This window comes from Sphaerodactylus townsendi, linkage group LG01 (assembly GCF_021028975.2).
Source record: "Sphaerodactylus townsendi isolate TG3544 linkage group LG01, MPM_Stown_v2.3, whole genome shotgun sequence".
NCBI classification, from domain to species: Eukaryota; Metazoa; Chordata; class Lepidosauria; order Squamata; family Sphaerodactylidae; genus Sphaerodactylus; species Sphaerodactylus townsendi.
The window spans coordinates 47,894,476-48,038,654 of NC_059425.1; the positions used below are offsets into that span (position 1 = coordinate 47,894,476).

At 42.8% G+C, this 144,179-nt stretch overlaps 2 protein-coding genes across 2 annotated transcripts; both read left to right on the plus strand.

Annotated features, from left to right (window-relative positions):
* Positions 1-39,226: 39,226 nt before the first annotated feature.
* On the plus strand, positions 39,227-60,262 carry CALM2 (calmodulin 2). The gene is made up of 6 exons (XM_048482595.1): positions 39,227-39,393; positions 49,054-49,084; positions 55,975-56,118; positions 56,190-56,296; positions 58,821-58,956; positions 59,633-60,262. The coding sequence occupies exons 1-6, from the start codon at positions 39,391-39,393 to the stop codon at positions 59,659-59,661; spliced, it is 450 nt and encodes a 149-aa protein (XP_048338552.1). The 5' UTR covers positions 39,227-39,390; the 3' UTR covers positions 59,662-60,262.
* A 7,413-nt stretch (positions 60,263-67,675) lies between these two features.
* STPG4 (sperm-tail PG-rich repeat containing 4) lies at positions 67,676-112,197 on the plus strand. The gene is made up of 7 exons (XM_048504810.1): positions 67,676-67,753; positions 71,511-71,567; positions 74,949-75,209; positions 79,060-79,124; positions 94,100-94,148; positions 110,697-110,801; positions 112,081-112,197. The coding sequence occupies exons 1-7, from the start codon at positions 67,676-67,678 to the stop codon at positions 112,195-112,197; spliced, it is 732 nt and encodes a 243-aa protein (XP_048360767.1).
* The last annotated feature ends 31,982 nt before the right edge of the window (positions 112,198-144,179 follow it).

A 144,179-nucleotide genomic window follows, 5' to 3' on the forward strand; every position in this document is an offset into this window, starting at 1 on the left:
AAATCTTCTACACCAATCACCCAAAGACCATTCTTTACCCAGCTTACTGTTGGTCTTTCCTGTGGATTTTTTCATGCTGTTTTGGAAAATCATAGAATCATAGCTGGAAGAGACCCCAAGGGCCATCAAGTCCAACCCCCTGCAATGCAGGAACACTCAATCAAAGCACTCCCGACATATGTTCATCAAGTTTCTGTTTAAAAACCTCCAAAGAAGGAGACTCCACAACACTTCGAGGCAGTGAATTCCACTGTTGAACAGCCCTGACGGCCAGGAATTTCTTCCTAATGTTTACGTGGAATCTCTTTTCCTTCACCTTAAATCCATTCCTCCATCTCCTAGTCTCTGAGACAGCAGAAAACAAGCTTGCTCCCTCTTCAACATAAGAACATAAGAACATAAGAACAAGCCAGCTGGATCAGACCAGAGTCCATCTAGTCCAGCACTCTGCTACTCGCAGTGGCCCACCAGGTGCCCTTGGGAGCTCACATGCAGGATGTGAAAGCAATGGCCTTCTGCGGCTGTTGCTCCCAAGCACCTGGTCTGTTAAGGCATTTGCAATCTCAGATCAAAGAGGATCAAGATTGGTAGCCATAAATCGACTTCTCCTCCATAAATCTGTCCAAGCCCCTTTTAAAGCTATCCAGGTTAGTGGCCATGTATTCTATATACCACCTCCTCTGTGGCAGCATATTCCAAACAATCTCAATCACATGCGCTATGCGTGACGAAGTGTTTCCTTTTATTAGTCCTAATTCTTCCCCCCAGCATTTTCAATGTATGCCTCCTGGTTCTAGTATTGTGAGAAAGAGAGAAAAATTTCTCTCTGTCAACATTTTCTACCCCATGCATAATTTTATAGACTTCAATCATATCCCCCCTCAGATGTCTCCTCTCCAAACTGAAGAGTCCCAAACGCTGCAGCCTCTCCTCATAAGGAAGGTGCTCCAGTCCCTCAATCATCCTTGTTGCCCTTCTCTGCACTTTTTCTATCTTTTCAATATCCGTTTTGAGATGTGGCGACCAGAACTGAACACAGTACTCCAAGTGCGGTTGCAACATGACATCCCTTCAAATATTTAAACATGGTTATCATGTCACCCCTTAACCTATGTTTCTCCAGACTAAACATCCCCAGCTTCCTAAGCCTCTCTTCATAGGGCATGGACTTCAGGCCTTTTACCATTTTTGTTGCCCTCCTCTGGACCCGTTCCAGCTTATCCATATCCTTCTTGAATTATGGTGCCCAGAACTGTACACAACATTCCAGGTGAAGTCTAACCAATGCAGAATAGAGAGGTACAATTACATCCCTCGATCTTGACACTATACTCTTATTGATACAGCCCAAAATTGCATTGGGTTTCTTGGTTGCCACATCACGCTGCTGACTCATGCTTAGTGTATGGTCTACAAAGACTCCAAGATCCCTTTTGCATGTAGTGTTGCCAAGCCAGGTGTCACCCATCCTGTATCTGTGCATTTCATTTTTTCTGCCTAAGTGTAGTACCTTATATTTGAAATTCATTTTCTTTGTTTATTTTTTAAAAATCTTTTAAAATATTGAATAATGTGGGTGGGACTGGTCACACGGTTCTTTCCAACCCAATCACCACTCTTCTTTTTATAGAGTGAGTGGGAAGCAACTGTGCTATTTGCCCCAACCACTGGGGTTTTCATATTCACATGCCATAGGATGCAGTCTTAATGATAAGAGTGAATAGGGGTTGACAGCCTATTTAAAGGCATTGGAGTGAAAAACTCTAAAGTGGAAGAGCTCCCTCCTTAAGACCCTTCCTTCTTACAATTGAGGATTGAGACTTGGGTACTTCAGAGCTCAAGTTACTTATGTAGCTACAAGTAAGTTCCACAGGGCAGTCTGCAAATTTGAAAACTGCAGTGGGCAAGGCTAAAATGACTTCTCCCTGCCTTCTTTGGTTGCAAGCAGCAAAGATCCAGTGTGTGTCAGGGAGGCGCACACATTGAATGTGTGATGCAAAGTCCTCGTGTTGTTTCTCCAACAAACACAAGGACTTTGTAATGTGTAGATGGAGCCCTGTTCCACGCCTGCCATTTGAGCAACAGCTCTCAGGGAGCTCTCCCTGGTCCTGAAGACACAGCCTCAAACTATTTGCAGTGGATTCTGTGCTGCCTGCTGCCCTCAGGTAATTTGTTCTGAGGTGTGAAACAGCTGAAGTGGTGTGAGGCTCTGTGGGGAGGGGAGGTGCCAGCCATCATGACAAAAGGTTCTGTAGATTCACAGCAAGGGATGAGGCTCCTGTCTGCTATTTTTGAACTCCGCTACTGGGTTTCTGCATGCCCTCTGTGCTTTCCAGTTGCTCCATTTGTGAATCAACCCTGACAGGACCACAGACCCGGCGAACAGCAAGCATGAGTGAATGTTTATGCAATACTTTGAGCAGTCAAAACTGTTCTATTTCTGAGCACTCCCCTCCCACTCCTAGTGGGAAATAAATGCTGGCAAACAGCAAAAAGAGAAGTTGTTTTCTATTGGCAGAAAATGGCATTTATATTTGATCATAGAATTAGGGTGTGAACAAAGAATGCTCTGTGTGTGCAGGAGCTACCATTTCTGATTAGCATGAGGAATTAGGTCATGCAGTCAAAAGTGCACTTCCAGCTGTTTGATAATCCACACCTTGGGAGATACAATGTACAGTAAAACTCAGATATTTCACTGTGCGCTGCCTAATGATGCCCTTCAGGGAAGCTAGGAGAAACAGACATTGCCAGAGGTCTTAATCAAAGGGAATAATTCTCAGCAGAAAAAGAAAGACAGGCTTTTGGCATGTCCTTTTGATTGGAAAAGCTGTTTGTGTGGCAGTGAAAGGGGAGCTGAAGTGTTATGACAATGGATGGCAACAAAAGATTGAACCGCAATATCAAGCAGTCCGGCGGGGGGGGGGGGAGCTGTTTCCACCCAGTAAAGTTTCCTCTGCCAGCCTCTCCTCTCCAAGCATTTGCATGCAGCTATTTCTGACAGCCCTCTCCCCCACCTTCGCAGTTTAAATCCAGAAAGAGAGCCTTTCCCACCCTGCTTGCTGCATTGCACCACCGAGTTAGTGAAGACATCACCCTCATCAGAATGCTCTTCTAATCCACCTCTCGGATCTGCTTGTCTTTCCCTTCCAGCAGTGAAGCTTAAATACTTTGCTGCAGAAACAACTCCCCTCACCCTCTTCCCCAGGTTCTTATGGCTTTTGAAGTGACAATAAATGTTCGTGTTAAATGTATATATATTTGGCCATTTGTTGAGGGGGCAACAGCATCATTTTTAGCAGTCTTCTCTTGATTTGTAACCTCATTGTGAATTGCTAACACACATATATACATACCCCGTACCTGTCATGCTGGCACTCTAAATCTGGTGGAAATTCTGTTTAGTGTCTGTAGCCTTGTGTTTTTGCCAGCAAGTTACGATACACATTGCCTTAAAAAGGACCTTGATTTCTTGTTAACCTTCTCTGCTTCCTTTTTCCAGGGCCAAAGAATACAGAAACAATGCTCTCTCTCTCTCTCCCTTCCCTCTTCTATATTGTCCCTTATCACTGTTCCTGATTTTAAAAATCAGCAAGGTGTTTGTGAAGAAAAAAATATATAGTAAATTCTGTCTCTATAGGAGATGCTTGAACTGTATGGGTGGTAAAGTATAGGATGGCAGAGGGAGTCATAAACTAAGCTCTAACAGCAACTCCCTGTGATCCATTTGCTTATGTTAACATACCCACATTTTAATTCACTTTTACATGGGATCAGGCTTGGCACTGCACACAGACCACACTTGTGGTCTTCATTCAGGTTGAGTTCTGTCTAGAGAATTACAGATCCAGAGATGTTGTTGATCATGAAGCCATGAGGTTTGACAGGCATGTCATTGAAAGTTCTCTTGAGTGGACCTGGGCATTCTTAAGAGGAGAGTGATGGTCCCAAGTGATGGCCAAATGTATGTAATTCCCTCATCTGCAGAAATTCATTGTATTGATGTAGCCATATGGCACAGGATTGCTTTGCTGTATTATATTTTATGTTAAAGAATTACAATTTCATGGCCTGAAGCCAGAGTTTGCCTGTTGGAAAGGACTTTCAGGATGGTGAAATTAGGGTTGCTGTCAAAAATGTCCAGATGATTGTCTACAATCCAAGATTATGGAAGAAGCTGTTTATTGATGAAAGGTTGTTCCAGTTTTCGTTCAGAAGCCATTGTTGCAAAGAAATCAAGAGCTTTTCCTAGGTCATGGACTGAGTAATGGTATTTCCTGAAACAAAGCAAATCCTCCGACTAGTCCTTCAGAGTGTTCAGGAGTTGAGGACTCTTCCACTACCTCTCTAAATTACAGTGTAAAGAAACTGGTCAGCAGAAAGCATTCAGGCTTTGTGTTCGAGAATGTGTGTCTTGTTATTTGTTCCTTTCTACAAGCTCAGGTATATATTTGTTACTATATTGTCTGAAAGCACATGCTGTGATATTGTGGGTCTATTTTCCCCTCAAGAAATGGCTGTTCATCATCTTCCTATTTTCCTGGTGAAGGCCTTTGAATAAACTCACCACGTTTATTTCTGCCGACAAAGTGCCTGTGCCTTTTAAAACATATTTGCACATGAATACTTTCATAAGGAGGACAGCCTGAACTCTGGACCATAGGTAAATATACTCCTTGATCCTGTTTTGTTCATTAGGCAGTTCAAATAAGGAATCTTCTTCTTGGGGATGGCTGCCCAGTCTTTACTGTATGTCCTTTGTAAAAGCAGGTTTCATTTCATTTTTAAAATTTAAGCAAGCATTTCTAATTCACTTACTTGATATTTGATTTTTACACTACCCTTACTTCAAGAAGCTTCTGCATCCAGGTGGCATGCATGGTTTGCCCTCCTGATTTTGTTCTGTAAAGGTAGGAAAGGCTGAAAAAAAAATCATGGACTAAGAGAATGTATTGCCTAAGTGAAAATCAGGTCTGTCTGATCCTAGTTCAACATACTACCTACTGCATCGGACTGGCTTCCAAGTGGCATGTTGTGTCTGTCGATAGGGTTGTTGGATGTTTTTATCGGCAGCTGAGTCTTATTTTGAGATTTTAAAAATCTATTCCTGGATTTTATTTTATTTTTGTATGGTGTTTTTATTGGTTTCTAGCTTCTCTGATTTCAGTTCCCAGCTGGAACAAAAAGGGAAAAGAGAAAATTCAAAAATGAACACATAAAAACCCAGAAGTGATACTGTTGAAAAAATGCCCATCGTAATCGCCAGTAGCTGAACATAACCATTAGAACAAGATTACAGAGAAAGACTACTCTCGCTTAATGATGGACATCTGAACAAAGTGTCATTCAAAAAAAGCTTAAGTGAAAAGAAAAATGAAATTTGTCTTGGAGGTGCCACAAGACTCTGGATTGTTTTCTAGCAGTAACACTGGCTCTTTCTGGATCTAGACCAGGAGTATCGAAACTCATTTTTTAATGACGGCCAGATGTGTCATAAATGTGACTTTGTTGGGCTGGGCCCCAGTGAGGGGAGAGGGTTGCCTTGGCTGGCAAGCCTCCAGCAGGCACACCAGTCCAGATCAGCAACGGGGGAGGTGGTTCATACTGGGAGGAGTGGTTCCCTCAGTTGGCAAGTGGGCAGCAGGCTTGCCAGCCCAGATCAGCACTGGGAGAGGTAGTTGGCACTGGAAGGGGGAGTTGCCTCAGCTGGTGAGCCAGCAGCAGGTTTGTTAGGCCAGATCAACACTGCAAGGGGTGAGGGTGGGGCTGCCTCAGCTGGTGAGCCAACAGTCTGCTCGCCAGCTTGGAATGACACTTGAGGAAGCTGTCAGCACTGGGGACCCCTGCCTCAGCTGGTGAGCCTGCAGTGGGCTTGCCAGTCCAGATTGGCACGGTGGGATGCCTTACCAGGAAAGATTGGGAGTGGGGGGACAGCCCACAAAAGGCTTGCCAGGCCAGATTGAGAGTAGGGATGGGGTGGGGGTGTCTGGATTGGCCAGCCATCAATGGGCTCGCCAGGCCAGATGGAAGCACGGTGGGGTTGTGGGAGTGAGTGAGGTTGCCTCAGCTGGCTCATGGGCCTGACAAGCCTTCTCAAGGGGCTGGATCCAATCCCCAGGCTGCCTGATCTAGACCTTTTCTCAAGGTTCAAACAAAACATTTCACCAAAAGAATGATGTACTCCTTTGTCTAACCCAAAATTGCTCATGAACAGCTTGTAGTGTTCTCCAATGTATTCATTATTCATGGTCATAATTTCAGAGAACAATCCTCCCTGGATTTGTCTAGGGACTGCACATGTTGAATATTGAGTAACTGAAATATGAACTGGCCACAGTCGCCAGATGGCTTCCTTTCTACTTCCTAATATTTATTTATTTGCACAAGTTTTATCCTGCAACTCTCAGCCTAGAATAAAGTATCAAATACAACCACCCCTCAAAGCACCTCTAAAAAATCAATCTCACTGTGTTGAACTACTCAGGGAAGAGGGAGCAAAGAAGCGCTATGGGTGAACTTGGGTAGTACCAGATGACTATCAGGTTCACCAGAACTATAATTTAGTATGGTGTATGCAACTTTCCACACATAGGAGTACCTACTAGTGACAAAGGGGGAAATTACACATCTCTATCTAGTACATTTTTATCACCCATTTTTCCAATGAGCTTTGGGCAGCATACATTGTTTTTTCCCCATTTTACCACCACCACAACCCTATGAGGAGAATGACTGACCCATGATCACCCTGCAAGTTTCAAAGCAAACTGGGTTTGAATCCGGATCTTCCAGATCCTAGTCTGACACTCTAACCACTATACCACACAGTACTGATAACATTCCTTAGAAAATGACCTACTCACAAATGGAAAAGTTGATTATAATAAAGGATTTAGACCAAGAGGGGGGTTATTTAAATGTCATGATTTCAATGATCCTTCTTGAAATCAGTCTTAGGGTAATCCGTCAGCCCTGCTGCAGAAGAGACGTTTGTAACTGATGACAGTGTTTCATAATATCCCTCCAAAAATACACTACAAATTTCCTTGTGCCAGCTGGACTTTGTGAGGCGAAGGTGTGGGCTGCTGCAATCTGTTCGTGTATCTGCTGCTCAGAAGAGATGCACTCTCACACCTCTGCCATTCTATGCAAGCAAGTGACAGAAAAAAGAAGCCCAATTAGCTTCCATCTGAGAAATACAGGTCAGATCCTCTTCTACTGTAGACCAATGCATCTCTTTGTTATAAATGGGTTCATGCTGAATTGAGGCAGCAGCTGGCGTCCCCTCCTAGGAACTATTTTGTCCAGGGGAATTTTCAAAAAGACAGAACTGGACCTTATGAACTGCTCTGCTGATAACTTTTGCACCTCCCTTGCGCCAAACTGTAGCCTTTTGCTTACAGTGCTTGCCTCCAGCTTCAGACTCTTTATCGTCCAATAAGTTATCAGCTAAAACATAATTTAAAAATAGAATAGAAATGATATGAAGGAACAGAATTCTTACAGCAGCTTTGGACATTACAAAGAAGCACCTCCAGATGAGTGTGAAATCATTTCTACATCTGACTATCAGTACATCTGGAGGAAAACTCCAGCAGTGGCATAGTGGTTAAGAGCAGGTGCATTCTAATCTGGAGGAACCGGGTTTGATTCTTCACTCTGCCACCTGAGCTGTGGAGGCTTATCTGGGGAATTCAGATTAGCCTGTGCACTCCCACACACGCCAGCTGGGTGACCTTGGGCTAGTCACAGCTTTTCGGAGCTCTCTCAGCCCCACCCACCTCACAGGGTGTTTGTTGTGAGGGGGGAAGGGAAAGGAGTTTGTAAGTCCCTTTGAGTCTCCTACAGGAGAGAAAGGGGGGATATAAATCTAAATCCTCCTCCTCCTCCTCCTCCTCCTCCTCCTCCTCCTCCTCTTCTTCTTCTTCTTCTTCTTCTTCTTCTTCTTCTTCTTCTTCTTCTTCTTCTTCTTCTTCTTCTTCTTCATCTTCATCTTCATCTTCATCATGGGGGAATGCATGCATTTTTTCTTCCTTTTCTGTCCTGGGACCAACTGAGGACAAAAAACTTTAAAATATAGGTTTCAAATGAGGAGCTGAAGAAAAGAACCAAATTCTGTGGCACCCTGCTGGATACCTTTGTCCATTCAGATGAAATGCTACTGACAACTGTCCCAGGACAGAGGAGCAGCCTGCCTGGAAAGTATAGGAATTTGGGGCTAGAAAGTATTCTATATTTTCCAGAGATAGGGACTGACATTGCAGATGTATTAATTCACAACAACAAGGCAAGGTAGGACTGTATTCTTCTTATCAGATATAGGGACTGCAGATGAGAGCAAGTGACTTGATGAAGGCAATCTGCTGAGTTTCTAGCTGAGGTAACGCTGAACCTATATTTTCTGAATCCATGTGTATTTTTCTGTAAATAAGGTTGCTTCAGCCACATTTGCAGCGCACCTCATCTTCTCCTGCCACTACCCAAACATGTTTCTTTGTTGCTGTTTGGCATGCGGCTTTCATCACCCAGTGGAATGACCTGCCAGAGGAAATAAGGAAGGCTCTCACATTTCTGCAGACTGGTCAAAACAGTAATGTTCCATGTGGCATTTTTATGAGGAGATCAGAATTGTATTTGAATGGAACAGTCCAGGAGGGTGCCTTTGTTATGGAATAGGATTGTCCACGGAAATAATCATTCTTCTGGCTTTGTAATTCCACTTACTACTACATTATCTGTGGTATACCTTACATAAGACATCTTTTTTTTGTGTGGGCATTGTGTTTTAATTCTGTACTGTTGCATTGTTCATTGAATGTCTTCTGTTGCACTATATTGTATTTATTTGATTACTCCTTTTGAGTCTTAGCTTAGCAGTCTACTAGGTAGTCCTAGGTGATTATCGATGGCACTGGTTGGTGGAGGCGGGCAAGGAAGGTGGGATTCCATTCTACATTCATGTCACTTTATTGCCATGAGACGATGAAGAGGCGATGAAGAGACAATGCCATCTTCCGACCTCCCCAGAGCCCAATGGAAGATGAGGGTGGATGCCAGAGGCTTCCTGCTGCAGTGCAGGGGGGTGGGGGAGCCTCCACATGGCTCAGCAAGAGGAACCGAGGGAGGACATATGCCATCTTCCTTTGCTTGCCTAAAGCACCCAAACTCTTTGAACTGACTTTGTCAGTGAGAGGGATGAGCTATGAAGTAAATAAATAAATCCCATGATTCCTTGCAGTTTGGAGCATGCTGCTTTCCTCCTGGAAAATGTGGTTTATTTTTGCATCAAAAATGGCCACAAGGTGGCATCAATAATAATGTCCGCTTGCGTGTTTTGAATGGGATCCTACAGAGCCGATGCTTAATGGTTTTTTTTTAAAATAACCTGAGGTTGCATTTTTAATATTCCAATGAACAATTGTGTGTAGATTCAGTAGTTAGTTTTGCACATGCACTTATGTTGTACCCCTCAAATCTTATAGTACTCGCTGCTGTCACTCTACATTACATGAACTTCTGAAGAACTATTGTTCTGTATGTCCAACAACAGGAATTCTTGCTCAAGTGAGGAAAATAAGGGCTTGTCTCTACTTATGTAATCTCATTCTTAAACAGCTATGACTTGTAGAAACTTTAACATGTGTACTCTTCCTTACATTCTCTAAATTCCATTTAAACAGGCTTCTCTTGGCAGAGGATTCTATATGACATGTTGGAGTTTCTACAAGGAACCACGGGAACTGTACGCTTAAGATCAAGAATCAAAATACAAGGTAGAAGTGCCAAGAAGCAGAGGACAACAATCTTATCATACCTCCTCCCCCCACCAAATTAGAAGGACTGATTTATTAATTTACAAAGTTTGTTGATACTATGAAGTGCCCATAATGCTTTCAGATACAACAGAATTAGGGATGGCTAGGTAGTTGGCATTTCTCTGGGTCCATAAATCACCTATAATTCTATTATGTCTCTATAACCAGCACTTGGGAACTCTGTACCGGTTTACACTGCTAGTACAAATACAAGGTTTGCAATCCATTATTCAATTACAATTCCAAGGTTTGTTTCATTTTTCATAAGAACACAAGAACTAGCCTGCTGGATCAGACCAGAGTCCATCTAGTCCAGCACTCTGCTACTCGCAGTGGCCCCCCAGGTGCCTTTGGGAGCTCACATGCAGGATGTGAAAGCAATGGCCTGCTGCTGCTGCTGCTGCTGCTCCTGAGCACCTGGTCTGTTAAGGCATTTGCAATCTCAGATCAAGGAGGATTAAGATTGGTAGCCAGAGATCGACTTCTCCTCCATAAATCTGTCCAAGCCCCTTTTAAAGCTACCCAGCTTAGTGGCCATCACCACCTCCTGTGGCAGCATATTCCGAACACCAATCATGCGTTGCGTGAAGAAATGTTTCCTTTTATTAGTCCTAATTCTTCCCCCCAGCATTTTCAATGAATGCCCCCTGGTTCTAGTATTGTGAGAAAGAGAGAATTTTTTTTCTCTGTTAACATTTTCTATCCCATGCATTTCATCTGTGTTCCAGCATGCTGGATACTGTCCCATCCCTACATTGGTTGCCACTCATATTTGGTCTAATTACCCACTCTACATTTGGGCAAAATGAGTCTGAAACAGAAGAAAATAGAGACTGTGCATGCTTGTGACAGCTTCTTTCCCTTGTATCTTTACATTCCTTTTGAGAGTACATTGTGTCCCTGATTTAAAAATAAGTAAGTCTGCTGGATATGGGTAAAAAGAGGTTGCAAAGGTGGAGTATGTGTCAATATTGTTTTTGTATCTCTTAACATTTCATCACCTATCAGACCTGGCTCATATATCATTGATGGAAATTGAGCTCACTGGTCCATCTGTAAATATTAGAAGCACACAAAAAACAGAAGAGAAATCAAAAACCAACCTATATAAAAGCTAGGAAAACCAAAAAACTTTAAGAAAAAAATAAGTAATAATTAAAATTAGTAATATTTACAATGTGTCTTTATTGCACAATGCTTAAAGAAATGATGTTAAAAACAATATTAAATGCTTAAAATTGCAATAATTCAATAGAAATTTGAATTCAAAGATTGCCTTTTCAATGGCATCAAAACATCAAATTGAACACACATAATAATATATAGATTGACCTGATGCATTTCAACCTGACAGGTCTTCTTCAGAGGTCAAAAAGCATAGATGCACAGACAGAATCTGGTAGAAAGGTTGGTTATGAATCTCCAGTCAAATGTAGGTCATATAATTAGTGTCAGCCTCTGTTCATTTAGGGGCTAATATTATGGATGTTAATGGGAGACCAACTATCTGTCCTTTACTGAATACAAATTCACAGAATGTGCCCCAGTGAAAATCAATATTTTAATCATTGCTTTTCTCAACCCTTTTTGGTTTCCATCTGTAAATATGCAGTACCATGCAGTACCATTCTAACAGAGTTGTACACTTTCAAGCCCATTGAAGTAAATGGGCCTAGAAAGGTATAACTCTGTTTAGTATTTCTTTTATATTTCCTCATGCAAAATGAATGAATGAATGAATGAATGAATGAATGAATGAATGAATGAATGAATGAATGAATGAATGAATGAATGAATGAAATACGTGTGTTGGTAGGGGATAAAATCAGGGACATTGTGATATGCATACATGCGAGCAATATTCTCCCCTACATAAAAAGAACTGCTTACAAGTAGAGAACTAGCATATAGGGAGGCAGCTGGGCTTTCTTCCTGATATGCTAGTGTTTTTTCTTTTGCATGCATGTTTTTTTGTAAAGATAGAGAGCATCTCCCACTTACAATCCACTCTACCAACTCAAGATTCTATCACTTCATTATTGTGTATTTGTAAACCAGAGAAAATTATTTGCAAAGAAACCAAACAGTGTATTACTGAGCTTGGAGCCTGTACCTTGTTTCTACTTACATTTTTCATGGCTCTCTGCTGTGAAGCATGTGTTTTTCTGCTAGGCACTTCTGCTCACACAAGACCAATATCTTTCAAGGAGCTGGGAAGTGTCTAGCGCAGGGGTAGGGAACCTGCGGCTCTCCAGATGTTCAGAAACTACAATTCCCATCAGCCTCTGTCAGCATGGCCAATTGGCCATGCTGGTAGGGGCTGATGGGAATTGTAGTTCCTGAACATCTGGAGAGCCGCAGGTTCCCTACCCCTGGTCTAGCGCAAGAGGTACTCCAAAAAGAGTACAAAAGGAAAACATGAAATCCATTCCAAACCATATTGATCCATTTCAACCTAGCTTTTGTAGAAAAAACCTCTTGATTGGTTGTGCTAACAGTTATAGGGTGCTGGGGAACACTGTGGGTACAGAACTGTCATAGGATGCTGTTGGTGAACAAGTGCAGATATCTATATGTAGTACAAAACATAAAAACAAGAGCATACCAGGAAACTTTTAAAAATCACATGGAAAAAGATGTAGAGAAAAATGCACAGGGTTAACTGTGCATAATGTTGGCAGATTGACTTCAATTACTTGTACTGTCTGGGAATGACAACCTTGTTTTAAAAAATAGGAAACATAGGAGTAGACAGGAAATTCCTCACCTTTATAAACAAACGAGGTGCCGCACTGGTCCATCTAGTCCACCATCTTGTTTCACAAAGTGGCCAACCAGTTCCCCTGGAAGACCAACACAGGGGGACAGAGGTCAAAGCCTTCCCCTCATGTTGCTTCCTAGCACTGGTTTTCAGAGGTGTATTGCCTTTGAATATCGAGGTTCCCTTTGGGAACCATTGCTAGAGGACCAAACCTCTATGAATCAGTCCAACATTCTTTTAAAGTCATCTATGCTTGCGATCATCATTGTATCTGCTAGCAATGCATTCCACAATTTAATTACTCTTTGACTAAAGATATATTTGCTTTTGTTCATTCTGAATCTGTTGCCCATCTTTTGCCCTGCCCCCATCCCCACACCCTGCCCCCCACTTACCTTAGTTCAGCCAGCAGAAAAAACAGCCTGGCTGGGCCTGCCACACTGTTAGAACATAAGAACATAAGAACATAAGAACAAGCCAGCTGGATCAGACCAAAGTCCATCTAGTCCAGCTCTCTGCTACTCGCAGTGGCCCACCAGATGCCTTTGGGAGCTCACATGCAGGATGCGAAAGCAATGGCCTTCTGCTGCTGTTGCTCATGAGCACCCGGTCTGCTAAGGCATTTGCAATTTCAGATCAAGGAGGATCAAGCTTGGTAGGCATAGATCGTATTCTCCTCCATAAATGTGCCCACGCCCCTTTTAAAGCTACCCAGCTTAGTGGCCATCACCACCTCCTGTGGCAGCATAGTCCAAACACCAATCATGTATTGCATGAAGAAATGTTTCCTTTTATTAGTCCTAATTCTTCCCCTCAGCATTTTCAATGTATGCCCCCTGGTTCTCGTATCGCGAGAAAGAGAGAAAAATTCTCTCTGTCGACATTTTCTATCCCATGCATAATTTTATAGACTTCAATCATATTCTCCCCTCAGACGTCTCCTCTCCAAACTGAAGAGTCCCAAATGCTGCAGCCTCTCCTCATAGGGAAGGTGCTCCAGTCCCTCAATCATCCTCGTTGTCCTTCTCTTCGTAGAATTTTTTTCATTCCTTCGATATCCTTTTTGAGATGCGGCTTACTCAGAACTGGACATGACAGTACTCCAAGTGCGGTCGCACCACTGCTTTTATATAAGGGCATGACAATCTTTGCAGTTTTATTCTCAATTCCTTTTCTAATGATCCCCAGCATAGAGTTTGTCTTTTTTTCACAGCTGCCATGCATTGAGTTGACATTCCCATGGAACTATCAACTAAGACTTCAAGCAATCCCTTTCCTGGAATTCAGATTGATAGCACTGATCCCTCTAGCGTGTATGTGAAGTTCGGCTCTTCTGCCCTTATTTTCATCACTTCTCATTTTGTTACATTGAACTGCATTCGTCATTCCTGAGCCCCCTCACTCAATTTATCAAGGTCCGCTTTGAGATCTTCAAGAATCCTTTTGTGGCCTCACCAATCATTATGAATTTCCGCAGTATCATCTGCAAACTTGGCTACCACTTACCCAATTCCCTACTTCCAGGTCATTTATGAATAGGTTAAAGAGAACTGGTCCCAAAACGGATCCTTGGGGGATACTACTCCCCACATCTCTCCACAATGTGAGAACTTCCCATTTACACTCCACTCTTTGTTTCCTGTTTCTCAACCAGTTTTTGATCCATAGGAGGACTCCCCCCCTAAATCCTTCATTGCGCGTTTTCACAACAGTCTCTGGTGAGGAATTTTGGCAAAAGCCTTTTGGAAATCCAAGCAGACAATGTCCAACGGTTCACTCCTGTCCACATGCCTGTTTACACCCTCAAAGAACTCTAGTAAGTTTGTAAGACAGGATTTGCTCTCTGCAAAAGCCATGCTGACTCTTTCTCAGCAGGTCTTGCTTTTCTACATGTTTCTATACCTTCATATCTCTTGAATGATAGATTCTACTAATTTACCAGGAATAGGATGCCAAACCCACTGGCTTGTAACCTCCTCGGTCCCCCCTAGATCCTTTCTTAAAGATTTCTCTCAGGACATTGGCCATCTTCCAGTCTTCAGGGATGGAGCCTTGATTTCAAGCATAAGTTGCATATTAAAGTGAGAACATCAGTACCTCATGCTTGAGCTCTTTAAGAACTCTTGGGTGAATGCAATCTGGGCCAGGGGATTTGGCAACATTTAGTTTATCAATGGCTGCCAGAACTTCTTCCTTGTCTACCACTATCTTCGCTAGTTCCTCGGATTCGCCTCCTAAGAAGCTTGGTTCAGGTGCAGGAATGTTCCTCACCTCCTCTTGGGTGAAGACAGATGCAAAGAATTCATTCAGCTTCTCTGCAATCTCCCTGCCATCTTTTAGCACACCCTTTGTTCCTTTGTCATCTAACGGGCCTACCGCTTCCCTTGCTGGCTTCCTGCTTTTGATGTACTTGAAGAACTGTTTGTTGCTGGTCTTGATGTTCATAGCCATGCGTTCCTCATAATCCTTTTTTGCCCCCCTTACAGCTAACTTGCTTCTCTTTTGCCACCATTTGTGTTCCCTCTCATATTCTTCATCAGCCAAACTGGACTTCCATTTTCTAAAAGACATTTTCTTTTTTCTGATAATTTCCTCAACCTCTCTTGTTAACCATGGTGGCTTTCTTTTGGACTGGGTGCTGCCTTTTCTAACCTGTGGAACACATTCCAGCTGAGCTTTTATTACTGTGTTTTTAAATAACCTCCAAGCATCCTGGACAGTTTTGACTCTCTTGATTTTCCCTTTCAGCTTCCTGCGCACTATCCCCCTCATCTTTGAGAAATTTCCCTTTCTGAAGGCGAATGTAACTACATTAGTAGTTGCCACTTGTTCGCATGCTGAGATACTGAATCTGACAGCATTGTGGTCGCTGTTCCCTATCGGCTCAACAACACTGACTTCCTGCACCAGGTCCTGGGTCCCACATAGAATTAGATCTAGGATCACCTCTCCCCTGGTTGGTTCCACAACCATCTGCTCTAAGCCACAGTCATTTAGCATATCCAGGAATGCTCTCTCCTTACTATGACCTGAACATGCATTTTTCCAGTTTATATGGGGATAGTTAAAATTACCCATTACCACTACATTTTTGTTTTTGTTGGCCTCTCTAATTTCTTTTTCCATCTCAGAATCCTCTTGTGCACTTTGGTCTGGGGGACGATAATATATTGCTAATATTAAATTGTCCTTCACACCTGGTATTGATATCCACAGTGATTCTGTAGGGGAACCAGCTCCCCTTGCATTGTCTATTTTATGTGATACTATGCTCTCTTTGATGTAAAGGGCAACTCCACCCCCAATGCGCCCTGTCCTATCCTTCCTATAGAGCCTGTAGCCTGGTATAACAGCATCCCACTGGTTCTCCTCATTCCACCATGTCTCTGTAATGCCCACTATATCAAAGTCCTCCTTCAAAACTCTGTACTCTAGCTCCCCCATTTTAGGTCGAATGCTTCTACTATTAGCATAGAGACACCTGTATACCCTGTCTCTGTCCTTAACCTGGGATTTATGTGCTTTACCCTCAAGTCTTTTGCAGACACTATCCCTTGTCACATGCACATTGCTATGTTCCTCGCTTGTATGTGGTTGATTTAGAAAAACCTTCCTCTCTGTCTGCATCCCCATAGATACTGTATTCCGAACCGAAGTCACCTCAGCTCCTGTCGGCTTTCCCCCAGTGATCAGTTTAAAAGCTGTTCTGCCACCTTTTTAATGTTGAGCGCCAGCAGCCTGGTTCCTCTTTGGTTAAGATGAAGCCCGTCCCGTTTGTACAGGCCTACCTTGTCCCAAAAGGTTCCCCAGTTCCTGACAAATCTGAAACCCTCTGCCTTACACCACCTTCTCATCCACGCATTGAGACCCTGTATCTCCGCTTGCCTAGCTCGCCCTGCGCGTGGAACGGGTAGCATTTCTGAGAATGCCACCTTGGAGGTCCTGGACTTCAACCTGTTTCCTAGCAGCCTAAATTTAGCTTCCAGAACCTCCCGGCTACATTTCCCAATGTCGTTGGTGCCAATGTGGACCACAACTGCTGACTCCACCCCAGCACTGTCTAAAAGCCTATCTAGATGAAGCGGCGTGACATCCGCAACCTTCTCGCACTAGGCAGGCAAGTCACCATGCGGTCATCACGCCTCTCACAAAACCCAACTCTCTACATTTCTAATGATCGGACTACCCACTACAAGTGAGCCCCCCCACCTCCCTCAGGGGTATCCTCAGTGCGAGAGGATAGCTGATCACCAGTTAAGGAAGGGATCCCATCTAAGGGAGCATCTTCCCCCACCTCAGACTGGCACCCTCCATCCCCAAGGCCTTCATTCTCCATGACATCTGAAGAGATGTCACATTGGGAGTGGGACCCGGCTGTTAGGTCCCTGAAAGCCTCATCTGTCACCCTCTCTGCCTCTTTCAGCTTCTCCAGGTTTGCCACCTTGGCTTCAAGAGAACGCACACGTTCCTTGAGTGCCAGGAGCTCATTGCAGCGAGGGCACACCCACAACTTCTGTCCTAGTGGCAGATAGTCATACATGTGACACTCAGTGCAAAACACTGGAAAGCCCCCATCCCCCTGCTGGCTTTCTGCCTTCATATCTGATTTGTTTAGATATTTAAATATTAAGCTTTTAGTCAGTGCCCCCCTGGAGCTATCTGCACGTACTATCTGTCAAATATGTCCTTATTAATTTAAAAAAACAAAAAAATTAAATTAAAAAAGCCCCACCTCTCAGGACAAAGAGGAACAAGAGATGAACTCTGTTAACCCCTGTTAAGCCCCACCTTCCAGATTCAGCAGCCTTACAAGGAGAAAAAGAGATAACCCCTGTTAAAATAACACTGTTTTAAAAGCTGTGGCTTTGAGAAAAGCCCTCCAAAATGAACACCAGCAGGTCACTCTGCTCTTCCTGGCCACGTCTCTTCTGCTGCTACTCCTCTCCGCTGGTTCCAGAGACTGAACTAAAGCCCCACCTCTCAGGACAAAAGCCCCACCTCTCAGGACAAAGAGGAACAAGAGATGAACTCTGTTAACCCCTGTTAAGCCGCACCTTCCAGATTCAGCAGCCTTACAAGGAGAAAAAGAGATAACCCCTGTTAAAATAACACTGTTTTAAAAGCTGTGGCTTTGAGAAAAGCCCTCCAAAATGAACACCAGCAGGTCACTCTGCTCTTCCTGGCCACGTCTCTTCTGCTGCTACTCCTCTCCGCTGGTTCCAGAGACTGAACTAAAGCCCCACCTCTCAGGACAAAAGCCCCACCTCTCAGGACAAAGAGGAACAAGAGATGAACTCTGTTAACCCCTGTTAAGCCCCACCTTCCAGATTCAGCAGCCTTACAAGGAGAAAAAGGGTTACCCCCTGTTAAAATAACACTGTTTTAAGTGCTGTGGCTTTGAGAAAAGTCTTCCAAAATGAACACCAGCAGGTCACTCTACTCTTCCTAGCCAAGTCTCTTCTGTTGCTACTCCTCTCTGCTGTTTCCAGAGTCTGAACTCAAGCCCCACCTCCTCAGGACAAAAGCCCCCCCCCTCAGGACAAAGCGGAACAAGAGATGAACTCTGTTAACCCCCCTGTTAAGCCCCACCTTCCAGATTCAGCAGCCTTACAAGGAGAAAAAGAGATAACCCCTGTTAAAATAACACTGTTTTAAAAGCTGTGGCTTTGAGAAAAGCCCTCCAAAATGAACACCAGCAGGTCACTGTGCTCTTCCTGGCCAAGTCTCTTCTGCTGCTACTCCTCTCCGCTGGTTCCAGAGACTGAACTAAAGCCCCACCTCTCAGGATAAAAGCCCCACCTCTCAGGACAAAGAGGAACAAGAGATGAACTCTGTTAACCCCTGTTAAGCCCCACCTTCCAGATTCAGCAGCCTTACAAGGAGAAAAAGAGATAACCCCTGTTAAAATAACACTGTTTTAAAAGCTGTGGCTTTGAGAAAAGCCCTCCAAAATGAACGCCTCAGCAGGTCACTCTGGGTTCTTCCTGGCCAAGTCTCTTCTGCTGCTACTCCTCTCCGCTGGTTCCAGAGACTGAACTAAAGCCCCACCTCTCAGGACAAAAGCCCCACCTCTCAGGACAAAGAGGAACAAGAGATGAACTCTGTTAACCCCTGTTAAGCCGCACCTTCCAGATTCAGCAGCCTTACAAGGAGAAAAAGAGATAACCCCTGTTAAAATAACACTGTTTTAAAAGCTGTGGCTTTGAGAAAAGCCCTCCAAAATGAACACCAGCAGGTCACTCTGCTCTTCCTGGCCAAGTCTCTTCTGCTGCTACTCCTCTCCGCTGGTTCCAGAGACTGAACTAAAGCCCCACCTCTCAGGACAAAAGCCCCACCTCTCAGGACAAAGAGGAACAAGAGATGAACTCTGTTAACCCCTGTTAAGCCGCACCTTCCAGATTCAGCAGCCTTACAAGGAGAAAAAGAGATAACCCCTGTTAAAATAACACTGTTTTAAAAGCTGTGGCTTTGAGAAAAGCCCTCCAAAATGAACACCAGCAGGTCACTCTGCTCTTCCTGGCCAAGTCTCTTCTGCTGCTACTCCTCTCCGCTGGTTCCAGAGACTGAACTAAACCCTGAACTAAAGTTCCTGGTTTCTGCTGGACCTGGGGGGACAAGGGGGGGGCAAGAGGGAGGAGTGTGTGGGCCCCACCCCGCCCCCACCTACTTTAGTTCAGCCGGCTGCAAAGAGCAGCTGGCTGAAAAAGCAGCCTGGCTGGACCCGCCATGCTGCTCCAGGCTTCTGCCAGGCCTGGAGGGGTGGGGGGAAGGGGAAGGGTGTTGGGAGCGATTTTCTGCTCCCCACATGACACCAATGCATGCCCGGGGTAGGGTGCCCCTGCGTCCCGTGATAGCTACGCAACTGTGCCCATAAACTTCATTAGTTGCCCTTGAGTTTTAGTAATATGGGAAAGGGGAGGAGGGAGAGTTCAGCTTGTTCAATCCTCCCCTGTATTCTTTCTCTTGAAGTGGACCCAGCCAGGGGAAGAGGACCTTGGGGAAGACACTACCAGGAGATCAGCAGCAGTTTAGAGTGGTTTAGCTTCCTTCAGTCTTTTCTTAAAACACTTCCCCCTCCCCCAGTTTATACAACATTAATCTCAGGTCTGCCCCAAACAAAGAGACCTTCTACCATCATTCATAGTCTACTCTAAGCCTAAACTCTGTGACTCTGAAATCCCTAATGCGTTATGAAAGGGAATATATTTTCAAGCAGTTTCATATTTATGTGATGAGGCTGATCAGAAGATTTAAATCTATTCTTTATGGAAATTCACTTCCATGCGTAGATTGCAGGCTGAGGGGCTGAGTTATTGTAAAATCTGCTTATGAGACTTGTCTAGCGGTTTAGGCTTAGGATGGTTTATTTGAAGTAGGAAACAGTATTGATGGGGCCACTAATTTTTGTAACAAATGAGATTGTACTTGGTCTTCTTGCTAAGCATTTCTTTTGATCTAGGAACTTGGCTTTAGGGAAAGCTTACCTAAATTCCATTGTTAAATAACATGCTTCATGAACCTTCAGTGAAAGTGAACGAACCAGAATGCCCCAATCAAGACCAGTGAATGGCCCAATCAAGACCAGTTTCAGAGTGAGTGGTAAGGGATTAATTATGAAATCTTCAGGCTATTCTCAAAGTGCAAGAGCTCTCTAAGATGGAAATCCTTATCTATGGCTTTGTGTCTAAGTAAAAATCTGGCTCTCTACATGAGGGATTTCATATCTAACATAATTTTCAATCCCTCCTTGATTCTGTGCATAAATCATATTAAGGAAAAATGACCATTTTAGATGCTCGTGCAGTACTTCAGGTATAAGCACACTATCTTAACAGAACAGAATTATATAAGAGCCTCAGAGCTGAAACGGGTGCATTATCCATGGCAGAAAAATGGAAATTTGCCTGGATTGTGAAAACAAATGGAAGCAAGTAAATTGTGAGTGTACATATGTATGTACAGAAATATATGCATAGCTGAAAATGTTGCATTAAATTCATAAGTAAACTTAAATAAAATGCTTGTGTGAAAAGAGCAGTTTAGATTTTAGAGCAGTTTAGGTTTTAGCCAAAGAGATATTATTTATTTGTTTCATTGATGTAGATTGGTGGTGTCTCTCCATACAAATGCTGGTAGCAATACTCAATAAGTTTCTTAAACCCAGTAACATGCATAAAAAAATGAAACAAATCTGTAAACCCACCCAGGCTGAAAAGCAGCAAAATGTATTACCAGAGAATAGCAGTCAAAATATGAAGTTCAAATGGCAAAAAAAAAAAAAATCCTTTAAAATCACAATTAACAGAGCCAGCACCAATAGTGCAATCCTAAACACAGTTACATTATTCTAAGCCCATCGAGATCAATAGACTTAGAGGGGAGTAACTCTGTTTAGGGCCAGTTATCAGTATTGCACTAGCAGCTGTATTACGGCAAGATTTGATGGTGCAGACTAATTATTATACACAATTACAAACAGCCTCTGTAGATCATCTGACATAAAGAATGAAACAGTTGGGTGGGGGGGGAATGTCTCTACATGGCACTTAAGTGATTACAAACCAGGTGCCAGATGATTCTGTACGTGTATGGTGGGGACAGCCCATTAAATGAAGAGTCACCACAGGAAAAGCCCTGTTTCTGGTTGATAGCCACTTTGATTTGAAAGGTGGCAGCACACAGAATATCTCTTTGCTGTCCAGCTCAACTGGCAGGCAACTGGTATGGGATCAAGCAGTCCTTCACTTGCATATTCGTAAGTGGGTCACTAATGTAATACCAACTGCACTATCAAAAGGTATTTATACTCAACTAGTTGTACTAGACTGTGGATGGGAATGTGTTTTCAAGCATTGTCCACTGAAGTGAGAACCCCACTGAAAACAATTATGTGCACAATGGATGACCTTAGCACTCAAAGGGGCATGCTGAAGCACACGCGAATGCACATCTGATTTATATCTGTTTCTGGATCTAGCAAGCAATGCATGAACAGACACCTGCTTGCTTGGGCAGATCTCTTCAGCTGGATATAATTGGTATATGTATCAGTGATGAAAGGCGAAGAAAGGGCAGCAGAGGGAATAAGGTAGCGCACAAGACTCAGTATTAGGGAACATAATTACATGCAAAAACAGGATTGTGAAATGATACTATTGATAAGAGAGGGAAAGAATGTCCATCTGTTACATGCCCCATCTGTATTTCTGGATAGGCAAGATTTGTACAGCAGTTCTCAAGAGGACAATACAACAAATGTCAACAAGTAGGGATCAGACAGCCATACAGTTTTGTAAAACAAGTTCTGTATGTCAGAGATCATCATTTAGCCAATATATATGGGAGATCTGCATTCAGCTGCATTTTGGCACATCAGTGTTAACTATGGTAAAATGTGGATGCCCAGATTGCAACTGTAGGAACTGATCCTGGATTGTATTCTGACATCTGTAACAGACACAACCCACAGTTTGTCATGCCCACCTTCTCTCCCTTCCTCACACACAAAATGTGACCACAAGTTTCCTGCTTTGAGAATAATTCAGTCTGATTTCAATTGGCCAAAGCAAATAGATGTGCCCTGGCTAGCAGACTGGATTTTTGCTTGGATTCTAAACTGGGATTAAATTGAGAATTAGAATACTCAGGTATGTGGAGAAATACGCTCCTGTTTTCCAAATTACCTGCTTTTGGATGGACAGCTTCTTGGAGTTTGACTGAAATCTTTCTAACCTAGGAAATGTTTAGTCATGCTCATTGCATGAGTATTGGCAGAACAGAGACAATCTAAAGGAAATGATTGGTTTACCTCAGCAGGATAGTAGAAAGCCCTTTCTTTCCACAGCTGCAAAGTCATTTGCTGTTGATGAAGTCTGCTTGAGAGAAGAGGAGGTGAGGAGCAGTTGGTGCTTTCCTCATCCTAGAGCTCACCTCTCATCCAGAGAGGCTGAGTTCTGATTTAAACGAGACTGTGGAACTTTCCTATGGGATTTTGCACTCATGCAACATGTCATTGAAGCAGGGTGACAAAGCACGTGCTTCCCAGTTTAAACAAGGTGCTGTGGAAATACAAAGTTCCCCAAGAAAGAGCTTCTGCATCAGCTAGCATTGACTTAAAAATCTTTTAATATTTATTTATTTAAATTTACTATACTGCCCACCCCCAAAGGGCTCTGGGTGGTGTACACAATACATTAAAACTTACAAATAACCAGTAACCATAATATGACATCATAAATACAATTAAAACAGTACAAAATACTACAAAATAATCAAAAATATCAGATGGCGAAAAGCATAAAATATTATATCGTCAGGGGTGGTCAAGATGGTATAAACAAGCTAAACGAAGATGTAACTAAAATACAGAATAAAATATAGCTTGAAGTATAGGGGATGGCACTCACTTCAGCAGCTACCCCTCCCCAAAAGCCCGGAGGAATAATTCAGCTTTCCACGCCCTGTGGAACTGTTCAAGGTCCTGCAGGGCCCTAAGAGATGGTGGTAGAGAGTTCCACCAGGCAGGGGCCAAGGCACTGAAGGCTCTGGCCCAGGTAGAGGCCAGCTGCATCATGGAGGGGCCAGGGGCCACCAGTAAATCGGCCTCTGCAGTGGCCAGTTCCCACTCCATCAACAGAATGAGCTGAATGTTATTGGCATATTGATGACAAGTCAGCCCAAAAAGATGGTCTTTTTAAGAGTGGGCAGACCACCATCTCCTTCAACACATCCGGAAACACTCCTTGCTCAAGGGAGTGGTTGATGATATTCAACAGATGAGGCCGCAGCTCAGCCCAGCAAGCTCGAATTAGCCAGGAAGGGCATGAATCCAGAGGACAGGTTGTAGGTTTAAAAGCGACTTGGACTCTGTCAACATTGGCTTTAGCAAGCAGGGAAAACTGGTCCAAAATAGGACCCAAAAATGGCAACGGGGCCTCCAGTTCACTTATAGTCTCAAATACATGCTGCCTTAGGGACCCTGATTGTGTGGAAATGCTGTATAAAAATGTTTCAAGCAAAATAAGAGAGGTTTGAATTAGGCCTCAGCCATCCCTTCAGCTCTTCAATTAGCCCCCCCACCCCCTTGGGTCAGCTAACCATCAGGATTAACTTTAATATGCCACAGGAAGTAGCAAGGGATAGAACTTGCAATACCTGTTCGTTAGTGCTGCTACCCATATGCTCGTATTCTTTGTGTGTCAAATCTTGATTGTTCTGCAAATGCTAACCCCCACATACTGCTATTACTGGCAACATTGCCAGGTGGTGCTCTAGATCCTAACAGCAATCTCTGGCCCAGGGACTTCCATTGTAGGAACTGTGTGACATCTGGCAAGTCTAATTACTAGTAATTAATAGACCTTTCGTTGTTATTCTGGAGCATTTTTGTCATTTTTATTTGTGTAAGTTAAAAAGAAAAAAGCCCAAGGCCCTGTATTCATTGCTCTTTTGCATGGATAATAATTGTGGCAATGCCTCCCTCCTATGTTGCCAAGCTGAATAGTGGCCTGTTCATTTACATATCCTTTCAACTGGAATAATGCATTAAGCATCTCTTCCTATGTTCCACTTTAAATGAGGAACTCTCTTTTAATAGTAGTGTCATTGTGGATCCTAGCTTACTGGGCAAATACTTTATTTCACCTTAGCCTCTCTTCAAGGTTGGCTAGCCCTATCTCTGCTGCTCTTTTGCTCATTTCTGTATACTTTCCATGAATGAAGAAGAAGAAGAGTTTGGATTTATATCCCCCCTTTCTCTCCTGCAGGAGACTCAAAGGGGCTTACAATCTCCTTGCCCTTCCCCCTCACAACAAACACCCTGTGAGGTAGATGGGGCTGAGAGAGCTCCGAGAAGCTGTGACTAGCCCAAGGTCACCCAGCTGGCGTGTGTGGGAGTGTACAGACTAATCTGAATTCCCCAGATAAGACTCCACAGCTCAGGCGGCAGAGCGAGGAATCAAACCCAGTTCCTCCAGATTAGATACACGACAATGAATGACAAAAATATTTCCCCCCGTATATAACTTGTTTCAAAGTTCAAGGATATGTCCCAATTATTTCAAAGTTTCAAAATGTCCCAATTATTCCCTTATTGCTGATATTTCAAATCTTTAGCTTTTCTTTTTAAGATAATTGCTTTTTGGCTCTTATGCTACACTGTGGTCATATAAAGCTGCACCGGAATAGCTTTAAAATAATCACAGTGTGAGCTATTTTTCTATAAAGGATTCAGATGTTCATCTTTATTGAAATAAGGCCATAAAATACATGACCAATGGAGTGTCATCAAATATCTGTTTCATCTGCCTTCCATTGTATACACTGATATATGATTATTGCTGAAGCCCACAAAACATGGAATTAATCTAATTGGTTTATTCTAATAATGAAAAACATTAGCATGTATCACTAACATCTATTCTACTAACATCTATACTACTAGTTGAATAGCTGTGTGACTCACATACCTGAAGGAATGCTCAGTCCCATATGAACATACCTGGCAGTTAAAGTAGTTTTCCAAGCTCTTGCTTCAGGTACATCGGCCTTCTGAGATTAGGCCAGTGGCAACCCAAGAAAGAGCCTTTTCTGCCCTTTTTCTCTGTTTAGTGATATTTGTCTGTCTTCCTCAGTCACTGTAATCTGCCAGAAGGTGACGACATATTTTTCATCTGGAGTTTCCTCAGTGATCCCTCCTTCCTGTCCCATCTTTCATTTACTATTTTATGTACTTCAAGTATGCTGCTTTTGGATAATAAAGCTTATTATGAATTGTTTTAATTATATGTTTTCACAATGTTTGTTTTTAACTGTTATCCACCTTGGTGATCCTCACTGAGCAGAAAGGGGGCATACAAATATTGTAAATGAATGTATCTACTTGGTGTTGAAAACTGAGTAGAACTTGGACTTTAGCCTATTGCTCTGGCCAAACTCCAGTTGGCTTGAAGCTTGATTGCCATGAATAGGCAGTGGAAACATCCAAGTTGCATAATTACATTCCTTTAGACTTAGAACAAGCTTTGATTGGATAAATGCACGAAGAACTAGTGAAATATCAGAGGTTCATCAATCCTGCCTTCAGCCACTCACCCAGCAGAAGATCTATATATTGGTGACCATGTATGAGCAGGCTCATTGAGCAGGCCAACCAGCTCATTCTCTGGAAAGATAAGCTCTCCTGGCACATTGAGCACATGCAGGCCAAGAGGGACACATTGGCAAAAGCAGCTCCACTGCTGTTCATCTCCCACCTCCTTTGCTAGGCAGTTTCCTCCTCCTCCCCCTCCCCACAACCTCAGAGATTACCTTAGAGATGCCTCTGCCTTGAAAGCTATCACTTCCCATCTCCAGCCCTGGACTATCCACCCTGCGAAGACAAAGGATTTGTTAATGTATTTGCCCCAAGTGTTCCTGCCACTGTTGTATTAACCCAATACTTCTTCCTGTGACTAATTTCTCTCTAATGACCACCTCATTTACATTGTCATTTTTATAGAAACTGTAATTTCATCAGTTTCCTCCCATCTTCAGGCATTCCCAAGTTTGACCCATCAAGCTAATGACTCAACCATTAAATGACTCAGCACTTAAAGTTAATGTCTATCTCTTGTTTTTCCTCAGAAAGGCAGGACTCCTATTTGTCTTGGGAGATTAAGGGCCACTTTGCATAACTCTGAGGATCCCTTTTTACCTGTAAGAAGACCTCTCTCCCAGTAGCCAATGTTCAGTATCTCTGGACATCTCTCTGTCTGTTGATGCTGTTTCACAATGTGTTATTCTTTCTTCTACCAGAGCTAAGCATGGGTCGCTTAACTCTGTCCATCAGACCATTCCGTTCCAACATCAGGTGACTATAATCCATATACCCCCCCAATTCCCTTCATCTATTTCAAATCTATCCACACAAAGCTGTTTATATCCTAGGACAATGCATGTGTTCTGCTGCTTTGATTATTGAGTGCTTGTGGACCCCTATTATCCCTAAATAAAATTGTTAAACTTTATTTGCTCTCCTGCAGATTTCTTGCAAAAGCTGACTTGCATAAACATAGGCAACAAAGATCTTGAGCTTGCCTGACCTTTTGCTAAGCAAGAGTCTGCTCTTGCTAATTTCCCCACTCTAAAAGGCACAGGCTCCCACCATTTTGGGTAACATCAGTGTGACTTGGTGCCTATGCACGTCCTCAAGCCCAAATGGAAGAACTGTGTATTCACAGTCAGAGCCTCCACATCTAAACCTTAGGTATCTGCAGCTGGCATCATGAATAGAGATGTGAAAGTATACATCCTGGAGATCCAGGACAGTGAACCAAGACCCCGGACTATCAATGGGAGCATGTCTGTTAGAGAAAAGTGGAGCTTGCAAATACACAAGAGCTTGTTTAGTGTCCGTAGAGCAAGAATTGGGAGTTTCTCACCCAATTTTTAATTGATTACGAAGTAGTGGGAGTACAACCCAGATACCTTCCCAATGTGGGGATGCCAGAGGCATTGGGGGGGGGATTGGCGCCCAGGGCAAAATGATGCCCACCCCCTGCAGTGCACTGAGCAGCTGACTGAAAAAGCAGCCTGCTCTGGCCAGGCTGCTTCGGCCATGGAGCGTGGCTGGTGGGGCGGGCTCCACCCCCAACCTCCACTTACCTTAGTTCAGCAGGTTGCAAAGAGTAGTTGGCTGAAAAAGCAGCCTGCTCTGGCCAGGCTGCTTCGGGCTGCAGGGCCTGGCAGCTTCTGCCGGACCTGGTGAGGTGGGGAAAGGGGGTGTGTGGAGGTGATTTTCCACCCCCTGCGTGACCCCAATGGCATGCACCTGGGGTGCGGCACCCCACCCCACCCCACGGCAGCTACGTGACTGAGGGATGTACAGAAGACAATAGTAGAAGACAGGGTTGCATCTACCTTTATCTGCTGTTCTTTGAGGTCTTCTGTGCACATTCCCTCCCTCCTGCCCTGCTGTGAGTTCTAATTGTTGAACTAGTGGTGGCTCAGGCAGAACTGAGGAAATGGGTGCTCTGCTGCTGGACATGTGACTGTTGGTGGGTAAGTAATCATGAGGGTTGTTTAATGGCAAGAGCATCTTCTAGGTAGGAAGCTCAAGATTGCTCTGTTGGTGGCCTGTGCAGATGCAGTCCCAATGTGAATGCACAGAAGACTGAAGTAGAATTATTGGCCCTTTCTGCACGGGGCCAAAAACAGCGGCCCAGGGACAGAAAAACACCAGTCCCTGGGGAGCTGTTCACACATCCTGTGTGGCCCCAAGCGGCATGAAGGCGCCACTTTCCCCTCCCCCCCCACTCACCTTGTCCTCCAGCGTTGGTCTGGAGGGCTGCTGAGCCCCGCCCATGCTGCCCTCTGACCCCTGGAGGTCGGAGGGTGGGGTGGGTCCCTGCAGCCCTCCAGACCGACGCTAGAGGACGAGGTGAGGGGGGGATGCAGAAAAGGTGGTTCCGCACTGCTGGACTCTGCGGGGGCCGCTCGCACGCTCCCGTGCGAACGGCCCCCTCCCCTCCAACAGCATAATTTCTGCCGGTGGAGAGGCGCCCTTTTCGCTGTGCGGAAAGGGCCATTGTTACAAAGAATTCCTCTTTTTTTACCCCTAAGTCAGCAGAGGAAGCAGAGATGCAGGCAAATGTGCAAAATGTTAAAATCTTTAGGCTTGCAGGCTATAAGTATTGGAAAGCTTGTCCTGCCACTATTCTTAAGCTTTGTATGTGAATGACTCCATTCCCAAAGCCATTTATATAGGAGATATTCAGACTAAATAATGAGCTTTTAAAATTCTATTCTAGTTCCTGAAGGCCTGCCTCATCAGACTCCAAATGGCTTCTTACTTTTCTTTTGCAAGGGATAGGATTATCCATACATCTGAGAGACAAAAAAAAACCCCTCAGGAAAGTGAGGAAATTTAATTTTGTACTTTATCTGCAAGCCCTATGTATGTATTGATTCAATTTCTCTGTTGTGCTAAAAAAAAGTGAAATGGCTTCTCGGTGAAATGCAACAATTTACATTTGCTTTTGCACACATCTTTGCTTTTGCCTAACACTGCACAAATCCTCTGGATCAATCAATGGACTACAGGTCTGGCAGGAGTTATCAGGGATCCCCTTGCTCTGGTGCAGCATTCACTAAATATAGAACAGCATCAGGGTAACATTTATCCAGCCTTTTTAAAACAACTCCAATTGAGTCTGTCAACACATCCCCACCCACCCCCAGATTTTGCCTGTCTTCAGGCTCAGTGTCTTTTATTTGGCCTTAGGAGTTCCTGCTCCAACTCCCTTTACCATGTAAGCATCAAAATTCACAGTCTGGTTGATTTTGAGAATTCATACCAGGATGATGCAAGTGAACCAAATTTCATTAAATTTCAGAGTTAAGCAGGGTTGGCCCTAGTTAGTACTTAGATGGTTAGTACTTAGATAGTACTTAGACTAGCAATGAAGCCCATGATAGCTACACAGAGGTAGGCAACAGCTAACCACATCTATTTGTCACTTGTCTTGAAACCCCTACAGGGTTGCCATTATTCAACTGCAACTTGACAGCACCTTGTATCACCAGATTTTGACCCTTTGTGATTAACAATGTGTGCTGATTACTTAAGATTCTAGTTGTGCATTGCAAGTATGCCAGGGAGAAGAAATGGAGCAAAGTTTTAAAAGGTTAGCCAAAACAGTTGGTTAAGGCATGTAACAAAATATACCAGGATGAAGGCTCTCAGTAAAGCATATGAGTGAATTCAGATTACAGAACAACACATTCATGATAATCCTTATTTTTAAAATACCTTATTTCTAAACAGATTTTTATAATAAAAAAGACAGAAGTTTTTAAAAAGCATTTGACCTGCTGCCAACATTTACCAGAAGCAATGCTTGTTTTCACTTATTTGTCCCTGATAAATCCCGGCTTGTTTTGTTCTTATTCAGCCTGTTATGGAGATTTGGGGGATGTCTTCAAAAAGTTAAGGGCCACATGATGCATACACTGAAAACACTGCTGTGCTCTAGAGTTGATATTGTTAATGTGTCATTCTGTTTCCCAAGTATCTAGAATTTTATCTCTGAATGTATTGGATTCAAATTGAAACTGCTTTATATACATATTAGTGCATAAACAATACAGCCTGCTGCTTCTTGTGGTCAGGTTAACTTTGAATTTATTGTCGAAGGCTTTCACAGCTTTATATACATATTAGTGTAGGAAAGGAAAGCAAGTGGAGTATATATACCTGTGAGTAACAATGAAGATAGCAAAGTCAATAGGTGAGGGCATCTGAATAGAAGTAGCCTAGCCTTTGTTCCCTTTGATTGTTTATTGTCTGTAGTCATCCTGTGTTTGTGTGGAGCTGATTAGTCACTGTCTTGACTCTAGTGTTTTTTAACACTGGCAGCCAAGTTCTGTTCATTTTCATGATTTCTTCCTTTCTGTTAAAATTGTCCATGTGCTTGTGGATTTCAATGGCTTCTCTGCGTAGCCTGACGTAGTGGTTGTCAGAGTGGTCCAGAATTTCTGTGTTTTCAAATAATATTCTATGTCCAGGTTGGTTTATCATGTGTTCTGCTATTGCTGAATTGATCTTACTATTAGGTTGAAAAGACCTTTTAAAACCTAAAATAAGTATTTGAAAAAACAATTCCTTAAACACCAACTTCTAGACAATCCTCTCTACTAGGTATGTCTAGCCCACACATTGCTTCAAAGAGTAGGAATTCCAGCTATCCCTCAGGAAGAGAATTCCTCTTCTTATCTCTATATTAAAAATCCCACACTCTCATAAGCTCTCTTAAAAATCCCACACTCTCTCTTAGTATCTGAGTTGGGTTTTCCTCAGAGCAAAACAACCAAGCAAGCCATGTGTTTATGGAATGTCACTGTTTTTGTTTTCACCAGGGATGTGGTACAGATTTTAATCTGACCCTCCAGTCCCTCAAACAGAGCTTAACTAGCTTAATACAGAACCCAATCAGCACAAACCCATTCACAAACTCTCTCTCATCAGACCTCTCCAAATCTCATCACACAGCCTTTAGAATTCTGCCTCTCACAGCCAACCAATCAAAAGCAGTCCTGACTTAACTCCTTGTGTGCTGCTGTCCACTTGTAGAAAATAAGGCTAAGTGTTGGTAATCGTCATAGACAACATTAGTCCTGCAGTCTGCTGGATTTCTGTTCTCTAGGAGTTCTCAAAGATTACTGGAAGTGGCTCTAAGATTACTTCTGCCAATTCTTTTAATACCCTGGGATGTAGTTCATTGGGCTGTGGAGATTTGAATTCATTTAAAGATAGCCAGGTATTCCTATATTACTTTTGTATTCTGTGCAGAATTTTCCCTACTGCATCTTCTGTGCCATTTCAAATAGTACTCAACCCAGAATCATCTTTCTGAAGGAATGTATGCAAATAGCTTGCGGCACAATCAAGAACATTTAGGATCTGATGGACTAGAAAGTTAAGTATGTACTTCATTTTCACACACCCCCAAAAAACCATGAGATTGACAGAACAATAGGGTTGCCATCCCCACTCAGTTGGTGATGGGGGGGATGGGGGTAGTAGGAATGCCAACCACTAGGTAAGACCTTAGGATCCCCTGGAATTATAGTTCAACTCCAAACTACTGCTGGGCCCTTTGTTCTGTATCCACTTTGTGTGACTGATAGAAAATGAGTTTCTTACAAAGATGTTTCTTGCTATAGCTCTACTTGGACATGGACATGGCCTCCCACACTAGCGGAGGGAGGGGGAGGGGAGGAGGGGTGGCATGCAAGGGAGGAGGGGGAGGGGGCCGTCATCTGGACATGGCCCACCCACCCTAGTGGAGGGAGGGGGAGGGGTGGCATGCAAGGGAAGGGGTGGGAGGGGAGGGAGTGAGGGGTGGCATGCAAGGGGGGGGGGGAAGGAGTGGGAGGGGTTGAGCACTGTTTTCCTTTTGGGAGAAGACCAAGGCAAAGAAGAAGTTGAGTAGTTCTGCCTTTTCTCTGTCCCCGTTAGCATTTTGCCATCTTCTCCATGCAGTGACCCTATCATATCCTTTTCCTTCCTTTTGCTATGGACAAAACGAACCCACTCTTTTCATTGTTTTTAAACCTCTCTGCCAAGCCGGAACTCATTCTGCATTTTAGCATTTCTGACTTTCTCCCTTCACATCTTGGCTATTTGTTCGAATTCCTCTTTGGTGATTTCTCCCTTTTTCAATTCTTGTATATGTCCCTTTTAAATCTTAGCTCAGTTGAAAGGTCTTTAGAAATCTTAGCTCAGTTGAAAGGCCCCATTATTCTTCCTCATTGGAACTGTTTGAAATTGTGCCCTCAAGATCTCACTTTTAAGATGCATGATCTGTATCTCTCCTAACATAACAGTTTACATTGTCCATAATTTAAAATAGGAATACACAGCTATTCCTATTCCATTAAGTGAAAACAATATCATGTTACCCATGCTGCACTGGAGCCACGATGCGCTGGAGTTAAAACAATTTTGTTTTAAAGGGGGAAAATCTAGAAATGCTCTGTCAGGACTACATTGTAAAGAAGACTTTAATTATTGTGGGTATAATATAACCACTAGTCCAAAGCATGCCTCTATCTTAGGACTAAGGAAAGTCTGTACCTTTTATGTATATACTTATACACTCTGTTCAACATCATAAGCCCCACCCTGCTGCCTTTCCCCCATCCTAAACATGATGGGTAAGAACACAAGAGAAGGATTTTTTCGTCACGGTGCCTCAGCTGTGAAACATCCTCATTAAAGAGTATAACTGAGCCACCATTTCTGTTTGTTTTTTGATGAGCAAGGAAAACTTGGCTATTTCAGATAGCTTGGGGGGAAAGTACAAGCTAATTGCTATATTGTGCGTTCCCTGCCAATTTCATTTTGGCTGTACAGATGCTTTTGAAATGGTTTTTTGTCATCTGAATGCATTATTATTTGATCATTTTGTAAGCTGTCTCAGGGGTCTTTGATAGGAAGATGTATAGTTTCCTTTTAGTGCAGTTTATGTGCTTTGAATATAATTATTTTATAATTATTACTGTATTTTAACTGTTTTTTAAATTGCTTAAATTTTCTAATGCTTGAATGTCCACTGCCTTGTGGACCCTGATTGGCTGGAAAGGCAGTATAAAAATGTTTCAACTCTTCCCAAACATCCCTACTAGTCAAAGTACTAACTTATCCCCAATACAGAAACTTGTAACTGAATTAAAATTTTTAGGAGTGTCAACATTTAATACCACTAAATAATTTTAAAATGCCCCAGAACTGCCTCATTCTAGTCAGTCTGCCTACTTCTCCAAAGAAATGTATATTAAAATCTCACAGCCAGGCAGACTGGTTTTAATTGAAGTATCAAACTGTTGTGTACTTGTGGAAATGTACAGCAGTTGGCTCATATAACAATTAAAATGTATGTATTCAGCTCAATTGTACTTTGTACTATGCAGGTGCACAGATTCAGAAAACATCAGTGAAACTCAGGACTGTTATTTTGTCCTGTCTATTTATACATAAAGACAGCTAGCAAGATCACTTCTTTGAATTTCCCAGTGCCCAGAATTTTCCAGAAATAAGGCCATAACAGTGTTTATGATGCGAAATGTGAATGTCTATATCAGTTAATTGACAAGACTCTAAACGGCCACAATTTTAACAACAATATAAGATCCCATTAACCTGTAACTTTTGATCTCAACACTTCCTTTGCTTCACATTTGTTCTTCTATGAAGAAGAAGAAGAAGAAGAAGAAGAAGAAGAAGAAGAAGAAGAAGAAGAAGAAGAAGAAGAAGAAGAAGAAGAAGAAGAAGAGTTTGGATTTCTATCCCCCTTTCTCTCCTGCAAGAGACTCAAAGGGGCTTACAATCTCCTTGCCCTTCCCCCCTCACAACAAACACCCTGTGAGGTAGGTGGGGCTGAGAGAGCTCTGAGAAGCTGTGACTAGCCCAAGGTCACCCAGCTAGCGTGTGTGGGAGTGCACAGGCTAATCTGAATTCCCCAGAGAAGCCTCCACAGCTCAGGTGGCAGAGCTGGGAATCAAACCCGGTTCCTCCAGATTAGATACATGAGCTCTTAACCTCCTATGCTCTTAACCTCCTACGCAGCCATCTCTGCATAAACTTTATTTGATATTTGGTCATAAATGAACTGCTGATTTTAAGATGGTTTTGTATTATATTGTATTATATTGAAATATTTTGTAAGGATCATTTAATATAGCTGAGTGTTTTTAAGAGGAGATGTCAAAATAAAATTCTAACGATTTTCATAAAATGTGTGTTTTAATCTATCTCACTTTTACACCTAGCCAGTCCAGTAAGTCCACATCAAGACATAGATTGTAACTACAATCCCTGCCCCCATCACTAGTAGTTTCTAAAGGGCCATTGATATCAATTTCTCTATAATAAAAATATATCCACCCTCTTCTGTTCCTCTCTTGTATTCTCACTCCCCCGCTACCCCATAACATAACCTGGCAGGTAATTTAAAATATAAGTTTCCCTGAGCCATGTTTCCAGAATGCAGTCTTTAACCTTCACCCCATAAATAGCCTTCAAGTATTGCCCATGATCAATCAACAGAAATCACACTACTTGTATTTCTCTACATCTGGATAAATTCGACGTAAAGATCTTTGACCGACACCTACATATTTTCAGCCTGCCCTCAACAAGGTCATCATCCTCTCAGACGGCTTTCCCCACCTGAGCTGCAAAATTAGTTGCCTTGCTCATAAAGACAAGAGAAAGGCCCTTACACTCAAGCAGAACCTCATTCAATTCCCCCCTTCTTGTATCACACTTTTCACCAATGCTTTCCATGGGGAAGGTTTTCAAGAGCTGTGACCCCCCCCCCCTCCCCATATAGGCTGCGTGAAGAGGGGATTGGAATGCTAACGGTAAGTATTCACACCTGTTGTTTTGTCTTATCTCTGCTTGACGTTTTTCCCAGACTGGCCTGGCTGGGTGTGTGAACTGGGCTGTGTAGGCTGGGCCAAAGTTCTCTTGATGTCTGCCTATACTTTTCTAATCAGTTCTTGCAAGGACTCTGAATGAATCGTGCCATTTTTAATAACGATCTTTCTGTTTTTCAAGAAGATTCTATTGCATGGTCTCTGTTTGTTAACAGCTGAGCACAAGAAACCTCATGTTTATTCACATAAGGACCTGAATTTTCCCAACCTTGCCTGGCCACTCTACACCCTTTATATATACCCAGTAATGTTCACGCTCCCCAAATCCAACAGCCTGGTTCCCTTCTGCCCATCCCCATTGCTCAAAAACATGTGGACCGCCACATTTCCCACATCGGACACGTTCTCTGCATGCCCAAACTTCTGCCATTTATAAGGAGGCATGGGAGAAGAAAACATGTGGGCTCTTTCAAAACACCTGATTAGAATAGAGAAGCAACTTCCCCCTTCAAAGGCATGCTGAACTGCAAACTAGCTACATCTTTTTCACTAGCCAAAACTGTTCACTCCCTCTCCAATTTACTTTACTTGGGGGTGGGGGCATTACCTCATAGTACCCACTCCCACATATCTGCTTCTATCAAGAACCAGAGCATCTATACCACTTAACTTTATAAAACATTTGAGTTCTTTGGTTAGGCTCCAACCTCTCCAGTCTATGTTGCTTTCCCTTCAACCCCATTCCTTTGTCCTCTCTGCCGATTCACTCTTAGTGGGTGAACATCTGTTGGGTATAGCAGAGTAGAACAGAAGAGACAGATTCTCAGTTGCTTTTTATATATGAGTTTACTAACTACAAGGGAGGGTTACATGGAGATAAAATAAGAAATCCTTTCTTTCCTGTTACATATCTACATTACTGTATGCTTGGTTATATCTTGCTACCTATCTGCTGTCTCACATGATATTGTCTACCTCATGTCACCTCTCTGGTGTTGTGTCTGCTCAAACACAGAAAAAGAGTTATCTTTATAACTTCAGATATTCGCCCTTGCTAACATGTAATGGCTATCTCACTGACCAATAGCTAATCAATAGATCAGGTCATAAACAGCAACTTCAGCAACTTGTTTACATACAAACAGTTAACCCTTTTTATAACTGAGTTGTGACAGTGTCAGGCCTGTGCCATCCTTGGCCTGGCAAATCGCATGTACACAGCTTTGCTGCAGATGGCCCAACCATTTCTAGCACTCAAGGCCATGAGGCCTCTTTCCTTTGTTTGAATGTAACTAGTTCAGTAGTGCTTGATGGTTTCTCCTTATCTGTCTTTCAAAGGGAATAACCTGCCTGCCCCAAACCAATGTCTCTTTCTCACTGTCCTTTCACATGCTGAGTGTTTGAGGAAAGAGAATGTGACAAATTGCCCCCTCATAGGCGAAAATAGAACTCATTCCGGGGGCCAAGCTACCCAAGGGAAGGGTCTAATCCAGTGGTGGCGAACCTATGGCACGGGTGCCAGAGGTGGCACTCAGAGCCGTCTCTATGGGCACGCACAAACAGAGCCCCCCCCCCCCACACATCTAGGCTGGCCTGGGCCGCTGGGCTCGATTATTAGCATTAAACCTAAGATTTAATTTTGGGGAAGCAGTGTAGGTAACCCTGTTAAGTGCTGTTAAACCCCACTGATTTTCATGCCAAGAACTAAAGCGTGATCCTTTACCTGGAAGTAAGCTCGGCAATAGGCTTGCTTCTGTGTAAACCCTTCTAGGGTCATGATTCACCCGTTCAAAGCGTTACACGGTTGCTTCAAAGCAAAGCCACCAACGACCACCAAGCTTACTTCCGAGTAACGCACGCCTTGGAGCCAACCGTTTTTTTCTAAACCAAAACCTCAGCATTCAGGTTAAACTGCCGCATCGGCACTCTGCGATAAATAAGTGGGTCTTGGGTTGCAGTTTGGGCACTCGGCCTCGAAAAGGTTCGCCACCACTGGTCTAATCCATGAGCCCCAAGGAGGTAGCCGCCTTGTGTGAATTCCTGTACAAAAACCTAGACTGAAGGTTCATCCGGCCAGCAACTTCCCACATACAAACAGTTAACCCTTTTTATAACTGAGCTGAGACAGTGTCAGGCCTGCGCCATCCTTGGCCTGGCAAATCGCATGTACACAGCTTTGCTGCAGATGGCATACAGGGGGCATACATTGAAAATGCTGGGGGGCATTTTCCGGAGGAAAAAGGATGCTCCCTCAGGCTCTGCACCAGTTACCGAGGCCTGAATGCGGCCTCCCTTTGCAACAAGTACCCCCTACCCCTCATTGAGGATTTGCTGCGTAGTCTGTTGAAAGGGAAGATCTTTATGAAGCTGGACCTCAGGGAAGCTTATTTTAGAGTTTGCATTGCTGAGGGCCACGAACATCTCACAGCTTTCAACACAGTTTTGGGTCAATTTGAGTATCTCATAATGACCTTTGGGCTCAGCGGAGCTCCCGGGGTTAATGAAATTATGCACTATTTGTTGTATAAGGGGGTGGTGGTCTACTAAGATGATGTGTTGATATACTCTGAAAATGAACAAGACCTCAATACAGCAAGACAGGTACTTGCAAAATCCCAGCAAACTCCTTCTCAAGTGTCAGCCACTCAAAACATGCAAACACAGTTTATCACGAAGATTCTCAAACTTCATCTTGGTTAGTGGCTCTCCATCTTGGAGATTCAGGTATGCAGGATCCATTGGTATGCTCACTCTTTAGCATCAATCATATTCACAGATAAAGTCCATAATTTTGGGGCTTCTGGTTGAGAAGAAAATCTCCATCTTGGGTTCTCTCCATTTGTATTACTAAATATCACTGTACTTCTCCCAGCTCGTGGGCTCAGTTTCAGTTTGCAAATTTGTATAGCAAACATAGTCACTGTATCTCTTGGGCTTAACTCCCTTGTTAGCTCTCTCTGCCTTTCTCACAGTAGATGAGGTCTCTCCTTCATTTGGTCTGGCCTGTTCTGCCACCCCTTCTGACTGGGTATTCTCCAGCTGGGCTCTGGGGACACCAGATGGCTCACTGACCAACAGAGACGTATCTAGGAAAAATGGAGCCTGGGGACAAAATCTGAATTTTCCACCTCCACAGGTATCCTCCACAGGTGCCCAGGTCTACTGCCTGGAGCCCACGCTAGTCTACTGCCTGAAGCTCACGCCAGCATCCAAATCTACCGGTTGGAGCTGGTGCCGGCACCCAGGTCTATGTGTGCCGAGGGACATGGGTTACCCCATGTTCCCATCGGTGGTATGTCCCTGCTTACCAATTCTGAGAAGGTGATTTCCTTAGCTTCTTGACTGGGTTTTTGCACTGCACAATCTATTTGGTCAGAGACTTTTAGGATATTGCGCTCATCCACATAAACAGAATTCAGGATTTCTACATTACAAGTTTCAGGGTTCAATATGCAATACCCTTTTGAATGTTGGTTATGTCCAACCAGTATTCCAAGCTTTGCTTTAGGATCTAGCTTTCCTCTTTGTAAGCTTTTGCTCCCAAAACAACCCTTTAAATGTTTAAAACCTGGTAATTAGTTGTTCCACAATTCAAATGGACTTTTGCCTGTGGTTTTGCATAAACTGCGATTATACAAGTACGTGGGGGTCTGGTAACTCTGCTTGCAGCGACAAACATCATGCAATCTCAAGGATAGTTCTACTGAACCTCTCTCCCAATCCATTGAGGGTGGGTGTATTTCACAGATCTGGCATTTACTTTTCCTTCACTCTCCAAATATCTCTGAAAGTCACAAGTTGAATATTCAGAGCCATTGTCAGTAAAGAGGATCTGTGGTGCCTTGCCAAATCCCAACATCCCCCGTTTTGCTAGCTTTCAAACGCTAATTCACTAAAGGAATTGCACAATTTCTCCCTTGATGCTTAAATCCAAGTTTGCCTTCAAGATGCTTATCAGGCTCCCTGTTTTTGTGCTAGCTTATCCCCCCCCCCCCCACTCGTGCCAAGTAGGTTTTCCTTTCATCTTCATCATCCATAATAGCAGTCAAAGTGGAATCTTCACAGCATATTTATAAGGAGTTACAATCCTTATAAATGTACTCGTTTTCCCTTTCCACACAGCATATTTATAACGAGTTGCAAACGTTATAAATGAACTCGTTTTAAAAACGCTGTGCAGGAGCCCAAAAGATTACAGCAAAGTAACGTCCCCAACGCGCAGCTACTGCGTGCACACCAGCCTCTTCCGACTCCTACAACGCTTCGGCACACAGCTCGGCTCCCGGACTTCTCGGCAGGGGGCGCACCACTCCCAACTCAGACTGTGCATGCCCAAGTGACGCATTGCAGGTAGGAAGCCACCAATCAGCGGAGTCCGTTAGTTGTCCCTTCACTCACACGTCGCTCTTTCTCAGTCTTCTTCCGCTAAACGAAACAGTTCTTTTCGAAGCAAAAATAATGGTTTCGACATTTTTCAAATTATGAGTTTTAAATGTTTTTTCTTCCTTTTCTTTCAGCCGGCTTTTAAGGCTTCTTCTCCCGCTAGCACTTTGGGAGAATATAAACGAAATTCAAGGCGGGGGATATACAGGAGCGTCAAAACGGTTGGTTGATTAACCGAGGGGAGGGAACCGGATCTCGTTTTCCTCGCGCTCTCTGTCTCGGCTATTGGAGAGGGGGAGGGGAGATGGCGGAGGGATTCGGAAGGGCGGTGAGGTGGTTTATGAGGCGCTGCCGGGAGGCGCGTTGAGCTCAGTGTGAGGCGAGGCGTTGAACGGTTCGGAAGCAGGAGAAGAGTGGCCGACGGCGCGCCGTTCCTGCTTTTTGTGCCCACCAGGCTGCACCTGTCTTGCTCGTTAGCTACAGTTACTGCCGCCAGGCTCGGCACAAGCCGCTATGGTTAGCAAATTATGGCTTGGGGGGCGGGGTTGGTCTATTGGTGTTTCTTGTCTGTCTGGAGAGGTGGTGAACCGCGCGGATTTGGCGTTTGTGGTGTTAATGGGGGCCGGGGGAGAGCACCTCACTACGGGAGGTGGCTTGAGAGCAGGTGGGAACGGTGCGTGGGAGATCGGCGGCGCGCGCGCGTCAGGTTTCTGTGGCAGAATTCAAACTGACGCTAACGGTTGTCCTCGCCGACCCAGGATCTTTTTCTGTGCGAGGGAGGGCTGGTAACGGTTTCCTTGTCGGGGGCATTCCGAAGGCCGTCGGGATTGTGTATGGGGGAGGCAGCGTTGCTATAGCAACCGAGTTGCCGCCTCCCCCGCCCCTTCCACTGCAGCGTTCGTGTTCTACATGGGAGTTGTCAGAATCCCGAGGGCTCGGCTTCCTTGGCGCATAAAGCGATGGGGTGGAAAATCTCTTGTTCCAGAAACTATCAAGAGTACATAGGCAACGGCGGGTGGTGCTGGGCGCCGCCTCTTCCGCAAATGAATACCTGTTCAGTGTTGACGAGTAGGTTGGTCTCCACTGATTGAAAAGGGGAGATGTAGCAGATTTGGGGTGGAAAAGGATCGGCGGACAAATGAGATTCTCAAAATGCACCAGATTCTCAAGCTTCACCTTCAGTGTTCGTATTGGGGTTGGGGGGCGGGGGGAGAAGTGTGTGAGAGAGGTGGGGCAGTTTATGCAGGAGCTGCTCTTGGCATTCCAAGGACTGCTGAGAAGGCTTCTAGGTTGGGATGCCAGTTACATGAATGATGAAATCATTTGTGATCATCTCTGTAAAGTTTTCCTGAAACATGCGGCTTCATTGAGTGTAAAGTTCTTTTAAGGAAGTATAAGGCTGAGAGAGGAGAAAACAGGTTCTGTAAGAGGTAGAACTTCCCCACCAAGGAGTTTTATGAATCTGGCCTGCTTAGAAGGGATGTTTTTAACATGTTGTCATGACGTCCTTCAACAAAGGTGCTTTATGGAGACAACTGGCGGTGGTAGGGGTATCCCTAAGCTTTGGTAGCATAATGCAGGGTCACTGCAGCTCTTTCTTTAGGATTCAACACTCCAGGTACAAGGATGCATTTTTCTTTTATTGGTGGTACCTTCTGTTTCCCAATTGCAAAGAATCCTCTAGCTGTATAATGGTTTTTTTCACTTAATAGTTCTTGAAAGGAGAAGCTTTATGCCCATGTTTAGGAAGGAGCATGTTGAAATGGGATCCTCAAGACATGGTGAAGAAATACTGGGGCTGGGCAAGAATGGGACACTCGATATCCCTTCTAATCTGAGTTTGGTTATAAGACTGATGCAGAGTTGTACTACCTGTGAAGGAGTGGACTGCAAATCAGGGCTTCATCTTCCAGAAGCCTTGATTCATTATAATGTTGCCATACAAACAGGACCCTTGTTTGGACTCCCCGTCTCACTGTGAACTAAAAGCCTTCCTTCAAGGTGTACCTGTTTCTAGTGCCAGGGTGATTCTCTTTTTCATAATATCCTGACTGAGAGCGTAAGTATAATGAAGGCTTGTTATGGGGTTGTTAAAAATTTACCTTTTATTCTCTTTCCCTGTCTAAAGTTATTTCACTAGTCACTGGACTTGCTTATCAAAGGTGATCCTTAGTTTGTAGACCTCAGTAATCTTTGGGGATGAGCCATTAAACCTGGAGATGGCCACTTTCTGCCCTAGGGAGATAGAAATCTCTGCCATTGAGCAGAATCACATAATTGTTTGACCTGGAAAGGTAGAAGTCCTTGGTGTTTGGGTGAATAGTTGCAGATTACAGTCCACCTAAGGCCAGCTGTGGTTCTTTACCAATGGCAAAAAGTGAATACTTGCTGACAGATAGCAAAAACGGCATAGGAGAATTTAGAACCATTATTAGTAAGACCTCAGTGGTTCATTGATACCTTGGCAGTTAAGTCAAACTCATAACTGCTTTTGAACTGTTGAAATATTGGATATTTTAAGAAAGTTTCAGTTGATGAACAAATACTGTTTCTGGCTGTCAAGCTTTCTAAGAGAGCAGTCTCTGAGACTTCCAATTTTGAATATTAATTTAATTTATATTTTACCTGGAACATTCTTGATTTCCATTTGCCATTTTCACACCATATACCGGTGGTGGCAAACCTTTGGTACTCCAGATGTTATGGACTACAATTCCCATCAGCCCCTGCCAGCATGGCCAGTTGGCAGGGGCTGATGGGAATTGTAGTCCATAACATCTGGAGTGCCAAAGGTTCGCCACCACGGCCATATACACTTTTGATGAATATCCTTTTTTAATTATTAATTCTCTCGGGCATTCTATACAACACTTTAGAGGTACATTCCTTCATAAAATAAACTTCAATTTTCTGGAATGTATGTGATTTATATACATTTTGTTCTTTTCTTCCATTTATAACTTGTTATTTTATGTCTTCATATACTATTTTTTGACAAATTTCCTTTACTTTTAGAAGTTCACCTAGAAATTTAGGAGCAAGACTAATTTTTCAGTCTTCAGAATTTTGTATTTTAATGACCATATTTTTCAAACATGCTTTGTACCAAACCTAATCCCAACCCCCTCAATTTCTCATATTTTTGTTAAACTTTGGCAAAAAATGTTGTACTATAAATAAATATTGAATAACTTCAGTTGTCATCAAAACAAAAAACTAATCTCCAACCCTTAATCTAAATCCAGTTACTCATAATTTCATCGTTGCTTTAAAAACTGCCATTTAGTTGAACAGTGGAGCCAGTGTAGAAAATAGCTAGTTAAAAAATGAATTTATCTACCACCATGGAATGGTTTAAAGGTAACACATCAATAGGTATGTAGTGTGGAAAATCAGCAAGGAGCAAGCCCATTGGGTAGTATATTCAGATTCTTGCACTTATTTGCGGTGCAAAAGCTTCTGATAATTGGTGTGTGCTGTTTGAAAAAAACATTTAAATAAGTAGCGGTTTAAAATCCAATATATAAATAAATAAATAAGTAATGGCAAGAACTTGAGACACATGAATTTTATGCCACCCAGTAAGACATATTCTGATGTGAAATGGGAAGTGAGCTTTGTACTGCTGAGGATAGCCAAGAGACACTAAATGAAATTTTTAGGTGCCATGGTGACCTACTGTCTGGTTTTATCAAGTCCTGTCATATTCAAAGCTAGTCCTGTACTATGTTGACACTGCTTTAGTATCAATCCTTATTAAGATGCACAGACTTTCTCAGTAGTATATTTTTGTATTAGTAGCATATGAACATGGCAATACTATTTCTTCGGTTTCGTCGTTACTACTTTAAAGGACTTAATTTGACCATAGTGAGCTATGGACCATGGGAAGAATGTCTGATCACGTGTAGAACATGGCTCAACCAATGAATAGCTTGCAACTCACCAAACCCATGGGGGGAAATTAAAAAACCTCACATAAAGAGACCCATTCACTCAACCTCCCAACAAAGAAGTTCTGCTTATCAATTTTCTTTTGCTCAATAAGTTGAGTGAGGAGTGAACCTCCCACCAGTCCACATATATCCATTGAATACTTCTATTCATGCTTCTTAAAGCCTCAGCATACTCCATGTAGAATGAATTTTTGTTGGGAAAAGGCTTGGAGGGAAGAGAAACAGCAACTGCAGTGCCCAGGAAGACTAATCTAAATGATGGTTTCAGTCTTGCCGCTCCAGTTCTACACAATAACGGCCCTTAATGGGAATAACGTGCAAGTTCATAGATGTCTGGGTACCTGGAGCTTTCTCTGGCATATTTCCTACAGAATCATCCTTAGCCAGTGGTTAAGGGATCCTTTCTGCAAGGGTATCTGCGTGAACCCATGACAGCACTAGGTAGTCATGGAATTTCAGGTAGAAAGGGTGACATTGTAAAGTCTCCTTCAGCTCCCCCACCCCTGCCAATTCCCCAGTTGCCTATAATGTGCATGGCAGGAAGTCATGCACAGGCCTAGCAGGAGGTGACAGTATGCATCATAGATTAAGTGCATTCAGTATTGTAGATCTAAGCTGATCTCCCCTTTTTTGTGTGTAATCCTTTCTTCCCTCTGCTCATATATTAATTTCCTGTTTTGATTTCACAGTTAGTGTGAGGATCTGGGTTTAAAACTTAATTGTAGCAGTATAGCTTCAGTGAATAACCTTGATCTTTATGATGCCCTAGTTCCATGGTGGTGGTCCTTATGGTAATTTCCAGATAAACCATGTATACTACTTTCACCAGTTCCCGCCAGCACGGGCCAATTGGACATGCTTCGGTAGGGCTGCGGGACTTGTAGTCCATGAACATCTGGAGTGCCATAGGTTCGCCACCACTACGCCTAGTAGCGAATTGCTTCCTTTTGCCGTTTACCAATCCTGATTCAGTTCACCTATCATAAAATGTCTGATTATCTATACAGCCCTGAACTGACAACAAAACCAGGATGATTGTAAAACACCAGGCAGGCCAAAATACATGACTGGTGGATTGTACTTGTGTGATGTCTTGCAAATTGTGCTTGCCTGTTCTAAAGTGTTTGCATGGAACCATTAAGTCTCACAAACTTGTATGTAGCAGTTTGTCATTGTGATGGATTTTGTAGTTCTGTTCTAAGGAGTGAAATGTTTTTTTATGTTATATCAAGTATAGATACCAATCTGTGCAGACTGAAAGACAGGGTTTCATTTCTAAATCAGATATCTTGGTAGCAATAGATTTCTCCAGTTAACTTGGAGAACTTGTGACCTAATTTGAAGCAACTGTGCTACCTATGTATTGTTTGTTGCTTGCTGGGTACCTCCTAACTTTTCTGTTATCCAGTTCCTGGCAAATGGCTTATTAAGACTGATGATAGGTGATTGGTCTGAGTTTTATTTTATATGTCACAAGTTGTGGAAGCTTAGAAACTATGTTGTTGAAGGCCTAGCTTAAAGTTTGCTTATGTAATATGAATTGTCCACTGAAAAAGAATATTAGGACAGTCTGCAAAAGGTGTACGTAGCAACTTAAAATACCCTGCTAGAACAGTGTGATCTTACAATGGATCTAGACCCTTGTGCGATGTATTTAATTGTGTGTGTGTTTATTTCTGTTTTAACCACCGAAATTGTAGGGGAATACTTGACTGAAGTGTGTTAAGAAAAGTAGTAAAGGAGGGCTAATGTGTCTGACACGCACTATTAACTTGTGAAGGACAGTGTTACGGTTTTAAAAACTCAGCTTATCACTTTACCTTGTTTTTTGCTTTTATGTTAGATTCTAAGTTTGATACTTTTTAAAACTGTCCAATTTTATTTTTTTTCTACAGTAAAGGGGCCATTTAGATATGTTGAACTGTTCCAAGATCATTCTTATGACCTGAATGTATCCAAGATAAAATATCAGGAAGGTAGCCTTCATGTTGCATTGTTAAGAGAATGAAATTTAATTAGGGATAAGGATGTATATTAAAATATGAACTGATACTCAACGTTGTCTCAGATCCTAGGTAGTAGCTCTGATGGACAGCCTTTGGCAATTTCATTTTTTAAAATTTGCCTTATTTATATCCCACCTTTCTTTCCAGTGGGGACCCAATGCAGCTTTGACTGTTCTCCATGCCTCAATTTAGTAAAGGAGCAAATGCCATATTTATAGTTGGATGAAATTATCACTTGGGGACATGTGTATTTATGTTTAGTGTATTTTAACCTGCTTGTCTCCATAGTGGGATTCAAAAGCACTTAGAAAAAGAAAGTATAGTTTAAGCAAATTTAAGTTGAACACCATCTAAAGACACAATAACCTTAGTGCATCGGGCCTGATCCTGTACCCCAACCTTACCCACACTTAAGTACCTATAGCACGAAAGAGAAAAGATCAGCCAAGATAATTCAGGTTTGCTGTTACCTTCCTACAATTCCCACCTCCAGCTGCAGCAGAATGGTCATTTCAGCCCCATGTGTACTTAAACTGGTCCTGCCGTCTTATTTTGTTATTTACTACAGCACGGATGGTCTTTTATGCCCACTCTCTTTGCATCATCAGTATTAAATCAAATCATATAAACTGGGGAATCCCCATTTCACCTTTAGCAGAATCCTTGCATGTTGTAATGTATAGGGCTGGGTTCTGTTTGGGGCAGGGTGGGATTTGGGGCATTCACAAGACCTGGAAACTAGCGGGGGCTGAACTCCTAGACTGGTATGAATTCCCCCCACCCCCTGGATTTTTAAAGGATTTTCCAAAAATTTTCAGGTCTATTAAACCTGATTCCAAAAAATTCCAAGCTGTGTTTGAAGTCCATGTGGGTCTCGGAGGCAGCAGGCAGTGCAAAGCTTAACACTGGGCTTGATTCCCATGTGCACTTTGGAGGCAGTGATGCAAAACTGAATGCTAGGCCAGGCTGAGCCCAGTTTAGCTTTGTGCAGCTTCTGAGCCCATGTGGATTGCAGTGGCAGTGGTCAGCAGATAAATGAGGAGAGGGGGTTTCCCTCCATTTTTGTTAATGACAAAAGGACCAAAGTGGCCCAGAAAATGCTTTTTGACTCCCCTATTTCTGCCATTTTGGGGGATGGACCCTCCCCCCAAATTTTAATAAGATTTGGCTTTGGTGAATGCACACCTCTATTAATGAACTGAGATGTATTTTGGAATAGTGAAATGCAGACTTTTCAGACCCAGCACTTGCCCAACATAAAACTTTTTGAGTTGGAGGTATATGACAAAAGTCATGAGACTCTAGTTACAAGGTAGGAAGAGGGGAAGGCAGTGTTATGTCTTCATTAGTGAAGACGAGGGATCGGAAGAGCAGATAAAAGTCAAGGATGGGGAAAACAGGCTGTGAACCAGAAGACATACCATGGCGAGGAACAGCTGTAAGATAGAGCATTGAGTGACATTCCTTCCCTGCTGGTCCTTTAGGCGCATGTAAAGAGGAGGGGTAGTACTCTGGTTTCTATCCATGCAAAAAAGTCCTCTTAGAAGTTAACAAAAATTGTGGCTCTTGAGGATCTCAATATAGCAAATGAGATTCTAGAACCCACCTAAGATTCTGACCCATGGGTTGAAGACCATTATTTTAGGGTCCTGTTCAGGCCCATTTCAGACCCGCTTATTGTTTCATCTAAACCTAGAACTGGTCAAAGAGTTCCCAGTGCTCTGATTTCCATAGTTGAACTTGATAATAGCTTGTCTGCCTTTATGAAAGAACAACTGATACCCTGGAACAACTGATACCTTAGAACCTCAAGAGTATATTGAAAACAGCTGTTAAAGCATTGCTGCATACTCATGATGGATTCTTTAATGGTTCTACACAAAACGAGAACTTATAGCTTCTAGGTTGTCCTGAAAGGGGCGATCACTTTAGTATTCGCACATTACTTGTTGATTAGTTAGTAGGGAAGGAGTTTTGCATTCTAGATGTTATGAATTGAGCCTTATCACGCCACAATTGACCATGCTGGAAGGGGCTGATGGGAATTGTAGTCCATAACATCTGGAGTGCCAAAGGTTCGCCACCACTGGTATACACTAAGTGAAATGTGGTAAAATGAAATCTTTGAAAGAATGTTAGCATGTGTTTTAAGTGGTTTAAGTAATGATGTTGAAATGATGTAGCTCTATACATAACTAGCTTCTGATACTGACATAATTTAAGCAAACATTTCATGCTTGGGCATGTCATTTTCAATAGGCTGTTCGGTGACCAATCCGTAGATGGTTGTCTGTGGAGACTTGTTCAGTGAACTTGTGTCCCAAAATGTGGTACTGTTTAAAATAATAAGGCACTGCAGAATTTAATAATGAATGTACATTTTAATGATCTAACTCCTCTGACTAGCATTCTGTGATGTTTTTTGGAAACGTTTTAGAGTTAAAGCTCTTTTCACCAGTCTCTTTAAGTCTTCGCATTCTATTTCCTGGAAGGATTATGGAACACTCATTAGCCCTGCATTTTTCTATCAAACATACCTGGTGAATCAGTTGCCTATGTTTTAACAGTGATGCATTTTGAAGATGTATAATATTTGTACTATATAATATGAGAAATTCAGCACAGGATGTGGATCAAAAAACCCACACACTCGAACCAGAGGGGAGATGTCCACATCCTTGGAGAACTTGTTTACATATGAATCCCCCCCTCCTGCCAGCAGAAGTGATCACAACTTTAAAAATCAACTGACATCACATGAGATCAGTCAGCATTATAGACTAGATGGAGAGAATGCCAAAAAGTGGCAGTTGGAGAGTGAGGGTGAAGAAGTGTGGGCCCACAAGGGAGATGGGATTTCCCCTCCCACACAAGTCTTTTGGATTCCCGTCTTATTAGGCTCTAATTTCCAACATTAGTCATTCAGATATTTCACCATTCAAAAATTTTCACTCGAAAAGAAGATACAAGTGAGGACACACAGAGGACATTGTGTAGGATTTAAAGTGTAATCTTGTGTAATAGGAGTAATTCTGTTGATTTGTGCCACCACCTACTAAAAGAAGTTGTTTCTAATTATATTTTATAAATATAGAAGCTTGTCTGTTGCACAAATCCCATGCAACAAACTGCCTGTATTTACTGAAAAACAGAAAAGACTCTGAATTCAAGGAATTGCATGATGCTTTTTAAAGATTCAGTCACCATTATCTATCAATAAGTTCAGATGATTATCTCTGTTAAACAAGGAAGCTTTGCCTAGTGAAAATGTGGATTTTTTTCAGGGTAAAAACATTTTTTTGTTCTGTAATATTAAAATGTTTGTAACTTCATAGCTAAGAAAGGTGTGTTAGGGATTACCCTGCACTATTGTCTTGTCAAGCAGTGCATGCAACGTTATGGTGTTATGTTCAGATGGTTTAAACATCAATGGTAGCTATCCAAGGTTCAGCTTTTTTAGTCTAATAGTTTAATGACATATTTTGGAATATTCCATTTGCAATAACTTGATCTCCTGAAACAAGTTGAGCAGAATTCTGCTATTATTCGTGTATTGTACAAAATTTCTACCTAGCCTTTCCCCGTCATGATCCACTAGTGATGCTTTTCTGTAACTTGTAACAGTAAACCGCTTAAATAATCCAGATTAATGCTTTTCTTTTCATTAATTTACTTACTAATGATAGCACCAGTATAATATTCAATTGAATGAACTGGTTATGAGACTCCACTTTACTGGTTAATGAATGTAAGGAGATGGCTGTTCATCAGAAGCTGGTAAGAAAAGATCATCATGGCTCTCTTAACTTTAGGACAGAGCACCTTCCACTGCACAGAACTTGCTCTGGCAGTAGAGCTTTCAAGTAAAACAGCCTTTTTGCAAGGAAAGTCTTTCTGCCTTTCAAGAGGCTTAAAAGCTGTTGGGAACTTGCATTTGCATTCCTTTCCAAAAAGCCACCACTTGGAAAGATCAGCTTGTTCTTGCCCAAATTTAAATATCTGTTAGAACTCACCTCAGATTTCTAGCATTATCTGTCCTTAGCTTTTTCTTCTGTGCTTTTCCTTAAGATTATGAGTCTGAGGACAAGACTTGATTTATGTACATTGCAAATTATTGTAGACAATCTAGAATTACATGGCAGTCTTTTTTTGGAGCCAGCAACTCTTGATGCTTATTTCCAAGGTACTAATTTGTCTATTTTGATATTTTGTAGGCTGATCAACTGACCGAGGAACAGATCGCAGGTAAGATTATAGACTTACCCAAGATTATCTTGGCATGTAATTGATGTAATTGCTTCATTTAAGGAATTAGAACACTTTGGGTTCATACTTGACTACAATGTTGTTTTAGTAATGCAGTAATGAAACTAAGATTGAACAGTAATAGACTTCCCATTACAATTTTAACAATTCTGCTTACTGTGTGATCATTGAGCATTTATTATGTAATGTTTGTTTTTTCTGTGTTATAATAAAATCGTTGTGTAATTTGGAGGTAGTAAATAATGAAAATATTAGAAGGGTTTTTTTTCCTGGAAAATCATCTTGATGTTGCTGGCCAGTTCAAACATTTGGAGCCATATACACTCTTCAAATATGTGATAAGATTTTGTGCTTGTCACCCATAGCACAGTATAGAATCTAAACGGAAATTATTGTATTAAAAATTGTACTTCTCTCATTAGTTTCTTATGAGAGCTTGTCATGAGCAGGAACAGGTTGGTAACTTAACTGAAATACTCCAAATCCTCATGAATTTTACACAGTATGCTGGCTTAATTTTTTATCATAGTTGTCATATTGGTTGTATTAAATCAAAAACGACATTCTAATGTCAAGGAAGTGGAAATAGCTACTATTCTAACTTTCAGAAATAAACATATTCAAAGCCCTGTTATGATGAATGTTGGCTTTCTATGGTATTCACTGAATATGTACAAGCTTTAGGTTTCACTATATTAGCTACATTAGCTGCTTATGAATTCTTTTACCAGCTGTGTCCCGGAAAGTCTTAAGTGTCCTCAAACTGAGTATACTGTTAGGTGTCTTTAATTAAAGAGTGATTGATATATCAATGAAAGGGAGCTCAACAGTTAAGGGCCTGCATTTTTTGAGAAGCAAGCTAAAGATTCCACGGATCAAACCTTTAAATTAATCCAGTGGCAAATGAGTAGAAAATATTACCAATGGAAAGTTATTATTCCTTATATAAAATGTTATTTATATAATGTGTAAGAACGTAATATTCACTAAGGAATATCAAGAGTATTGATATTGACTATGGGGATCTTTCCAGCAGAAAAATACTTTGTAACCATACTAGTCCCATTCAACACTGATTGTGTGATATTTTATCTTTGTGTGATAAATGTTGTGGCAATAGTAAGACTGCCCTATGAAAAATCTACATGTAAAAACAGTAAACAGTTATGCAGAAAAGTATGGGGAGCTTCTGTGAGTCTTCCAGTTGTCCTGGGGGGCAAACATTTATTGTTGTGGAGGCACTGAAGTAGTCTTTGTGAGAGACATTATAGTACTTAAGGCTGACAATAAGATGGGCAGCCCAATCCAGAGCCCCCAGCAGCAGGACATGGTGCCACCCCGCTTCTTCCGAGAGACTTCTTGGCAGCACAGAGGCAAAAAACAAAACAAAAACCTCCCTGCCACTGAAAAGTCCTCAGTTGACCTCTAGGGATTTGGGTGGTGTACGTCCCAGCCCCGGGTGCTAGTGTTCCGGCAGGCAGAGGCTCGGTAGAAGCTGGCTGATGTTGGCTCCTCCCCCAGCCATACCTCTAGAAAACTCCCACTACAACAGTGGAAATGGTGGGGACGCAGGAGTGTTGATGTGGTGCTCTGTGCTGCGTCTGGCCACTGTGGAAGACGATGGTTACTGCCACCCACTGCTGGGATGAGAGCCCCAGAGAGGGCAACTACCAGTGTCACCGCACACTGCCTCCAAAGGCAGAACCCCCTTCCCCCCGGATTGGGCTGTAATTGTCTTAAAAACAATTCTGCCCCTTTCAGGCTGAAAGTGAATTCCAGCACAACTTACACTAAATTTGCCTTTGAATACATAAGCAGCTAGAGATGTTAATTGATCTCTAGTTCACCGCTAAAGTAGAGGGATGTTTCTTTTTTCCTCTTTTGATACAAAGTTGAACTATTCCAGTAGTATTGGTCCCAGGGTACTGATTATTGACCAGACCTCATATGTCAGTCAAGATTCAAGGACAGCACTAGAATTTGTTTTACCTGAGGTGAAATGGGGGCTAGTTTAGTGTAGTGGTTAAGAGTGGTGGACTGGTATCTGGGAGACCTGGTCTATATCCTCATTTGTGCCATGGAAGCTGGGTGACCTTGGGTCAGTCATGCTATCTCAGCCTAACCTACCTCAAAGCATTGTGAGGATAAAATGGAGGAGAGAGGAATGATGTAAGCTGCTTTGAGGTCCCCATTGTGGGAGAAAGGGGCATATAAATGAATTAATTAAATGATGGGTTCAGTCCAGTATACCCACTAGACAATCTGAATTTGCCCATTTCCTTCGTCAAAGACACCAGAAGGTGTTGTTGGATGGAAGGAATTAAAGCACTGTGTGAAGTCAGTCTTTATAGTTGGCTCCTTTTACTCATTCCCCAATTCTGCAATTACAGAATATTGATTACAGATGAAGTGCATATTAATCCTGGGAAGCAACGAAAAGTAGCATATTCTGAATAGATTAGAGATGATTTAGGGAAACCTTTTCATTCTTCTGTTTTCCTTATTTTGGGTGGAAGGAAAACATTTGAGAGTAGGAACTTTTTAAAGGGAAGGAGGCTATACTTATAAATAACTCTCTTATGCCCTAATAATATTGCATGACATTTAAAGTATGAGATCTTTTCAGAGAATTGGTTCATTGAAATATACATGCTGCATATGATCAAAGGGACTTCTTGCAGGTTCTAGGACTGACCTTGCTCTAAGCTTTATGTAGTCGTGATTCTGAAGTCAGAAGAGGATAGTTTTGCTTCACACACTTGTACTGCTAAAGAAGTTTAAATATTTTAGACAGGAGTGGTACAGCGCCTTTAGAAAAAGTAACAAAGATCAAGTTTAGTGCATAAAAATATATTCATGTAACAAGATTTCATTCATGTGAACAATTATTTGTCTACAATATGCATATGAAGATGGAATATTGCGAAACTAGAAACCAGACTAGAAACAACAATTCTCTAAGCTTCATTTCAATGCCTCTGAGAACCAGCGTGGTATAGTGGTAAGAGCAGGTGTACTCTAATTTGGAGAACGGGGTTTGATTCCCTACACCTCCACATGAGGGCAGAGTCTTGTCTGTTGAACCAGATTTGTTTCTCTGTCCCTACATTCCTGTTGAGTGACCTTGGGCTAGTCACAGTTTGTTCAGAACTCCCTCAACCCCACCTACCTCACAACGTATTTGTTGTGGGGATAGAAAGGAAAAGGAGTTTGTAAGCCCCTTTGAGGCTCCTTACTGGAGAGAAAGGGTAAGGGGTGTAAATCCAAAATTCTTCTCTTCTTCTTCTCTTTTGTATATTAACTGTATAACCTGGCAACCTGCCAAGGCTGGGGAAAGTTCTAGAATAAAAATGTCTGCTGTTAGAAAATATATAGTATATGACTTCTCGTGATAATCAAGTGGCTATAGTTATCCCTGGATATATAGTCTAACGGAAGGAATAAACTACACAGCGGCGATGCTGCTGTATGTCAGATCTTTGAGTCATGTTTTACATAACATTTGTGATCATGTGGATTCTAATAACTGAGAAGAAATACTGGGTTAAATAATATACTGTTGTCATTTTCTCCTTGACCCAAACCCTGCTGCATCAATTAGATTATTTCTTTTCTCCATCAAGGCAGTCAAAAGAAGATTCCAAAGGGCAGCTGGATTAGTCAGTTGTAACCAAATCCGCTACATATTATAGCTCCTTGACTTGAATGACATAGCTTTAAATGACATAAAGCTATAATATACATATTATAGCTCCTGGACTTAAATGACATAAGATCATGCATGCTAGAGCTCATTTAGATAAATGCAGTGCTCTTGTGTGTCTGTCTACAGAAAAGGTAAACTACAAAATGAGAGAAGAGTTAACATAATTTAACTGAATAAAGCATTGCTCATTGTTATGTACTTTAGTTCAAAAACTTGTCTGCCATCTTAAAGTGTATTTTTAAATATGACTTTGAAAGAGCCAGCGGAACAGATGGTTAAAATAAGTACTTCCAAGTGACTTTACAACAATGATCAGACTACTGTTGAACGCAACATGTAGGACTTGAAAGTAGTTTTGTTTAATTTCAGAGGAAGGATTTCTCAATACAGGCTAAAAAAAACTAAAGGGAAATATAGTAAATTTCAGTTATGACATTTGGAGGCTCTTGAAAACCTGTAGATAAAAAACCCCAGTAACCTTGGTAGGTTAGAAAAAATACCACACTTCAAAAGGAAGCCAGCATGGTTAAATATTGTGAAGTAAACTAAAGCATTCCTTAAGCATAGAGGTTCTGCTTATAGGAGGAAACTTAGAAGAGAAACTCTTAACAAAACAAATATAAATGCAGTCATATAAATGACTGCTAAAAGTACAGAACCTACTGACAGACTTCTTTAAATACTTTTGGAAATGAAGGCAACTGGATCTTTGGGTGAAAAAGTTCTGTGTAGTTCTTTCTCAAGCAAGTGAAACACTTTCCTAAAGAAATCCACATCTCTTAACTATTACTTTCTGAGATGGAGGTATGCACTAGCTAGCAAGTGATGCTGTTAATATACAAGTTCCAGGCAGGAGTACTTAAATAAAGTTATCAGTTGGGAAGTATCCAGTATAAAACATAATTCATAGGTACCCTATACCTTTCTGTAAATCTGCATTGCTAGCTTCTGTCCCAGGTGTAAACTGAAAGTTAGAACAAGAATGGCAAATATAAGAGCAGACTGGAACTCCTATTAGGGGAAATGTTGCCTTATTGACCTTTTTTGGAGTTGCAGTGTCATCAACCTTATGGATGTGCATTGTATCCTACCACCCTGCTGGCCTACGGGTAGAACATTATTTTGGTATAAAGTGCACCCTGCTGTTATAGAATAGGGTATAACCCATAATGCATTTGAACTTTGAAAAAAGTATTAGCTCCTTGCCAAAGGCAGAACCTCAAGAAATAAAAGGACCGGTCGGTAAGAAATAAAAGGACAGGCTCAGTAACTTGGCTAAATAACAAGAATGGCGTAAGGCACAGTACTTCATTCCATGAGGGATCTGTCTGGTTCCAGAAATCCATTTGTGGAAACACTCTGGCAGATCCGAGCTAACATCTCAGTATATAATATACATCATATGGATATGTGAGGCCCACAGTATTCAGTTCATATTGTCTTATTCAGACTGATAGAGCAGCCTCAAGTTGGAGGAAGGCTGCAAATTTTTCTCGGTAGAGTGGTTGGATCCACCCAAATGCCAATAACCAGGGAAAGATCCAGAAGAGAACAACAAACCATCAAGCTTGTCTTCCCTAGGAAGTACTTTCCTGTTTAGTCTTTTTTACTTTATAAGGCAGGAGGCGTATGAAATCAGGGATGTTATAAGAGAAAGGGAAAGCTTTCCCCTTGCCCTCAGGGCTGGAGCTTTGGGTTACTGAAAATTGGCAGTTTGTTTCAGAGGGGCAAAATCTAAGTACCATGTTTCCCTGAAAATAAATAGTGTCTTATTTTAATTTTTGCTCTAAATGATGCATTAGGGCTTATTTTCGGGGGATGTCTTATTTTTTGCACCCCGGGGAGTGAGGGCATTCCAGGGAAACAAGAGTTCAGGGCAAAATGGCAACAAGGCCTATCTGCCATGCTCCTGTGAGGCCATATCCCCTGCCAGGCCAGGCACAAGTACCTCAGATGCCCAGGCTACACACAGGCCTGTTGGCTCTGTGCATTTAAAAAGGTTGTCTTTTAGCAGGCATGGTCCTGCCTTTGGGCTATCTTTTAAGTTATGGCAAACATTTTTAAAATTATGGTTTTTAACTGTAATGTAGGTTTAACATATTGTTGCCGCCATGAGCCCTCCTGGGATGGGCAGGATATGAAAATAAAAATGATTTTTTTTAACAGCATGCCCATGAGTCTTTGATAAGTATGCAAATTAATAATTTAGTGTGTGTAGCCTGGACGTCTAAGGCACTTGTGCCTGGCCTGGCAAGGGGGCGTGGCCTTGCAGTGGAGCCAAATTGCACCTCCCCATGTGACCTACAATGTGGGTGCCTGGAATTCTGTAACTAGGGCTTTTTTTTTGGAGTAGGACTTATATTTCAGGCATCTTCCAACAATACCGAAAAATCATGCTAGTGCTTATTTTCGGGGTAGGTCTTATTTTCGGGGAAACATGGTACTGTTTGTTAGTGCATAGCTAACGTATAGAGTTCATGGTTACATCATATAGTACCTGCCGCTGGCTTAAATTACATTAGAAACATGGGAAAGTATCAGTGGCATAGTGCCAATAGGGAGGGGAGGTGTGACACCCCGGGTGTGTGGCGGGGGCGTTTCATGGGCGGGGCAGGCAGTGCCATGGCAGGGGCATAGAGTGTGCGTGTGCCCCGGGTGAAGTTCCCCCTTGTTCTTCCCCTGGAAAGAAGTGCGCCCTTTGGGATCGGTGGGGTGTAAATTTAATAAATAAATAAATAAATAAATAAATAAATAAATAAATAAATAAGATAATGGGGGATATTAACTTTCATCCCCCTGCTGAAGGCTTTCTAAAGGTAGTCATCTGGCCACTGTTGGGAATAAAATGTTAAACTGGCCTGAGTTTCATTCAGGAGGACTGTTACATTCTTGGAAGTTTCTTTTTGTGCAAAATGATGCTGAGACCAAAGCTGGTTAACTTAATTCTGGCTTTGTTGGTAAGAAATGTAGACAGAGGTACACCAAACTGTATTAAAATCAAACGTCTTAGTTGTACCTCAGTTTCTCTGAGCTGTGTTTAGCCTGCTTAAAGTACATATCAGTGGCTTTTATTATCTAAACTTAAATAGCTGTGTATATATTGTTGCAAAAGTAACTTGTGCAAACATTCTCAACTTGAGCTACTTCTCTTTTTGTTCTTTAGAATTCAAAGAAGCCTTTTCACTATTTGATAAGGATGGAGATGGTACTATAACAACAAAAGAACTGGGGACAGTGATGCGGTCACTTGGGCAAAATCCAACAGAAGCAGAGTTGCAGGACATGATCAACGAAGTAGATGCTGATGGTAAGCTTTAACTTAAGCAGTTTATTTGCTAACACTCAAAGTGATTTTTATTAACAGCTTCTATTTTACAGGCAACGGGACAATTGACTTTCCGGAGTTTTTGACAATGATGGCAAGAAAAATGAAGGATACAGACAGTGAAGAGGAAATTAGAGAAGCATTCCGTGTATTTGATAAGGTATTCTGTTAGTTGTTCGTGTGTTGCGGGGGATTACTTAAGAACAGGTTTGGGCCACCAAACCATGAATGGCATTTGTTTATTTAATTAATTTACATCCAGCCGTTCTTTTCATTGGAGACCCATGGCTTATGTCATTCTTTTCTCCCCTGTTCCACAGGGTTGCATGGAGTCTATGAAGCCCTCCATTCTGTTGGTAGAATTTTAACTGGGATGTGTGTTTGAACTAAATTTACTCTGCATTTCATGTTGCTCAGGCTAGTTGAATTTAACGATTAAGGGTAGAAGGTACAGAGGACTGTAGTTTCCCTTTTAAAAAGCCAGCATTGACCCTTCTACTTTAAAGGTGAAAGTTAAGTTTTGTACTTAACTACCTTATCTGATGTAATTTACAGTTTTGTTCTAGGGTGCCTATGTTAATGTAAGAATATCCATGCATTAAATAACTCTTGGATAGGGCAGATGATATAAACTCCTTTGGGTCTTCATTGAGGAAAGATGTGATGTGCAAACGAAGTAAAGATGACAAAAAGTGGCTAGGAAGAAAATGGCTACAAGTTGCGGTGAAGAAACCAGAAACATTTCTGCAAAACATATGGTATAATCAAACTCTGAAAATGACTGCTATCTTGGATCCTACCAAAATTTATAATTGGCTGTAGGATTTCTGTCCACAGAGCACAGTTTTCTTGCTTTCCCCTTCCTTTTGCAGCCCGAAATGCCTCCTGGAATGCTGCTGTCGAGATATTCCTAGGAACAAAGTTTTGGGCAGAATTGAAGAGGTTGCTGGAAGGAACTGCAAAAAAAAAAAAAAAGCTTCCCTCATTGTGTGCACGGGTCTGCTTAGGATCCAACTCATTGTCTTGCTTGGTAGCTCTATGAAAATATTTCTTTTAACTTAAAATATCTTGTGAAAAAATGCAGCTTGTTCACTATAAAACTTTTAATTTCTGAAGTTTTCACATAACTGCAATAATTAACTGGAAATATAACTATCCGGTTCTGCATAAAGAATATTCTTGTGGCATTGTCTGCCATAAATAGGGTCCAGTGCAGCATGCAATTGAAAACCAGTTTAGGATAACAGAATATCTAATGTAACAATCTAATATAGTGAGGTGCTTCATGGGGCCATGCATTCATAGCTGCCACAAATATTAGATCTGGTTTCAAGTTCCACGTGAGACTTGAGCCCATAATTGCAGGTTTAACTCAGCTAGGGAACTGTCTAGTTTTACAAACTAGCCATCCAATGCATCATATTACTGACACAAGTTACAGACAGCTATGCTTGCTAGTCTATTAGAACAAACATAAAAAAACTAAATATCTTTTCTTAAGACCAACCCAGCATTAAAATGACCAGTTGCTCACTGACTTGTCTTAAGGTATTGTGCTACTGGTACATTTCGATCTTATTAATTTCTGGAGCCTACATTGCATCTGATTTAGAAAGCTTTTATAAGAAACTTATGTATAGTTTACATTTGGCTAAAAGTTGCATAATTAAGTACTAGAAATGTAAAGTAGTATTTGCTTTTCACCTAACAGCTAAACAAAACCACATTAAACCTCTAATAAACTAATACAGTTATCTGCCTATTTAACTTGAACATAGTGGAATAATATGCAAGGTGACTTGATCACTCAAAATTTTTAGTACTTTTTCTAAGGAGGTTTAGAAGTGGAAGTAATGCATCTGACACTACTGATAAATGTAGCCGTTGATTTGGCTGTCTTTTGCATGTACAACTGATGTAGCTTGCCATAGTCCTTGTTGTACACCAGGGGTCCCCAAACTACGGCCCGGGGGCCAAATGTGGCCCCCTGAAGGCATTCATCCGGCCCGCCAGGCATGGTGGCGATGGCTCCATTCATGTGCAGTGGGGGCTCGAGGGAGAGGAGGAATTGGCCCCAACGGCTGTTGATTGCAATTACATGATGGCACCCCCAAATCTCCATGAATTTTCTGACCCAGAGTTGGAAACCTTACACGTGGCAACTCCTGCTCCTCCCTTCCCTCTCGGCTACTCCATGTGTTGCTCTCAGGCTTTCTGTTCCGCCTCACTCCCATTGGCATCAGCCAGGCTGGTAAATCGCTCGCTGGCTGCTAGGGAGGAAGAACCCAGGAAGATACCTAATCCTGGGTTAGATGGAATGCTTCATTGGGAAAGTTCTGCTTTTTTTTTACAGGGGAAGGTATTCCACAGCCTCCCCAACAATATTTGGAGCCCACCCTGTACTTGACATACTTTGGTCACTGTTCTAAAAATAGACCATGACAGAAAGGCTGAAAGGTGAAATCAAACATTTTATAATCATTTGTGCATAGGAATTTGTTCATCGTTTTTTTTTAGTCCGGCCCTCCAACAGTCTGAGGGACAGTGAACTGGCCCCCTGTTCAAAAAGTTTGGGGACCCCTGTTGTACACTATTAGAAATGGGAGGTATCGCATCTTGTTCAAATCTGAATGTAGCAATTCTGTTTACACTGTTAGCAAAATGACTTTAAATGTATATTCCAGGATGGTAATGGCTATATTAGTGCTGCAGAACTTCGCCATGTGATGACAAATCTTGGAGAGAAGTTAACAGATGAAGAAGTTGATGAGATGATTAGAGAAGCAGATATTGATGGTGATGGTCAAGTAAACTATGAAGGTAAATTACGCACACACACACATCTCCCTAAGTTTATTAGTTAGGTTGCAGAACTGCAGCACTTCTGCAAATAGTGTTCAAATAGTTCTGCAAATAGTATTAAGGGTTCAGTTACCTTTCCAGATTAACAGTTCATGACTATTTTTCTGTCATATTTAGTCAGTGGTTGGCTTAATTAGAAGTACTTTTGCAATGCAGTTTGGCCACCTACATGATTGTAAACTTGCCAGCTTCAGTCTTTTGGGTTCAAAACATTTGATTGAGCAACAAAACTAACAAAATTATCTGAAGTCCTAACATTTAAAATTTGTCTTATTTGATTGCCAGCAGGTAGATCATAGAAATCTTTAATCTAGGAGCACCTGAGAGTATCGGGGCTATGGTCAGCAATCAACAATTCTTCTAAATTGATATTGGCTTTTTTCTTTACTTTTATATGGGTGAACAAGAGCAAAAATGCTAGGAAATAAAAATAAAACCACAAAACCTGCCATTAAACAATATGGAATGCTTCAGAATCACTGTAGGCATGCATACAATTTCCATGGAACTGGCTAGGAAGATGGTCTTGCCAGGACTGTTAATACTGATTACTTAATAAGGCAGGTTATATAGCTTTTTTGTTGGAAACAATTGCAGATATTCCTGAATAAAACTTACTCTTTTTCTTTTACAGAGTTTGTACAAATGATGACAGCAAAGTGAGGACACTGTACAGAATGTGTTAAATTTCTTGTACAAATTGTTTATTTGCCTTTTTCTCTGTTTGTAACTTATCTGTAAAAGGTTTTCCCCTACTGTCAAGAGAATATGCATGTATAGTAACAAACTCATTCCTCCATGTTTTCCCCTTTATCTGTCATTCTGATATTTTGGGAAAATGATCAAAGTAACAAATGTTTGCATGTGGCTTACTCTGGATATTTAAGCCCTTCAGCACTTCTACAGCTTGATGGGGTTGGTTAAATGAGGGAACATCTAGGTTATGCCTGTTAAAAATTAGTTATTTTAGGAAACTTAGCATGTTGTTGAAATGTAGTCTTAACTCTGTGTGGACTATGGACAGTCAACAATATGGAACTTAAAAGTTTGCACTATTGCAAAACGGGTGTATTATCCAGGTACTCGTACACTATTTTTTTGTACTACTGGTCCTGTACCAGAAGTCATTTTCTTCTATGGTTACTATGCTTTTAACTCTTTTGTTCAGCCACTTATTTTCAAAGAATCTGCTTATGGCACAACTTGCCTCAAAACCATTCCAAGTTGTATATTTGTTTTCCAATAAAATATTACAATTAACCCATATTGTTTCTGTGCACTTTTGAATTTGTATATCTCTGCTTTTAAAGTGTTATGCATTTCAAATGTTGATTGAAAGGAGGGTGGAAATGGTCCATTGGGATCCTTATTCAGTTTCATTCTTTGGCTCTGTCACCAGTGATCCTCATCATTTAAAGGAAAGCATTTTTTTTCTGACTTAGATTGCATTGTTGATCTGCACCTTCATTGCCTGATACTTCGGTCAGGTGTGACTGATTTCACTGAGCAGTTCTCTAATGATTTGTGATGGCTCCCCTGTGCCAACTTCTCACTATGAAGTAACCACTCTTGGGGGCTTTCCCCACTACAGAAGGGAGCTAAGGTTGACTTGGTTCCCTTCAGTGGAGGGCGATTCCAGGCTGTCCCCACAGCAACTGAGTTGGCCCCCTGGAACCGAGCTAAGTGGGCGGGATCATCTTGGTGCCTGTTTCGCTCCTCGATCGTGATTGGTGCTTGTGTTACGGCGGGAAACGGGAGCGTTCTTTTTTTTTTTTTACAGTTTTTACAGTTTACAGTTACATGCACTTTCTGCCCACCACGACTCCTGTTCTGCGCATGCCACAAAAGCGGCTTGTGATTGGTTGAACGGATGAGGTGTCGTTTCGATGCTTCCCCACTTCGAAGCTTCAAAGCGGTATCGACCTTGTTCTGGCTGAAAAGTGTAGTTCATAACTGCGACATGGATGTCGCAGTTCTGGGGGGGAGGGAACTGAGACAAAACAATGTTGAGCTCGGTGACAGTGGGGATTCACTGAGGCGAACCTAGGTAGAAACCAGTACAACTCTGTCAGTGGGGAAAGCCCCCTGAAATCACTAACAACTGATTATTACAGTTCACAAGCCTGGTGAACGTTGTTGTGTTCACTAACTATGGTCTGGTAGATTTCAGATTGCCTGAAATGCTCAAGTGTTAGAAAATTTTAGCATGTTTAAGAGCGCACTTCTTGTGTAGGACCCTAGCAGCTTCTATATCCTGCCTGAACTGAGAATGCACCCCACAATTCTTTGCAGTAAACATTGAAACACACAGTGTTCTGTGAGTAGGGTGTATATAAATGGCTGTCATAGTGAGCAGCAGAAATTATTACAATGCAAAGAGGAAAAGACTATACCAGATGCCTCAACATAATGCCTGCTAGTACTTCTCTTGGTGATGACTGAATGTTTCTGAAAGTGGGTGGGGGGCTTTTCACTGTCTGCTCTCACACAAATACAGAGATTGTCCACTGGAGAATTAGGACTGATAAAATCTCCTTTGTGGTTCCATTCCCTTTTCAAGCTTTCTTCCCCAAGAGGGGGCTCCAGTGCCTACAGAAGCCATATTGTGTTTGGGCTCTACCGCCTGTTTCTGAGATAGCAATCACTTCCCCCTCTCAAAATTGCAAATGGACCCAAAAGTTCCAAGTTTGAAAATCCGTGGTTATGCTATATTAGCATGAGATAATTGTTACAGCAGGAGGTATTCCTGCTTAATGCTGTTGTATTCAAACCTAGCCCCTCTGATTGGAAGTTGGTGCACTTGCATCATAATGGTAAAATTAGTAGTTGCTAGGCTAGACACTGGTGGGTAAAGGGAAGAAATCCTGTGAGGCCTCTTCTTGCAGCATAGGGACAAAGTAGTTCAGTCTATTGCCAGTGCTAGAAATGAATAATAATACCTATCTACATCAGGGGAAACTTGCCTACGAAGAGAAGTTTTACCTAGCAGCACAATAACAGCCAAACCTAAAGAGATCAAATACTAAATTAAAATGCTTGGCCGCCGTAGTAATTTAATACCCATTGAGGCCTCGTCAAGTGAATCTTTAGAAAAGGTATGTATATCACAGCTTGTTTCCATTGCAGCTGGGCAGTCCTCTTAACAAATTACTTGTGCTTCGAACTAAACTGATGCATGAATGATTTAGAAAACTGGCTCAATAGCTGGAAATTAGCATGTATGTAATGCAAAATGCACTTGTTAATATTAAATTCCAAACCTCTATGGAAAGCAGTCTTCTTTCTTCAGGACATTTCAGATGTCCTCAAACTTTTAGCATGATTTTCAGCATACTGGTGTTAGACTGTGGGACCTAATTTTAATCCTTTCTTGGCCATTAACCCTGCTGGCATTGTGCCAATGGCTCACAGTATAAGCTACCTTTATCTTTTTTATTGGTTTACAAGTTTATTGTGGGGAAAATGCAGGAGGTGACATTGTATACTCCCTTGAGCTCCTTAGCAGATGGGCTGTATAAACATCTGAAATTTCTTGCAGTAGCTTTCCATTAGTAGTTTATAACAAAGAGATTCCCTTCAGTTTAAATGCAGGAATAAGAGATAGCAAAAAAAATGCAGTTGAAAGATTCCCACATGGCACACGCAAAGCAAAATGATAATTGATCTTGATGCTGAGAAATCTACTTTTAACTGTGGAAGATAAAAGTGTTAAGCTGGGAATGCTCTTAACTACTGGTCAAGGCTGTTCTTCAAGTACCTGGTGCTACACTATAGAGGTTTACATGCACTGACCAGTATTTTGAATTTTGCCTGAAAGAGAACCAGCAATGTGAAGGGCTTTTTTAACTACTGAGATGCAGTCTCTGTAACACCAGCTGTCAGTTTGAACCAACAGAAATGTTCAGTCTTTAAAGCCAGGCACAAGATACAGTATGTGGAGTAGCCCAAGGCAGATGTGTAATAAGAGCATGTATAGCTGTAGGCAAACCATGCCTTTCAAGGAAGAGCTGCAGCTAGTGCTTCAGCCAAAAAGGGTAAAAAGTGCAGTGGTGATGGTTGCCTATCTGTGGGGGTAGGTCTCATAGGATTTCCAAGGTCCATCATTCAACCTATCACCTCCAGTTAAGACCCTGAACCAGGTGTGAAACTGCAGTGAAATGAGTCTGTGTAATCTGTTACATCCTAAAAAGGCAGGATGGCTAGAAAGGCCACCACTTGGTGAATACTGTACTCCAAAGTGGGTGTTTGCAACCAGTCAAATGTTTTAATCTTCTGGCTTAGGGAGGGGTTTTTAATGGGGAAGGGTGTCTCATAAAAGTTTTCACGTTGAATAGAACTACTCCTTTGCTCAAAGAGATAGTCATCATATCAAGACCTGGTGGTCAATTGTCTTAAGCCAGATAACAAGCCACGATGACAAAGTGTTATGCTATGGTATTGAAATACTATGCCATATCAAAAGCTGCCTTTGAACTTCATCCTTGGGTTCAAAAACAGTTTGCCCTATAGTTGGGTGTGCTACAGTTTAAGATCAATCCACCCTTGGTGCTAGTTGCACAATTCTTTGGATCACAGACTTGGTATATAATGTGCTGTTATAATGTTCATGTATTGTCATAATACAAGTATGGTCTAATAAAATGTTGTTGGCATTTGTGGGTGAAGAGAGTCAGTTCAGCATTTTTAAGAGCACAAAGTCATTGGAGAGATGTTTTGCTTCCTTATGCTGTCCAGAATTCCACAGCTGAAAAACACTCCTATTATTGCATGACAGCTGAAGACTACTCCACTGGCTTCAAACTAGAATAGAATCACAAAGTTGGAAGGGACCATAAAGGCTAGCTAGACCCAACCCCCTTCTAAATGCAGATCAGCCTAAAGCAGTGGTGGGGAACCTTTGGCACTCCAGATGTTATGGACTACAATTCCCATCAGCCCCTGCCAGCATGGCCAATTGACCATGCTGGCAAGGGCTGATGGGAATTGTAGTCCATGACATCTGGAGTGCCAAAGGTTCGCCACCACGGACCTAAAGCTTCCCTGATGAGGGTTTGTTCAGCCACTGCCTGAAGGCTGACAGTGAAGGGAAACTCACCACCGCCCTGGGCAGCCAATTCCGTACTGAACAAGTCTTACTGTTTTTTTTAAAAAAGTCTAATATCTAGCTGGTACCATTCCACCTATAATTTTTGCCCATTATTTGTGAATCCTATTTTCTTCTGCCAAGAGCAACAGTTCCTTGCTCTCCTCAAAGTTCCAGCCTCTCAAACACTTATAGAGAACAATCATGCCCCCCCCCCATCTCTTTTCCAGACTGAACATTCCCAAGTCTGTTAGCCTTTCCTTGTAGGGCTTGGTCTTAAGAACATAAGAAAGAGCCTGCTGGATCAGACCAGAGTCCATCTAGTCCAGCACTCCACTACTTGCAGTGGCCCACCAGATTTGGGAGCTCACATGCAGGAGCAATGGCCTTCTGCTGCTGCTGCTCCTGAGCACCTGGTCTGCTAGGGCATTTGCAGTCTCAGATCAAGGAGGATCAAGATTGGTAGCCATAGATCGACTTCTCCTCCATAAATCTGTCCAAGCCCCTTTTAAACCTATCCAGATTAGTGGCCATCACCACCTCCTGTGGCAGCATATTCCAAACACCAAGCATTACGTGCAGAAATGTTTCCTTTCATTACTCTTAATTCTTCCCCCCAGCATTTTCAGTGTATGCCCCCTGGTTCTAGTATTATGAGAAAGAGAGAAAAATTTCTCTCTGTCAACATTTTCTACCCCATGCATAATTTTATAGACTTCAATCATATCCCCCCTCAGACATCTCTCCAAACTAAAGAGTCCCAAACGCTGCAGCCTCTCCTCATAAGGAAGGTCCTTGAATCCCTCAATCATCCTCATTGCCCTTCTCTGCACTTTTTCTATCTCTTCGATATCCTTTTTGAAATGTGGTGACCAGAACTGAACACGGTACTCCAAGTGCGGTTGCACCACAGCTTTATATAAGGGTATGACAATCTTTGCAGTTTTATTATCAATTCATTTCCTAATTATCCCCAGCATAGAGTTTGCCTTTTTCACAGCTGCCATGCACTGAGTTGACATTCCCATGGAACTATCAGTCACAAGCCTTTATTGGCATAAAATAAACATACAAAATCAGCATACAAAGTTTGCCCATTATTGCTCACAATTATAGACACTGGTACTAAAATACTAAATACTAAAATATATACATGGTCCTTCTGTAACTATAGGACATTCCTTCAGCTAAGTTAACTCACTTAAACGTCATCGGATACTGACAGAAGCTAGCAAAATTACTGCTGGCTATATGTGGTCATAATACATAGACATTGGTTGGTATTCATCTAGACTTACGTCTATTATTGTTAGCAGAAATTTTGCTACATTCTCACACACTGTGGGATCCATGTTGTTCAAAAGCATAGGTATCTTAAGAGCATCAGTTAGATTGTTATACAGAAATGGGATAAGTGCAGATTGTGACATTCTGATTTTTGCAAACCTTACACAATGAAAGAGGGTATGATCGAGTGTCTCCACCTGACCCATATTGCATGGACATAGCCTCCTCTGTTTATCAATTTGTTGATATCTGCCATAGAGCAGCATAGAAGGCATTAGATTGAATCTGGCCAGTGTTAAAGCTCTTCTTAATTTAGGGTTGGTGATCCACTGTAAATAATTGGCCATGTGTCCTTATTCCAATTGAACAAGCAGGGTCAGGGGGGAACACGTTTTCCTCGCAGCTGTTATCATATCCCGATACTCTTGTTCTAATAGCTTAGTTTTCAAGCAGCTATATGCTTCTGATAGGGAAAGAGGGACTAACGACTCTAATGAAAAGCCAAGAGTGTTGATTTTCCCCTCAACTAGTTTCAGCCACCTAGAATTTGCATAGTCGGAAAGCATGAGGTGTAACAAACTGGAGTGATCCTGCAAATAGTGGATACGTAGCCAGTATCTGACAGTTCTCAGCCAGGCCATCGTGGCATATGATATTTGCCCGAGTTCTAAACATAGGGCTGCATATGAAGCACAATTTGGTAAGCCCATAATTTTGTGGAAGAAACGGGACTGGGCTGTGTTTATATTTTTGTTTATAGCTCCGAACCTCCAAACAAGCTCAAGGTCCATGGAACTATCAACTAAGACGCCCAGGAACAGATGTCAAACTGACTGGCCTGTAATTTCCTGGGTCCCCCCTAGACCTTTTCTTAAAGATTGGTGTGACATTGGCCATCTTCCAGTCTTCAGGGATGGAGGCCGATTTCAGGGATAAGTTGCATATTAAAGTGAGAACATCAGCAATTTCATGCTTGAGCTCTTTAAGAACTCTTGGGTGAATGCAATCTGGGCCAGGGGATTTGGTAGCATTTAGTTTATCAATGGCTGCCAGGACTTCTTCCTTGTCTACCACTATCTTCGCTAGTTCCTCAGATTCACCTCCTAAGAAGCTTGGTTCAGGTGCAGGAATTTTCCTCACCTCCTGGGTGAAGACAGATGCAAAGAATTCATTCAGCTTCTCTGCAATCTCCCTGTCATCCTTTAGCACACCTTTTGTTCCTTCGTCATCTAATGGGCCTTCAGGCCCCTTATCATCCTTCTTGCTCTCTTCTGCACCAGCTTCATTCTCCCCTGAGTAGGAGGACATCTCCTACAGATGGGTTGTTCCCATCAGCTTGCTGGAGATGCAAGAAGTAAAAAACTCCAACTCCATCTGGGAGAACCCTCCTCCTTCTCAGTTCTTTTCCTGCCTCTGAAGGAGAAGCAGTACTTTAAGAGTCTACCCTATCTTCACATTTCTCTTTTTCTCCGTACTTTCTCTTTTTCTCTATTTAGCTGTCTCTTCCCCAGCCGTACCTTTACCCATCTGGCGCTTCCTAGGTTCATTTTTAGCTCTATCTTGGTCAGAGGCCAAGGAGCTCAGCTGGAAGGCTTGGGGGGGGGGGGGCGCGAACGGGGGAAAGAGATGGCGCAAAGCAGCTCTGAGGAAAATTTCCTCTCAGAATAGGAGCTGGGGAGCTTTGGTACTCCCGATAAGTCATGCCTCACGGTGACGCTGGCAGTTCCCTGGCTGGGGCTGCTGAGGCGCAGGTGAGCCCTCTGTTGGCGGTTATTTCCCAAAGCACTAGAAAAGCTGTGAAGGACCTCACCAAGGGCAGGAAGAAGGTGACTATGGCAGAGGCGGCACAGAGAATTGCAGCAGCTTGGAGTGTCCCATCCGAGCTGCTGTCAGCGGTGGTAAACCCAGGGGCGTCCAAACACAGGAACAGTCAACCTTTTTGCAACTGTTTGAAGCCCTACGAGCGGCCATGAGGGAAGACATGGTCTCCCCATGGGAGGCTAGGGGGGTTGGAGCTCCATCCCACGTGAGCCCCGTTTCTGCTCCTTCCCATCCCACAAAAGAAGGAAGGGGGAGGCATAAGTCCAAAGCCCCCTTAGTCACCAAGGCCGCCAGGAAAAGGGCCAGGGTGTGTGCCAGTGATGTAGGTATACATTTTTATGGGGTGGGTTCGGTAACTGAGGGCTTTCCAGATGTTCCATTCCATGCATTGTTTCAAGCAAGCTGGACATGTAATGGGAGGGGTTTGAGCCCAAGGAACCCCTCCCATTACCTACGTCCCTGCCAGGGTCAGTCTATTGAGGATGGATGCATCCTCAGACGACAGTGACTCTGAATCCAAGGAAGAAGGACAGTTCCCAGGATGAGGAACTGGAGGATATCCAGGTAGCTGAAAAGTCGCTCAGGTTTTTTTAAGCAGGGGGATTTTCAACACCTCCTCAGCAAGTTTATTTCGTCCCTACACTCAAGACCTCCTGCCAATGAGGCACAGCAAAGGGACACAGACATGTTGTCCACAGATGTGGGTGATCAGGAATCTTTTCCCCAGGTCACCTCTAAGGAAAAGGTTTTTCCCTTTCCAAAGTATTTCAAATCCCAGGTCAAGGCTGAATGGGCCAAGCCCACTGTCAATCGGCAAGTCCCAGGATTTTTGAAGAATTTGTATAAAGGCACCCACATACACTGACCAACTATTGCAGTTGCCTTTGATAGATGCCACCATTGCAGCCCTACAATCCCAGGACCTGATTTCCAAGGATGGCGAGGGCGCCATGAGAGATAGCCTAGACAGGCGGACAGATCACTTCAATAAAAGGGCCCATGAGGTTTTGGCAATGGTGATTAGGGCCATTTCAGCAGCCTCCATTACTTGCAGAGCCAGCATTGTTTGGGGAAGGAAGCTCTTGGAGCTAATCATGGAAGATAATATGAGGCTTCGTGAGGATGCCTCCAGAATGTTAAAGATGGTGTCTTTTGCCACTGATGCGACTCAGGACACCATTTCTTTCTCAGCTAGATCCATAGTCGCCACTACAGTGGCCTACAGATCCCTTTGGCTTAGAGCATGGCCCGTGGATGTCCATTTTAAGTCTGTGGTGACAGCCTACCCCATTGTAGGAGTGAAACTCTTTGGTCCTTGCCTTGATAACATCTTAGTAGACACAAAGGACAAGGGCAAAGTGATGCCCAGGACCCTACATTGTGGGGATAGCCTTCTGGTCTTTCTTTTGTCCCCACCACACCCTCCCAAGGTTCAATCAAGATCCAAAAAAAGGGTCCTGGAATGCCAGACCATTTAAGAAAAACTCATTGATAGACATCTACACTTATGATGAGGTGGTTCCACCTCTATTGAAGATATTTCACTTCTCAAGCAATGGTCCCCAATGTGCCCAAGGGTGACATAGTAGCTTTCCATGTGTTTCTTGATTTTTTTCTCTCTGAAGCATTCCCCCACACCCCCCACACAGATAGACACACTTCCCTGGAATGGGAGGTGCTTCAGTAGGGCCCAGAAGGTGGGATCCAGATTAAGTTTTCCATCAGCAGAGCGGACCTTTGTTGCCTCTCCTCTTCCCATTGAACTCAATGGAATGCTGCTTCTGAGGGATCGGACACTGAAGAACATGAGAGGGCTCTGCAGCAGAATGGGGGAATTGGTGGAAATTGCCAGTGTAGTCCATATCCAACCCATTATATTTGGCCTGGAATCTCCTAACATTTTGCGGAACCAAAAGACAAAAAATGAGATAAAATACCGATGGCAATTTATGAGGGACTTGTAACAAAAAACAAAAACTATCTCTGTTAAGTAGGGTTAATTGGAACAGATTCTTCCAATGGTGATGTATACACATATCCCTTTTATCCTCCTGTTGCCTCCAGTCAAGCAAGTTATGCAGGCTTTCTGCATGGAAGCAAAAGAGGGATACGTTTATATACCACGTGCAGCAATCTTTTTTCCTAACTACTTTCCATACTGTAAGGTGGAGTCTTTGATTGGCTTTCCATTCTCTCTTCTCTGTGGAAGAGCACTGTATTGTGATGTCACTATTGCTGCTATTGTGGTGCTGCAGTCATTCGACAGAAGCAGCTAGTTCTTTAAAACAGGAGAAGATGACATCCAGCAGTGCGACAAGCAGAAATAGCAGACAATCTGAGGTAAGTATTAGAGGCTTATCTTTAATTGGGTAGTGGCGGTGGGGGTAACACCCTGTTGTAAAATGAATACATTCCAAATTAGGAACCATCATTAGGTCCACCATAGAGTAGATTTTCAGAGACACTCAATGGAGTTTATTAGGTGCTTATCATCCACTGAATGTCAAATCTCCTCAGATCTGGATTTTTAAAAACTGAAGCCTTCTCTTTGTAGTCAGACTTTGCCTCATTGTCCTTAGCTGTACAGCCTGACTCCTTCAAATCACCATCTAAAAAATAAATTTTGAAAGTGGTTAACTTTCCCCTGTCACATCAAGGACCTTGACCAATGAGTTTGTTCCAGTTGCTTTTAGTTGTACAATTATATGCACATCCTCTGAATCTGGAGTTTTGAAGCCTATTTTCACTTGCAAGTATGATCTGGGGATGCATTCAGGCTTTTAGTTGATACCAGTGATGATCAGATGGCAGCACATGAACCTTGGTTGGTCCACAAAGCAGTTGAAGGGAGGTCCCCTGGCAGTTTTTGATCAAGATGTAATAAAAACTTTTGAGCCCAATTTTAAACATTTTTCATAAAATTAGCTCTTTAAGAGGTTGAATTGCTTCGATCTTGTGTCTTACATTGGTCTGATTTATCAGGGCTGTTATACATATAATACTCAGTTATATGCATAACAGTCCTGATAAATCAGACCAATGTTCTGTATCCTGTTTCTCACAGTGACTGGCGCCAAGCAAAAACATTTTTATTTTCTCATCCCTTTATCACCTCACATTTTTATCTGCTGCAGATATTTAAATTTTTTTTGCTGCCTTTGTGTTATGGTGGTCTTTGATTTCATGTCTGGTTTCACAATGAGAATGATTGTATTTGACCCTTTCTTGGATTATTGGTAGCCACTCAGAGAGCACAGCTGAGACTGTGTGACAGGAATGTTTTAAAGGAATAAAGAGTAAAAAGAACAGTTGTAACATAATTTTTGAGATGTGGAAACGTACAGTATGTTTTGATATCATAGGATCTCAGACACTAGGCCAGATCTTTCCTTGGATGGGGAAGCACTAAGGACCACCATAGAGGACCATTCTGCAGCGAAAGGCAATGGCAAACCACCTTTGCTTCTCATTTGCCTTCATAACCCCTGGGGTTACCATGGGTTGGTTGCAACTTGATGGTACCTCCATACATATAACATAGCTCTTATACCTTGTTCTCAGATTATATGAAACTAAACCACTCCAATCTTAATTTTACCATCATGATTTCTGTATGACAGAGGGAAGTTGTTTCCAGGGAAATCTGGAGTATTTTTTCCTTGTTCTGGAGAATCAGAGAAGCAGAGAGATTTCACAAGGCTGGAAAGGAAGTTTAGAAACTGGGTTTGAAGGCTGTGCTCCAAAAAGGATATCATGCCTCTCCAGAAAACTGCTTTGGCACGATGAATTACTTCAGAAATGTATTTCTGATGGGATGGCTATTGGCTGTGTGGTCCCTTTAAGAGAAAGATTTATGACCTGGGAGATTAGCTTCTGGAGGTGTTCTGTTGTTTACAGTGTCATGTTGTGCAACTCCAAGCAGATGACAAATCAACATAACTTTCTTGAACAAGTTACACAGCCTGGAATCCCAACTTGAAATTTACTGTTCCTTTCTTATGTAGTTTGCAGTTTTCATCAATAGTAAAGGGACAAATACACTTCCTATAGCATCTTTCTCAACAGAATAGCGTAACAATCTGGTCACATCCTAGAGGCTTGAAATGAGTAGGGTGCAGGAAATCTGTGCACCCAATTAATCCCTGCTTGTGTCAGGGTGTGTATGTATTTAGGCTGCATTGATACAATGAAGACTTGTATTGGAGAAGATGTATATGTGTATGTAAAATGCACTAATTTATATTCACTCCAAGTACACAGTTCCACCAATCTAGGTACACCAAACATAAAAACTGTGGGTGTTTTTTTTGCATTTCTCAAGGAGAAAGAAGAACTTGACTCAAGGGAAAGACAAACATGGTGGAGGACATCTCTCAGGGTAAGTACATCATCCATTAATTATTCATTGATGGATGGAAACATCGATGTTATATAATCATCAAAAAGGGGTAAAGTACTCATAAATCTCAGCAACTGAAAATATGCACAATGTAATTAAATCATCCATTGTATTAAAACACTTAGATATAACAAGTCAAAATATTGATTGAATGCATTGACACCGATATTGCAAAACTTTGAAACTACCTCTCTGGGGAGATTAATCTATCTCCCTTTAGCATTGTCTCCTGCCAGTGGTTGAAGACTTTTTTGTTTGGTTTTGTGTTCCTTCATTAATCCTTACTAAACCTTTTTCAGGGTGCAGTGACACCGATTTGACAATTCATCCACCACTTCCTGGACTGTCTTTGTTGCAGGATGTTATGCTTGAGTGCTAGAGCCTTGGGGACAGAACTAGGTAGGCACTAGGACCCCAATGGAGCAATCTAAAACAAAGATGGTTCAGGGAATGGCAGATGAATTCTCGAAACTGATGTCATCTTTACCCTGAAAAAGTATAGCTCTCCTCCCTTTCTGTGTTGTTGTGTGTTTACATTATGTTTTACTTAAATAGCAAAAGGGCTTCTGGCATGGTGCTGACTCTAGCAGAGCAGTATTCAGTGCCTCATTTTTTCAGAAACCCTTCCTCAGGTATTATTTAATTATCTTTTAAAGCCTTTTCTTGCAAGAAAACATTAAACTGCAATGGTGCCTGAGGAATATACTATAATACTGGTTGTGGTGGGTTTTCCGGGCTGTGTGGCTGTGGTCTGGTAGATCTGGTAGACCAGACCACGGCCACACAGCCCGGAAAACCCACCACAACCAGTTGAATCCGGCTGTGAAAGCCTTCGACAATATACTGTAATACTGTTCGTGAAAACTTCAACAAAACATGTCAGAGCAGGGTTTGACATTGGCCATGTTGACCCCTTAACTCAATGCAGTTCGCTAACTGATAAGAGGAATCTACAGGCTACACAGTAGCAGCTCAAAACAGAAGAGCCTTACCAATCATCTTCCTCACAAACTATCCAAGCTCACATGCAGCTGACTCGTGCCTAACAAATGTTATAAAAGAAGAATCTCCTACCCAAGGTGCTGCATTGTAGTTACAGATGAGTCAATGGATCCTGAAAAGCAACCTGCCTGATGAGAATTGTATGATTTTCATTAACTTGGTGCAAAATAGCAATCCTCAAAGAGTGCTGAAATTACTAGCAAGTGAAGTTCAGTCAACTCCAGCTAGGAATACCAATGTCCTGGAGAAAATATAGGATAGAGATCCATGAAGAAATGCCAAAGATTTTAAACATTTTAAATTTATGATGGGCCCCAAAAGTATGTTATTGAATATGTTACCAAGTAATATTTTGAAAGTACATCACAATGTATTTGAGTAATATTTGGGTTGAATAATATTTGCAGCAAATGGATAGCAGATAAATGCCCAAGTCTAATAGAACGGAAAAGCAAACTAGCTGCACATGCTGTCATGGCAAAACTAACATCTTATATACACAAAAGACCAATATCAGAATTTCAGGGAAGATGGATTGCTTTGTATACATAAATGGCTGGAAGCTTAGGTGAAAATTAAAGCAAAAGGATCAATATTTAAGATAGAAATGTTTTATAAGAAACTCTTCCATTAAGCAAAAGTAGAGGGAAAAAGATTAAGATGTATTGTGAAAGAAACATAATGTAATTTATGGCCCAATCCATGGTGGTGGGGAACAGTTTCTGGAAGTGGCGGAGGCCCGCACCAGCATCTTTGCCCTCTCCACTAGTGTAAAGGGCACTCTTGCCAGCAGAGAGGGCACAGATGGCAGTGTCTGGGACCCTGCAGTTCCACAGTGATGAAACCCAGAAGTGGGTACCACCACGGAGTGATGCTGGCATCCAAGTGGACAGGGGGTGGGCTGTATTTAGTTGGCTTCTACCTGGGCTTTGGATCTAGGAACACCGTGGCCTGGGGCTTGGAATCACACCGGCTTTCCAGGAAGCCAGGGGAGTTTTCATTGTTGCTGCCTCCCTTTTGCTGCTCCCTGAAAGCCCTCTGGAGGTGGTACAGTGAAACAGCAGCGGTGCCATCCCCAGCCCCGTGGATTGGGCTGCCTGTATAGTGCATAATTAGAAATGTAAGTAATGGCACAAGGTGTTGGCTGCTTGGTGAAGGTGAATGTCCGCCACAGCAAGATTTCTTGTATGGACATATTTCCTCTAGCCCCGCTTTCACTTAATACTCTCAGCAGCAAGCGAAACAGTTTGTAGCATGATTTTAATTTGGTTTGCTGCCAGAGCAGGACAGATTTGCCAATGAGCCCAACTTTGCCTGGACCTCTTCCCTCTGCCCACAGCCAGCCTTCTCACTCCCTTGTGCTGCTTTGCACACCTTCCCCCTCATCCCCCCTTCCATGTAGCTAGCTCCTTCCTGCTCCTATTGATGAATTGATATTATGATAACAGAGAATTGGCATCCAGTGCACACTCCCCCACCCCTACTCCATCAGAGATGCACACCTACCCTGCTGGCAGCTGCTTCCCTCTCCTTCCCCTCCTCTCCCTTCCCACAGCAGGGCAAATCTTCTCAGACTGGGAGGCTGGCCTGAGCTCCATTTGCCAACCTGGCAAGGAGCACATTGAACCCTGGTCCCTTGTCTTCCCTGGCAGCTCACTCCATTCTCCAGCAGCTTTCAGCCCCAACCAGGCAGGTTGACTTCTTCTTCCCTGGCAGAATGAGTAGTGCTCTGCAGAGCGGCAAAGATGCCTGGCAAAAGGGGATGCCAGCCAGAGCACCCTCTCCCCAGGGCTTCTGCAAAATAAAAGGAAGGGGGTAAAATCCAACCTTACCTGCAAGCAGACAAGCCTTTATTTTAAAACAAGTCAGAGTGCATGTGGGTGGGGGAGGGGAGGGAAGGTGGAGAGAATATCAGCTGTAGTACTGGGACTTTCTGGTGTGATGAGCTCTGTGCTTTTAAAGCTGTTGATGGGCGGAGTTAAGAGAACCCAGAAAAGGAGAAGCTGACAGGCAAAATGAGAGGCAGGCTGTGTGTGATGTGAGGAGAGTCTGCTGCAAGCCCACTGTGTAGAGAATAGTCCCAAGGTAAGTGTCTCATGCATAACCAGTCAATAAGTTCTACGTTTAGATGTTAAAACTTGTTGTTTCTATGTGGAAATATTAATAAATTAAATTATTTTAAATTAATTAAATGAATTCTTTTAAATTAAAAAATAAACATTTCAACCACCTGAGTTAGCTGTGTTAAATTCTGTTCGTTCATTGTTATGAGTTATATGCATGCGATGTTGGGTTGGAACCAGACAGCTGGAATCTGAGGGTGCAATGGTTTTTCGATTTTATGTCTCTTTCTACCAGCAAACACCAATCCCCGGGGCTTATCAAGTACGGGACTTCCTTGAAGATGCTCAGCTGAACCCAGTAAAATTAACATATAATTTTAAAGGTGAAGGCAGAAAGAGACGTTCCATCTTCCAGCAGATGCCTGATTTGACACTACCAGATACCTTCAAATTCATCCCTCCATCATTTGTGGATCTAGTTCAAAAAAAGCCAGCATCATATTCTTTTAAGAACACTCCAAGGCAAAGCCCTGCCAATACATGGTTTAAAGATAAGGTAAAAGTAAATGAATAATGTGGGCAACTTCATTGTAATATGTAAATTGTAAAGCATTACTGAGTAGCAGCACAATGTGTTTGGGGCTTTACCAGTAGTATTCAGCATGGGTTTCCGTGAGCATGTACTCATAAGAACTAGAGAAACTGCCTTGCTGGTTTAGATGAAGAAACCATCTGGGTCAGTGCTTTATCTTCAATAGCAGGCAGGCAGATACATGGAATGAAGCCTCATTAGAGGTGTGCTGCTCTTGTACATGGAGGAATAAACACACAGTTCTCACAATGAAGTCAATTGTGGGTTCCCAAAAGGCTCAGTACTGAGACTGGTGCTGCTTAATTTGTTCATTAATGATGTGGAATTGGGAGGTGCACAGTGGAGTGGTCAAGTTTGCAGATGATACCAAATTTTGCAGGATGATTAAAAATAAGTGGATTATGCATTTACTAGCAGTAAAGGCCATTTTACGGTGAAATAAAATGGGCTCTAGACAAGGGAGGGGGGTTAATCTATGCTTAATGAATAATCAATTTCCTTATCACCCCCTACAGCCTTCAAGGGGGTTGCTCCACCCCCAACTGGGATTCACTGAATCCATAGCACAGGCATCCCCAATAGAGTTGCCAGTCTCCAGGTGGTGCTGGAAATCTCCCAAACTGATCTCCAGGCAACACCGATCAGTCCACCTGGAGACAGTGGCTGCTTTGGAAGAGACTCTATGGCTCAAGACCCCACTAAAGTCCCTCCCCTCACACACATCTCAGGCACCACTCACCAAATCACCTTCCCATGCAAGAGATGGCAACCGTAGATTTGGGAGACCCAGATTCAAAATCCTCATTCTACCATGGAAGTACTCTGGGTGACTTTGGCCAGACACACACTCTCAGTCTTACCCACCTCACAGGGTTGTTGTGAAGACAAGATGGAAAATGATATACGCTGCTTTGGGTTCTCAGTAGGGGAAAAGGCAGGGTATAAATGAAGCAAATAAATCAATAAATAAAATTAAACTAGTAACCTCTTTTCTTGTCAATGGGGAGAAAGGGAGGGACTGAGGGGGAAAGGTAAAACATTGTGAATGGGAGGATGTTTCATGAAGGGGGCTGGGGAGAAATGCAAGAATGCTGTCAGTGGGGAGAAAGTGAGAAGCTAGAGGAAAAGGTAAAAACATTGTGGATATGGGGAAGAAAGGGGGCTGGGGAGAAAGGTGGGAACATTGTTGATGGGGGAAGATCTGTGGAGGGATAGGAAGGGAATGTTGTGGCGTAGTATGGAGGGAAAGGAAAGGGATGTGTGGGGCTGTAAGGCTGCCGGCTGGGTGGAGCCTCAACCTGGCAGTCTTGGCATGTCCTGATGCTGGGGAAGGTGCGGAAGGGTGGGTGAAAGGAAGGCAGGGTCCCTTAGTTGCTCCTTGGCCCTTCCCTTGTCTTTGGGGGTGGGATAGGAATGGCAGGGGGATGGGGAGGCTGGTTGCGAGCTCAGCAGGGTAGTGGGCAGCAAAGTGCCGCTGCCATACTAGGCCCAGCACTGCCAAACAATCACCGCATAGGACTCACTTTGATGTCTGGAAGTGTGTCCTGTATACTGATTGGTTAGGAGTGAGTCATCAACTCATTCCATCCCTCAGCCAGTTTAGGACCTATTTATTTCCTTTCTATCAGTGGTGGCGAACCTTTGGCACTCCAGATGTTATGGACTACAATTCCCATCAACCCCTGCCTTTCTCCTCAGTAGGCCCTCAAAGTTCTGCTCTCCTCCATTTTATTTTCACAACAAACCTGTGAGGTAGGTTAGATGGAGAGAGAGTGACTAGACCAAGATTACCCAGTGAACTTGCAAGACAGAGTGAGGTTTCAAATCTCCCAGGTCTTAGTTCAACAGAGGCAGAGCGCTCATGGGGACATAGGTCCCCGGGGGCATGCCAGCTGGTCACGTGGGGGGCGGAGAATCACCCCCCTTCCCTCAGCCCCGCCAGTTTGCTCCTTCAGCTGGCGCTGGCTGAAGGAGCAGCCTGGCTGGGCTGCCCTTTGCGTCCCGCCCCACCAGGCTGATTCTTCAGTGGAAGGAGGCTCCACCAGCTGAAGGTGCAGCCTGGCCGAGCCGAGGGTGCCCGCTGGCTAAGGTAAATGGGGGGCGGGGTGGGGGGGGATGCCTTGAGCAGGTGTTGCCCTGGGCACCATTCCCCCAACACCTCTGTAGTTCAATACTCTGATCTCTAAAGAAACAATAAAAGAGCTCCTCTGAGCACATCCTCAGAAAATATCTCTTTCCTTTACTGAGGTATCCAAAAATCCCATAATCTGAAATTGGGGGAGCTAAGATTGATTGTGGATAACACTCTTTGCAAAAATTATGGCTGCCATTCTACATGCGGTTAGACTTTTTTTTTAAATCTCCCATTGACTTCAGTGGGACTTAAATAGTATGTGGTGCAATGTCAGTGACGAGCTCAGGGGTAGGGAACCTGCGGCTCTCCAGATGTTCAGGAACTACAATTCCCATCAGCCCCTACCAGCATGGCCAATTGGCCATGCTGACAGAGACTGATGGGAATTGTAGTTCCTGAACATCTGGAGAGCCACAGGTTCCCTACCCCTGGACTAGCTAATACTGCAACAAGAACTGTGATTTTCCCCTGTAGCACCAAATTCCTGTATCTGTAATGGATGCATTGAAGGCAGAATAGCTTGGCAACTGAAATCTTTCCTTTTATAGTAGTGCAGAAACTAACCTTCCCCAAAGGTTCCTTTCAGCATAGCTGTTTAGTATCCATATGTACTTTTCATTTTTGTATTTATTTGAAACGTGTATTTCCCCCTTGTCTTCCTACTATGGTGAATTTACAACCCAAATTTAAAAAAATTTTTGCATTAAATGACAATCTGTTATAAAAATTTAGAGCCAGTATTCAAAGAGCCCTCAAAACAGTGAGCAGATTCTGTAACAGATGTGAATAAATCTGATTTGATTGGTGTCTAAAGAAGAATTAGCTTTTATATCCCACTTTTCTCAATCTTTAAGGAGTCTCGAAGTGGTTTATAATTGCCTTGCCTTGCCTTCCTTTCCCCTCAACAGATACCTTGTAAGGTTGAGGCCTCTCCTGCACATGCACTTTCAATCCACTTTCAATCCACTTTGCAGCTGCTCGGAATAGCAAAATCCACTTGCAAACAATTGTGAAGGTGGATTGAAAGCGCATTATTCTGCATGTGCAGAAGGGGCCTGAGAGAGTCCAAAGAGAACTGTGACCAGTCCAAGGTCACCCAGCAGAAATGGAAAATCAAACCCGGTTGTGCAGATTAGAGGTCACTGCTCTTAACCACTACACCACTCTAGAGAACTTGATGGGGAAATGTATTCTAAGCCAAGTATTCAGTAGTCACGAGGACCATAGGAAAGCAGGTGGTTCACCAGGTAGCTGAGGCTCAGAGTATTCAGAATTTTAAAAGTGAGAGCTATCACATTCTGTGCCAAGAAACAAGCAGGTAGCCAACTAAGTTCTTTAAGCACAGCAACATATGATCAGTTCTGCACCCCCCTGTAGTTGAATACGCCAACAGCTACCGGTATATTGAGAACTGGTGGAAGCTTCTGAACATGCTTCATAGGAGTCCCTACACTGCTAAGAAAGATAGCGAGGTGGGGCTTTCCGTAGTGGGCAGGATTTGTGGTTTTAGTACTGCTAAAATGGCTCCATCAAATAGCAGTGCCAAGCTACAGAAAGAAGGTGTTTACAGTTCCTTGCACTTGGTGTACTGGTTTTTTTCTACAAAAACTAGGTAATGTAGAAGAAGCTCAAATACGAGTGACTTTCCATTTTCTTGTGTGGACTTGCTTTCCCTTACAGAATATAACCACCGACCCTGGACAGTATGATCTTTTCCCTCCTCCAGTTGCCTCATTTCCATCCAAGTAAGTCAGCAGATCTTGCAGTCTTTTTTGGCCTTTCTGGCCTGCTTAAAAAAAATATCCATGCTATTTCATTTCAAAGCAGCAACAAATTCTGTGGCAAAGGACAAAAGGCACTGAATGCAACTGCTGATTTTGAGAAGCATGAAAGTGTTCTCCGCTTTCAAGATAACACCATCTTGAGGCAGTTAGGTCAGTTGTGGTACTTACAGGGCAAAGGACTGGGCCCAGGAGCACATGCTGCCCAAGGCAGCCCACTCCCATTCTCATGCTGTAGGCTTCAAACTTACTCTGGCACTAGTGCAGTCAAACAGCTATGTTGGTATATGTTTTATATCCCTAAACAGTTCTCCTGTGCCTCAGAAGGGGCTCTGGGGGACTGTGAAGGTGGTGGACCAGAGATAGCAAGGGAGGAAGGGCTTTTTGCAACAAAGAGCAACCTCCCCCAGTCATGAAACTTTTTGGCAGGGTGAGAGGGATGCGGAATGGTATGGCATAACCTGATCTCATCAGAAGCTAAGCAGGGTTGGTACTTGGATGGGGGAATCATCAAGGAAGACTATATAGAAGGCGGCAATGGCAAACCACCTCTGCTTGTGAGAACCACTTGCCTTGAAAGCTCCTTGCTGGGGTTGCTGGAAGTCAGTTGTGACTTAGTGGCACATACACAAGTAGGATGAGGGATACAGCATTGTAGTTCTGCCTACAGTTAGGTACAGTTGAGCTGCTGCAGCATCCCACAACACCTTTGGGTCGGGCTACCCTTTGGCTGAAACGTAGACTTGCCCCATCAAGGAGAAAGGGTGACGTGTTAAGTCTATGAAAATCCCTGTAGGCAGTCCAGCATGAAAACAACAATAATTTCCTCTATTCATTTCAAAGAAATTTGAATAGGAAATGATCCCACTATGTTGTTTCTAAAACGCTAGGCATTCATTCTCAAATGTTATGTCCCTGACAAAAATTTAGCAACCCACCAAATGATTTCTCTGAGAATGTTTACTTAATTTAAGCACTGTTTGGGATCTTTGATCTGGAAAAGCCAACCCAGCAGGGTGTGGGACACAGCCAGGCAGTCAGACCACAGCACTGCAAGAATATCTGTGGTGTCAGTAATGCAGAACAGTGCCATTGCAGACTAGCAAGTTTCCAGGGTTAGCCTCTAATTATGGCCAAATCAAACTGGAAATGAAGGTAAATGTGTTGTTGTAGTATTCCTGTTTCCAGATTCATTCCCACACTTAGCTTCCAAAACCTGCCCCAAATGTCAAACAGTTTCTCATCAGAGGAAGCAAAGATTAAAAGAGATGAACATCAATACCTCCTCCTAAGAACTTACGTGCCTCGTCCAATTTTGCACCACAGAATGGCAGAATACTTTCTGGTGGCCCTTAACTTAAGCAGCCACTACATGGCCATAACTGTAGGGCCTGGTATAGCTCTCCTGAATCAACAGGAAATGGACCCATTAAAGTATGATCACTGGGAACATAGATGGCTTTAAAAGGGGGTTGATTCATGAAGGATAGTGCTTGCTTCTGATCAGTCAAGGGCAGAGTCTGAGGTCACAGCACACTCTAAGATTCCTCTTTTTCTGTTGCGCCTCCCATAGTGCTTCAGAACAGCCAAAAGAAGTTGGGGATTATGCTCACCCTGCTTCCTTGCTCCCACTGGTTACAGGTCTCACCTTGCACCTCTGGACTGTGGCCTGGCACTTCCTCCTTGGCACTCTCCCCACCTGTCTTTAAATGTCCTCCTGGGAAAGGAACAGCCCCAGGCTGAAAAAAGCATGCACAGAGGGCAGAGTGTTCTGCAAAGTCTGCACTGTGCTACAAGTGCAAACGAATGAAACATTTTGCTACAGTTTCCACACTCATGGTGTAAGAGAAGTTGCATCTAAAGAGGATGCCTGACCAGATATTTTTTGGGACCAGTCAGGCACTCCAAACCTATAACTGATCTATGGGTGGTTTCTTTGCACATTTTTGGTCTGATCTTGGGAGTTCCAAATAGATACTAGTGCTGACATGAATGTGATTTCAGTCTGTTTATAGGAACTTCTAGAACTGTCCTTGCTTTTACCAAACCTCTTTTCATATTCTCCAGTCCAAGGAGAGACAATTTAAATTGCATGGGATATTTCCAAGCTCAATCCAGTTTCCAAGGAAAAGTCTACAGCTTCAAGGTTTATGTACCCAAAACTCAATCCTATGATGTCCTGAGCAGAGATACAGCTGTAGCAATGGGCCTGATCAGTCACCTAGATGACTTTACACTAGATACTCAACTGGAATTGGGAACTTCATAAATACCTCCTATTAAAATAAGGCTAAAAGACAATGCTGCACCCTATACTGTTAGCACTACTAGGTCCGTATCAGTACCTCTACTTCCAAAAGTGAAAGCTGAACTGGACAGAACGTTCACTGTGGAGTGATTGAACCAACCACAGAACATACAGATCGGAGTGCAACGATGGTGCCACTACCCAAGAACAAGGGTTCAGTGTCTTATCAATATAGACGTAAAACAATTGAACAAAGCTGTCAAGTGTGAGCACTTTATTCTTCCAACCATATATGACATCCTTCCAAGATTAGCGAGTGCCTGTGTATTTTCACTGCTGGATGCTGCGAATGGATTTTGGCAGATTCACCTGGAACTTGAAAGTGCAAAACTCACCACTTTCATTACTTTTTTTGGCTGATATTTCTTCCAAAGATTGCCATTTGTAATTTCCAGTGCTCCAGAGTTATTCCAAAGAGAGATGACTTACATGTTACATCACCTAGAAGACATATTCATTTATATGGGTGACATTTTGTTCTATGGCTCAACTAAACCAAGTCCTTCATACCTTACAGAAGGCAGGTCTACAGCTGAACAAAGCTAACTATCTTTTTTATGAGAAGTCTCTCATCTATCTTGGCATCACATCGATGAACATGGTATTTAGCCTGGCTTGAAAAAAATAGAAGCTGTCCTAGAAATGGATCCTCTCACGAACACTGTAGAACTTAAAATGCTTTTTAGGCATGATGCATAGAGCACTGCAGGAGTTCTTGTACAAATTTAGGAAGAAGTCCTGTACATCATTTGAATGATCTGCTAAAAGTCCCATGTAGCCTGGCATTTGGAATTCACATCAAAGAGTAGACTCCATTTACAAAGTAAAATGACTAGCTAACTCAACGCATCTGCATCTTTGCATAGTATGATGTCAATCATCCTACTGTTATCTGTGCTGATGCAAGTAGCCACAGCCTCAGTGGTAAAATTTCTTCAAGGAACATGATGGTGAAATGAAACCATTTGCATTTTGTTCCAGAACTCTCACTTATGCACAAACCCAATATGCTCAGACCGAGCAAGAATGTTTAGCAGCAGTTCAGACGTATGAACATTTTTCCAAATATCTCTTTGGTTTGTCTTCCTTGCAGCTCTTCACTGACCACAAACATCTAGTACCACTGATAAACTTCAAAACATTGGATAAAGTTCCAGTGAGATACCAAAGACATTTCTATACTTGATGAGCGGTAACCCTCAAGCAAAATATCATCCAGGTAAAACTCTAGACATTGCTGATACACTTTCAAGGCATTCCCTGAAGAGTATTGATGCTGACTCTATTGCACTTATCCAAGAAGTTGAATGCTGTGAAACCATTTCACGGGACTTAAAACCAATTTCAAAGTCTCTTCTTCATCAGCTACAAACCCTCACTACTTCTGATGCAGAGTTGCAGAAAGTCATGAACTATGTCCAAAGGATGTCCAAAACATGCACACTGTCTACCAAGTGATGTTAGTCTTCATTTTGCAGAGTGGGGGCATTTTTCCGTGCCACATGGACTTGTTTTCCATGGTGAGTGTATTGCTATTCCTACTGAGAAAAGGCAGTACATATTATACCAACTTCAAAGTGGGCATCATCAGGAACATCAACACCAAACGCATAACATATAGAGATGGATACAAGGGCAGAAGAATCACCTAATTGCTACTTTCAAGAGCATAGACTACTCATCACCTCATGTTAGAATAAACTGTATATATTTATATTAAATATTCATACGTTATTTGGCTAACTGTAAACTATATTTTCAAGGGGGGGATTTGGCATGCTTACACTCTAAGTGTTTAAGAATTGATACACGAAGTTAAAGAGACTCTGGAAAAACAGTTGGAACCAGCATCCAAGAGAGAGTTCAGACTAAGAGCTTTTAGCACTCGTTTAATGCCTTATTGGGCAAAGTGTGGGCAGCTGCCCAGGGCATCACTGCTTGTGGGGGGAGCATAAAATGCTAAATACTTTTGGGTATTTTTTTAGTGGTTTTCCATTTGTGGCCATTCATAGGTGCAGTTTTTTTAAGGCTAGTCGGCACCCAGAATTTCAGCGTATCATCAAGGAGACTGTCATTATGCTACCCCCCCCAAGTTTGCGGAGGAGTTTGGTTCTAGGAGTCCAAAGTTATGGATCTTCCAGGTGCCCCTATCCCCCCATTGTTTCCAATGGGAGATAATAGGGGATGGGGGCTACAGTTTTGAGGGTACATAACTTTGGCCCCTGAACCAAACTGCACCAAACTTGGGGGGGGGGAATCATTAGGGCAGTCTCCTGATGAGACCCTGAAAGTTTTGAGACTGTGCAACTTCAAAATAAAGTGTGCCCCAGCCTGCAACCCCCCATTGACCAGGTGATGGGAGCAACAGCCGCGAGAAGGCCATTGCGTTCACATCCTACATGTGAGCTCCCAAAGGCACCTGGTGGGCCACTGTGAGTAGCAGAGAGCTGGACTAGATGGACTTTGGTCTGATCCAGCTGGCTTGTTCTTATGTTCTTATGTTCTTATGTTCTTATGACAGCAATGCAGAAAACTCAATGCAGAAAAAAGATTCTTGGGCAAATTTCGGGATGTTCTTGCAGGGAGAGCATTCTTGGATGTATCAACACCAAAATTTCAGGGTATCATCTGGAGACTGTCATGATGATACCCCCCAGGTTTGGTGCAGTTTGGTTCAGGGGGGCCAAAGTTATTGACCCTCAAAACTGTAGCTCCATCTCCTATTAGCTCCCATTGAAAACAATAGGGGATGGGGCACCCCTTTTGGGAGTCCATAACTTTGGACTCCTTGAACCAAACCTCACCAAACTTGGGGAGTAGCATAAGGACAGTCTCCTGATGATATGCTGAAATTTTGGTACTGCTATGTCTAAAAATGTCACCCCCTTGCAGGCACCAATGTCCTGGTGCAAAAAACTTTTTGGTCGTGGTGCAAAAAACTTTTTGGTCGTGGTGGAGTGGCCGCCCATGGGGGGGGGGGGGGCGCATCCAACTCAGGTTTTGCCCAGGGCTACAGTTTGCCCAGGGCTGCCTCATTACGCCCCTGGCTTTTAGTTAGCTGTTAACTGTTCTATAGTTTCTTTTGTTAGCTGTAAATAAATTTGTTTTGAAGTGCTATGATGTTTTACAGTACTATGTTTTAAAGTACTATGATTGTCCTGTCATCAAATGGCTTCTTCCCATATGCTGATCTTCTGCATGGAGCCACTGATCCAATTATTGACCACAAAATCCAGATGTAAGGAATTCCATAGACGCAGAAATAAAAGGCTCTGGGAGTAAAAGTCCATTTATTAAGACATCTTAGAAAGCTCAAGTACACGCAGTGGCAGGAATGACACTTCCCGCCAGAAGCACAGGTTATAATACCAGTCACCCCATCCCCCCCCTTCCTGCTTCCCATGGGAACAGAGGCTTCATCTCCCAAGCCTGAGATAAAGTCTCCGCCAGAAACGATCTGGCCCATGTCGCCCGGGCTGTGGAATGCACTCAAGGTTACTTCACCATCAACATCATTGAATCCTTTACACTCTGCCTCCCCTAAAAGCAAGACCCCTTCCCCAGGTTTGAAAGCGGAAAGGCGCTGTGGAAAGCAGCAGAAATAAGGGAAGTGGGGGCTTCAATGTTTTCGGAATAGACCCATTGATTATGTACCCAGAGGAATATCCCACCCAAGAAACTAAATATTGCAAAGCGTTCGCGATTAGCCCGAGAGTCCAGGATAAAGCGTCAATTTAAATTGAGTGCTTGTGCCCATCAATAATAGTCGGTGGGGGGCTCTCCAGTAGTGCGTGCACCAGACATCGGAAGCTGGAGCCTCCTTGAGCAAGCTGGAATGGAAGACAGGATGGATGTTACTAAGAGAGTTAGGCAAATCTAAGCGGGCGAGTGACATCATTAATCACTTTAATAGTAATTTGAAAGGGTCCCACAAAATCTTGCCAAGTTTAGAAAATTTATGCACGTCTCTGAGGTTTTTTGTAGATAAATACACGCAGGAGCCCTGCATGCAGAGGGAAATCCGAGCGGTGTTTATCCGCTTACAGTTTTGAGGAGTCCACTTTGCTTGTTGTATGGCGGTCTGGACCCGACTTCCATCCCTGCGACTAGGGATGAAATCCCATTGTTAAGAATTCTGGGGGGGTCCAAAGGCGCTCGCGGGTGGTTATTAGCAACGGCGGGAAGGAGCGACCAGACACAATTTCAAAGGGGGTTTTCTTTGTACTACTATGAACCGCATTGTTGTAGGAGTACTCCATAAGCGGAATAAGCTCGCACCAATTGTCTTGGTGGTAGTTAGTGTATTTCGCGTAAAATACACTCCTAAGGTTCTGTTCGTTCTCTCCGTCTACATGCGTCACTTTGAGCGTGGTAGGGGGCGGAAACGGCCGGGGCGGTATTTAACAACCCCAAAAACGCTTTCCAGAACTTGGAGATGAACTGGGGGCCGCGGTCACAGAGACCACCTTACCTGCCGGCCGGAATGGAGACTGATAAACATGTTGAATGAACAGCCGTGCCAACTTAGGAAGGAGGGGATGGAAGCACATGGAATAAAATGGAAGCACCTTGCCTTAGAGAATAAGTCTACCACCACCCATAAAACCCGATGTTGCCGCTGACACCGGGCAAATCTGCCAATGAAATCCATGGAGATGACTTCCCAAGGCCGGGAAGCTACCGGGAGGAATTTGCAATAGTCCATAGGGCTTTTCAGGATGGTTTTGGCTTCTGCACAAACCGAGCAGCCTTTTAATGCGTACCTCAATGTCTTTTCGCATTGCGCGCCACCAGAAACGGCCGGCGGGCCAAGTGTAGAGTTTTCAAAAAGCCAAAATGCCCAGCCGAGCGGGCATCGTGGTAAGCTTCAAGAACCTGCTTGCGGAGGGGGAGAGGCGCGTGCCAACATTCCCCCCTCCGCCAAACTCCATTCTCCAAGCGCAATTTAGGAGTCCCCTTACGCTGGAGGCTCGTGCAGCCCCGCCTCCTCCAATTCCCGCTTGGGAAAGGAGAGACGAGACTGCCAGAATTAGGGGCGGAGGAGAAGTGAGATGTTTGAGATCGAGGTGACAGCCAACCCCAGCTGGGAGGGGGAAAGAACAGTGCGTGGAGATGTCACCGTAAAACTAGCTCCACCCCCCTCCCCGAATTGGCCCGGCGAGGAAGCGCGTCAGCCAGTTTGTTAGTTTTCCCAGGGAAAAAATGGACTGTAAAAGAGAAGCGAGAAAATTATTCGGCTTGAAGTTGTTTTCTGCGAGACATCTTGAAGTGGAAAAGAGCTGCCAAAGGTTTTTATGATCCGACCAAACTTGAAAGGGATGTTTAGCTTACCTCCAGCCAGTGGCGCCAAGAGTGGAGAGTGCTGCTTTGATGGCCGCAGTCTCCTTGTCGCCACAATCCAGTTAATTTCGGCGCAGAGAATTTTTTTTGACAAATAAGCACCGCGGAACCAGTCTACCATCTTTATTTTTTCTGCAACAGGGCTGCCCCGAGTAAAACATCCCGGCGTCCACGTGAACCACAAAGCGGGAGATCCGGGTCAGGAGTGCTTTAGGATAGGTTACGGTGAAGTAAGCGCAGATTTTAGTAGTTCTAAAGGCTGTTTGACATTTTTCAGACCAGAAAAGGGGGGCCCGGGTTTTGGCGGACAGTGGATCACTACCCTTAGATGCGTAAAGAGAGGTCGCAGCCGGGGAGGGAGAGTCAGTTCAACAGGTAAGGGTATATAAAATCCATTAAAGAAATTAGCAAAACCAAGAAAGCGACTGGAGTTCTTCGCGGTTGGTGGGAACTGAAGACCATTGGAGGGACTAAAATCCAATTTAGCAGGATCCATTTTTAAGCCCTCGAGGCGAGATCAAGGTAGCTTAGATAGTCAATGGAGGTCTGATGAAAACAGCATTTGGAGAGTTTGTGAGAGAGTTGTCAAGTAAGGCGTTTCAGCACCTCTCGAGGGCCAATGACTCATGCTCTTCTATTGTTTGCGAGTAAAGTTAAAGCGTCATCTAAATTATGCAACAGCTCCCTTGTACGATGGAAATGCATGGAGAGCTTCATTAATAAGAGCCATGAAAGCCCCGGGGGTACTTAACCCGAATGGCATTTATTAAAGTATTCAAACTGTCCAAACTTTGTGTTAAAAGCAGTCGGGTGTTCATATCATTCAGTAATCCTGACTCTGTAGTAAACTTCTCTCAAGTCCAATTTAGTAAAAATGCGTCCTTTGCGAAGATTAAATCTAAAGGAGTCCTTGATCAAAGGCAAAGGATATTTATTGGACAGGGAAGCAGCATTGAGACCTCGATAATCTGTGCAAAGCCTTAAAGACCCATCTTTCTTTTTGACAAACAAAGAAAGCCGGGAGCCTTGGCGTGTGTGTGTTTGGTAGCCCGCCCATTATAAAACCGCTGGCGAGGTTCTTGTCTAAGAAGGTACGAAGTTCCTTCTCCTCGGTATTGGGACTCATCACGGTGGGAATTCTACCCTTGGGTAGTTAAGCCCCTGGTTGTATAACAATTTTGAGTCAGTGTCTCTGTGGGGTGGCAAGCTGATCACGTTCCTGCTCCTGAAAAACTCTGGCCTAGATCTTGATATGCAGGTGGGATGCCAATAGAATCGGGAGCAATCACTGAGGAAGCCAGAGAGGGGGGTGTGTCAGGAGGCGTTAGGTTTTCTTCCCAATTCATGTGTTCACAGCAGGGAGGGTCCAGTGAATTCTAGGATCCTGTCTTTCCAAATGAATTTTTTGGTTCATGTAACAACAACCAAGGCATGCCCAAAGAACTATGGAGTGTTTGGCCACTGGCGCCAAAATGAAACTAATTTTCTCCCAATGGTAAAGTAGCGGAGGGAGAACCGGCTGTGTTTTTGAACTGGGCCGGTCCTTCGTTTCCGAGGGGGCTGCGATCCATTTGGGTAGATAGTATGGAAACGCCAGTGGAATTCGATCCAGACCAAGCTCCTCTGCCACCTGGGGCCGCATGAAGCAGTAGGAGCAGCCGGACTCCACAAGTGCCGAGGCTATAATCTCTGGGAAGTGTGTTTAGCGGAGTTGGCCAGAAATGCTTGAACAGTAATGGGAGCGCTGCCTTCACTCCACGCGTCAGGAGTCGGAGCCCACATGTCCATGGGGAGCTGAAGAAAGGCAAACAGCTGCTTCCCCTCCCCTCTGGGTCGCCTAGCCGGTCACCGCTTTGGATGAGCCAGTGGGAGGCTGACTGACGCCTAAAGTGGTGGTTTGGCAGACGCAGTCGCAGCGGAGCTGAAGTGGATTGGTTTTTGCTTCTTAGGACAGTTGGCTGACTAGATGACCAGGCCCTCCGCGGTAAAGACACAACCCAAATTAAATTGTTGATCCGGAGGTGGACCGGTAGGAGCAGCTGGAAGCGGCAGTGGACCTGGTGGACACAGTAGTAGTTTTAGAGCGTGGAAGGCCTCCTTGGCCAGCGTATTCCAAGCGAGAGCGCCACTTGAGACCCCAACTGGATCCAATCCGCAGTAGTGCGAGGAACTTCGAATTAGAAACACCGTTCCGCGTAGCTTACTATCCCACAGCATCCGAGAAGTATTCGCATTTCATGCGTTCAGGCCCACTCAGGAGGAAGTCGAGTAGCCGCCGCGCGAAATTCCACCGGACAAATTCTGCAAACGGGCAGTTGCCTTGCTGGATAGTTTTGATGAATGCTTGGATAAGCTTCATTCACGGCGGCCGGATCTTGAAAGCCAGCTCATAAAGCTTGGAGGAATCACGGAAGGGCACTGTCTGCGAGAGTCCTCATCCTGTAAATCCAAAGCAGTCCACAGACCAGTCGGCTGCTGCCCCATCCAGGACTGAGCCGATGTCCCGTATTTTTTCGCGTTCAGACCCACGGTATAGATCATGTAGTCTTCCAAGTGGGCATTAGGTTGTAAGATGAAGTAGGGAAGTTTGGAAAGCGGTCCCGTCAAAGCGGGCTGGTATGCGAGGACGATAGTAGCCCCGTTCGACGGCTCTTGGTACCTGCTGAGGAGGTAGTTCGCGGCGGGTTGAGCGGGTTAGACAGGCAACTGTTATACGGGCAGAGGCGGAATCGGGGGCGATGGCGGTCACGCTGGCGTTTGGGTAGCAGGACCCAGGTACGTAGCCCCCCTGGCGCCGGCATGATCAATGCAGCATAGACTCCAGCAGGGGCTTCCCGGTCTGCTGCCTCCCTTAGCTCCCTTTCCAGCGCAGTAGATCCACTCTCCTTGCGAGGCAATGCATCACAGATGCGCATGCAAAGCAGCCTTTTCTCGTTCCAGATTTAGCCAGTTAGTCCCGTTTAAGGGCTTCGGTAGGAGCTCACTTTGCGTGCGCCAGAGTACAAGAGCAGCTTTTCGGCGTTGCCGTTGTAAATCCAGTCTGAAGCTGTTCCAGGACTTTATCATGGGCTTTATTCGATTCTGGGCATATTATTATGCGTTGGAAGCGTCTTTGGCACGATCCAACTTCGAGGCCTGAACTTCTTTAAGCTGCTGTTCCCGGTCCCTCTGCAGGTTTTAGCTCTTGCTGCAACTGTGCCAGCTCCTCCTCCCATAACTGGCGTTCCGCGGTTTCCATGCCGCTTGGGCTTCTAGCAGTAGTCCCACTTCCTCATCCCAGTCCTCCCTCGATGGGAGAGGAAAGCGGTCTGGCCTAGGAACGCATAGAGCTTTCTTCGGACTCTAAATCGTCTGGAGGCGAGGCATGGCGGAGACACCGTAGCCACCGCAGCCACCCGGTAGCTCCCCGAGGCACCTCAAGTGCGGTTGCTAGCCCAGGATCCAGGGGGGTCCGATTGGGAAGCGGTACGGATACCCCTCCCAATTCCAGAGTTTAGTCCCGGTGTCCTTTGGGCCAGGCCCCAGTGCTGTACCCGCGGTGGTTCTTTGGGAGCATCACCAAAATACGAGTCCAGGAATGGATTCAATGGACTCCTAGGTTACGCATGAAAGGTGGTCAAGCCCGTCCTCCTCCACATGACAGGATTGCATCTGAGGTTTGTAATCCCACATGAAAGCGGGTAGAGATCCGATCCATTTCGATCCGCGGAGCAGGCGCCCCAAAGCGACTCAAGGTGATGCGTCACGTCCCTCGATTTCCAGCGGAGTAAAAGGAAGACTTCGTGCTGATACGAGGGCCGGGAAGAAACCACCAGCGAGGCCCGTTCTCCTGCTGGACTTCCTCCAGATCCAGAAGGGAAAGGTCCGAGACCCTCTTTTGGGGGGCTACCGCTTTTATTCCATGAAATAGGATTCCAGCCTCTCCATCGCATAGAACCAAAGGGGTCCACTACACAGGAGTATAGATGGAGTGGGATTCCTGCCACAATGTAAGGAATTCCATAGGCCTTGAAATAAAAGGCTCTAGCAGTACTCGAATTCTTGGTAACGCCGGTGAACTCGAGGCTACTTATATGAAATGGCTTAATTTGGTGATCACGCCTCACCTAACGCCAGATGTATCGGTTAACGGCGCCAATCAGGGTTTCACTCCACCACGCCACGCCCTCATCACGTGACAACGCAGGCAACGCCTTCAATGGGTGACGAAGGAACGCTTAGCCCACCCCCCCGATCGCCTGGCAAGGACCGCGCTATTGCCAATCAGATTCGGCTGCACCGCATTCCCGTGAGATGCAAAACACGGACTCGCTGGGCTAAGGAAGATGGACTACAGGGCCATGCAAAATGCCATCGAAATTTACAAACTACATTAAAAAGGCAAGGAATCAATGCGGTTCGCTTTTATTCTGGAACAAAAAGTGTGTGCGAAAACGCCCCTAGAAGACATATTCATTTATATGGGTGACATTTTGTTCTATGGCCATACAGAAGAAGAGCATGATGCTCAACTAAACCAAGTCCTTCATACCTTACAGAAGGCAGGTCTACAGCTGAACAAAGCTAACTATCTTTTTTATGAGAAGTCTCTCATCTATCTTGGCATCACATCGATGAACATGGTATTTAGCCTGGCTTGAAAAAAATAGAAGCTGTCCTAGAAATGGATCCTCTCACGAACACTGTAGAACTTAAAATGCTTTTTAGGCATGATGCATGGTGCACCCAGGCAGGTTCTTGCCAAATTTGGAAGAAGTCCTACATCATTTGAATGATCTGCTAAAGTCCGATGTAGCCTGGCATTGGAATTCACATCAAGTAGACTCATTTGCCAAAGTAAAATGACTGTTAACCAACGCATCTGCACTAGCATAGTATGATGTCAATCATCCTACTGTTATCTGTGCTGATGCAAGTAGCCACAGCCTCAGTGGTGTACTTCTTCAAGAACATGATGGTGAAATGAAACCATTTGCATTTTGTTCCAGAACTCTCACTTATGCACAAACCCAATATGCTCAGACCGAGCAAGAATGTTTAGCAGCAGTTCAGACGTGTGAACATTTTTCCAAATATCTCTTTGGTTTGTCTTCCTTGCAGCTCTTCACTGACCACAAACATCTAGTACCACTGATAAACTTCAAAACATTGGATAAAGTTCCAGTGAGATACCAAAGACATTTCTATACTTGATGAGCGGTAACCCTCAAGCAAAATATCATCCAGGTAAAACTCTAGACATTGCTGATACACTTTCAAGGCATTCCCTGAAGAGTATTGATGCTGACTCTATTGCACTTATCCAAGAAGTTGAATGCTGTGAAACCATTTCACGGGACTTAAAACCAATTTCAAAGTCTCTTCTTCATCAGCTACAAACCCTTACTACTTCTGATGCAGAGTTGCAGAAAGTCATGAACTATGTCCAAAGGATGTCCAAAACATGCACACTGTCTACCAAGTGATGTTAGTCTTCATTTTGCAGAGTGGGGGCATTTTTCCGTGCCACATGGATTTGTTTTCCATGGTGAGTGTATTGCTATTCCTACTGAGAAAAGGCAGTACATATTATACCAACTTCAAAGTGGGCATCAAGACATCACCAAACGCACAATATAGAGATGGATACAGGGCAGAATAATCTCCAAGTGCTACTGGGGTATATGATAGACTACTCATCACCTCATGTTAGAATAACCTGTATATATTTATATTAAATATTTATATTGTTATTTGGCTAACTGTAATTATATTTTCAAGGGGGGATTTGGTGATGTTTACCTTTAAGTGTTTAAATTGATACGAGTTAAGAGACTCTGGAAAAACAGTTGGAACTAAGACCTGAGAGAGTTCAGACTAAGAGCTTTTAGCACTGGCGTAATGCCCATTGGGCAAGGTGGGCAGCTGCCCAGGGCATCACCTTGTGGGGGGCATAAAAATGCTGGGTTTGTTTTTGGGTATTTTTAGTGGTTTTCCATTTGTGGCCTACAGGGGGTGCAGTTTTTAGGCTAGTGGCACCAGAATTTCAGCGTATCATCAGGAGACTGTCATTATGCTACCCCCCAAGTTTGGTGAGGTTTGGTTCAGGGAGTCCAAAGTTATGGACTTCCAAAAGGGGTGCCCCTATCCCCCATTGTTTCCAATGGGAGATAATAGGAGATGGGGGCTACAGTTTTGAGGGTCCATAACTTTGGCCCCCCTGAACCAAACTGCACCAAACTTGGGGGGAATCATTAGGGCAGTCTCCTGATGAGACCCTGAAAGTTTTGAGACTGTGCCTTCAAAAATGTGCCCCCCCCCCCAGCCTGCAACCCCCATTGACCAGGTGATCGGGAGCAACAGCCGCAGAAGGCCATTGCATTCACATCCTACATGTGAGCTCCCAAAGGCACCTGGTGGGCCACTGTGAGTAGCAGAGAGCTGGACTAGATGGACTTTGGTCTGATCCAGCTGGCTTGTTCTTATGTTCTTATGTTCTTATGACAGCAATGCAGAAAACTCAATGCAGAAAAAAGATTCTTGGGCAAATTTCGGGATGTTCTTGCAGGGAGAGCATTCTTGGATGTATCAACACCTCAGTTCTTCAGGGAATCATCTGGAGACTGATGATAGCTCTAGGTTTATGCAATTTGGTTCAGGGGGGCCAAAGTTGGACTTCACCCTCAAAACTGTAGCTCCATCTCCTATTAGCTCCCATTGAAAACAATAGGGGATGGGGCACCCCTTTTGGGAGTCCATAACTTTGGACTCCTTGAACCAAACCTCACCAAACTTGGGGAGTAGCATAAGGACAGTCTCCTGATGATATGCTGAAATTTTGGTACTGCTATGTCTAAAAATGTCACCCCCTTGCAGGCACCAATGTCCTGGTGCAAAAAACTTTTTGGTCGTGGTGCAAAAAACTTTTTGGTCGTGGTGGAGTGGCCGGCCATGGGGGGGGGGGGGCGCATCCAACTCAGGTTTTGCCCAGGGCTACAGTTTGCCCAGGGCTGCCTCGTTACGCCCCTGGCTTTTAGTTAGCTGTTAACTGTTCTATAGTTTCTTTTGTTAGCTGTAAATAAATTTGTTTTGAAGTGCTATGATGTTTTACAGTACTATGTTTTAAAGTACTATGATTGTCCTGTCATCAAATGGCTTCTTCCCATATGCTGATCTTCTGCATGGAGCCACTGATCCAATTATTGACCACAAAATCCAGAGAAACCAGTGAGGTGCATTTGTAAAGAAGACTAGAGTCTGTTGCTAATGCTTCCATTAGCTAAAATACATTCTTCTTCCTCCCTAAATATAGGAATTTTATGTTTCGGTCTGGGGTCCAAAGGTTCCCAACTTTTATCCCGGTAAGTACCATACTGCCAAATGACTGAAGGATATGGATGTCCCACATATGGATCATCACTTAAATATTTCTCTTCTGTGTTGTTGAAATTAAGACTTACTTAGAGCAGGTTTATTCCCTCTTCCATTTTCTCACCACTGGTTGGACATTCTCAATTTGAGAGTTGTCCCCAAACTTAGCTAATGATGCGACAATCAAAATTTAAAATTAATTTAATCCAAGCATTTGTTGCATTCTCTCACAGGTAGTTTTCAGTGTTTTTTATACTGGAGCCATAGTAATCTGTATTTTTGCAGAAAAAAATTAAAAATCATGCACATCCATAAGTGCCGTAGCAGAACACGAGTTCTGCATCATAAACCCCCCAGATCTTCGGGTCAAACTACACATTGTATCTGAGTTCCCTGGATCCAGCCTGGGTCCCACATAGCCACAAACCAGGTGTGGGCATTAACTTTTTTAAAAAATAAAGGAGAAGCCAAGTGGGCTCAGAATGCTGCTTCTGTGTGGAGGAAAGGCTCCTGTCTCCCTCCCAAGCCATTTTCCCTCTTGGAAACAGTGCTGAGGAAAGATATTTCTTCATTTGAATGTGGGGAAACAAAAACAGGACAATAGCTCCCTTCCCAGTGCTGTTTCCATGTGGGAATATGTCTTGAAGAGGGAAGGCAGGAGACTCCCCCCAGTAGTGCCATACAGAGCCCATTTAGGCTCTCCTTTACTTTTTAAAAAAAGCCATTATCTGCAGCTTTTATATGGCTGTGGGGAACTCAAGTTTGGTCAGGGGAACTTGGACCTAACTCATTAAAAACCTGAATGTACGGGTTGGCCCTTATGCTGAAGTTCATGTTTAGTCAAATATGCATGAATTAGTATTGGAGAGAAAAACTTTGCATATGTTGTGTCTGTGATTGTCACTATTTAAAAACTCACTCCAGTCTTATCAAAATTAAGAATGATGTTACTGAAAATATAACTTCATCACTGAAAACATTCCATTACTAATACAATATGAGCCATTGCAGCTGATATCATAAAGGAGCACACAGAAAGGGCTGTTTGACCAGCATCTCAATGTACTTAAATTCAGAGGCTGAATTCCTGAACAGACAAGACAAATCTTTCTACAAACCTGAGAAAAGGTTTGCATAAAAATCTGAAATCTAAAATAATAAAATTCATGGGGGGAGGGTGTTAATAAAATAATAAAGGTAGTGCCTATACCTTTAAGAAAGGAAATCCCAGCAGGAGGGTTGCTAGGAAACCACAATAGTAAAACACAAAAGCAAATCCCAAGGGCATGCTGAATTCATGAACAATGGACTCCACCCAAACACAGGATTTGCATTCACCAATACTGCTGCTGCTGCAGGGCATGAAAATGTGAATTACTCCCTGGATTGATAAGCCCCACCAGCAATACAATACTATCAACCACATATTTGCATAACATGTTCCACCCAAACACTTACTGATTGGTTCCCCACCCTGGGACATGGACAATATATACCCCAAACATTTCCTTCTCACTAGACACATCTGAAGATGCCAGCCACAGATGCAGGCGAAACGTTAGGAACAAGATACACCAGACCACGGCCACACAGCCTGGAAAACCCACCACAACCAGTTGAATCCGGCCATGAAAGCCTTCGACAATACACAATAGTATTGACAGCCTTCAAATCTTGTTTCTGCAACTAGGCTAGACGTTTCACAGGGGGAAACTGACAGCAAGAGGGAAGGAGAAAAAGCTAAGAGCCAGTTTAGAGTAGTTGTTTGAGTATCAGACTAGGATCCATATTCATATCCTCACTCTGTCATGGAAGCTTGCTGTGTGCCTTGGACCAGTCACTCTTTCTCAGTCTAATTTACTTCACATGGTTCTTGCGAGGATAAAATGGAGGAGCAGAGAATGAGATAAGCTGCTTTCAGTTTCCAGTGGGGAGAAAAGTAAGGTATAAATGAAGCAGATAAATAAGAAATAAACCTGAAGATTGAGGATCAAATAAGCGAAAGGTTGGTTGGTGGGCAGCATATTTAAGTGGGAACTGAGGGGGCAGACTACTCAGGCACCACTTTCAAGACACATTGAACCTGTAGTCCCCCCTTCCCATCCTGCTGCAATTGCTTCCACCTGGAGCAAGCAGGACCTGTCACTTGTCCACTTGCTCACCTGTCACCACAATTGCTTCTGCCCACCCAGAGAAAGCAGAGCTCACTACCTGCTGCTGCAATTGCTTCTGGCTGCTCCCCTCACAATTGCTTCCAATGGTGCCTGGCGCAAGCAGGGCCCATTGCTCACCTGCTGCTGCTTCTTTCCCCCACCCCCTGCTGCAATTTGGGGTGGGGGTGGGTACCATTTTATGCAGGGATGTCTCTGGTGAGTAGGAAGGTGAAAAGAAAGCAGGGAAGAGGAGGATATAGGGACTGTCAAAAGGATAGAAAGAGGACATGGTGTGAAGAAGGGAATACAGGAGAAAATGAATAGATCCCTGCAAGTCTTTTGTAGGTTCCCTGGTCATATTATAATTTACACCCACAGCATGTGTTGACTTCCCAAGGAATCATCATCTCTAAGCTGCAGGATACTACACAGCCTTGAATTAATGGAAAATTCAATGCCCTTGAACCTGATGGAAAATGGATGATTTGCATGGATGTGCATGGATTATTTGTAATGCATAGGTAGTCAGAGGCAGTACTCAAGATGATCATTCTATTGTGCTATCTGAGTGGCCTTTGCATTATAACTGAGCCAGCTGCATTGGCAGTAAACCTATGGCCTGAGCAATGATGCGTCTGTTCTACTTGCCTCACAAATATACTGTTGTAGCTACATGGGAACAATAGATGATTTTAATCATTTGTTTTGGGACAAACAGAAGTTTCAAGAGCTATATTTAGCAACGAGCATCTGAATATTCCCCAGACATGTAAGTAGATACTAGTGTTAATAAAACGTGTGGCATGAATTATTGGTCTACCAGGCCCAATGGGTATTTGCCAAGCAAGCAACAGACCGTGACTCAGCATGTTTTTGAACAGAGTTCCTCCTGGAGCTTGGTGGTACATTTTATACCATAGTGTGTCTGCTAGTGTGGTGAGCAAAGAAACCCATAATTCTGTGCCCCCAACATCATATTTTCAGTGTGAAAAAAAGAGTAAGAAATCTTGACTTCTGACTGGACTGATGTGGAAGAATCAAAATGTGTCTCATTTGGGAGACAGAAGTTTCATCTTGGCTAATATAACACTGAATACAGGAAGACATATTTTGGAGGTCATTACATGTCTAGTTTGTATCTGACTTGCTTTCAGCCTTGGGTCACACATATAAAATCATCAAGCAGCCTTTATATTGAATCAGGTCATTAATCTATCAAGAATGCAACACAAAAATCTTGACCAGACACTTTCTATCTTCTGACTAAAATATATATGCTTGCCAACCCAGCATGTCACATTGTCTCTGGCATAGATATCAATAGAGGGGTGTCTTGACAAATGGACCCTATGACATCAGTGCCCCCCGTTATGTGTATGAAACTACATACTTTCTGAGAAAAATAAAATCTGTTAACAATCTTTCAGGTGATGCTGTTTTGGCCATCATGAGTGCTGAATGTCAATGTACCATCATTCCCCACAAATATGGACTACAAGCTGTTAGGAACATCATTCCTGACACATCACAGCAAGATTTGCTCCCAAACTCTGCCAGTTTGTCCTTACCCACAACTAGAGTTGATAATAATTTCTTCCTTTAAATGAATGGCACCCACATGGCACTCTAATATGACCGCATTTTCATGGCTGACGCAGAGCAATGCTTCCTCAGCTTCCATCTATAAACACTCCTCTTGTATCTGAGATTTATTGATGACATTTTCATCATTTGGATACATCAGAAATAAGCACTAGAGAAATTTCACTGGGCCTTCAGAAATTTCTACCCCACCACCAACCTAACTATAAACCAATCCATGCAAAAAGTATGTTTTCTAAATACCCCTGTACAAATACATAACGGAAACTGAATAACTGTCTTACACCAGAAAGCTGCCAATTGCCAAATAAAGCAGCCATTTTCTCCAGATGAACTAATCTCTATAATCTGGAGATCAATTGTAATCCTAGGAGATTGTCAAACTCCATCTAATTTAACCCTTGGAATATCGACCTGAGAGCCAGTATGACGTAGTTATAGTGTATGACTAGAAGCTGGAAAACCCAGGTTCAAATCCCAACTTGCACCATGGAAGCTTACCGGGTGACCTTGCGCCAGTCACAAATGCTCAATTTCAACCCTGGACAGTATTTGGATGGCAGATCTCCAAGGAATACCACGGTTGTGATGGCGAGGCAGGCAATGGCAAATTACCTTTGAATGTCTCTTGCCTTGAAAACCCTGAGGGGTCATCATCAGTCAGCAGCGACTCGATGGCAGAAAAAAAAAATCTAACCACTATTTAGAATCCTATCAGAGCCAGTACTTTGGATAGCAACACCAAATTCATGTAACTGCTGTACAACAGGTATAAATCAGAACACTACTGAAGTGGTTCTTGAACAACAGAATCCATATTATAAAAACTTCCAGTTTACATAAACAACTTGAAAATTCTAGTTGTAAGATGTATAGATGGGGTCATGGATCTCCTACTTGATGGATATGTTGATTGTGAGGGTCCATATAGAGGCAGAAACAGAAAGTTGGCTGACATTATTGATGGGTCTGCACCTCCAGTTAATAATACCCAAGTTTCAAGAACGGAGACTATGAGAAAGTATCAAGATCTTGTCATCAATATTAAGCAAGAGTATCAGCTGGAGAGCATATGAGTCACCCCATCATAATGTTGATAAATGGCTTGATTCTGAAAACACTGAAAAGATAGCTTAGACCATATGAATCTTCCCCAAAGACAAATCAGTCATGTCCCAAAAGCTGTCATTTTAGTACAGTCAGAATTAACTGGAAGACCTTGAACATCACCTGGTGCTGTATGAGCTTTGAACATATATACTGGTGCACTTACAGAGTTCTGACCAAGGAGACATATGTTCTGTGATACAAATGTAGCATTCCAGTTAGTGATATTTGCAAATATTTACTTGGGTTCATACTGCTTTCCCCCACAGACTATAATTTTCCAAAAGGTCAGAAAAGTTTGATTTTGTTTGGGAAGGATATGGAAGTTGGGGCAAAGTGGGCAGAAGTTGAAGAAGAGGAAAGCCCAAAGAAGGGGGCAAAAGTGTCTGGATCATTGTTGTTATTAAAGCATTTCACAGCATTAGCAAATGACAGAGTTCCCTGCCCTGAGGACCTTATGCTGTAAACTTTGCCAGTAGAAGTGGGGGAGGCAAGAGCAATGAGAGATGAGCATGACCAAAAGGCAGTTATAGTTATGGAGGTCAACTCCAATGCCAACTTTTTCCAGCTGCTCTCTATTGTACCAGATGCCTCATGTGCTGAATCAGAGCACTGAAGACTTGAAAGCCATATGTTTAGTGATGAAAGGGAGAAATCCTTGTTCTGATTTATGCACATTCACATAGCATGATTTGTCATGGGGTGGAGGCTAAATAGAACAGTAGCTCAAAGCTCCCACTTCAAGAAGCATCTCCTCAGTGCATTGCTTTCTGGGGGTGGGGATGGGGAGGCACCCTTCTGCTTCTAAGAGGTTGCATCCAACACCCCTGTTCTGCTAAAGGAGGTGAGTTCTATCAAAGCAAAATGCATTCAACCAATGCCAGGGCCTTCTCAGAAAATGGCAAATGCCTGTGTTGACAAAACATTAGGTGAACAGGATGGGTGGCTACAACCCACTTCTCCTAGCACCTGTCAGGAAGTGTTCTGAAACCAATACCTGAGGCATTTTTGGGATGGATGTGGGCTAATAAACTGAAGCTTAATCTTGGTAGGATAGAAATGCTTTCAGTTTTAGTCCTACCTGATTTCAGTTTCAGTCCTACCTGTCACTTGGATAATGAAGGTGAAGTTATCTGTGATAAATTCCCTACAGGCTATGCAGGTGCCAAGTGTGAAAGGTATGAAAACTGAACACACACAGGTTGTTGTTCTCAGCCTTGGTAAGATGGAAGGTTTGACTCAGGTTTCAAGGGAGTCCCATGTTCTGGTTGTGGCTGCTCTCCTCTTGAAGGAACAGGTAGCAGTTGCAGCTAGGTAGATAGCCTTTCCTGGAAAGAAAAGGTCTTGCAACTGTGGGTCATATCTGGTATGAAAGAGAGAATTTAACTACTGAGAGGAACTTCCATCCTTCTCAGCAAACCCAGGAACACTCCACACAATGGCAAGTTGCTAGATCAATGAATTGGATTTTGATACCTTTCATGACAACATCAGGGGGAAAACATCTGCAGGTCTGCAGTATAGCAAATGGCCTAGAACCCCTCCTTGTTATGCTGCCTCCTCATTAGCAGATGTCTGTCTGTGACTCTCTGGTGCGAAGCAACTATTGCATCATCAACCCCGCCTATTTTTTTTTTTGTAGTAGTTCAACCAAGTAGAACACCCTGTATGACTAAAGAGAGAGGAGGAAAGTGTCATGGTTCTGAGCATCTAGCACATGTTGATGAACAGAAGTGAGAGCTTTCTGGTGATGATTCATGCCTGTATTATACAGCGGAACAGGAAAAGAAATGTTTTGCCCAAATTAGACCCCAGATCTGAAGGCTGTGAAAAGAGTAAAGTTGGCCTGTTGGTGAGGAACCCAGGCAGGTTAGTGAAAACAAGGAAATGAGCCCCCAGGTGGAAGACATGCCTAATTTTATTCTCCTCCTCCCCCCCGCCCCCCATTATGTGAAACCTGTATGAATCCAGGGGTCAATATGATTTATTTAAGTTAATAGTCAGTATTTTACTTAGGAAATGCAAGATTCTTTTTAACTGGTGCTGGATTTGGATTTGCTTAGCACAGTGTATTTTATTTATTCATTATGTATAGCCTCCTTTATCACCGAGACTCGAGGTGGATTACAAAAATATATATAAGACATCCAACGAATGATAGAACACTGAGAAAAAAATTGGGTTATTCAGAGATGCAGAAAACTGAGCTACTGTACAGATGGCCAAATATTTGGCTGAGGTTATAACCCAGCATATTTAAACAGCCACCTGTCTGCTTTGTTTCACAAGACAGTGTGAATGGTTGAAAGAACAATGGATTGGATTGGAGTGATACAATAGGAGTAGAAGTAGAGAATTAGAATAAAAACGAACCAGCCCAAGGCATGACGTTCCATAAAAGAGGGGTCTCTGTTGTGGTGTCCGTGGTGCCATAGTGCTAGCTGACACTTTTCTGGTCTACCAGGTGTTTTTAGAAAGTGGGGGGGGGGCGCAGGTAGGGCTTTTGCCCAGCAGGGTTTTTAATTGGCCATTGCAGATCTGAAGGTTGCTTCAGTGGCAGCTGCCACCAAAGCAGAGTGTTCTTCATTGCATTATTGTATATGTATGCAAGAAAATATTTTAAAATAATATATTTATTTAAGAAGGCATTGGCCTATGGTAGACATATCCCATACTTTAGAAACAGCCCAGTCGCTTTCATCTCTTGTACAGCACTTTTTGTCTCTTGTGCGCTGCCTCCTTCCTCCACCTTTTATCTCTGTTCTGATGTGGGGCGGGATTGATGCATTTGCAGAGAATTAACCTTTTCCTGCTCCATATTTATGCTCTCCCTGTGACTTGCAACATTGGGGAGATCCTGCCTCTGTCTCTCTCTTTTAATAAAAAAATTGGCACGGAAAGGTCAATTGCAGATCCCAGGACTCCACACTGAAGCCCCAGTGAGGTCTGTAGATAGTCAATCAGAGAAAAAATGAAATAAGAGACATGAATGAGCCTACATCAAACCTGATCAGGGAACGAGCAACTACCAATAGACTGCTGGGTGAATGTAAAATGTACCAGGCTCAGCTTGGGGGCCGGAGGGAACTTCCCCCTGCCCCCAAGCTGAGCCTTGTACATTTTGCATTCTCCCAGCAGTCTATTGGTAGTTGCTCATGGCAGTAGCAATAAATAAATAAAACAAGAGCTTCCCTGCCCAACCCCCACAACTGGTAGTGGCAGCAAAATGGAGGCTGCAGGGAAGAGATATTGGAGAGGGGGCTGGACTGCAAAATAGAAGGAGAGTGGAAGGATGAAAGAAAAGCTGCTCATGAAGTAGAAAAAAATGAAATGAGAGACATGTATGTTCCTCCACCAAACCTAAGTAGGAAAGAGGTGGACAGAATAGGACCATGTTGATCCCCCTCAGCTGAGCCTTGTAATTACACATTTGCTCAGGGATCTATGAGTATTAGCTAGCAGAACCAGCAAAAATAAATAAAAATGAGAGAATCCATGCCAAACCTGCGCAAACTGGTCTCGGCAGCAAAATGGAGATTGCAGGGGAAATATGATGGGGAGGGAGGGTATTAAAAGCTTCTGACTCAAATGTTGGAGAGTTACTGTTAGAATTGCGCATAATTTATGTTTGGCTCTGCCTCCTGAGGTTAAGCCTACTGGCCTGTGTCAGAATGCCAAAGGTGCCCCCAGGCTCAGAACAATTTGGGAATCTTGCCATTAACCATGCAGGAAGTAGATTATAAAAACAGAAGACAATGCAATGAAAATAAGATGATACGTACAATGGTTCCACTTAAGGCTACATCAGCATGACACATTTTCATTGGGTTAAGATGTTTTACAGCCTGATCCTCAAGATACAGTGAAACCTCGGTTTTCATTGCCTTCGGTTTTCATCAGTTTAGGTTTTCATCGATTTTTTCAGTGAAATTTTTTTCTCGGTTTTCATTGATTTGCTTTGGTTTTCATTGATTTGCAGTAAGGTGCAGGGGTTTGTGGAGAAAAATCACCCGGACAAAGCTGTTGCAGGCCGTGTCTGCAACTTGTTTAATGACAATGTCTTGCCCCATTTCAGACAAATCTTAAAGAGGCGTCAGAAACAGATCTCTTTGGACAACTTTCTGGTGCGACATTGGTCCACTGGCTCTGAAGCTGGTCCTAGTGTTGTTGTTTGTTACTGTTTTCAGCATTAAATACTATGTTTATTCACCCAAAATGTGTTTTTGGTATGTTTTTGGAATGCCTAGAATGGATTAATTGGATTTACATTGATTCCTATGGAAAAGTTTGCCTTGGTTTTCATCGGTTTTGGTTTCTTAATCGCATTCTTTTCAGACATGATTACCAGAACCCAAAACCTTTGAAGCTGAGGGTTCCCACTAGGTACTAGCTTGGATATGGTTCCAGTTAGTCAAATGGCACTTGAACGAGATACCTTTAATAGCTTTGTTCAGAGCGGTGAAGGCAGTTTGAAAGTGCAGTTGCTCCTACTGGTGTGTATACCTTTCTCCCTTTTGATCTCTCATAAACTGATATGGCAGGTTTGGTATTGTTTCAAAAACTTGCAAAACTTGGTTGACCAGGAGCAGTAAGCATGCTTTAAGTTGCAGCCTTAGTGTAGGATAGTTGGTTCCTGCTGAGCCAAGGTTGACTGTGATTTAATGGTTTCAGACCAGAGGTTTGTATGATCTCCTTTGCTGTGTTATATCTGATGTTTCCAGATGTTTAAAAATACCAGTGAGCAGAAGTGATTCTATTGCTTTTCTGCCCTTTTGACTTTTAGACATTTTTAGTTACACAGCTTTTTTAAAAAAAGCTTCAGGCATCTGTTCTTTTGTTTGGGATTAAATTGTCTCTAGTCTCTTTGACTTCCTTGCTAATTTTCAGATGTCAACCATGTCAAATCCGCAATCAGACAGGGAGGGAGATTTGGACTTAAAGAGCACCCTGTCAGAACTTGTGTATAGATGGTCAAAATCTATCTGACAGGTGGACACTCCCTCCTGCTAGTGCCGTGTGCATATTAGAGCTGTGTGCATAACTGGGTAACGTGTGCAAAGTCTGATAAGGCATGGGCATCGGATTGGCACCTGTTTTGTATAATAGTAGACACAGACCACTGAGTGAAAAGAGCTTGGAAACACCTGTGTCTGGCGGAGAACTTTGATAGTTAGCAAATAAACAGAACTGCACGGTGTCTTTGTGTCTTTCGGTTCTTGTTTGCATTGCACTCTTCAAGGTGTCCTACTCGCGTGTAAGCCGCTGCTTCGACACACCCTTCCCTTTCTTACTGATCAAGTTGGCACTTATGAAGAGTTACAGTGGAGGTCAGAGGGAGAAAAATTTCTCTGTGGCTGGTGCTCAGCAAGTATTTTGAAAGAATGGCAAAGGATTGTATGCAGCCTCAATTCTCCAAGGATGTTCTTTGGCTTTTAAATAGATGTTAACCTTTTATTTGAAAATCCTGGAGGATCTCATTAATGTCCTTATGCCAGGTGGCCTTCTGTGATAGGAGAGACGCTCCATGTAAACATCAGCTCCTTAAATGAGTTATTGATACCGCTGTCCTCCAATATTTTGCAACAAATGAGCCATAACTGACATCTTAACGTCTTTCTGCCTCCAATCAGCAGCAGCCCAAACCTGTGCGTTTTGCACTGAAAGCTGAGATTAGTTGGCTGTAGCTTTGAAAATACTTGGGCACTTCTTGTTTCTTTAATCATTAACAAAATGCCTGTCATTAACTATGTGTGTAGCAGCAAGTGTTGTTTGAAGTGAGGGCCTACACTATAGGACGTTGTAGAGAGATATGAGTGAGACATTTTCCTCAAATGGCCAGCACTTCAAAGATTTTGCAAGCACAAAGACACATGCCAGTTAAGTCCACTTATCCAAATGAACCTGCCCACAAGTTAACATCTAAGATGCTCTTCTCCACATGTCGCTATCTTCAGAGTTGGGCAGGTGGTTGTCATGCCACAGATAGGGTCCTCCTCCCTGTAGCAATGTCCCAGATATCAAACTCCCTTTCCATTCAAATTTGTCAAGTACCTGGTTCTGTTTGGTACTTCTGTGAACTGAAATTTTTATTTGTTTTTAATTAGTATAACCTGCTTTGAATCCCATTCATTGGGAGAAGAGCAGGACTTTTAAATGTAAGGTAAAGTCCATTCTGTTTTCCTTGTATCTTTAATTACATTTAAATTAATGTGTGTTTGTTATTTTTATTAATTGCTTTTTACTGCTGATTCTGATTCATTATTTAATATTTTAATGTTCTAAATATTTTGTAAGACTCCTGGATACTATTATTTAGTGGGATGCCCCTTCTCCATGCACACAGAGTGCCCACCTCTCTCTCTCTCTCTCTCCCCCACCTCTCTCAGGTTTACGGTTACCAGTAGGTCAGGTCATCACATGTTGATACCTTTCTTGCCTATTTTAAAATCTCTAGAGAGCCATGACCATTTCACCTCTTAGGTCGTCTAGCTCACTCACAGATACATCAGCAGACAAGGTAGCCAAGCCCCCTTTAATAACAGGCTCTCTCTTAAACACTTCACTATTGGGATAAGAGGATCAAACTGCTTCATTCACATGGTACCATTGTTTATTCATATCCTAAAACATGTATATACTGAGGTCTTTATACTGAGGGAGCAGCAGTGACGTAGGAAGAGCTTGTGTATCTAATCTGGAGGAACTGGGTTTGATTCTCCACTCTGCCGCCTGAGCTGTGGAAACTTATCTGGGGAATTCAGATTAGCCTGTACACGCCCACACATGCCAGTTGGGTGACCTTGGGCTAGTCACAGCTTCTTGGAGCTCTCTCAGCCCCACTTACCTCACAGGGTGTTTGTTGTGAGGGGGGAAGGGCAAGGAGATTGTAAGCCCCTTTGAGTCTCCTACAGGAGAGAAATGGGGGATATAAATCCAAACTCCTCCTCCTCCTCCTCTTCTTCTTCCTCTTCCTTATCAGCATGCGTGTTTCTTTCTTTCCCTGAGACACACGGTCAATAGGATGTTTTATTTATGGTTTAACGTAAGAGGGCAAAAAGTAATGTAGAGGTTACAATAGAGGCATACCGGGGGGAAATGACGCTGTATAACCAAGCACCCCCAATATATCCACCCCTGTTCTCCTCCCCCATCCCTTAGCCCCAGCTCTATCCCATACTACAGAAAGTGCAGAGGAAAGGAATGCAAAACAACTCAAGGTCAGAGAACTGAGATAAAGGCACCTGGCCTCAGGCGCCTCTACTTGGTTACCTAGGCAAAGTGAAACCAGCCACCAGCCACCCCTCCTGGTGCTCCCTTACCTGATGCCAGGCTCCCATCTGACATATATACAGTTCCTGATCCAGTGGATAATTTAGCAAGCCAGTAACACTATGCAATGGTAGAACAATGTCTTGCTTGCTGCAGGTTTCAGATTTGATCCTCAGCATCTCTCTGGATCAGAACAGGATTGAGAAACGCCTCAGCATGAGACCTGAAGGATCTACTGCCAGTACATAATATTGGACTCAACAGTATAAAGCAGTGTTATGTATTCAACTATTTCTGCATGTACAAGTTAGTTTTATATTTCATATGCCTGTTTCCTGTTTCACTGTTTTATATCTTTTAGGCCAATATGGGCCTCCATAGTCATGTGACAGTTTTTGTTTACTGTATATCTCTTGTGACATTTTAGCTGAAATGAAGCTCATATGGGTCATTAAAAGACCTTACATCTTCTACAGGCTGTCACCGAGCATTGTCTTAACAACCCCTATTCCTTTCAGCAAGTTGCTTTCTAATGTCACTGTGTTATGGCCAAGTTAAATTCCCAGAGATCAGTGTAAATATCCAACCTCATAAACCTTTCCTAAAAAAAAGAAAGATTTGCCATGTGAAAAACACACACACACAAAACCACAAGAGATTTCAAATGCATTAAAAAGCATCATTTTTATGCTTGAAGGAACATGACAGATGCTAACACATGAACACGGGAAAAATAGACAGATGTTAACCTACCTACTGGATATAAGGAGATGTATTTTTCTTGGCTCTATAACAATAGCATAATAGCATTGCTTGACGAGTTGGTGCCACTTGTGTCTGAGAGTGATTGGAAACAAATGGACTGGTATAAATGATTTTGTTTCAAAGCAATGTGATAGCTCAAGTTCTTTGTCAGTTGTTCATATGTTAAAAGATGTGTTTGTTTCTCTTTGCAAGATACGGCTGATATATCCTGTAATTACTTCAGGGGCATGGAAATCTGTCAGAATCAATCCAAGTCATTCAGATCTGTGACTGAAGGATGTTTATGTCTGCTTTTGTGGAAAACAATGAAATAAGTAGAACTGTTGGTCACCACTAGTGGTTCCCAACTTTTTTTTCACTTGTGAAGCCCTTGGCAACCCATTTCCTTAAAATTATATCTGCATGTTAGCAAACCCATTACATAATGTTTTGTGTGTACCCTCTGGCATGTACTCTGGGCGTATGCATACCTCAGGCTGGGAACCACTGCTCTACACCAACAGTTTTCAAACCAGGCTTTAGAAAATCTTTGCAATTCCATGATGGCTTCTTTCTCAACAAGACAATTAGTAATGGTGGGCTTGAAAGACAGCTGCAGGGAAGAGCTGGGTCTCCAGCATTTTCTGACCCATGACCTACCTTTCCCCCCAATCTGTTATATGCAACTTGCTTTTAATCTTTTTGATGCCTTTCTGTCTCTTCTTGGGTAGACAAAGGAGGACAGAGCTCCTATACCTTTTGAAGTGTTGTAGGAATTATGGCAGGTGCACCTTTTTTCATCTCTCCATGTCAAGTTGTTCATGTTTCATTTGCTCAACTATGAAAAATCAATGTACTTGTTCACTTTTGGTGGTCTTCCTTGGTCTCTCTACAAAAAATAAATGCTTGATATGAAATGATTCAGTAGATCAGGATATAACACATTTATGAGTCCCCATATACAAAATGAAGACCACTAATAAACATAGTTCATAGAATGTTTAAATTGTTATTATTAGCTTATTTATAGAATTGAGAAAGCAACCTAGAATGTTCTCCAGAATCCTCCACACCACTCAGGATTCCATTCTCTGCCATATATGGATTCCTCAGCAGTCGAACGGATGCAGTAAGGGTGGCAAAATCTTTCTAAACCTCCAATTGATAATAAGGCTAGTATTTAATATGCTTTTTCCAAGGAACTCAGACTGGGGAGGGAATGGTAAGAGAAAGCCAACTATCAATTCAAAGTGAACAGCTACATAAATCTGAATAAAATATTAATCAGATTGACTGGTCATATTTTGCAGTATGAGGAAGATCAGGCCTTGAGTTCAGTCTCTGGCCATGAGTAATTCAAGGTTAACATTTACTTGCAGGGTGGAAACAGGCAGTAGTGGAAAGTTTGTAGCTTCATTGTAGTCTTCATTACAGGGATGCATTGGGGCTTGGAGCCTAATCTTCTTTCTTGCTCATAGTCCCAATTTATAGCCAAGGTCAGGAAGCTCACCAACTCACTTGTAGGGAAGAAGAGTTGGATTTATATCCTCCCCCTTCTCCTTTCCCTTCCCTCCTCACACCCTGTGAGGTAGGTGGGGCTGAGAGAGCTCAGAAGAACTGTGACTAGCCCAAGGTCACCCAGCTGGTGTGTGTTGGAGTGCACAAGATAATCTGGTTCACCAGATAAGCCTCCATAGCTCAAGTGGCAGAGTGGGGAATCAAACCCGAGTTTTCCAGATTAGAAAACACCTGCTCTTAACCACTATGCCACTGCTGCTCCAGGGTTGCCAACCTCCAGATGGTGGCTGGAGATATCCTGCTATTATAACTGATCTATGCATGAAAGAGATCAGTTCCTCGGGTGAAAATAGCCACTTTAGAAGGAGGAGTCTATGGCTTTACACCCTGCTGAGATCCCTTCCCTCCCCAAACTCCACCCTCCTCAGGCTCTACTCCAAAAATATCCAGGCATTTACCAACTTGGAGTTGGCACCCTTAGTAGGGAATCAGCAGCAAATTACAAATGTGAACAAGCCACTGAAGGCTACTGTTTATGCTGGTATGCAGCCTCAGCTAAGGAAATGCTCCAGCTCAGCTTTAGAGCTTTCTGGTAATAAGTAGGCTGTGATAGGTAAAGTTTTCAGGCTGAAAAGGGTGCTGTTGAGGCCTAATCTTGCACTGAGTATTTAGGCTTCCTATTCTCAGCCTAACATTCCTCATAGGATTGTTGTAGGGATTAAATGGAGGAGAGGAGAATGACGTAAGCTCTTTGTGTAGTGTACTCTTTGTGGAGAGAGGTGAAGTATAATTGAAATAAAATTTAGAAATATTGCTGAAGATGGGTGGCAGATAAAAAGCAAGTTAGGTGGTGGGTGGGAAGGATAACAGGCAAAGGCAAAGGCAAGGATATGTGGGTTGCCAGAAGAAGATAAAGAAAAAATAGTATGGGGAAGACTGTACAGGTTAAAATTAGGTACCCCCTCTCAAGACCTTGTGGCCTACCCACAATGCAACTGGACCTGGCTTAGTGGCTGACACTGTACAACTGGGCCATCATTTTCCCAGGTAAAGGGTACTAGGGCAGGGAATGAAAGGCCCCTTCCATACATGCAAAATAATGCAATTTCAAACCACTTTCACAACTGTTTACAAGTGGATTTTGCTATTCCACACAGCTTCAAAGAGCACTGAAAGCAGTTGAAAGTGCATTATTCTGCATGTGTGGAATGAGCCAAAGAGAGCTGAAAACAGGCTGAGAAAAGTATGTTGGCTGATGGGAAGAAAGAAAAGAAGCAAGCTGGAAAAGTAGCCTATGGAGGCTTGCAGGTAAGGGAAACAGGAAGTAGTAAGGAAGGGGAAATGCAGTGCCCCCTTGCAAGTCCTTCCAGCCCCCTCCTTGTAAATATCTAATTTACTTCTCCTCCTCAATTGGATTTTCCTCTAGAGTACTGCTGTTTACACTCGTCGTAATCAAGCAATCTGCCTTAAGGGATCCATTATGATGGACAGGACAGGCTAAGGTCTTTAGTCAGTCAAGCTACATTTTCACATCTTCTGTAATGATACATGAGGATCTTTTTATGGGATTAACATAGTGCATAGAGATTTGTACCAATTTTTCACCCTCCGATTAATTTAATAAATCATCTCCAGAGATTCAACTGAAGTAATCATTAGGGTTGCCAGCCTCTAAATGGGGTTCTGGAGATCTCCCAGAATCACAACTGATCACCAGACTACAGAGATCCGTTCTCCTGGCAAAACTGGCTGCTTTGCAGGGTGGATTATATGGCATTATACCCCACCGAGACCCCTCCTCTCCCCATCCTCCTGAAGCTCCACTACCAAATCTCCAGAAATGTCACAATACGGAGCTGGCAACTGTAATAATAACTGAGATATCAGGGGAGACTCATATGCAAAGCATGTGCTCTGAAGAAGCTAAAAGGAGCAAGAGCCGCAAGCTGAATTTCACCGCGTGCACTGAAAGTCCACAGCACTTCAGCTCTTTGCACTCTTTAAAAATTGTTCCAGTTACCTGTTAGGCTGAATCCTGACTATTGACAGCCAATAGTGTCAATCCAGCTGCCATGTGACTAGAATAACAATGTAATAACAAAATGTGTATGCTAGCAAATGTATGTAAACTTCATTGCATTGTAGAAAGAAGGTCCAGGCCCAGGTGAATATGAAATGAAGCAAAAACTGCCTCAACCTATTCAGTCATGCTTTCTCTCAAAAGCATCACGGCTGCTACCATCCCATACTGTAAGTATAACATGAAATATCACTATGAGCAAATTTAGTGGGTATTCTAGCTTGCTCAAATTGCAGGGCTTGGCTATAGCCTGTGAGAGTCTACATTCTTCAGTAGTATGTCAGGCCTCTGAAGTTTCAACTACCATTAAATAAAGAAGTTTCTTAGCCTGTTACTTGTAAAGATATAAGGAAACGTGTGATGTTAATAATCTACCCAAGTGTTCATTACTGTCATCCAGGACTTTGTCCAATGGAAGGAAAAGAACAATTATAGGTTGTTTCCACATAGTAAGTTTCCTTTTCATAGAGAGCGGGATGTCCCCACAATAAAGGGGAGCATCTGGATGATTTCATGCACATTATGCGCATGGCTTATTTGGCACTTGTGTTTTCCTTCTTTTACTCTGATGAAGATATAAACTTTGTTTTCTTTGGAATAGAGAAGAAACTATAGGGCAGCTGTGGGTGGGAGATCTAGATGGGTGCCCCCACAAAGCACCTTGGAGGAAGAGCCAAGTTCCATCTTCAAAATGTTGGGGCTAAGCTCCATATTCCTATTCCTCCTCTTTCTTTGCTGGCACTGTATTGTGACAGTGCAGCTCAGGGAAGGGAAAGGGGGAAGTTTCTGGGCCACAAGGGAAGGGTACAGGTCCGAGCAAAATTACTGTCATGTCTATGCTTTTGTGCAAGAGCGATGGGGAAAAGGTAAAGGAATGGGAAGGGGTTAGTGTCTGTTGTGAGGGGCTCAGGACCTTGGGACACCATTCCAGTGCATCTCACTGTGGTTGCCATGGCAGGGGAACATTTTCACACCCCATGTAGATGCAATCATAATTGAGAAGCACTAAACACTTACTCACAAATGTTATACAATTACATTTTATTAATATTTTAGTTTATTATTGTACTTTGTTAATTTTAATCCAACCATTCTACTTGAATTTATATGTACTTCTTGTGGATTAATTGAAGTTATTTATTCTGTTGCCCATGCCCTAAATGGCTGACAGTATGAGGATGTAAAAACTTAAATACATTACAAAACCACTAAAATCAGTAATTGAGGACAACCTTGTGGTGGTTCACAGAAAGAGGGAGAAGAGTGCATTGTCGGGAATGGATGGGGGAGGGAGGAAGTACTGGATGAAAATGGTAATAAAAATGTTTATTTCCCCACAGTTAGCAGCCCTTTTGAATTAATAAAATTTATAAGAAGTTCTGAAAGTTATTTGGGTTTTGTCATGTGTCATGCATATTTTACTTTATCTGGTTATCTCGTTTCTTTTAGAAAGTACCTGGTCCAGGAACTTATTGGCCCACAAGGCAGGCTCCAAAACAGCCTAGAACAATTGCCAGCTTGGGTCGGGAGCACAGTATCTTCTTCAGTAATATCAATGATGTTTAGAATAGAGATTGTTGCCAGCATTCTACAGTTTAGGAGAATCGATTCTGATTTCCTGTCTCCCACAGGCTTGGCTCTCATACCTCCCTGCCATTTTGTTTCCTCAGCTTCCTAGTTCTAGCTAATTGCTGGGTCTCTTCTGATATCCTGGATTTTTCATTGTAGTTGTTATTAACTATTGTGCCTTGCATGTATCAGCTACTGTCTTGGCTCAGTTTAGCGAGCAATAGGAAATAATGCTTCTGCTATCACTTGATGGCAGTTGGGTTGGGGTCATGAACCAGTTCAAGTGTACCAGTTGATACAAAGTACCTGAAGTTTCTCCAAAGAGAATTGAGAACAACATTGGTCAGATACGAGACATAGATAGGAAGATGGAAGAAGAAAAAAAGATTGCTAAAAAAAAAAGAGATCAGCTTTCATGTCCAACCCACTTCCTTGACGTGAGGGACAACACATTGCTAATTCCTTTTCCCTATCATATCATTTTTCCATCCTCGATCCAATCCCTTCCAGTCAAAATGTTCTTTGCTGCAGAACAAGTTTTCAAGAGTAGTGCCACAGAAATCAATGGAGGCTCTAGTCTAGAACAAGTGGTGTTAAGATATTAGTGCTGTTCTCTTAGAATTTTAAACCTTTTTTTTAAAGCAAAAACATTTTATAACCATTCAAAGGAATGCATCTTGCAGGCCAGGGATACAGCAGCTGAATGCTGGACATATCTAAGTTTTTTTTTAATTAAAATGGTTGTTACTTAAAATATGAGTTTTTCCCTTTATGGAACTATAAAAATTAAAGACTATTGCTGAAGTTTTATTTACAATGTTATCTTTTTTATTGCTGTTTCACTCTCCCTTGTATAATTTCCATTAAATTAATGTGAAATGCTAAATATATATTTGACTTTCACCTCACTTTTATGGGTGTAGTAATGTTAGACCTGCCTCTGAAGCAGGAGTCCTCAAACTGATTGAAACTGTGGGTGCCACTGGAAGTTTGAGAACGTAGAATGGGCACTACCACAAAATGATTTCCATTGTAGCTCCTATGGGGGGGGGGGGCCCTGCTATTTCTGAATGAGTGTTGCCTACAGACCCAAAGGTGGTATCCTGTGGGGTCTTCTGAAGAACCTCCTGCTCCTTGGAAGTAGAAGAAAATCAGAATTGCTTTAGGAAAGAGATGCTTTGCTGAATAAGCAAATGAAGATCAGGATATGTCCTAAAAGTAACCATGGTGCCCATGCACACCTTGTTGGGAATTGCTGCTCTGAAGTTTCAGACCTGGGTGGAAGGTGATGATATCTTTATGCTCCAAGTCCTACAGGTCATAACCATTTTCCTTGAAATACTGCAAAGAAAGGACAACTGTTTTCAGAACTGGGTAAACATATCATAAGAGATAGTCTATTAAAAACATGGTTCAGATATAGATTAAGTCCTCTAATACAGTGGTGGGATTCAAATAATTTAACAACCAGTTGTTTACAAGCACCATTTTAACAACTGGTTCTGCTGAGGTGGTGTGAACCGGCTGAATCCCACACTGCTCTAATATCAGAATTGACATCTTCAGTTGATTCTTATTGTGATGAGGGCACAAGGAAAAAGATGGACAATATAACAAATGAAACTATGTTGGATGTAGAAAAAAGAATAAAATCTTGGCATACAATAAAAGATTAGGAAAAGGATATTTCATGGCTATTATGTAATCAAATAATTTCAAAATTAAAAAAAACTAATGAAAGAAAGAGCATATTTGAGAAAGAAAACATTTTGAATAGTTAGTTACAGAAGATACAAAACATCTATTAGGAAAAATTTACAAGCTGTTACTTCAATATGATACTGAAACAGAGAATATAAACATAAATCAATGGGGAAATTTACAGACTAAAGAATTAAGTTCATGGAATGTCAGATTACACCAAAAGATATAGCATAAACTAACAAAGATTATAAAGTAAATATTGGAAATGTCAAAATACAGATGCTACATTTCATTATATGTTGTGGACATGTAAGAAGCAAGAAAATATTGCATAGTGATCCATAGTGAGATGCAGAAGATATTCAAAATCAAATCAGTATTAGACCTGAAAGTATGTTAAGGGCAGATCAATTCAGGGGGAAGGGTGTGTGTGAATCTGCTGGTGCAAGGGGCAAATTTACGGTCAGAGGGGCAACTTACCCAGGTGGCTGGGCACTGTGCAGCTTCGTGGCGCCCCACCCAGAAGTTTCCTCCATTACTGGCCTTGCCAGCGCAAAATGTTGACTGGGAGTGTGCTGGGGGCACAACTGACCTTAGTCAGCCTCCAGAGCGTGCTTGGTCCTAGTGTACCAGGCAGCACATAAATGTAGGATAAGAGAAGAAAACTGTAGAATTAGAAACCTACAAATAAATGATTTGTGGGAACGAGTAAGAATATATAATAGATATATGCTGTTACATTATCAAAATGAAGAGTATTTTTTCCCTCTAAACTTATGAATATATCAAACATTTAATAAATATGAATTGTAATGGAAAATTGTAAGATGCCAAGTTTCATGGGTTTTTTTGCTTTTTGCTTGTATGGTTTGTAATTATTTAATTTTAAAAAAAACTAATTAAAAAATAGGCCCTACCTGGAGGTTGGTAACCCTAACCAGGGGTGACTATCCTTAGCGTCTGAGATCTGATGAGATCAGGCTAGCCTGGGCTATCCAGGTTGGCACACAAAAGTTACAGTTTAAATGAAGACATGGACTTCCAGTATTCCTATTCAGCAGGTGATTGTTAGTTTCCTCTGAGCTGGTGCTGGTGCGGGTTCTATCAACACGGCTCACAGAAAGCCATGGCAATGACCCTTTGGCTCACTATAAAGGCATGCCTGTCACTGGGCAAGTGCGGGCTCCAACTGTCTGCAAAAAGAATACAGAAAAATGAAGCAAGCAAAGATGGGGCTCTTGCAGACCAATTTGATTCCAAACCATCTAAGAGACTGGGTTTTAAAAATCTCTGTTAGGTGTCTCATGGTCTGCCTCTAGCATGGGGATTGTTTTATCAACATTCTGGAATATTATTGACTTTTTGGAATATCTGAGCTGTTTCATTCTGCTTTTATGCTGTGGCTTATTATTCTTTGAATACTTTCGCTTGTATTTTAATGGTTTGTTTTAATGGCATTGACCTGTTTTTAGTGGTTTGAATTAATGGCTTTGTTTTGCTTTTTGATTACTCTGTTTTAATATTTTATATTTTACCCTTTTATTTTTGAACCACGAGCAAATCTCTGGTGAGGCAACAAATAAATTTTCTAAATAAAGGGAAAAGGGAACACAAAAAGTGTGCTGTCCTGACTTTCTTGGAGAAAGGGAAGGATAGAAGTCAAATTATGTAAGTATATTGCAGACCATGAAATATGTATGAACCCATTTGTGGTCCTTTCAGTGTATCTTGAGAATGTGGTAAGAAAATATAATTTTATTTCAGTGAGAAAAACAGTGAGAAATATCACACATAGGTAAAGGCAATAGTAGTCCTTTGTGCACTAAGTTGTTATTGACCCATGGGGTGACTCACATCACAATTTTTACTAGGCAGGGTGGTTCGCCATTGCCTTCCCCCAGCGTCTGCACTTTAACCAAACAAGCTGGGTACTCAAATATTATTTTCTAAATACTAAAAAGAAAAAAGTACATAAAATGGAGGAGAGGCTTAGAACAATTTGCATATTAAACCAGCAAATACAAACTATTTACATCAGCCACTGTCCATCAATGGCTGAGAACCAACGATCTAAACAATCTCTAATACTGCTGTGCATGATTATGAATCTTTATAATATCTAAGAAGGCCCAACCTTTGTTCTTTTTTAATGGTTTTTGCCTTCAAGATATAGATAATATAAAATGTAACTGAAAGAACAGGAAGTCTGTTATTAATGAGCTGTACTCTTGATATCCTTTTACACACACTTATAATTTTCATTGTAATAAATTGCTCTCAGAATCCACTTGTGTCCAACTTTTTCCCATTAATTGAGAACTTCAGTCAGCAAAGAAATCCAGTAGGAAGCAGATAACTAACTGGTCAATGAACTCAAAATCTCTCAGGATACTTGTTCATTATCCAAGGGGATTGTAAGAATAGTCCTTTGAAATAAAGGTGCAGTAATTTATTGCTCCTTATAACTATTTTATAGCCAGTCTACTTAATCTCAACTGTGTCCGGAAGTGCTGTTACATTTCATTAACTTGAAAGCAGGCATCAAAGTTCAGCAAATCACTGCTGATTGAGAACATCAGCACTTCTGCAGTGTTAATGTCAAGTGATAACACATGCATGCCAGGCTGGGGTTGGGTAAGTTGCTTATTGACCTAAGAAACTGCTAGTGGCCCTTTAGTAACATGACAGAATTTTTACTGCAAGGTTATGGAGTTTCAATTAGAGCAGGAGCAGAGGCTATCCAATAGCAGTAGTACAAAACCTCATGACATTAAATAAAATACTATACATTATACTGGTGATCTGATCCTCCTACCATTTTTGCTGCTTTGCAGATGAAGTCTCAATTTGGGAGTGTGCCCACTGGATGAGGTGCAAAGTACCCATGTTTTTTCTTATCCAGTAACGAGAGCATAGGGTGGAAGTGGCTTTGATTGGTGTAATCATGTGAGGATGAAAGAATTAACCTCATACTCCCCCTCACGCTATAGCCCAGTTTGCTCAGTGTTTCTGAGGGAAAATAATGTGTACAGAAGAAAGATGGGAATGGTTGCAGTGACTCTACCACTCTATGTGCAGTCACTGGAACACAAGCAACTTTCCCTTCTCACTAGACACAGTGTGAAACAGACTTCTCTCTGTGATACACCTCTGAAGATGCCAGCCACAGATGCAGGCAAAACGTTAGGAACAAGATCTACCAGACCATGGCCACACAGCTCAGAAAACCCACAACAAGAAGCATGGTGTCTTCATATGTACACATTTTACATGTGTACACTTCATACCTGTGATCAACAACATTAACAAATGCAACATTTCCCATTGTGGGGACAACGCCTCCATTTCCAATCATAGGGACAATCTGTACATGTATGGGTACCGTGTTCATATTCTGACAACTGTAAGTAGGCTGGGGATGTGACCAGCTTGCTTATTCTTACTCTCCCTTGATACATATTATTTTTTATAATTTTTTAAAATTTTTCCACAGAACCTTACAAAAGTAAAAAGAATGATTTGAAAAATAGAAAACAATCAAAAAGAAAACTTAACCAAAAAGAAAAGGGAAAAAGTACACAGAAAATATGAAAATGAAAAGCTGAGAAGACATATTTGTTTGTTTGTTATTTGTTCCTTTTATACCCTGCCCTACACCAAAGTCCCAGGGTGGCTTACATAATGGGGTTAAAAGCCCTGTTAAAACATAAAACATCAAAAACCACCATAAGAACATCCTTTAAAATATCCCAAGCCATTTAGGGCTTTAAATATGATTGCCAATACCTTGAATTGGGCCCAATAGCAAATAGGGAGCCAGGGCAGTTCTTTCAAGGCTGGCCTTATATACAAATGGCCAGGTTGACCCATCAGCAGCCCAGCTGCTGCATTTTGCACCAGCTCTTGCTTTCAGTCCACCTTCAAGGAAAGACACAGGTGAAGTGTATTGCAGTCATCAAGACAGGAGATTACCAGGGCATGCAGTACTATGGCCAGGTCCCTTCTGTCCAGATAAGGGTGAAGTTGGCAAACCAGCTGGAGCTGCTGATAGGCACTCCTGGTCACCGCTGCCACCCGGGGACAGGGCAGAATTCAAAAGCACTCCCAGATCTCACACCCGGTCCTTCAGGGGCAATAGCACTTCATCAACAAAAGGTGACCTCTGATCTCCTGGACTTGGGATCTCCATTTTACTATACAATCTTGCTCAATTTCAGTATTACACTTAAGCAGAGTTTTATATATTCTTCCCAACAGGTGTTGCTTTTATGATATGATCTCTTTTTCAAATTCTGTCATGTCTCTTAATATTTCTCCCTCTGTTTTCAGTTCTGTTCTGAATCTTGACACTAGTTGAAAGTATATCAGCCATTGTATTCTCTTTCCTTCATCTTATATGTCTAGCTACAACTTAATTTCTCCCTGTGGATTAATCCTTTCTTTATAAATTATATCGTCATAATTCTTTCTTGACTCTCTGTTGGCTGAGAGGCAACCTTGAAGGAGATAGCTTTGTTGTCCTTGTGGAGGCTGAGAAAGCACAACAGCAAATAATCTGTCATGTTTGTGAAAGAATTCTCTTCTGTACAAGGGAAACTGTGAAGACTACTGCTGTGTAGGTGAAAACCTGGAAAGATACAATGAAAATTTAACAAAAGGTGCAGTAAATGACACATCAGTACCTTTCTCTTGGCTAATCTGTTCCAGTCTTCATTTTCATTTTGGGAGACAAGAAATAAGCAGCTTTCTGTTTAATATGGGAAAGCAGGATGAATAGAGAAAAAAGATTCTGCAAATATAAACAAAGGGGGAGAAAGATGCAAATATAAACAAAGGGGGAGAAAGATGCAAAAAACTTTCAACAGGAGGTAAGGTTTCATCTCCCCAAGGGGTGAAAACAACTTAGATTTATTACACTGGAGAGTCAGTGTGGTATATGGTTAATCTGGAGGACCTAATCTGGATGACTGGGTTTGATTCCTCACTTTTCCTCAGGAACGGTAACTCTAATCTGGTGAACTGGATTTGTTTTCTTGCTCCTATACATGAAGCCTGCTGGGTGACCTTGGGCCAGTCTCAGTTCTCTAAGAACTCTCTCAGCTCCACCGTCCTTACAAGTTGCCTGTTGTGTGGAGAGGAAGGGAAGGAGTTTGTAAGCTACCTGGAGACTCCTTACAGGAGAAAAAAGTGGGGTAGTCTATATGTGCAGAGACCTAATTCATGCAAATCTTTCTTCTCAACAATATAACACAAATTGGGCTTTTGCATGTACAGAAGTCAGAGCCTGGTGCTCCCATCACACATAATATTAGATGTGTGTGGTGGGACTGTTATAACTCTGTGCCTGCTGTCAACCTGCATCTCAACCTATGTCCCCTTCATGGCAACTGTGAAGTCACAACCCTTGAAATGCTATTTGATCTCCTTACCTCCACTGCACTTCTTTGGTTGAATCTGTGGGGAGGAGGAAAACCCTGAGTGTAATGACATCACAATGTATTATCTTTTGACAGACATTACCAGAGACTAGAGTATATGACTAGGAAGTTCATTTAACAAGACAATTGCTAGAAGAAGCCAACAGCTAGAGGCAAACGGAAGGGGGATGTCCAGTCCCAGAACAGCAAGAGGCAAAATTCACAAAATGGTGTCACTGTCTGTAGGTCAAGGTGCAGTGTTTGTTGTTGTTGTTCTGAATCAAATATTGTGCGTGTGTTTCATCAAATGAACAAAGAGTATGTCATGATGCATGCAATACCACTTTTACTGAGTATATTGGCAAGCCCTGATAATAACATTTTGAAATGCTGACTCCAAATACTTTTCTTTAAAGTCCAGACAGTATTATCATAAGTCACAGTATTTACATGGTCATGCATCTCGTACCCTGAATCCCAGAATGTAGGGGAACAAAAATCAGCAGTGAGTGACAGGAACAGGGTACAATTTTAGCCCTGCAGATGTTAATGGTGCTTTGCTTGGTGTTAAGAAGTCAGTAATATTTTAAGAAATATTTTGCGGGTCCTCTAGGGAAGAAGATGGGCAGCCACTGGTATGATGAAATGTCAGTTTATGCCAAGATAGACTGGTCATGCAGAACTGCTGAGACCCCAAATTGCTCTCCAACCGCTTTGCTGCACTCCTGTCAGACCACCTGGTCATTTAGACAATGATGGGCCTCACAAACGTGATGTAGGTGAAGAAGAAGCCAAAGTGACATCTCTTGACATTGAAATGAAATGCTTGTATAACCTCCAATGACAATTGTTTTTACCCAGGCTGGGAAAAGTTTACAAGCATCACTAAGGCTGAATATTCTGAGGCAAATATTCTAGAAAATAAGACAATGGAAACAAAGGTAGTCAAAGAATTAGTAAATCTTGAAGACTACTGTTACCTTAAGTTGTGAATTTCTTCTACTCTTACTCCAGTTTATTTTAATGTGAGCTTTTTGGATGTCAAGTAATTATAACAGAAGCAGTATCAGGCTAAAGAGGAATTATTCAAAAACATTCAGCAATGAAAAGAGATGTCATGTTCTTCCACAATTCATGTATTGTTAAATTGGTATTTTGAGGTTGGTGACGAAAGTACATAAAAACAGTATTGGTTCATGTCTGTTCCCTCTTTCTTTCACCAGAAGGCACCCTGAGTAATGTCAGGTAGCATCAGGGCTGAGGCATGGGACCAAATTGGTTGACTATCTCCATGAATGAAGTTTTGCTTCATAAATTAATTACTTTCAAAATGTCCCATTGTTAACAGTCTTTCTCATGTCTTGCAAACTGAGGGCATTGTCAAACTTCATTGGATGGGTTGCGTTACCCAGCAAAACTGTATTCATGGAGATAGTCAGCCAGAAATAGGGTCTCATCACAGGCATATGGGGGGGAAATAGCGCCTGGAGACAATTCCTTCTCCTAGTGCACCCCCGAGCCCCACCCTTAGGCTCTCTGCAGCTTGACTTCTGCCCTCCCCAGCTGGGAGAGCAGGAGCCGAGCCGGCCTCCAGGGACTTGCTTTTAAAAACATGGAGGCCAGGGGCAGGGCTCGAGGGGTGGGGCCATGCCCTCCACCCCACCCCACCCCACCCTCATGGGGCAGGCCCCAGGGGGCCCCACCTCTGAGCCCTGCCCCCAGCCGCCATGCTTTTAAAAGCACGTCCCTGGAGGCTGGCTCAGCTCCTGCTCTCCCCAGGCTTTGGGGAGGGCAGAAGCTGAACTGCAGGGAGCTGGGGGGTGCATCCCTAGAGGCCGGCTGCTGCGTTTGTGGAGGGCAGAAGTCGGCCTGCAGGGAGGCCAGGACGAGGTGGCACTCCACCCCCTCCCCCAGCTCCCTGCAGCCCGGCAGGGTGTCCCTATGTCCCTAAGCCATTACACCCCTGGGTCTCATACAACTACATTGAAGTGGTTGTGTAACTGCACCCTCCCACAAAGAAGCATTTACTATCTCCCAGACCCTTTTGACTAACTTGACCCACCCCTTCACAAAGGGCAAGGTAGCACGCACCAGGCCTCCTCCAAATAACTAGAGCCAGAATGAACTCCAGTGGCAACTGGAGTAACTGGCACAAATGTATTTATTGTTAATTTTGGGTTGCCAAAGTCTAACTGGATCATAAAAATATGAGAAATAAACCAGTTTTTCTATAATGCTTTCGTGACCATTTGGGCAGATGATTATACAGATAGAACAGCAGAAAAGAGATTTGGACCCTTTTGTCGAAAGTATGTCACAGTTCTTCACTTGTGTACACAGCAAGAATGTAAATATTTAGCAATGGAGGCATGGTGTTCATGTATTCATTATGTTCAGTCATAACCAGTTTTCATTCCCCCCATACCTCATGTTCTGTGACATCTGGGGAACTGTACTCTTGTGATGCTTTGTTTCTTTGTCCTGTATGTACTCTGGGAAATGCTCACGAGTAATGTGTGACTATGGCCCCTTCTGCACGGGTAAATAAACACAGGTAAAGTAAGGACAGTAAAAAAAACCCGTTTGGGGGCAAATCTTGCACGAATCCCGGCCCTACAGTGAGTCTGCCTCATGTTATTTCCTTCAAACTGGGTTTTCCAAGAATCACACCATCCACAAGTCTTTTTAAAAATCCCAGATTGCAGCTGCTTGCAAGTGAGCGGCCAGGCAGGAAATGCTTTATTCTGCTGCACTTTCCTTTTTAAACATTTTTTCCAGCTTACATCTGCATAGCCAGGCAGGCACAAATGGTTGTATTGTTAAACAGCATGGCTGTGGGGGTTCATTTGTGCATGGCTGCGTAGCTACGCATCGGTGGGAGGTAAATAAAAAAAAGACGCACCTCCGTGCGAAGGCGCAACAGCAATCTGCATAGTTTCTGTGAGCTCCAATAGCTGCCTGCAAAGACAGGAAAGGGGGTTAGTTTATCCTGACTGCAACCTGCTATACATTTGCTGTGCTGGAAGGCCTATGTGTGACTATTGGGCAGATTGTGTTTATGGGGTGCTTTGTCACTGCTTTCCCCAGTCATGCACATTTCACTCCCAGCAAACTGGGTAGTCTTTTTACTGATCTTGGAAGGGTGGAAGGCAGAATCAGTCTTGAGCAGGTCATCTGAAACTGATTTCCATCAGGATCAAAGTCAGGTGGTGAGCAGAGCTTACCACTCTGTCCCAATTTCCCCCTTTCTTCTACTGGTAGAGCATCATTAGTCTCACTGTTGGGCAAAAGTATGTGGAAACTTTACACTCACTGCTTATGCATACAACATAGACATTAACCATGTAGTCCTATGCTGAGTTACTCCATTCTACACCTGCTGAAATCAACGTGCTTTGACTGGAGCAACTCTTCTATAGGATGCACTATCAACATATGGCCCTATCGGTGGATACTTAAATCTAGAAAATGAAGCCAGGAACACAAGACAGAGCTTTCTGCCTAGGTTTGCAGAAATAGCCTAGGTTTGCAGAAATACCTGAAATATTTTTTTTCAAAAAAATAGGGGGTTAATCCCCCAACAAATAGTAAAAGTGGTGCTTGAAGCTTTAATGAATGAATTACCCTGAGGAGTTCTGCACTATTCCTCCCACCCCCCCCACCCCCAACACATCTTAAAAGCATTTTATTTCCTCCTCAAAACATTTTATTTGGAAATGCTGAATTGGTGATCTTTTCTGCCAAAATGTTTTGAAAACATTTCTTGTTTGCTGTGTGAAGAGCAGGAAACATTTTATTTCTCTTTCCTGAACTTGAAGCTCTCTCACTTTTGTTTTCTCCACTGCTCACCACCTGCCATTTTCTTCCACTTCAGTTATTTTCTGTTCTGTTTGCCATTTGCTGAAGTTTCCCTGGGATGTTTATTCATCTGGCATTGCGGTGCCCGCCATTTTTGTATGTTAATAAACTCAATATTGCCTGCCGATTATGCACACGTGTCATTTTTCCTTTAAAAAAAATTCTGTGAGGTATCTTTGAATCTCCAGAGACACGATAAGAGAATCAGCTATATGCATAGATTTTGAGTCTCCGAAGATACCTTACAGAAAATTTAAAAACAGAAAGAAGTATATTCACCAGAAATGCTTTATTTTTCCATGTTAGGCGAACCAAAAAAAAGAAGCCAAAATGGTTTTTTTAAATTTTTTTTGCAAAATGTTGAATATGTTCTGTGTAGGAAAAGCCCCTTACTAGCCATTACGGAATTTGCAGTCAAGCATACTGACTGCTTTTAAGCTTTGTTTTCTTGACAGTTTAACAAAGAGGGAAGGATCCAGAATCTTTTCCTGTCTTGGTCTTTGAGTAAGGTTTCCAGGTGGCACCTGGAGATGTCGAGTTACTACAGTTACTTTCCAGACATCCAAGAACAGTTACCCTGAAGAAAATGGCTATTTTGGAGGATGGATTCTACAGCATTACATCCTGCTGAGGTCCCTCCCCTCTCCAAGCAGGCCCTACTTCCCCAGGCTCCACTCCCAGAAACTCCTGGTATTCCCCAACCCAGAGCTGGCAACCCTGTTATTGGGGAAGGACTCATTGGGACCCAGCTCTGAACACCAGGGCAACTTGTTGCCATCTGACCTGCATGACTCACCCAGGCTACTGTTTGCCACTGTTTAATTTCAGCCATGCACAAAATTCAGTGTGGTATGTTGATTAGAGTTTCAGTCTAGTATCTGGAAGACCCAGGTATGAATCACCCCTCTGCTGCAGAGGGTCAGTGTCTGTTGTTGTGTCAGTTGCACTTTCTCAGGCTAACCTGATGGTCACCTTTGTAAACCGGGATGAGCGGGTTCCCACCCTGTCACAGGGTGGGAAACGGGAGCTCCCCAGAAGGGAGTGCTCCTGCGGCTGCGTGCGCGGGAGGCTGCCGCACTGCCTTGCGCCCCAGAAGGCAGTGCGGCAGCCTTCCAAAAATCGGGACCCTTCAAAAAACCCGCGGGACACGGGACAAATTGTCTTAAGGCAAGGCTGTCCCACCAAAAGCGGGACGTCTGGTCACCGTATCATAGGATTGTTATGGGGATAAAATGGAGGAGGTGAAAATGAGCCAAATGGCTTTAGGTCCCCATTGTGGAGAAGGGTGGGGTACAAATGGAGTCAATACATTTTTAAAATATAGCTGCAGATGGGTGGAAGATTATTGTTATTATTTTATTCAACTTAATATCCTGCCCTCCCCAGCGTATGCCAGGCTCAGGGCAGCTAACGTAAATAATTAAAATCACAATAATTTATATAATTACAATTAAAACATTCCAGCATAAAACTCTTCAGATGGCAGTGACTCAGTACTTTGCCCATGTAGATTAAAGGCAGATTAGTTGGCGAGTGGGAAAGAGAGAAGAAAACAGGGAAAGGTGAGGATATTGGGGTTGCCAGGAGGAGGTAAAGACAAAATAGTATGGGGAAGGCTGTACAGGAGAAAATGAAGTACCCTCCCCAAGTCCTTGTGGGTTCTCTACATTGTTAGTGGTCCTAGTTTAGTGGCCAGAACTGGCCAAAGTTTTTCCAAGCACAGGTTGTCTGAGGAAGAGAAACTGAAGAGAGGAAGCGTAGATAAAGTTAGATTGGCTGTTGGGAAATCAGAAAAGAAGAAAGCAAGAAAGGCTATGGAGGAAAGAGAAGGGAAAGAGGAAGTAGTGGGGGAGGGGAACATGTAATGCCTCCCTGCAAGTCCTTGTAGGTCCCCAGCTCATAACATAATTTGCTTCTCTCTCTCTTGCTTTAAGGCATTTCAGGCATCCTTCTTACATTTTTCTTCACTCATGGATATGGCAGACATCACAACCATGATTCAGAGTTACTTTTTGTAATGTGGTTGTTCAGATGGCTGAGATCCACAATCACCCATTGTTCACGCTCACATGTATTGTTCACATAAATACATCATTGGTCTCCTTCCAGGAGTCTCAGCTCCCATGATAAACTTATTCCTCCATAGAAGAGATGAAGTAAATTCTGTGCTTTTGATGGTTGTGCTGTACTTATTTCAAGGACCACAAGGCTCAAATACTAGGTGCCTTTGAATGCAAGTTTTCTAATTGCTTTTTTATCTATAAAAGTATATTAAGACAGACTCTCCAACCTTACAAAGATGTTTGGACACTTACTGTGACAGAATTCCTAGGCTTATACTTCATTCAGTAATTTGAACAGATGACAGAAGATGCCTTCTGCTAGGTCAGATTATTAGTCATTCTGGCTCAGTGTTCTCTGCTCCCACTTACAAAAGGTTTCCAGGATCTTAAATAAAATAAGATTTTTTTCCCAGCACCTGCTACCTATCTCAGTACTAGCAATACCAGTGATTGAACCTGGCTGGGACCTTCTGTAAACACATATTATCTAGCTAGATTTTTAAAGAGCAGGTCTATGATAGTTAAATGGAACCTCCATTTCCGGACTCAATATATTTCCATTTCACAGATGCTGGGGGAAAGTGAGAGAAGCTTATCATCATCATGCCTTGCTTGAGAGGTCTTAGACATATCCAGCTGGCAATAGTTGGAGGTAAAGTGAAGAGACGCTTGAATCCTTAATGTGAATCCAGCAATGCAAAATTCTTGTTTTTAACAATTTGCCCCATGACATTTACAAAGACAGGGGAGATCCATTAAGTTTTACAGATGTATGAAGTATAAAAAGAAGGAACGCACACTATGTTCAGTTAGGACCATCTTACTAAAATAAGAAATGAATTTCCTTAAAATCCCTTATAATGAGTTCATGACAGAAAAAGGGTGTAGTATTTGCAAACTGAAAAAGTATTATATTATTCCCTATTATTTCATACCTCTGCAGGACCCAGCAATTATATTTTGTGCAGATGTAGAGCATGGGTAAACATGCTCAAATGATGACTGAGCTCTCTTGGGAATATGCAAAAGACTAGCTGGCTAAAATACAGACATAGGAACAAGTTGCACATAGTTTGGAAAATTTGGCGGGCGGGGTGTTCTAGGGAGAGAAAAAGCATATTTGATTTTTGTAAGAGGTACTTAAGAGAACCAGAAAAATCAATGCCAAAGGGTAATGTAGAGTATCAGCCTACCAGGACTCTGCTTTTTGGGCTGTGTGCTCAGGGAAAATGTTTTGGTCGGCTTTTTACTTGTCTGTGTTGTATGTATGTCATGCAGGAAAAAGTGAGAGACCCTTGAGAAAAAAGAGAAGACTTTGGATTTATACTCCACCTTTCTCTCCTGTAAGGAGTCTCAAAGTGGCTTACAAATGCCTTCCTTTCCTCTCCCCACAACAGACACCTTATGAGGTAGGTGGGGTTGAGAGAGTTCAAAGAGAACTGTGACTATAACCTTTTCAGGATAAAGATGTCAATGTGGTCGTGCATTCTCCAGTGGAAATTGGACCAGCATGCACCTGCATTGTCAAGCACTGTTCCTGCTGAGGGAAAGAAAATAGGCACAATTTTACAAAAAGGCAGGTCTCGCTAATGGTCTGGACTCTGGAGCAGTGTTTTCCAACCTTTTCGACATCATGGTACCCTTGACCTCACTCTTCATATCTTACGGTACCCCTGCCATCCTCCCCACACCTTCCCCTCCCAGTTCCCCTGCTTGCCGCCCCTCCACCTTCTACTCCCAGGGTGAAGGGAAGTACGGGGGTGGGGGTGGGGGGAAGTGACTGCTGACCTTGTGGCAGGCCCTGCCCCTTGGGCCAGCTCCATATCCTTGCTGGTGCCGGCGGGAGACACCACAAAAATGAGGGGGGCTGGTAGCATTGCCACAGTACCCCTGGGACATGCTCATGTAACCTCAGCTTGTGGGTTCTGTGGGGCAGTACTTGGAAGGAGTTGCAAAGAACCAAATTTAAACAAAACAGTTTACTTCTCTTTACAAATAACATTAAACATCAACATTTAACATTACAATTCAAGGTCCTGTTCAGGTTGCATTTCAAGTCCTTCTAGTTACAGTCTACTGATACTGCCAAGTCCAATTCTTCTTTGCAAGTGGGTTGGCTCCTGAAGACTCCAAGGGCTTGATGAACAGGATGCAACATGATGAAGGTTTCCAGGAGAACTCTCACCCATTACAACCACAAAAAGAAACCCTTAACAAGGTGTTAAGGGCTTATAGAAATCAAGGTCCGAGTCTGGTAGCCTTGTCTTCTCCAAAGAGCTCTGTAGCCTTTCTGCTGCTCTGAGTCTCCACCCCCTACTGGTTCAACCCATTCTGGGCATGGGGGTTACACTCACGGCACCCCAGGGTACCTTGGAATCCTGGTTGGGAATCGCTGGTCTGGAGCAATATAAATGCTATTTTAACTAAGTGCTATGTTTCCCACTGCATATAATAATGGTTTTGACAGAAGTGGCAATTAAATAAGTTTTTAAAATGCTGCCAGAGAATTGAAATGGGGGAAGGAAGACAGGAACTAGCCCCCCTCCCCCCGAGCATTACAACACAGGAAGATGTGATGGATTAATGCACACATCTCCTGTCAACTTTATTCTGAAAAGGGTATAGTCCCAGGTCACCCAGCAGGGAAACAAATCCAGTTCACCAGACCAGAGTCTACCGCTCTTAAACACTACGATCATGCTGAGTGACTCTCAAAAAGGCCTTAAAAGAAGACAGGTTTAAAGAAACATTTTTATTCCAACAACTTATGGGGAAGGGAAGGAGATGAGAGTTTTATATTTATATTTCTTTTAGTTTCCCACCAGTTCTGGCAGAGCTGATTGCAGAATAGTTGTGATCATATGTGTAAAATGCTTCAAACACTGCTATATACAAATATTAAATATTGATATGAAATTACTGTATTGAAAGTAGAAGGAATCAATGGTGAATCATAAAGACATGTTACATTCTACTATATAAGATTTAATTCTTTGGGATAGTTCAATGATTGTTTCTACCATTAGATCGTACTATGCATCAGAAACTGAAGCTGTAGATGATCACCACATCTTGCAATTTGAAATTTCCGGCCGTGAAAGCCTTCGACAATACATTTGTCAATAATTAGAAATTTGCTTTCTTTTTTGGTTTTCTGATTGATAAACTTTGAGTGTTATTTGAACACCTCCCTTTCGTTCCTGCCAACCTAAAGCACATAAAAATGGATTATTGTTCTGACCCAGTAAAATTAATCTAATTCCTAATCAGCGCTTTTTGTGTGTGTATCTGTTAAATGCTTCTTGGAAAGTTCTTGTTTAGTGTTTAAACAGCCCTTCAAACTATTTTGGATTCCTTCCTTGGCAAGAGATATGACTTTCTGTCTATCATCTCTTAAATTGGGAAATTATGCTGGATCTGCCTCACCCAGCATTGCTGCAAATTAAGTTACTGCCTTTCCTATCATAATGCATTAGCATAATGCCTCCCTATCTATCTGATCTGGAATTCTTTTCTCCCTCATTATCAATAGCTGGCAAGATGCATTGTGCAGAATGCCTAATGGGTGATGTAAGGACAGTAAAAAAAGGGCTATCCATCTCATTTACTCTAATTCATTTAAAAATCTCTCTCTCTCTGCATAGATTTGTCTTTGGAGCCTGACAGTCCATCAGGGATCTGAAACACAACAAACTCCTGACTTGAACTGACACGCTTGCAATGTGTTCTAAGTGGGGCTGTTCTGGAAGGCAATCCAGAAGCTTTAGCTGATAAAGCTGATACAGAATGCAGCTGCTCATTTACTAACTACAGCTCAGGAGTATAATATCACCTCAGTTTTATGCAGTCAGTAGTGATTGCCTATTTGCTTCTGTGTTTTACCAATAAAGCCCTACATTGCCTGGCATTCACAGGCCTGAAAGACTTTCCCTGTTGTTGTGAATCCATGCATGAACTTAGACTTTTCCCAAGTGGTGTAGTGGTTAAGAGTGGTGGACACTAATCTGGAGAGCTAGGTTTGATTCCCCACTCCTCCACATGACCGGTGGACTCTTATCTGGTGAATTGGATTTGTTTTCCCCCTCCTCCACATAAAGCCTGCTGAATAGTCACAGTTCCCTCAACTCTCAGTCCCATCAACCTCCCAACTTGGGAGTCCCAAGGTGTCTGTTGTGGGGAGAGGAAGGGAAGGAGTTTGTCAGCCGCTTTGAGATTCCTTACAGGAGAGACAGGTGACAGGGTATAAATCCAAAGTTTTCTCTTTCCCCCCCAAAAATCTCTCACTTTTTCCTACACGACATGCATGTTTTACAACACAGACAAGCAAAAAGCCGACCAAAGCATCTTCCCTGAGCACACAGCCCCAAAAGCAGAGTCCTGGTAGGTATAAATCCAATAGTTTCTCTTCTTTCTCTTTATGTTCTGTCCATGAAGTGCATTTGATCTGCCATAGCTTGATTATATTCCTTTTTGGCCATGGTAGCCGCTCTTCAGAACAGCCTTCCAGCGGTGTCAAGAGGATACCTCTTTGGCACGGGCTCCTGAGGACTTTTGTTCAAAGAAGGACTTTTGAGGGCAATTGAACCCAACTGAAACAATGTTTGTGATCCTGAGTGCAGGCTGTCAAAATGGATTTAGGGCTGTTTTCTATCTGTCTTTCTGTCTGTTTCTCTTTTACTTTTGTAATATTTTATTTCTACAGTGTGGTTTATTCCTGCCTATCTATACTGCCTTGAGCCATTGTTTGAATGTGGGAAAGGCAAGGTATAAAATTGTAATAAATAAAATAAATCATTGTCTTGTATGCTAGTGATCAGTTTGTAACACAGTGGTTTGTCAACCCTGTAAGTTTTAGATTTTTCTTCAGAAATGCAGTCATATTTTTGTCTTTTGCACATGAATTCTACTGAGAACTTGGGTGACGCATGCATACTCTGAATACAACTGTTCGAAGTCAGAGCTAGCTTAACAAACACAGAAACATGTAGCGGATGTAGTTTTGAATACTTTGAAATGTCCTGAAAATGACTTTTTCATGATAGATTTCCCATAATAGGCCTGCACATTTTGGCAAACCACCATCTCTTGGTTTAACCTACAGTGCAGGATTGCTGTGAGATTAAAATTTCACTTTGAGCTCTAGGTGGAAATATTTCAGATTTCCTGATGTCTTCCGACCAACAGTACACATTCATTCCTTTCCCAAACCATGTGCTGTTTTTTCCTCCATTCCATTTCTGGCTCCTTCATCTTCAATTCCTGTGTCCTTTCCAGTCACTTTAAGATGTACTGGCCTTTAACCACTTTATCGTCCCATGCAGTACAGATTCTTTCTTATTTCAGTACAGATTCTTTCAGTACAGATTCCCATACTGTACAGATTCTTTCTTACTGCCTTGGGTAAGGTTTTCCTCCCAGAGGAATTGATTTTCTGCTTTTCTTTGAACCAAGTAGAATGATTTTCACAATTTCATTATTAGGTCCAACTATAAGCAGTGAACAGTCGTGAGCATTCCATACCACCACCACCACCACCGCAGCAGCAGCAGCAGCAGCGCCACTGGCAGATCACATTTTTGTTAACCTCTTGCATGCCCTGGCCTAATGGCCTTATTGCTATGATTATGCAACATCCTGATAACCTAAAGAAAGGACGAGCTTGATGTGAACTCAGCAACCCCGAGTAGAGCTTTCTGTGTGCTCTATTAGAGGTAGTGCTGAGCTGCAACATGGAAAGATGATTTCCGCAATATATACCTCTAATTAATTTTCCTATCCCTTCATCACCCATTACATTGCAAGCTTCCTAGAATAACAGCTGCCACCCCTACCATGTAACCGAGAAGGAGCTATGACACTGTTGTATCTGGTTTCTTATCCCTTTCTGAGAGGATCCAAGTATCCACTGTGCAGACGTATCCATCAAATATGAATGAGGCAGATAGAGTAGCTGTTTACACATCTGAAATCTATTTTGGTTTCATTGAAAATACACACAAAGCAAGGGAGCTGGTTCAACTTAGTGGCAGAGACCAACTGAAAGGGAGTTTTTCATTGTTGTTTTTTTAATGTGATGTGAGCAATGGGTGGTTGGGCGAACACTCTGGTGCGACACACTGACTGACAAGATTTTAAATGGGCTCATGTACCTGCTAAATGGACAAACACTTTGCTTCACAAAAATGTCTATGTATGTGCACATGGAGAGGGGGGGAATGAGTCTCCTGTGTGGATCAAACAGGCATAGCATAACAGACTAATGGTAATCTGTGCGAATTTCCCCTCCAACCTGGGTTTTATCCCGCCCTTAACCCATGTTTATTGGTCTGTGTGGAAATCTTCTCTCCTTTTTAAAGAGAGTTACTATTTTGTTGGATCAAGAGAACGTTGTGGACATAGTTTATCTTGATTGTAGTAAGGCTTTTGATGAAGTTCCACATTTAATTTTTTATTGACAAGCTGGTGAAATGTGACTAGGATTGTATTATTGTTAGGTGCATCTGTAACTGGTTGACAGATCACATCTAAGGAGGGCTTGTTCATGGTTCCACATCCTCTTGAAGCGGAGTGACAAATGGAGTGCCTCAGGGATCTGTCCTGGGTCCTGTGTTGTTCAACATTATAAATGTCTTGGATGAAAGAATAGAGGGGATGCTTATTAAACATGCAGATGATATTAAATTGGGAGGTGTACCAAATACAGTAGAAGAAAGATTCAAGATTCAGGATGATCAACAGGCTGGAAAATTCGACTAAATGAACAAAATGAATTTCAACAGACATAAATGTAAGGTTCTGCATTAGGGTAGGAAAAAGCAAATGCATAATTATAGAATGGGGGAGACTTGTCTTGATAGCGCATATTCAAAAAGGATCTAGGGGTTTTAGTAGCTCATACCCTGAACATGAGTCAGCAGTGTGATGTGGTAGCTAAACACACAAATTCAATTTTGGATTGCATCAATAAAACTGTATTGTCCATATCATGCACCTCAGCACGCTGCTGCCTCATTGCCTTTTGGCTGCCTGTGTACACCAAGCGTTCTTGATTTAAAGATGCCTAGTTGGGCAGCTATTGTGATGGAGTGGTGAATGTGATGGACTAAAACTTGGGATCAAATCTTTATTTTGCTCTGAAGCTAACTGGGGAACCTTGCTCAACTACAAAGACAGAAATGCTGGCATCATGCCAATAATAATAGAATCATAGGTTGATTCCGCATGGGCCAAAAACAGCAGTGTGAAAACTGTGTGAAAATGGTGTAAAAGGATTTAAAACGGTGTAAAGGGGTTTATACTGTTTTCACACCGTTTTCACACTGCTGTTTTTGGCCCATGCGGAATCAGCCATAGAGTTGGAAGAGACCACAAGGGCCATCAAGTCCAACCCGCTGCCATGCAGGAACACACAATCAAAGCACTCCTGACAGATGGACATCCATCCTCTGTTTAAAAACCTCCAAAAAAGGAGATTCCACCATTCTCCAAGGCAGTGAATTCCACTGTCGAACAGCCTTGACTGTCAGAAAGTTCTTCTTAATGCTTAGGTGGAATTTCTTTTGCTGCATCTTGAATCCATTACTCCGTGTCCTAGTCTCTGAGGCAGCAGAAAACAAGCTTGCTTCCTCTTTGACATAACATCCATTCAAATATTTAAACATAGCTACCATGTCCCCCCTTTACCTTTGCTTCTCCACACTAAACATCCCCAGTTCCCTAAGCCTCTCTTCGTAGGGCATGGACTCCAGACCTTTTACCATGTTTGTGCCCTCCTCTGGACCCATTCCAGCTTGCCAATATCCTTCTTGAATTGCAGTGCCCAGAACTGAACACAGTATTCCAGGTGAGGTCTGACCAATGCAGAATAGAGAGGTACTATTACGCCCCTTGATCTAGACCAGGGGTAGGGAACCTGCGGCTCTCCAGATGTTCAGGAACTACAATTCCCATCAGCCCCTACCAGCATGGCCAATTGGCCATGCTGACAGAAAAAACTGATGGGAATTATGGTCCCCAGGCTCTGATCTATACTACACAATGCAGAATTGCATTGGCTTTCTTGGCTACTGCATCACACTGCTGACACATGTTCAGCATGTGGTTTACTGAGACTCCCAGATCCCTTTCACATGTAGTGTTGTCAAGCCAGGTGTCACCCATCCTATATCTATGTATTTCATTTTTTCTGCCTAAGTTGAGTATCTTACATTTATCTCTGTTGAAGTTCATTTTGTTAGCTTTGGCCTATCTTTCTAACCTGTCCACGTAATTTTGAATCCTGACAGTAATGCCCTCTGAGGTATTAGCTACTCCTCCTAACTTGGTGTCATCTGCAAATTTGATTACCAAATCATTGATAAAAATATTGAATAGCACTGGGTCCAGGACAGAACACTGTGGCACCCCACTAGTCACTTCTCTGCAGGACGAAGATGAGCCATTGATGAGCACTCTTTCAGTTCGGTCAGTCAACCAATTGCAAATCCAACTAACGGTAGCATTGTCCAGTCCACATTTTTCTAGCTTACTTGAAAAAATGTCATGGGGCACCTTATCAAAGGCCCTTTCCACACGGGCCATAAACAGCGTCCTAAGGACAGCAAAAACACCGTCCCTAGGGAGTTGTTCGCATGGGAGGTGCTGCCGCATTGCAGCAGCGCTGCCCTCACTCCCCCCCCCAGTGACGTGAAGACGCTGCTTCCAAACCTCGCTCCCTGAGCGAGGTTTTTTGGAAGCAGCGTCTTCCAGCGCCATCCCCCCCTTCTCCGAACGCCTTACCATCCCTTCCGGCTTTCCGGTGCGTCGCACAGGCCAGGGGACATGCCCCCCTACCCTGTGACTCCAGAACTGTCATGCAGGGCAGGGGAGCGTGTCCCCTGGCCTGTGCGATGCGCCGGAAGGCCGGAGGGGATGGTAAGGCGTTCGGGGAATGGTGCAGCCTCTGCGCAGGCTGCGCCGTCTTCCCCACCCCTACTGGGACCGTCCATGTGAACGGTCCTGGGGGTGTGTGTCGCCGTCGCTTATGCCGAAGCACCCCCACAGTGTGGCCATTTTGCATGGACGGTCCCAGAAAGAGCCGGGGCGACGGCGCCACAGAGCGCCGTCAGCCAGCCGACCTGGCATGTTCCCGGGCCTTTGGCATGTCGCCGAGGCCTGAGGACACGCCCCCCGGCCCTGCGCACCTGCTCCAGCCTCGCAGGGCAGGGGGGCGTGTCCCCAGGCCTCAGCAATGTGCCGGAGGCCCGGGGAAAAGGTAAATACAGGAAGGGAGGGGGGAGGCGCCTTGAAGCCGCTGCCGTTCCCGGGAAAGTGCGCTTCCCAGCGCACTCTGGAAACGCCGGGTTGGCGCCGGTCGGGCGGCTCAAGGGCGGCGCGGCTGCGATGCAGCTGCACCTCCTGTGCGAATGGCGGCCTGCGGACGGCGTTTTTGCCGTCCCCAGGCCGCCATATTCCGCCCGTGCAGAAACGGCCAAAGATTATAGCAAGTGGTTCTGAGATTACTTCTGCTAGTTCTTTTAATACCCTGGGATGAAGCTCATCAGGGCCTGGAGATTTGAATTCATTTAAGGTAGCCAGATATTCCTGCACCACCTCTTTATTTATTATGTGCTGAATTTCCCCTACTGCATCTTCTGTTTCATTTTCCCCTGGATGAGCACTGTTTTCTTTTTGAGAAAAGACCGAGGCAAAGAAGGTCTTAAGTAGTTCTGCCTTTTCTCCATCCCATGTTGGCATCTATCCTATCTTTTTTCTTCCCTTTTCTATGGACATACCCGAAAAAAGGCTTTTTTGTTGTTTTTAGCCTCTCTGGCAAGGTTGAGCTCATTGACTTTCTCCCTACACATCCCCGCTATTTGTTTGAATTCCTCTTTGGTGATTTCCCCCCTTTTCCATTTCTTGTACATGTCCTTTTTAAATCTTAGCTCAATTGAAAGTTCTTTAGACATCCATCCTGGTTTCCTTAGTCACCTCCCATTTTTCCTCCTCATTGGAACTGTTTCAAATTGTTCCTTCTAGATCTCACTTTTAAGAAATTCCCATCAAGCATGCATTCCCTTCTCTTGCAGTATTTTTAGCCACGGGATCACACCCAGTAATTTCCTAAGTTTACCCAAGTTTGCTTTCTTAAAGTCTAGGATATGTTGCTGACTACACTTAGTATTCTCTTTCCAGTGTATAACAAACTCCAGGAGAACATGATCACTCCTACCTAAGAATCCTACCATTTCCACTCCACTAATCAGGTCATCATTTTTGGTTAGGAGCAGATCTAAAATAGCCGATCCCCTTGTTGCCTTGTCCACCTTCTCGACCATGAAATTGTCTGCAAGGCAAGTGAGAAATTTGTTGGACCTGATAGTCTTGGCAGAGTTTGACTCCCAACAAATATCAGGATAATTGAAATCTCCCATTACTACTACATCTTTCCGTTCTGATGTGACACCACTTCTGGTTCTATCATGGACATTTGCCCAACTCCTAGAGCACCAACTTGGCAAAGTGACATCACTTTCATATATTCACTGGAACACAAATTACACTGGTGGCATGAAGTCATTCCCTTCATTACCACCTTCTCCTCCTGCTGGTTGCCAACTCAGCCAGAAAAAACCTTTCACCAACCCTGAGATCCTTCAGTTGTAGTTTATTTTAAACTTTTAACCCTTTTTTCTCTTGCAAAACAGGGCCTTGAGGCAGCTTACAAGAACTCTAAACAGATAACAGCACAATAAGCTGCACTAAAAAATCGTCATGACACAGATCAAGTGGGAAAGGTTGTGGTCCTTCCCACCAGACTAAAGTTCTCTCAGAGCCTTAGGCAAGGCTGAGCAGCTGGTTCCTTTCAGTCCTGGCTGGAATGCTCTGTCCTCTGGTAGGGTGGTTTGTAGGCTGAACGTCTGGGAAGAAGAAAAAGCTATAATATCCCAACCTGCTGATTTCCCATTGGATCACAGGACATCATGATATTTTGCATAGCCTTATTCCTGGCAGCCTATGAAAGAACAGGGGCAAGAAACCACAAAATATCATGATTTAGGGTTTCATGAGTAAGTGCTACAATAATTTACAGAGGAGGAAGTAAAGAATTCAGCTGAGAAGTGCCTTAATAACATATATTTATATAATACATTAAAGTGAATTGTCCTGTAACACCACTGTTACAAGCATTTGAGTATCCCAAGAATATTAACACCTCAGTTTAGAAACTAGTCTCCATGTTTATATTCATTTATGACACTACAAAATACATTTCAAACTAAAGTTCCTAGCCATTGAAGCAATGCAAGTGTAGCCACACAGACTGTGTTGATTACTTCATACATTGCATGGAATCCAGTGGGAGAGGAAGCTGCTAAACACTGAAGAAAAATAATTGCTGTCATCCTCAAGAGGGATTTACTTTGTCAGTGTTCCTGTTGTTAAAGACAGAGGCAGCATTAAAAACCTAAGTGCTGGTCTGTAGTTGGAAATTTCAACAGAGATTATGTACTCAGTGTCATGAGATATGAAGGTTTGGAGATGTTCACCAAAGTGACATTTTGAATTTCAGTAAGAGCAGGCAAAAGTTCAAGGCCTACTTTTAATAATACTTTTAAAACAGGACCCTGATTCGACAGTAATCAGGGAAAACAGTTACACATAATGCCGTAGATGCGTGATGCTGTAATTTTTAACCCACGTGGGCAGCACACCATGGCAGAACATTTGTTCCAGAAGAGGCCGCTCGGAAAGGGATGATGTCCATCCACACTACTCCCATGCCTGGCAATCCCTACCACCCAGCTGCCCTGTGGCATTGGAGGCCTTCGTCAGAAGTGCTCACAGCCCTCATGCCAGCTGGTGAGGATCCTGGTGGGCCTCACCCTGTTGCCGCATACCTTAGTGGTGTTTCATGTCCCTTTGGTGAGTCCTTGCTGCATTTTTATGTTCCTGTATTACACTTTAAAATGATAGTGGCATTCACATGTCAGACAGATAGATGCTGTTGAATCTAATTTGGCCTTGAAGTGTTGTGATTATGGGTAAAGGTAAAGAGTTGCAGTTGTTTGCTTGGTTTGTGTTGATGTTTTTACACCAGCACTACTCAGCTCTTTTCCACATGAGTTGTTTACCACATATCTTGCTGCCAAATATTATTTTTTTTCTTTGAATTCTGCACTTTCCCCCCCTCCATTTAGTTCTCTAAACATTTTCTCTTCGTTTTTCCTCTGTTGTTTTCCCAAGCACTTTAACTGGGGTTATGCGGCGGGGGGGGGGGGGGTTGATCCGTTTGAAAGCTAGCTTCCCTTGAACATAAGATCATGTTGGGACAGTCTTTATTTCTCTACCCTATAGAACTGGCCCCAATCCATGCCCATGTAGTTGCCCAATCTCATTTTCTTCCCTCCCCCTCCTCTGTTTTCAAAATGAATTTTTTAATTAAAAAAAATCTCTTAGGCCGTTTTTGCATGGCGGCGGAAGGGGTCGGGTCGACGTAGATGACGCTGACCTGACCCCTCTGGGGCCGTTCGCATGAACGGTACCAGAACCTCCCGAGACGACGGCAGCTCTGCGCCGTCGTCAGGCTGACATACCTGTCCTGCGGCCTTCCGGGACATCGCCGAGGCCAGGGGACACGCCCCCTGCCCTGCGTGACCGCTCCAGAGTTGCAGGGCAGAGGGGGCGTGTCCCCAGGCCTCGGCGATGCGTCCGAGGGCCGCAGGACAGGTATGTCACCCGGACATGGGGGGAGGGAAGGCGCCTTGGAGCTGCTGCCGTTCGCACGGCAGCGGCTCCAAGCCGCCGTTTTCCAAAAACCTCGCTGGGAAGCGAGGTTGGAAAATGGCGGCTTTGCGCTGCTCGGGTGGCGTGGCTGCGAAGCAGCTGCTCCCCCTGTGTGAACGGCTCCCTGGGGACGGCGTTTTTGCCGTCCCCGGGGCGCCGTATTCCGCCCGTGCGGAAAGGGCCTTAGTCATATTGAACTAGTGATTTAACGTTTGGGTAGAGAAACAAAAAAGCAGGGTCAATTAGATCAGTTTTGTCAGTTTTGTATCAAACAACTGATGTAGCATGTAGAATAAATGCATCTTAAAGGCAGGTCTTTTCTGCAGTCATTACTTACCCCAAATTTTACATATGGTTGATCTCAAAGGCTTGGGATTGTATTCCACAATTTTTGTCCATGTGTATCATTCTCTTTGCAAGGTTGTTTCCTTTCCTGTGTTTCATATTTTACTTTACTCAGTCTCATCTTTTCTGCTTGAGCCAACACTTGTCCAACTCTCTGAGCCAGGTCAGACAGTTGTGCATACCAGCTGTCTGGTGCAATTCAACCCCAATGATAGCATGACTTAAACGAGGGAAAGGCTGTAAGAGAAGTACTGGTCACATTCATGGAAGTCCAGATAAGATGCTGAGCACAAGACTTGGGCTTGGTTTCCCTGGGGTGCCTGATCATGGCATAATCAGTGCCTTGTTTTTCCCCCAAAGTCCAATAAAATACTCCAATCATTTAGATTTTTTGATTTTCAGAGTTCTCTGCAGGTTCTCTGGGTGGAGGGGGAAAGCAATGGACCGCATGTTTGTCCTTTTCATTTGAAAAAAAAAAAGTACACTTTACAGCAGTGGTTTAAATCTTTTCTTTTTCCATTAGAGAGTCCATCATAGAGTTATGGTTAAGGGGAAAAATATGTTCTTTACCTCCTTATTCACAAGTTTATATGTTGCAAAGTTGCAAAGTACTCAGCAGATAATCCTCTGGTATGCCAGATATGAGAATAAACTTTTAAAATAATTAAAATGTAATCAAAAACTACGAACTGCAGAGCAGCTAGATAAAGCTACTCAATTGCCACCAAAGGAAATACCTGCCATTTGAAAAAAAAAAAGAGTTGGTCAAAGTGATTGTTGACTAAAAATAATCCTTGCTTTCAACTGAAAAAAACCTGCCCCAATTATTAACAGACAACAGAAAGCAAGACATTTAAGAAGGCATTAAGTGACAGAAATCACACTTGTTCAGGAGGCTAGAAAGAGTTGCAAAATGCTTCCGGGATAGAACGGACTAGAATTTGAAGCACTGGAGAACGTGCGGAGTGTTTTCTTCTGCCTTTATGCAAATAGAAATTACTTGGTTCACATTGATTTGGCACAAGCTTCATGATTGTCGAAGAGAAACCACACAGGCAAGCGCCAACAGGATTTCAAAACAGCAACAGGAGTATGCCAGCCAGGCAGAGGCTTAAATGATCAAGTTAAAGTTCCTATCAAGGCTTTGCCCTGGCAATTTTCCTGACTGCTGGTCTTTTCTTTTTTTTGGTGTGTGTGTGAGAGTTTTTAGATCACATTAAATATTTGGTGCTGAATAAAAGATTAAAATCAGGAGTGCCATTTCAAATTTCAATGGGGTGGCCTGTGGTGATTCACAGCCTTCATTTGACATAACTGATGAGAATTGTCCATAAACAATGCAAATATCATTTGTGGAGATTACTTTTTATGCTTTAGAATAGCTCAAAATGTGAGAGTTCCTGAGGAATAATCACATGTGACCTGAAACTAGGGGAAGGAGGATTTATGCCCTCTCTCTTTCCATTAGAATTCTGTTAACACTCAGTGACACTGGACATTGTGGTACACAGAGCTGCCAGAAAGTACTGTCAGCTCCAGCTTAGGAATTCCTGGAGACTTGGGGCAGTACTTGGGGAGGGCAGAGTTTGGGGAGTGGATGGAGTTCAGTAGAAGTGATGCTATTTCCTTCAGGGGAATGGATCTCTGCAGTCTGGTGATTAACATAATTCTTTTAAAAATATATATAACTTTATGTGTTAATTTCAAAACATATCAAATAACAGTAAAATATCAGACTTAACAAATAACAATTAACAAATAACAATGTAATTTTCAATTACATTTAAAAAACTTTCTCAATTCAGCAGTTCTTTCATAAATTTAATTATTAACAGCTCAAAAACCACACAACATCCCATTAAGAACATAAGAACTAGCCTGCTGGATCAGACCAGAGTCCATCTAGTCCAGCACTCTGCTACTCGCAGTGGCCCACCAGGTGCCATTAATTATTAATAGTTAAACAAAATCCAATCAACCAGAATATAAACTTCAAAACATCCTATAAACATTTTCATTATTGTATGACTCATTTTTTAAAAATAACTTACAAATAGATCCCATGTTTTATAAAACTTCTCAGGGTGTCCTCTCAATTTTCATGTAAGTTTGTCTATGGCCAATATATTAGATATGCTTCTTTCCCAGTTCTCTAACTGCAGTGTTTCATTTGTTTTCCATATCTTTGCTATTTCTATTCTGTCGATTGTTAGTATATAGATAAATACATTAACATTTCTATTTACTATTCTATTTTTGGACATTCCTAGTAGAATTGGTTCTGGCTTTCTATTTATTTTTGTTTTAAAAATTCTGCCATATATTGTTCCAAAAGGGTCTTATTTTTGGAACAGTCCCACCACATATGCAAATACGTGTTTTGCATCTATATGTGTTTTGCATTTCCAATGATTGCCATCTTCTGCATCAGTGGTTCTCAACCTTCCTAGTGCCATGACCCTTTAATACAGTTCCTCATGTTGTGGTGACCCCCAACCCTAACATTTATCCATTTTACAGATGGAGAACACTGATGCAAAGAGTCTTAGGCGACCCCTGTGAAAGGGTCGTTCGACCCCCAAAGGGGTTGCGACCCACAGGTTGAGAACCGCTGTTCTACATTACTAAATTTAGATAATTTAGCAGGGGTATAGTGCCATCTATGAAACATATTTATAAAATTCTCTTTTAAATTTATTGCTAATGTGCATTTATTATGATTCTTCCAACATTTTTCCCATTCCTCTAAAAATATTGTTCTTTTTATATCTGTTGCCCATTTGACCATCACTTCTTTTACTAAATCTTGTTCTGTTTTGTATCTCAATATTAATTTGTATAATTTACTCATTAATTTTGTTTCATTCTTACATAAGATTCCTTCCATTTCCCAGTGAAACCCTTGGTTTTCCTGATTTTTTCCAATTTTAGATATCTGTCTCCTTTGTTAATTTTATTGGATGTTTTCAACTCTACTTTAGTTTTTATTATTGTCTTACCATTTATTTGTTTAAGAAGATTTTTGTACTTAGGCCAATTCTCTTTGTTTTGTAATTCTTCTAATTGTAATGCTTCTGCTCTGGAGAGCCACACTGAAGTCTTGTTGTAAAATCTCTCCATATAGTTTTTCCATATTCTAAACAACACTTTTCTGAGTATATGTTTATTAAATATTGAAGTATCCATCCTTTGATTATTAGGCCATAAATAAGCATGCCATCCTTTTTTTAGATCAAAACCTTCCAAATTTAATAAGTCTTTGTCTTTTAGCATCATCCAATCTTTTAACCAGATTAATGCATTGGTCTCATAGTAAGATTGGAAATGTGGAAACCCCAGTCCTCTTCTCTTTCTGATTAATCACATTTATATATTTTATTCTTGCTCTCTTGTTGTTCCACAAAAAATTTAAGAGAACCTTTTCCCACTTATTTATTGGATTTATAGACAAGATTATTGGAATTAACATAATTTTTAGATAACTCCAGCCCTGACCTGGAAGTTGGCAACCCTACCTGTCAGAGTTTCTTCAGTAGTAGCTGTTTTGAATGTTCACTGTGCTGATCATATATACCTCAGAGTTTCACATAAGTGGTACCATAAAGCAGACCTGCATCTTGTCTTTTAGCTTTGTAACCTACTTCACAAATTTCCTCTCCTCTATGTGTGTTGGTATGTTGAAAGTATGCACCTAAGTAATTTTTGATTTGGCTGCAACATACTAGTTCAGCTACCCTAAGGGAATCTCTCAGATTCACAAAATTAATTGAAGGCTAAGTAGAAAAAAGAAGAAGATAAGGCATGTTTATGTGGGGGATTGGAATGAATGCTGAGTGTACCAAATCAACGTCATCCTATCAATTTATCCTCTGCCTCATGGAGTGCAAGAGTTAGACTTTACCAGCACTAAGTAATGCAAGGTTTACACACACAGGAGAACAAAAGCCAAATCAGATGCTTCTGTTTCTGCAGCTCACCACATTTTCCTAAAACAATTATTAGATCACAAGGGCCCACTTTTCATTAGAATAATGGGGTGGGGTTTTAAGCCCCACACCATTTTCCTGACCTGAAATGGTGTTAGAGAAATGCAGTTAGCCCTACTGGGGAAATTCATTGGGACCCTTGCATGTACACATAAGTTTTCACAGTAGAGCAAACAGCATCCCCAAAGCCAATTCAGGTTGTGAAAAAGGTGTTGGTATGTGGAGGAACGTTGTGAAACTGCACTCCATTTGCACTGTGGTCCCCATCTGCACACAATAAATTTTAAACACCTGGGGAACTGTGGAAATGGGCACATTTGATTTGACCCTCTGAGGAGATAGAACATTGAAGTGGTAGGATGGATCATATCACTGCAAACTGCTCTATTAAAAATTACAGGGAGCTTTTATATTCTGACCAGAGAAGTAAAATAATCTACCAAGGTCAGCACAAATAGGAAATAAGCTGAATCTCTCAGTCTCTATGGGCTGCCATTTCATGATAAAAGGAAGCAGCCATTTGGAGCAGTTCTGGATCAACAGAGTCTCCTCTCCTCAGGGCAATGTAAACATTTTGCTCATTGCTGGAGGTTACAGTAAGTTAACCCTCCAAAGCAAGCTACATGGTTAGATTTCTCAGGAGCAATATAAAGTAGACTGAATTGCTGAAATGTACAGTTGCAAAAATCCCATTTCCACAGAGGTAATCTGAAAAAACAAATTGAAGGAGGCTCTTTTATTTCAGCTGGAGATGCATAGTAAACTCTAGAGTCTATTTCGCAGAAAGAAAAATATAGCAGCTGTGTTTGAACATAGACATATAACAATGGTGGAAGTTTACCATCTTTTGGGAGAGCCTGCTCTCACAACCACACAGGTGCATGGTAGCTGCATGAAATATTTGCCTTGGGAGGCTGCTGCCTGGGGCTAGCTGAGTAGAAAGGAATTTATGAGAGGGAGAAAGGCAAAAGGGCTACTCTTAAAGAATGTTCAGAAGCTATAGCTAAAATGCAGAATGATGCGGATAGAATGCTGGTCAGAGTGAGGTTGTCAGATACCTGCTGGCAACCTGCAGAAGAGAGGGAAATGTACCTACAGCAAACAGTGGCCTAGCCCCACATCATTATCATGTCATATTGATTTCATCATGTTGTGTCAATTTCATCACTGACAACAAGGGTGTACTCTGGTATTTGGGCAAATGCTCTATGGTAGAAGCCATTTTTACCATCAAGTGTTTGCTCAAATATCAGTGTCCAGACATAATCAGGAACATGATGCCGACATGTCAATGTCACTTCCAGTGCTTTTTGGAAGTGACATTGATATGTCACCCATGACTTGGTGGTTAGGCCTCAGTTCACTGCTGGTAAGACCCCCCACTGGCCAGCAGAACAGTGCTGGGGGGAGCGGGCCCAAAGTGTCAATCCATCATCCCTGGGGGTTTAGCAGCACTGGGTTGGCGACAGCTATTGGGAGCATATGTTTCCAGTGTTACAGCAATTACACTGGCTAGTGATCTGCTCCTGAGCCTAATTCAAGGTGCTGGCTGTTTCTGCGCAGCCAGGCTTGCGGACTTACATTGGCATGATTGATGCCGATTCAAGCCCTGGGGCCATTTGCACGAACAGCCCCACAGGCTGCGCGGCTGGCGGAGCACGCTCAACACAGCCGCGCAGCCCCCCGAACAGCTGCCTACAGCCGACACGCCCCTGGCCAGAGCAACAGCTGAAGCGACGGAGGCAAGGAGGCGTGTCCCCTTCCCTCCTCAGAGCAACGCAATGCAGGGGAAAGGTAGGCAGCTGTTGGGAGCGCCACGGGAATACGCTGGCTTCCATCCG

Coding starts and splice junctions, on each gene's coding strand:
- CALM2 (XM_048482595.1), top strand. Junction 56,297..58,820: donor CATTCCGTGTATTTGATAAG/GTATTCTGTTAG, acceptor TGTATATTCCAG/GATGGTAATGGCTATATTAG. Junction 58,957..59,632: donor TGGTCAAGTAAACTATGAAG/GTAAATTACGCA, acceptor TTTCTTTTACAG/AGTTTGTACAAATGATGACA.
- STPG4 (XM_048504810.1), top strand. CDS start 67,676: ATGCATCCTCAGACGACAGTGACTCTGAATCCAAGGAAGAAGGACAGT. Junction 79,125..94,099: donor GTTGCCTCATTTCCATCCAA/GTAAGTCAGCAG, acceptor CCCTAAATATAG/GAATTTTATGTTTCGGTCTG. Junction 94,149..110,696: donor GGTTCCCAACTTTTATCCCG/GTAAGTACCATA, acceptor ATTGCATTGTAG/AAAGAAGGTCCAGGCCCAGG.